Source organism: Hippoglossus hippoglossus, chromosome 6, assembly GCF_009819705.1.
Source record: "Hippoglossus hippoglossus isolate fHipHip1 chromosome 6, fHipHip1.pri, whole genome shotgun sequence".
NCBI lineage: Eukaryota > Metazoa > Chordata > Actinopteri > Pleuronectiformes > Pleuronectidae > Hippoglossus > Hippoglossus hippoglossus.
This window is the reverse complement of record NC_047156.1, coordinates 17628920-17738231: the sequence shown is the minus strand read 5'-3', so window position 1 is coordinate 17738231 and position 109312 is coordinate 17628920. Positions and strand designations below refer to the sequence as shown.

At 40.1% G+C, this 109312-nt stretch overlaps 9 protein-coding genes and 1 long non-coding RNA gene across 13 annotated transcripts; 6 read left to right on the top strand and 4 right to left on the bottom strand.

Moving 5' to 3' along the window:
• Nucleotides 1-10815: 10815 nt before the first annotated feature.
• On the bottom strand, nucleotides 10816-11853 carry LOC117763219 (galanin receptor type 2). Its single transcript, XM_034588179.1, has one exon. The coding sequence runs from the start codon at nucleotides 11737-11739 to the stop codon at nucleotides 10816-10818; it is 924 nt and encodes a 307-aa protein (XP_034444070.1). The 5' UTR covers nucleotides 11740-11853.
• A 3013-nt stretch (nucleotides 11854-14866) lies between these two features.
• Nucleotides 14867-17341, bottom strand: LOC117763586 (parathyroid hormone-related protein-like). The gene is made up of 3 exons (XM_034588818.1): nucleotides 16936-17341; nucleotides 16619-16737; nucleotides 14867-16096 (listed from the first exon to the last, which is right to left on the bottom strand). Exons 1-3 carry the CDS (start codon nucleotides 17026-17028, stop codon nucleotides 15700-15702), a joined length of 609 nt encoding a protein of 202 aa, XP_034444709.1. The 5' UTR covers nucleotides 17029-17341; the 3' UTR covers nucleotides 14867-15699.
• A 30573-nt stretch (nucleotides 17342-47914) lies between these two features.
• Nucleotides 47915-53160, top strand: tmpob (thymopoietin b). Its single transcript, XM_034588625.1, has 6 exons — nucleotides 47915-48870; nucleotides 48989-49106; nucleotides 50248-50403; nucleotides 50552-50673; nucleotides 50751-50851; nucleotides 51223-53160. The coding sequence occupies exons 1-6, from the start codon at nucleotides 48637-48639 to the stop codon at nucleotides 51608-51610; spliced, it is 1119 nt and encodes a 372-aa protein (XP_034444516.1). The 5' UTR covers nucleotides 47915-48636; the 3' UTR covers nucleotides 51611-53160.
• A 1487-nt stretch (nucleotides 53161-54647) lies between these two features.
• Nucleotides 54648-60623, top strand: LOC117763602 (L-lactate dehydrogenase B-B chain-like). 3 transcript variants are annotated; one of them, XR_004614191.1, is made up of 9 exons: nucleotides 54648-54757; nucleotides 56541-56677; nucleotides 57594-57711; nucleotides 58198-58371; nucleotides 58451-58624; nucleotides 58734-58851; nucleotides 59521-59644; nucleotides 60221-60473; nucleotides 60504-60623. XR_004614191.1 is itself a non-coding variant. In XM_034588842.1 (8 exons), the coding sequence occupies exons 1-8, from the start codon at nucleotides 56096-56098 to the stop codon at nucleotides 60386-60388; spliced, it is 1068 nt and encodes a 355-aa protein (XP_034444733.1). In that variant the 5' UTR covers nucleotides 55979-56095; the 3' UTR covers nucleotides 60389-60483. The 3 variants fall into 3 exon arrangements, 1 of the variants encoding a protein (XP_034444733.1); XR_004614190.1 differs by lacking the exon at nucleotides 54648-54757 and adding an exon at nucleotides 55979-56150; XM_034588842.1 differs by lacking the exons at nucleotides 54648-54757; nucleotides 60504-60623 and adding an exon at nucleotides 55979-56150 and having other exon boundaries at nucleotides 60221-60483.
• A 1649-nt stretch (nucleotides 60624-62272) lies between these two features.
• LOC117763325 (spexin-like) lies at nucleotides 62273-64578 on the bottom strand. Its single transcript, XM_034588341.1, has 5 exons — nucleotides 64563-64578; nucleotides 63467-63538; nucleotides 63336-63381; nucleotides 63049-63108; nucleotides 62273-62502 (listed from the first exon to the last, which is right to left on the bottom strand). Exons 2-5 carry the CDS (start codon nucleotides 63527-63529, stop codon nucleotides 62330-62332), a joined length of 342 nt encoding a protein of 113 aa, XP_034444232.1. The 5' UTR covers nucleotides 63530-63538; nucleotides 64563-64578; the 3' UTR covers nucleotides 62273-62329.
• Nucleotides 64579-66338: 1760 nt separating this feature from the next.
• Nucleotides 66339-70762, bottom strand: golt1bb (golgi transport 1Bb). The gene is made up of 5 exons (XM_034588163.1): nucleotides 70559-70762; nucleotides 69077-69168; nucleotides 68801-68979; nucleotides 68637-68718; nucleotides 66339-66895 (listed from the first exon to the last, which is right to left on the bottom strand). Exons 1-5 carry the CDS (start codon nucleotides 70581-70583, stop codon nucleotides 66857-66859), a joined length of 417 nt encoding a protein of 138 aa, XP_034444054.1. The 5' UTR covers nucleotides 70584-70762; the 3' UTR covers nucleotides 66339-66856.
• Nucleotides 70763-71174: 412 nt separating this feature from the next.
• Nucleotides 71175-76087, top strand: slc35b4 (solute carrier family 35 member B4). Its single transcript, XM_034588158.1, has 10 exons — nucleotides 71175-71471; nucleotides 72718-72831; nucleotides 73077-73179; nucleotides 73271-73320; nucleotides 73417-73498; nucleotides 73661-73721; nucleotides 74575-74684; nucleotides 74855-74930; nucleotides 75010-75085; nucleotides 75642-76087. The coding sequence occupies exons 1-10, from the start codon at nucleotides 71395-71397 to the stop codon at nucleotides 75889-75891; spliced, it is 999 nt and encodes a 332-aa protein (XP_034444049.1). The 5' UTR covers nucleotides 71175-71394; the 3' UTR covers nucleotides 75892-76087.
• Nucleotides 76088-76820: 733 nt separating this feature from the next.
• Nucleotides 76821-86967, top strand: LOC117763196 (proline-rich extensin-like protein EPR1). 2 transcript variants are annotated; one of them, XM_034588146.1, is made up of 11 exons: nucleotides 76821-78565; nucleotides 80513-80821; nucleotides 80885-81379; nucleotides 81857-82859; nucleotides 83337-83451; nucleotides 84207-84387; nucleotides 84735-84749; nucleotides 85196-85279; nucleotides 85853-85923; nucleotides 86129-86264; nucleotides 86353-86967. In XM_034588146.1, exons 1-11 carry the CDS (start codon nucleotides 78488-78490, stop codon nucleotides 86374-86376), a joined length of 2511 nt encoding a protein of 836 aa, XP_034444037.1. In that variant the 5' UTR covers nucleotides 76821-78487; the 3' UTR covers nucleotides 86377-86967. The 2 variants fall into 2 exon arrangements, with proteins under 2 accessions (XP_034444037.1, XP_034444038.1); XM_034588147.1 differs by lacking the exon at nucleotides 84735-84749.
• Nucleotides 86968-91765: 4798 nt separating this feature from the next.
• LOC117763203 lies at nucleotides 91766-96243 on the top strand. The gene is made up of 3 exons (XR_004614126.1): nucleotides 91766-92028; nucleotides 92352-92356; nucleotides 95364-96243. It is a non-coding gene; the product is annotated as an uncharacterized LOC117763203 (long non-coding RNA).
• A 3330-nt stretch (nucleotides 96244-99573) lies between these two features.
• Nucleotides 99574-108781, top strand: LOC117763197 (neuroepithelial cell-transforming gene 1 protein-like). The gene is made up of 12 exons (XM_034588148.1): nucleotides 99574-99852; nucleotides 101777-101843; nucleotides 102025-102084; nucleotides 103131-103238; nucleotides 103337-103504; nucleotides 103610-103672; nucleotides 103762-103858; nucleotides 103936-104012; nucleotides 105494-105751; nucleotides 105877-106047; nucleotides 106164-106350; nucleotides 107587-108781. Exons 1-12 carry the CDS (start codon nucleotides 99704-99706, stop codon nucleotides 107919-107921), a joined length of 1740 nt encoding a protein of 579 aa, XP_034444039.1. The 5' UTR covers nucleotides 99574-99703; the 3' UTR covers nucleotides 107922-108781.
• Nucleotides 108782-109312: the final 531 nt, after the last annotated feature.

Here is a 109312-nt window from a genome sequence, read left to right as displayed (position 1 = left end):
AATCCCATCTTTGTATTTACAACAGCATTACTTCAGCACAATATTCACGTCATCTCATTTGATCATTTGATAACAGAATTGCAATATTTACTACTTTGTATATTCTGCTGCCACGTGCACGTTTCCACCATCCATCCATTTCTCTTGACATGTTCAGTACATGCTCACTTAAACAGTGACCGCATGTACTGAGACGTAGCCTGGGAGACACATGCCATAAAAGCCTGCAGGGTGCATGAATGCTGACAGTGAGGAACCTCCCATCGTTATTAATGGCTCGACCTATGAATGCAGGAGACCCCCATGGTAACAAGACACTGTGCGTTCACTCACAGCGAGGAAAACATCTGCTTTCTCATCATTCTTCAGAACGAGAGAAAATCAGTGACTGACATTGATTTAATATCTGACTTAATCTTGGTTTAATCTTCAGAACTGTTTAATGTGTGATTAATGATGTTATTTTTATATTTTGAGATAATTGCGTTAACTTGATTACTCAGTTTTTACTTATGTAGTGTCTTTGAGTATTGTTAAAAGCTCTATCTACTCAAAATATATTATTATCATTATCATTATTATTGTTATTCGTTGCGATATTGTCACAATAAACACTCCCCTTAGTCAAGACGATCTCTGTCACAATAGCATGATGAAATCAATGATGTCAATAAAATAATTATTTATAACATATATAATTGTTCTAATAATAAACAGTTATCACAGTGCCTTGATATTCACATTTAATAATTAGTTATATTATGACAATTTAAAATCTAATAATAAACAATTATCCCAATGTTGTGACATTATTTGTTTAGAAGGAGACAATTTGTAACATTTTAAGATGAAAAACATTCATTGATTGTATGATTTGACTGGTTAATAACTCAAAATATTCATTTAAAAAAAATGTGTTTAAATATATTCTAATAATTCCAAATTCTAATAATGACCTTAATGTGATATTTTAAAACACAATAACTTTATTTCTTTAGAAGCAGCCAATATTTTTTTGACCCTTTTCATTAAGTGAACTTCATCCTCTCGAGCTCATCTTTGTCTAAATATAGACAGGATGAGGTTCCTTCCCAACCCATTACACCGTGAAGTAACCACACCACCAACTTGTGTCAGTGACTCCCTTTGGCTTTCACCTCCTCCAGATCCCCAGGCCAAGTATTTGCAAAGTGTGTGTGTGTGTGTGTGTGTTTGTGTGAGTGTGTGTATTACTGCAAGTGTGTATCAGGCATTGTTATTAGTGTAATTGGTGAATGAACACATGTGCATATCATGTTTGTGTGAGAGTGTGTTATCCATTGAGACAGTTTTTTTAAAGGTCAGCAACACTAGTCAACAGCTCCTTCAGATCACATCATTCTAGTGCCAACTACTCTGCTCGAAATGAAATAGGGGGTAACTGACCCAGTCTGAGGTGCACTCCGGTGATGACAGCGTCTCAGACACTGGAATGAGTCTATTGAGGTGAAGCTAAATCCGGCATGCCTCGGATTCAAGATGCTTCACATAAAGTTTCAAGATGAAGAAGAATCACTTGCAGTAAATTCTAATAACATTTTACCAAAAGCAAAGGACGGAGGTGGAAAAATAAATAATCGAGACTGGTTTAAACTATGTATTAGCTTTATTATATTTACAGTACATGATTTGTACATCAATGTGTTTATGCTTCAATTGGTCAGGAATTCAGTTCAGTTTGATTGATTAGCCAAGAACAGACAGGATTAGGTCATTGATTACCAATTTCTCTCCTGATTTTCGGTAAAGTTTCTATACCAGGGCTGCAGGTAATGATTATGATTAAGTAACAATAAATAATAGGTACTAGATCATCTAAACATCTAAAAAACCTTCACATTAAACTACATTTAATCTGGTTTTAATCTTAACACTATAACATGGCTCATACTGAATTTACCGATAATGATATGTATATTTGACAGTTTTAAAACTACATTAGTGATTTCAACTGATAGTAATTTTGTTTTATAAAAGTGTAGCCTACATCAACAAATATTTTTTTAAATGAGTCTTTATATTTGGTCGATTTCTTTTTACCTTGACACGTACATTTTTGAGTTGAAACGTGAACTTGCCAGAGCTGTGTGCATATGTGTATTTTCTGTATTGCAGCTTTTTTAATTAACTGATAAAGTCAATAATACAAATATGTTTGCAATAGGCTTAACTTGTATCACCTTTGGTAGAGTACAGCGTAACTGAATACCTAGATTTGTTTTGACCTCAAATGATCAATGCTGAAGATCTTTGCTTTCGCTGTGACGATGATGCTGAGTCAGTGAAACAGTGACAAAGTCTTCCTCTCTGTGTGGATCACAGTTTATCTTGTAGTCTCAGTGAGGAGTGTGTGCAGCTGCAACTAATTAATAGTGTGAAAGTTTTGGCCTAATGGAGTCTAAGCTGTGATTATGCTGTCCCCCCATTGCCCGCTCTGCACACGGTCTCCTCACCCAGAGGTGTCTGAACCCAGGGCTTCCACTCTTGAAAGCAGACACTTCCTGGGTTTTGATAGCCACCAATTTTAGCCCGCTATCATCTTAACTTGAAGTTCATGCTGTTGCTGATAGGTAACAGGGCATGCAGCAAGAGATGAAACTGGATACCTCCGATCCGGAGAGCAGGGCAGGAATTACCTCCCATCCCACACCTCCCTCGGATTATCATTTCACCCCTTGATCAAGCCTTTCCCTTTTTTAGTAGACTGCGTCGTCCGCCATCCAGGCCGGGGGCAGTTGCAGGGGGATCAGTTCGCAGAAGAACCACACGTGGGTTATTAATCAAGGATGACTTCAAAGGTCTCAAAGTTTCATTTTGTTGATAACTTTGTTCATGTGATTCAGTGACGTGCGGGTGACTTTTTCAGATTGGCATGCAGAGCTGGAGAACCAACCCCCTGTGTAAAAACGAGTGCAATGTCAACTGATCTTCGTAGTCAAGTGCAGTTTGAGAAGCACACGTGTCTATACCTAGCTACAGCGAATCAGCAGTTCAAATCACAGGATTGTCCACGATGCACATGTGCAAACGTCTAAAAAATGCTGCCCTCTCATCTTCACCAGGCCCAGCCACGCCCACAAAAATGGCAGGAATGTTAGGTGGTAGTTGGCTGCTAGTCAACCTAGCTTCCAAAGATAGTAGTCTACTGCTGCCACCAGGGGGCACTACATTTAAAGATGAATGCAAATAGGCAACATCAAATCTTTTATGGGGCCGAACCATAGATTTAGTATAATAACAGATGTTAAGAGAGGTATCTCTTCCACTCAGGTTTTCGCTCCCACTTAGTTTCTGCTTTGACTGGTCAAACACTGAACGCTGTGCTTGTTCTGTCATGACGCCACTGACTGTGTTGGCATTTGGTTGAACAGCCGCCACCGGGCTGATTGAGTTTCTGTTGACCTGTATCAGGCTAATGTGTGTGGAGTCATACCACTGTTTTTTCAAAAGAAAAATAATAGCGAATTACATGGGTTTACTCTCCACACTGAGATTTACACCCATTTACTGTAGTTACTGTAAGAAATGGAAACCTTTGCAATTGATTTCTATTACACGTCTGTAATGGTGTTAACAAAAAAAGGTAGTGTTGATTTTACTTGCCTCTTATTTGAGCGTCTCTTTACTAGGCTAAATTTTGCTGCTATAGGCCAAAGTAACCACCCACTATTTATAAGCACTCTTGATGTCTAAGAACAGTTCAACTCACAATCTGGTCACCAGCTCAATGTCGTGTATATATATATATATATATACATTTGGATTTTGCTGAACTGAAAAAATCCCTGTTCAACAACCCACCTACCAAACACAAGTTCAGCCCGAGAATCTTAGAAAGGATAATTGATACAATATCTGCTGACACTCGTTCTTGCAGGTCTATGCTTCACTCATGACTGTTTTTTATTCTTGGCAAGAAGTTGAAGACTTTACAGCCAAATTATTAAAAAAAACATTCTGACTGTAAAAACAATTTCAAAAATCATTTGAATATGTGCAGGTTTTCCACTTTCTGATTATTTTCTTTATAGTAAGAGTCATATTGACACTAGCTTTTACAAGGCCTCACTTGTTCTTTAAGCTCAGTTTACTCAGTGTTAACTCCAACGTTTTTTTGTCTGTCACCTGCCATGTCTCCACATGTTACAGGGAGCTCTACAACGTAAACAGACTGCTGAACCGTGATATTAGGTCAGGCTGTGGCTGGTGCCGACCATCTGGACAGCAAATTGTTGCCACGTGTCTGATAGCGTTTCTCGATGCCTGGGCGTCTTGATATACTTTTACCTTGACCCTACTTATAAATACATCTCTCTCTACATCCATGTCCTCACAAACAAGGCCAATGCAAACCACGGAGGCCTATTTTCTTTCCTGTGTCTGTAAATTTGTTTTTATTTATTTATTCTCAACTGCTGCTGCCGCTGGGGAATTCCGTTATTCTGCAGCCTACTTTAATTCTAACAAGACAGTTTGTTTTTGAGCACCGACGATATGTTGATTCCTCATTCACCTTGCTGCTAAACTGGTTTTAAGATGACGACAACTCATACTGACTTGATCTATATATGGAGGATGCTGTTGCCATAATGAATTTCATACATTTCTTCATCCTTCAACCTACTTTCATGCAACAGTTATCTTCCATATGCCCCCTACATTTCAGCCAAAACTAATAAAAAGTTTTGGGGAATATTTGAGATGAAGCTTTAATGTGTTTAATATTTCATTTTCAGCCTATATTCCTTTTGGAGAGGTCATGTGCTTCAACTGCGGTGAATATAGCCCATTAAAATAGGCCCATAGATCTGTATTAAGAATTTATTCTCTTGTTTGTGTCTGTGTAGAAGCTGTATTTTCAGCTTTCACCATAGCTGTAATTTAATCCAGCTCAAGAGCAACCCTCTGCCGTGGAACCTCAGAGACTCCTATAAATAAACAGGCAACGCTCCTTCAACACTTGCCTATATGGCACATGGAATGATTAGCTCATGGCAGGAGACCTCTGATCTTACAGTGTGTAGCCACAACTATTTTCTGTCAGCTATGTGCATTGCTCAACTCCTGGAGTTTGTCAAGAATGTGGTCTCCTAGGAATTCACAAAATTTTGTCAGCCTATACTGTATGTTGGCCTTATATAGATTCTTTAATGAATGTTACATTTTTTAAATTAATTACAATAAAAACACCTCGATGTAATTGCAATTGCTTTGAATTGCAGTTGAGCGGAAGTATAAAGTGGTACAATATGAAAATACTCAAGTACACAAACCTCAAATTTAATAGTACTTTAATGTTCTGCCATTGGCTTTTAGTTGACATGGCCAACATGATTATCCCATTTGATACACATGTCTGGTCATCTAATTTTTCTATCTCTACATTTGTTTCTAAGAACTCTGGATCTTTACATGTAATGCTGGATTTTCTACATTAGCCATTTGTCCTTTGCTGTTTTGTGTTTTGTCTTGTAGCAAGCTTGTATTACCTTGAAGTCTTAAACCATATGTCTACTGGAAGAATTAAGAACCAAAAGAGGAGCTACATGTGTCATGCTAAAAGAGGCTAGATTTGTAGCTATTAGTTTAATTATAATGATATAAAGTTTTGGCTAACCTACATGCTAACGACCCATGGAGTTTTAAGAGTTAACAATTGACCGTTAACATTCCCGGTATAAATCAAATGGTTAAGAATTCAATCAAGTGACCCCCTGTTGTTTTGATAGATCAGCCTATTTTTTTGAACACTTAAACAAACTTTCAGCATTTTCATTTTGTTGCTGTGATTGGGTGAAACAGCGCCCCCTCTCGATTACATTTTTAGGATTTTGATTATCTGGCGAGTTGTTATAATTTCGTCCAGTTTTTGTATTGATAAGATGGTTTTCATATATGGAAATGCTAAACTATAGCTAATACTACGGTATCTGAGATAACTCTATGCACCCTGCAAATCAAGAAAACACATGCAAATAGAAAAAACGTGCAAATTAAGAAAACAATTTCATCAATTTGACAACACATGCGCTGCAAAAAGTCACAACAAGTGCAAATACAGAAACGCCAGGGGACCCAAAGATGTGATGAACCTGACTCTAGTTCATAGTAGTTAAGGTGGGCTAGTTTTGGAGTCATACACACAATACATGATATGATACACAATGTTTAAGATTTAATGGTTACATATACAAAGGATAATCGTACCTCTGGTTTCCATACACCCGCTTTTTAGGTTTTGTGTCACGTTAATCCAGTGCTATTGTCTGTACATCCACAAGTAGATTAGAGAAAACGGGAACTGCCAGTATAATTCGGCGCACTTAATTTTCCATAAATAATTATCGGCTTAAAATGGTTGTAGTCCTCCGCTCAACTCACTGAATCCACACCATCAATAGAACAATTTACTCTCAAGAGTCTCTGAAGAAAAAGTACGAGAGTCAAACCAGGCAACACTAGAGGTCACCGTCTACAGCCAGGTGATGTTGATTTGTGTCTTTAAATCACCAAACTCGTCTCTTTCGATTCTGGGAAAGTTACGTTAATATCGTCTCACGCCAATGGAACTACTGAACGTTAGGTAGCAGCCAATTAGTACGAGTTTCCTAGCTTTTCTTTGACTAAACATTACTAGCGGTGTTGAGCTAACAGTGTTAAGCTAACGTGTTACGCCAACAGCGACGATTAGCTTTAGCCTTTAGCGCCAACCACTGCTGCATGTACCAAATGATACTTGAAAAGAGAGAGAGCTGGGTAATGTCAGTGCAGTTGTTTGTGGCTGAAATGTTTTGTGAACACCTCTCCGCCATGACTGGGACAGCGGTCTTCAGGTACAGGTAGGTGAGACAGACAATCTCCCAATGCTAATAAGTATTCAGCTTTAATAATTGACCTTATAACAAAAACTTGGTATGCAGTGCTGTATTTGTAAATACCATAATCGTCATATTTGTGTTTTGAAGTGAACATACACTTACCAATCAGGAACACACATGCAACTGCTTATGCCTGCAATTTCCCATTCAACCAATCACGTGGCAGCAGTGCAATATACAGGTCAGGATTTTATCTGTTTGTGCATTTTGTTTCATTTTCATCTGAGCACGATTAAGATTAAGATCTAAACGTCATGGAGCAGTTGAATAAGTCAGACATGTGATCTTTGTGCGATACTAGTACTTCTAACTCTTTGTTTTATCTAGCAGACTGGCCTCACCGCTGCTTGCTTGTGTTTGCTTGCTCTGTGAATTACCCTGGGTTGTTACTGGTAGGAAATGTGCTATACAAATAAATCTGCTTTGCCTTATACTTTTTTGCACCACTGCTAATACGTATTCTTAATAATAATAGGGATGCAGCTGAGGATTATTCTTGATTATTTTTAATATTTTTATAGACCGATTTTTTGATCAAGGAAATAGTCTGCAGATTATTCATTAGTTGTTTAGTCGATAAAATGTTTAGATAAAAAATTGTATTTACAGATTCCCTAAGGCTACATCTATATCTTAATTTTCCAAATTAATCTAATCAACAGTCCAAAACCCCAAAGCACATAATGGAGGCTGACATCTGAGAATATTTGTACTTTTTGTTTGAAAAATGACTGAAACTGTTAATCAGTGGAGTACAATGTTCTGAGTCACCATGTCAAGAGGACTGACCCTTTTACAAAAACTTGAACTTAAAATGTATTTAGATCTATAAAACTCAAACGTTTACTTTCTTTATTGAGAAAGTCCAATATCGGGACGTAAACAGATTCTTCACTCTTGCTGATCAAGTATAATATCTAATTAAGAACGGTGGCTGCCATCCTCATCATCTTGATTATTTTCGATCCGTGTGAAAAGGCTGCTTCATGTAGTGGCTGCATAGAGATAGGCCACCGGGTAATTGAATTACATTCTGGCAGGAGCTACAGTGTAGATGTTCTCGACATTAAAGTAATTTTTATTCTGTGTCATCTGAGGGGTTTCATGACTCAGCATTATCGTTGGCAAACACTGACTTAAGGATCATTTTACTCTCCTGACGAACATGCTGACTAGAGAAACTTTTGTTGTATGACATCCACAAAGTATTTTGCATTTGATATGAAGATGCTAGAGTAAGTACAAAATGCTGCTATACCATCACCTTAAAATTCCCTGGACAAAATGTTTGATAGAATGAAAACCCAGAAATCCTTTTTGTTGTTTTATTTGTAATGAGTGTCACAGAAGTCACACATAAGTTCAGTGACAGTGATTCTTGTCAAAAATGAAATAGCAGCAAGAGCGTAAAGGTGACGGTGGAGTTGCACATCACCTAATAAAGTATTATGTGATTATTGATTTAATATTAACTGATTATAGCTTGAGTTAAAAAGTGAAACTTACTTAAATATCAGCTTCTCCTATGCTAACACAAATTGTATGTTATCAAACTCTCAGAAGATAATAGAGCCCTGCTTGATTGATTTTCTATGAAAAGCAGGTAGAGAGAAGCACATGAGAGCAAGGTTCAAAATAAAAGAAATGTGATTGGATACGGTGGAAAATCACAGGGCTGTAACCTGCCGCACATCTCTAAATAAACAAGTCAAGAGTCTTGTTTTGACAGCACATATTTTCATGGTGATCGACAAGCATTAGTCTGCCCACAAACACCAGTTTCTGGCAGCTGTTAGTGGCCCCTAGTGGTAATGTAGTAGTACTGTAATGTGCTAATAGATACAGTGAATGTGTGTTGAGGTTTCAAAGTAAAATTCAACCAATATTTTGTTGGTAAAAAGTACATAATTAACATTGGGCAACTCAGTTGAGGTGTCTGAGAAAACATTTCATTTACAGTATTTATGAGACGAATATCTTTTATAGTTTTTTCATTTGCGTCACTTGCTTTGTTCAGAGGTCGCAGATTGATCTCTTCACTCTGAAGTTTACATTCAGTGAGATAGAGGAGCAAGAGGAGAGCATGTGTGCTTTATTGCTTCACTATATCCAACATGCTGATGGGCTACGACCGCTCTGTACGAGTCCGGCCAGCTGCCCTTGCTGTACGCTAAGGAGAAGGCCAAAAGTCAGGGGGCTACAGAGGGAGGGGCGGGTGGTCTCCTATTACTGCAGTGGCTGCCAGAACTCAGCCAACCTTGTTATTCCCTTTCTGAATCCCTCCGCTTTCTGACTTCACACCTGCTACACAGCTCCCCAATTACACCTCGCCTCTGCAAACTTTACACCTACAGGTGTGGGTTTATCTAGTGTGTGTGCTGTTGTGTGTTTGTGTTACTGTAATGACCCCCCCCCCCCCAATGGATAGCCACCAGCTCATGGGGATTAAGCAAATTTTTAAAGCAGGAGTTATCACTAAAACACTGTTTGTCATTTCTCAGATTTTCATTTGATTCGATAAAGAGCATATGATCCACCCACTAGTCAATACGTTATTGGATGATGTTACGTCATACTGGGTAAAGTTTGAATAAATAGTTGATAAATTAATTAGTTGAATGAAGAACAGCAGTGACTACTAATAATCAGATGCTGTTTTATGTTGTTTTTCTAGCAAAAAGGATCAATATTGTGAGGATTTGCTGTTTTGTTGTCTTATGTGATCGCAATTTGAATATCACACAACTTTTTTTTTTTTATTCTTGCATTTTAGCGATGATTCATTTATTAATTACTAAATAATACAAAACAGAGAAAGCGTTGAACCAAATTTACCTATAAATAATAATAACTTCATGAAAATGTAAGTAAAAAAAATTTTAAAAATCCAATAACAGCTGTAATTAGTAGAGAACTCTTATATTTCGTAAATTACAGTTATGACTCTCAGAGTTCCTGCATTGTAATCAGAATTTGTCTGATTGGTCTTCACAATGTCTTTACATGTACATTTAGTTGCTGTATGGTGTTCACCGCCGGCAGATTTATAATCACAACAAATCGGACCCATTCAGTACCTTTTCTTCAATTGATACTCAGCAATTTGAATAATAAATGAATACCTTTGCATGAATACCCTGAATTTGCAGTGAAACAATAATAATCACACGGTTAGAGATCAAAACCTTGTAATTTCATCCAGTGTGAGTTACTGAGTCGTCCCCTTTGATGGCTTACTTAAACAGCATAAACCGGTGGTTTTTCATTACTAGTTATGTGGTGTCATACTAGTGCATCGTGCTGTGTGGCTCATATTTAATGGCCACCCTCTGCCAAAGTAACAAAACCTGCTGAATAATTTGATGCATCTTGGAAGTATGACTGCCCTGTGACAGTTTATTTGTCATATGAGCAGGTGTGATGGACAAAACACGGCTCTATTCAGTGTTTAATTTGAAAAATCTTTTTAAAACAAAGTTCCCTCTCACCCACATTTTAGCCAGCAAATTATTCCATCAAGTCATATAAACCTCTGTTACTGTAACAGTACAGTTCAAGTATAGTTAATTTTCTACATGCTGCATCTTAATGGATATTTATTTCATTATTTGTATTTATTTGAGAGAATATTTATTTAGTTATTTTACTTATGTCAAAAGACATGTTTTTCAAAAGACAGAAAACCTCAGCATTAATTAAATGGTCATTATATTATTCCAGTTCTGCATTACAGTGAACTTACATAGTTTCCCTTTAAATATATTTCGGACATTTTGATAATTCCTGCTACATTTTGCAGAGGATAGTTAATGTCTTCATAAAAGTCTTTAAAAAACACCAATTTATTCTTCAAAAAAGGAAACGTTGTCCCTAATGATGTAAAGGAAATGAGCTGAATTTAAAAACTGTCTGTGGTGATGCTGATGACCTGCGGCTGCACTCTGTTCTTGTTACAACTGAAGAGCCAGGCTGCCCTCCTGTGGCGGTAGCGCTTAGAAAGCAGCACATAGAGCACAGGGTTGACACAGGGGTGCAGGTATTGGAGCAAAGTACAGATAAAGTAGAACATCTCCCAAGCCTGTCCATGACGATACAGTCCCATGTATACACACAGCTCCAACACGTAACCAGGCAGCCAGCACACTGAGAAGGTGGCAGCAGCCAAGAACACCAGGACGGAGGCTCGGCGGGTGTTCCTGGCACTGGACACTGACATTACAGGGCTCTTGTGGAGGAAAAGACCCAGGCGGACATAGTTGAAGGCAATGACCAGCATCGGAACAAAGTAGTAAAGTACAAACTGGCTTAGGACCACTTGGTAATGGTGCTCATGAATGGTTGGAAGGCAGAAGGAGAAGTTTGCCAGGCCTGGGCTCAAGCTCTCTTTGGTGGCAAACATTCGCAGTGGCAGGCTGATGAAGAAGCTAAGGGCCCAGACCAGGACAAACATGAGAATGACCAGGTCCATGTTGGGTGGCTGGTACGGGTTGGTGATGATCATGGCACGGGTCATGGAGACGGCACACAGTGAATAGGTGCTGGCCGCCAGGCTAAAAGCGAGCAGGAACTGGTAGACCTTGCAGGAGGTGTCGCCCAGAGGCCAGGAGTGGCTGACCGCAGAGTGCAGGGTGAAGGGGATGAGCAGGAGGGTGAGGAAGTCGGCCAGAGTCATGCTGAGGAGGAGGATGTCAAGGCGGTTCTTGCGTAGAGTGTTGTACTTTGCAAACAGGGAAAAGACCAGCAGGTTGGCACAGAGCCCAATGCCCAGGATCACTCCACAGGTACAGGCAAAGATCAGTCCATAAGTGTTAGGGATAGCCATTTTATCTGGAGCTTCACATCACCCTTTTGAGGGAGAAAAATGAATTACTTTTCATTGTCATTATTTGTTTGTTGATTCATTTAACAGGGACAGTGCACTTGTTGTTAGCTGAACTTGTGTTAGCCAAGAGGCTTTTCATCTAGTCCCTGAACAGATGTTACCCAAATGAAACTGAAAAAGAATCAAATTTAAACTGCTAATTCAATTATTATATGCATATGGTAATATTCATGTAAATATAAACATTCAGGACACCATTGTATTACATTGACAGGTGATATCTAAAACATGCAACACAGCACCTCATAATAAAACCTAACAAACAAATAAAATGAGGGAATTCAGTGGACTAAAAGACATCGTTGGTTTCTTATTGTAATTTTATTAGCAAAAACTCCTCACGTTTACTGGTTGCAGCTTTGTCTTTGGGTTGTGGATTTTTAAAGGAAAACATGTGGAGACATAATCTTGGGCTCATAATGTTTTTTTTCTTACAAATTTACAAAAATTAAATGAGAAAATAATCAGTTGATTCATAATGAAAATGACCATTACTCCTAGTAAAACAGGAGAATTACACAATATCATTAAATACTTTGCAAGGCAAACATTACATAACAATATGCTTATGAACAAAATGTCTATTGATTATTATTCTGACTCAACTTGCAGCTTTTTTCAGCTATATTGATTTAACATTAGAAACAAATTAATAGCATTATAAAATGGCAGCACTTCTATTATTTTGACAAACTCACCACTGTCTTTCATCAAAGCATCGTCCTCTAGCTCATGTTTGTGAGTGGACTACCCTCATAATGTAAACAGGAGTGTCCTCTTTTACTGGTGTCCATCCTGTTAAACTGGACTGAAGCAGGCAGAGGTGGCAGCCTCTCAGGGCTCATTACAAAGTGTGATTACTGAATGTGGAGGGAGGAAAGGCAAACATCACTCGCGTCAAATTGATTCTGGTTGACTAGGTTTAAAGAGAAACGGCCTCTCACCTGTTGCTGAGACAACTGTGACGTGCATCACCTGCCTGTTTTGGGATTATTGTCAGAGGATGTATTTGGATGTTTAGTTCTTGAGTCATTGTAAAACTCTCCTACCCCCTCAATGGAAATAGTTCATGAAATCAACATCCCTATCCTTGCCTCAGATTGACTTCTGCTGGGTCTCCTTTCATGCACAGGGAAATCCTTCCATCCAGGATGCAGCGGCGTCCTCTAGTCTTTGATCAGTCCAATAAAAAACGCATGCAATTTCACTCCCCTGGCTACCCATGGCCACCCAAATCAAATTCTAGTCACTCATACTTGCCTATACAGACTGACTTCTGGGTCTGCACCCATGTACTTGACCTCAGTCATACAGGTGTAATGCTCCTTCTCAGCCACTGCGTTCCTCTAAGAAACATCCTTTCACCATCCCTACACACAAGGAAATCATAGTCCAGACTGTTCTTGTTTGTGGTTCCCCAGTTGTGGAAGGAACTACTAAATCAGTACTTCCCCTAGGATTTTTTTTCAGGCCTGGTGGTACTCGCCACATAAAAAGACAGAATCGTGAGGCGCATAGAGCGGAAAAAAGGAGGTGCTGAAACTTTACTTTTAATAAAAATAATCACAGAAATAGTTAATTGCATAAAAATAAGCTGTGTAAGCTATGACCTTTGCAAAAATGCCTCATCGTGAACAGAGTAAGTATGATTCATTGCTGCACCATGGCATCATTATTTCATTGGCATAATTGTTTTGTGTTGTTATTGAAATATATTTTTGGGCCTGGCAGCCTGCTAGTCATCATAGGGGCAACCTGACCTGCTTGAGCTCATCTCTCCTGAGAGCACCTCCTCTCCTAACACCCCAACATTCCTTACTTGCACTTACTGTACACTTCTTTACCTGATCTCCTGCACTTTGCCCTATTGAACAGATTCAGTATAAGTTCTTAATTCAGTGTTTCTACTGTACTGAAGCTTTAGTGTTGTCCCTCAGTTGTTTGTCACTTTGGATAAAAGCGTCTGCCAAATGAGTAAAAGTAAATAAAAGTTGGTCACGCTCCACAGAAAAAAGATTCCGTCCATTGATTCATTCTGTGTTCCTCCCCTGCTCTGAAGATATTAATGTCTCTGTCCATTGTTGGATTGATTTCTTCGGTGTGAGCTGCAGGCTCCTGGCGGCAGCTTTATCAGGCTTTCCACAGCATTTATGATTATGTCAGCTAATGGCCTATGGTGTACACTGCTGCTCTTAGCACAGGATATAGCAGATGCTGATGCATTTGCTAACCCCTCCATTACCAGTTTCTGTGCCATCCAGTCGGCAGCTGTTAAAAATGCCACATGTTCTCAAGTGGGACATTAACAGCTGCACTGTGTTCTGCTTTTGCCGAAACCCATACAAATAAGGTTACAGGTCATGATAAAATATACAAGACTGAGCACAAAAACTAAAAGGAGGTTGACTTGCTGAGTTCTGAAGTATCTATACAAATCAAGCAATTTGAAGGGGTCATATTGGGCTCTTACAAATTATGGGTTTTCTTTATATTGTACCGACCAACCAAATGAAAATAATCATCAGATTATCAATAATGAAATTACAGTTTCAATCCTAGTCCCCTCCATATAGCAACTTCAGGTTTGTACAATTAAAATGGACTGTAAACAAGTAAGCACTCTATTGGCCCTGTGATGGGCTGGCGACCTGTCAAGGACGTACCCCTCCACCTGCCCAATGTCAACTAGGATTGGTTCTCGTCCCCTAAAACCCTTTAAGGATAAGGGTTATAGATAATGAATGAATGGACTAACAGAGAAGTACTACTCAAATTTTGGATGAAGGAGGGCAAGTTACACCTGAGACCACTAGTGCTTAAAATATGCACTCATAGGACAATAAGTTTTGTACTTGTCATAAATGATAAAGTGCATCACATTCATTTGACAGATGCTTTTTACCGACACTCATTGGGAGCAATTCAGGATTCAGTCTGGAGAGGAACCATCAGCTGCCCCATCAATGATTGATCCTCTTTACCAGATACGCCACGTCATATAAATGGTTCGACTTAATGAGATAGGACTGGTGAACAAAGACACCACAAATCAAAAATATTTCTAATGGCTACATTTTTAATGTTTTTATAACTGGAAACATGTACAGTATGTTCTCAGTGCAAGTGAAGAACATGAAATGAATCTGACGGTCCCTGACTGGGGCTAATTCTATAAAAATATAACCTATGATGCAGAATGATGAGAATGGGTTTGATGAAGCATCCAATAAGTTACAAGTCCATGAGGGATTTAAGGAGGGAGAGGAAAGCACGTCCATCAAAACAGAAACATCAAAATAAAACGCAACCACAAAAGAACATTTACAGGATATAACTAAAGTGCATTATGGAATTTAGTCAGCAGCACCATGATACATTCACAAAATAAATATACACTTTCAAAGTGAAATAAATTATGTCAGCACAGTTCAAACAGATGTATTAAATGAACAGTTTGTAACTGTAAGTCCATGATAGTCAACGGAGCCGAACTAAAGTAGACCACTCAGCATCCAGATGTTTGAAGAAACATTATATTCAGGCAATAAATACTTCCTTCTATGCTCTACCTGTGCACACTGTTTAGAGATTATAACATACTGTGTGCTTTGTTTTGAATTTAGTCAGGGCTAAAGAGGCGTGAAAATTATCCAAATAAATATGGACCTAAGAAGATGTTACGATGAAACTCCAGGATGTATGGGATGAGATTGCTTTAAAATGGTACACAGATAGCAAATATTATCATACAAGCACAGCCCCGGGCTCCTTATATGACTGTTACTGAGTCCGCTGTGGTTCCAGTCTGTCAGACCTCAGTCCAGCTGGAGTAGTGTCAGTATCTTAGTGCAGTACCATATAAAGGCTATTAGGAGTCTCTGAACCAAGCTACTGCATCCTTCATGGTTCCTTTGTTGTGATTGTGGTAGACCGTGCCCGCCTCCGCCTCTTGTCATTCTCCCTGCGCCGGCCTAACCTCACCTTTTTTTTCCGTTTTGTGGCCACTTTTAGTGGCTGGTCCTTATAAGCCAGTTCCTTGTTGGTCTCCTGGGGCAAGTTTGGGCCCTCTTTGTCCAGCCTGAATCTGTCAGGCAGGTTTTTGGTGGCCCCTGGGGGCTTTTGGTGTAGAGCATTCCCACTGAAGGTTTGGCTCGGAGTTCTACTTTGCACAGGTGGTGCTTGCTCATCGGCCGTGTGCACCTCCTCCAGCAGCTCCTGCAGCCACATGCGACGCTTGAACTCCTGCAAGGATCGGCCCTTGTCATGCATCAGCTGGGCGTGACTCACTGATCTCCTCCTTTAAACAAAGAAAGTCATCATGAGCATCATAAATGAGTTAAAATTCATAGAAAACATTTTTTCGTAGTCTGTTACAAATCTGCTGTGATATCTGTTCTGTAATTTCTAAATTCTGTCTCTGATACAATCAAATTAGTAATTTCTGAATTTTCCTATTTTAGATTTTTGTCCCTTGTTGTCTTATCATGCCAGACTGTGGAGTTGAGTTTATGTGTGGAGCAGTTAGGCTCCATTAAAAGCTCACAGTACAGTAAGGTGGCAGCATTAACAAGTTTCTGAGAGCCATCCGGAGTCTGAGCTTAAGACCCTCGAACAAGCCAGAGCTGAAACAGCAAAAAACCTCCTGTATCCTACTCAATCTATTCAGATCTGTTGTTTTGATTTCTAAATCAGGAAATAGGAATTTATTTGTGTATGCTTAACTAGCTTCTAAATATTCCTTCATTTTCACAATCCCATATTGCATACAATTCATTTATTTGTTTATGCTTTTTAAAATCAATGTTAAAAAATAACTCACGTTCTGCTACTAAGTGCATCAACTGGTCTCCCATCAAGAGTCACTGGGGAGCACAGCAAGAACACAGCCAGACTCCACTGATGAAGCAGGACTATTGAACACATCCTTAAGCCAAAGATCTGAAGAACACAAGTAACATTATATTAGTCACTTTTTTTTAATAAAGCAAATTTAATTAATCCAAATTTTGGTTTATGAATTGATACTAAATTCTTTAGTCATTTATTAGTTTATGTTGCTTGTGTAAAAAACAACAGTTCCTGAGTAGGTAAGATTTCTCAGGTGGCATAAACAGTTAAGAAGAGAGTTGGACTTACATGATGTAAATTGGTACAGTGAAAATCCACTAAAAGCTCAGTCGGCACGCTCTTTAGAGATGATCTTGTTGCAAAAATTAATTTACAAATCATTCAGAAAAATTACTCAGCCAAATGCAATTTGGCCAGTTCAAAACTTGTGTCCAGATCCATTGGTGTGAAGACAGCCTGGGGAAATCCCCCCGTCAGTGTGCTCCATTCATTTGCCTCCCAACAGTGTGTGTTGAGCTATTTATTTCTCCTCAGCGTCCCAATTAAAAGAGGGATAAAGATAGAAACCAGTAGCACATGAGCTGCAGAGCTGCAACTCCTCTCAGTCCTCAGCGGTAGTCTCACGGGCTCGTTCAGTCCAGCACTGTGAGCGAGCCTGTGTGAGAGAGGCACTGAGAGAAAGCCAAACTCCTCTTTGGGTGAAGATGCAGGCACTACCTTCGCTTGTACCCATTAACTCCAGTCCCAACACCCTCCCAGAACTCCCAACCCTCGCCTCTCTCCCCACAACCCCTCAACATACACCTGCTGTGACAAGAAGGTGGCGCCCACGCAGCATCCAATCCAACCTATAACAAAGAACATATTTACCATGGGCTTGGAAATTTTGGGATTTTTAATCTATTTCAAATTGCAGCAGTGTCTACTTGAAGTGTATGAATAACTCATTTGGAGGTCAGAAATGACAGGTGTGCACCAATGGAGGTAATCATTGGTTACCAAGCAGAGAGTGTACAGTATGAGGGGAGGGGCAGGGTTACTCCAAAGTAAACAGCCAGGCCAACCACTTTCCCAGGGGAGAATGACCATAACCTCAGAGAAACCTAACCCACAGCCTCTCATTGCAGACCTTTCAGTTCACCTCCACTCTGCCTCAGCAAACCAGCTAACCACCGAATGGTTACAGTGGGCTCTGAGGTATCTCTGATATTCGGCTAATAAGGAAAGTGGAGAGCTTTGCATTGAGGCAGCCGTACACAATCCCGAGTTCACTGTATGTTCAGGCACTGAGCCCAATATTTAAAGGGCCACTATGTAGGATTTAGAGGGATCTATTGGCAGAAATAAAATAGAATTAATAGTTATGTTTTAATTTGTGTATAATCACTTGAAACTAAGAATTGTTGTCTTTTTGGTATTTTAGAATGACCCCTTCATATGAGGAGGGGCCTCATCCACCATGTCGCCCCACCATGTTTCTACAGTAGTGCACGACGGACAAAGTAAAATCTTACAGGCGCGGAAAGTAAAGGGGCGAGAGGAAGGGTATTGGGTTGGTTGCAATCTGCAACATCACCACTAGATACCACTAAGACCTATAAATGGGACATTTCAAGAATTCAGCTGTGAATGTAACACATGTGCTAAAGGTCGTGGTCTAATGTAAGAGGTGACTCTGGAGCTACAAGTGAATGTATTTTTAGTATCACATTGATTGACAGAATACTACTTAACAAGTGTAGTAGTATATGTAACAAAGGGATGGCTGAATTAGTTTTTTCTTGTAAAGCTTTACAGTTGAACATGGTTAAAAAATTTGCTGAATTAACCTCACTAGTAGTTTTGCATATATCCCATATAAAGTTTTTTTTTAATATTTAAATTTAAATTGTGATTTTAATCTGGCAGTTCGCCCTGCACTTTATATTGTAATTGTATTGCTAAAATGGGAAATATGATTTTAATTTTGTTGTAACTTGATCAACGTAGAAATAAAATACTTAGTTTGTTGTCATATTGTACATTTTACGTGGAATATATGAGACAAGAAACTGAACTGAGGTGAATTTGTGACAGACATTTGTTCATAACTAACAAAAGAGGCTGTACCTGGACACAGCAGTGCTTTGAGCAAAAGTGCTAACATCAACATGCACACAATAACACTACTAACACGCTGTGAAACTGATGTCTAATACAAGACTCTGCCAATGTTTGAACTTATAAGTGAAGCCCATAAACTCTGCATGTTGTTCCACCTGAGGAACTCTGGGATCTTGACTCACACAGTTGGCCAGGTCTTTCCACAGCTCTCAGAGTGAGATGAATGAGTTGGTTCAAAGGGATCTCTGCCTAAATTATAATTGGACTTGAATGAAAAATAACAATTAATATGAAAATGGGTATTAGTGTATGTGTGCTCAGGTTTTGCAGGAGTCTGTGGTTTTAGTCTGTTTAGGTTCGGAAGCAGCTTGTTCTCAACCCAGTGTAAAGTTCCTGTGATTCATTTCTGAGTCATGACCCCACTTTTGGAAAACAATAGAACAACATGTGTTAATGAAGTTAGCACATGTTGTTGTGTATTTATTATGTCTCTGTACAAAATACCACAGGTTTTCCGCATGGTCTTAAAGTAAAAAAAGTCTTAAATGTCTTAAATTTATAAAAAATATAATGCAGTAGGTATTGAATATGTTTAGGTAGCTCTTATTATGGTCAATTGGATTAAGAGGACTTAACCTCTCTATGTCTAATTATGTTAATATTCATTTAACGCTTCTTACGTCACACTTAATAGTTAGTTTAATAATAAAAAGTTTTGTTTGTTTGTTTTTAGAAAAATGCTTTGGTGGCATGCATAGTTTGCAATGTTTCCATATGTTGCAGCTCTTAGATACAGATATTAGCACGCTGTAATAAAACTGCTAACAAGACCAACATTGAACTGATAGTCGACACCTCAGTCAGAATTTATTTCAGTACACTCCACTTAACTGTGGGAAAGACGATTGACACCTATTGTCTCAGCCTGTATTTAAGGGGAAAACGTGTTGTTTCCAGGCTTTTTCTCTACTCTTCATCTTATCTTTATTTACAGGGAAGTATTCTGGGACTCAGATATTCCTTCACATCCATGGAATTTGACAAAGGTCATAAATAACATTCATTATGCTCTTAAAAAGTCTGAAATTTAACTTGTTGAGACCAGCAGAAACCCTTTACAACTACCATCTATACTTATACTTTATACCTACACTCAATCTGCATTTCTCATTATCTATTATTCCCTATGTAGCTCAGTGTTTGTCTGTCTCTTGGTCAATCACAGATCAATATATTCTAAATATCCCCCCAGGGTGAATTGTGATCCCCCTTTTGATCCCCTGACTTTTCACATGTTTTTTTTTTTAGAATTTGTATTAATTCATTTTGTACCAAGGGTTTAGTGCTATAGAATGTTAACATGCTAACAAGCCAATCTAAAAATAGTGAACACGTTAAACATTAAACCTTCTAGATGTCAGCATGTTAGCATTGTCATTGTGGCCGTGTTAGCATGCTCATCTCAAACAATACTGCAGCCTCACAGAGATGGAGCTGCAGCCATGTACCTTTTTTCCATTTATTTTATTTACTTTTGAAACTATTGAATCTCTTTTTTAAAATCTTAGGTAAACATTGAAATAGATAAATGTTTCCACTGTAATATGAAAACACTGTGTCTTTGTCTATTTTAGGGATTTATTATAACCTTGTGTGCTGATCAAGATGAATACAGTCCATTCAAAGACCTGAGTCACTTCTGTGGTTACTGTACCTTCTCGCACTGTTTTACAGGATGGAATTACTTGCATTTCTCCTCATGAATAAAGCTCATAAATTATTTGTGTGAGCTGTGATGAGTAGTAGAATCACTTCAGGCGAGACTGCAGAGCAGTTGGTGGTAAATTACTTAAGAGAGGGCTCAGTATTTTACAAGCAGTCATGATTCAATACTGCAAGGGGTCCAGAAGGGGTTTGGGGTTGGGACAAATATATGGCAGACCCCCCTGCTGTCTCCAAAACTCAGCTTTCTTCTGTTTCCAACGTGTCTGCCCCAAACTTCCAACACTTTAACATTTGGTAGGAAAAAAATACCTCATCTGATTCCATTCTGTAAAGACTTTACCTGCAAAAAAATATGAAGAAAAAAAAAAAAATCCCATTTCCTGGCAGACGGCAGCATATGGAACAGGAGCCAGGAAAGCTGCTTTTGATTCATGCTAAATTGCACTCTCAACACAGAACAGTATTCCTGTGCGTTTTTCATCCCTTTCACACTGCACCTACTTCACGTTCACACATACAGTACACACCATACACCCACCCACCCCAGTTTCAAAGAATTTGTACCCGCCTGTTCTGAGCAGCCAGCTCATACACACTCTGCATCCAGAGAAACACCCTCATTCCACGTTTAAATTCAGCATCTATTTTTGGATGTGATGTACCCTATTCACTATATTGGCCCACCCAATTATGTCATAAACCCTCTCTAGTCGCAGCAACAGTTCCTTTTGTTGTGGAGTTACACTCACAGTCACTGTGTACTTGCGAGTACATTACAATTCTGTCTGTGCCAGTAAGACGGTGTTAAGCTGTAAGTATGCCTCCATTATTATTTTATTACTGTGTCATGGCACCACTCCCCTTAAACTCTTAGCACTGTTCCAGCTTGAAGTGAAATTTGAACGTTGCAACAAAAGTGAAGGCATGTGCTCTAAAACATCCAGTACATGTTTCGAAAATTCAGTGCCGTTTCAGTTGAACATGCCATTCAGTTGTCATATGTAACCGTATATATATCCAGCTGTAAAGAACAGAATCAGAGGTTTTACAGTGTATTTGATAATATTCTCTTTATGATGCAGTCGGGGCTTTGATTGCTCACCATTTGTCCACGTGAGAACTTTGGGTTTGTTATCCTGGAAAACCTCACTTGAAAAATGAGTTTAGCAGAATTACTTTCCCCTCTTAATGGTTTTTTAACGGTGAGTTATTGTAGGGGCTATTTGAATTAGTTCATGTGAGGCATGCTTTATAATGTCATGTTGTGGGCAGTTGGAAGAGTTTCCTGCTAATCATCCACACCTACCAATCATAACTGTCATCCCAGGAATGTGCTTTATTCCTCTGGACCCTCTTCTTGGTCAGCTATTCCAACAGCTCAGCTACTGAGGCGGGCGAAAGTTAAAATTGATGCACTCTGTTCTCTTTTCAATCCGTGGTTTATTGGAGCCTAAATCATGCCACTTTGCTAAAACCTGCGCGCTCGACAATGACCTGTTGAAGGAAAGAAAGCTGTTTGTCAAATTTACATGTAAACATGAACAATTTACTGAGAACTGGCAGTTGAGTTACTGTAAAATCTCCAGCTGACTATCTTAAAAGGGATTTATAAATAACTCTGTATATGTTCATCAGTTATCTGTGCTGTGTATGAAATCACTGCAAATCACTACATTTTGTGCTGAGGCTACAATGTGTTGAATACTGTATTTTTTCCTTTGGGATGATACAGACCTGTGACTTGTTAAGATCAAAGAATAATTTAGAAGTTATTTTTTAATTATAATTTTAGTTAAATACCTGTAGTCAGCCACACAATGACAGCAGATATATTCTGATGTCAGCAATGACAATTAAAACTCCATGTGCTAAGAAAGGGATTAAATGAGAGAAGATCTATTTATTTTTGTTAAAACATTTTTGGAGCATATGAATGAATGAATAGAACTTAATTGTCCACCAATGGTAGAAAATTGCCTTCGGCTCACCAGTACAACATAAAATCAGACAAACAGATGGAAGGACAATACAATTGAAAACATATTTAATTGGTTAAAAAGTGTCAGTAACTCATTTATTTTATCATACCAGCATCAAATGATAGATGAGAAAACAATGTAAAGATAATTCACCCATTTTAATGAACCTACAGAGATCTCATTTTAGCTCATTGTGTAGCTGCAGTGTGGTTGTAAACTCACTGTCTTGGTTGCACTCTCACTGTCATTTTTAACCACAGGAAACAGAAATTTAGAGACTAGCTATTGAAAGTAGTTGAACATTCATTAGCTAAAAACAGATACTGCCATTCAGGAGTTGGTAGAGACCAAAAACGGAGCAAAAGGTGATGGAGATCTAACTAAATGATGATGATACATATTTTTTTTGCGCTGCTTTCAAGCGATCAAATTAATCAGAACTGCAGTGTTGTTTGAACAAAATAGCACCAGTAAACTGTAGCTTATGTTGGTCATGATCCATCAATGCACAATGTGGATCCAACTGATAAAATAAAACATTAAAACATACATTTTATATCACACATCCATTGTATTACGTACAATTTTATAGGTTGTAAACGAATGTTTCCAACAGTTAATGCAGACTTTTAGGTTTTGAGCCAAAATGCACAATGAGAAGTTTAGTCAGGATGTCAGAGAAGGGTCACTGATCTGTATTTTAAGAGGCGTACATCCTGAACATTACCTAATTCCTGCTCAGGGTTAGCCAAACATGGCCTCCTTCGTCACGCATTTATTTGACTTGAAGGTAGCTGCAAGATTTGTCTGTTTCTGTTTCTGCTGCATGATATATGATAATCCTCCTCAGGTTGTGCTCTGGGGCTGATTTTCAACTTTTTTTTTATGTTAACCATAAATGTCAAGCTATTGGAGACAGTGAGTCGGGGAGGTCCAACCAGGACAAAAGCATGTTGTCCAGACTCGGTCTAGAGCACAGGTACATTAACATCATTATTTTTCAGACAAGGAAATATCTGCCACTGGACGTTTTGCCTGTAAAATGTATTTCTAAGATGAAATGATTCCATCCTGGCACAGCTCTGCTCTCATCTGAAATGGTGGGTTATTAACTCAGTGTTCGAGCTTGTTTCTAGTGAAAACCTGAAATGTTGTTCATCTTGTGATTCAAAACTGTGTTTGATGATTGAAAAAGTAGAAAAAACAACTCTGAAGTGTGAGTCTTTTGGCCCACCACATTAGCATTTCTCTGTGGGCAGATGTTGATGGTAGGGTGTCTGACTTGTGGCCAACCTTCTGCAGTGGCCCTGTGCTCTGGGCTCTGTGGAAGGGAGGGGGAGGTTAGGGCCCCTTCTTGCTCGTAATTTGCCCCCCCTAACCCAAACCACAAGCTGCCCCTCGTCTGAGTGCCCCCTTCTCACCCACCTGACCTCAAGAGGCAGACCCCAAGCCAGCTGGAAGGGTCTGAAACCCCACACAGCCACCACCGATAGCCGCCACCCTCCTGCCCCTGACCTATCACCCAAAACATTACCATAAACTTCTGCATGGCTGCCAAGCATCACACAGGGCAGAGCGCACAGTGAGACTCGTCCATGTAAAGATAGCTCTGTCTGAGGGCAGAAAGTGGAGCTGGTGGACAGGGTAAGCGCTCTTGGTAATGATGTGCATTTTACATGCGACAATAAAACCCTCCGTGGTGTTTTATGTTTTGTGGCTTGTGGTGATGCCGTGGCATTGCCTGTGGAACAGACTCCTGCCCGCTGCAACAACTACCGTGCAGTATTTGAGGCTGATGAAAAATGTGTCCGGCAGCGTGTTAAGCGTTTTGAACATGGCCACAAGTCTGCGTGCTGCACGTCTTTAACTCCCTTGACAAATCGTGCTGTTTTGCATTGCCTCAGCCCCGAGCGGAAAATTGAAGAATCAATAAAGGCCTGATTGAGAAGACCACACACACATGGTGTTTACGGTAATGACGGCCCGAGTCTGTTTGTTTGCACAGTGAAGAGCGGGCTCAAATCGTTAATGAGTGCTTTGCGTCCAGCGTGCAACCACAGCTAAGCCAGTGGGTCAACAAGGTTGGCCAGACTAACCACCGTGTGTGTGTGTGTGTGTAAGAGAGTGAGACTGTGTGTGTACTTCTGTCTGCATGTCAAAGAAAAGTTTTAAAAAAAGTTATTAAACAGAAACTTAAGTAATTTCAGAATTTGTCACATTTCCCTTGTTTTTGTTGAGTCTCAATTTGTGAGTCTTGCATCATCTATAATCACCCACTGTTTTGTTTCTTTATTTAAGGTCATTTTCTATTTACTTGTGCTCTGACACAGATACTTGTTAGTTGTTGTTTTCCCAGTGAAAAAATATCTATGAGACATTTCAGTGCATATTCAAACACTGAAAAAAAAGCTGCACTTGAAATTTCCAAATCGTTATAATGCATGGTGTGAGCCAAGTGCATTTCACGGACTCAACGCTGATCCATTTACTGTAAATGAGCTTGTCTCTGTTGGTTTCCTGACCAATTACTGTACAGTGAACTTAGGCCATGTATTTATTTATCCATAGGTTATTTTAAATGGAGTGCACTCAATGCAGAGGCCTTGCTGAGCGGTCTTGTTCTCCCAGCCTGCCCTGGGACATGCTAGCAGCGCTTGGCAGACGGACGTGGATGCTGAAGGCAGCCTCTGGACAGCTTTATCCTGCGCTGTGCGAGGCCACCCGCCTCGTGCTCACCAGGGCACAGTGACTGGCACGCCGTTCGTCGGCCTCAGTTTTCACCTCTCAATTTTCTGCTTCTCCCAGAAAACTGGAGAGCACTGTACAACTTTCTAAACCTCTGCGACCATGAAAGGATATCGAGGCCAACCAGAGGATAGGAAGGCTCAAACTTGTGGTGGTCTGAAGTACAACATGTGTTGATGGACTGAAAATAAAAACTACAATTATTAATGATTGAATATTTTAGTTTCCTCATGTACGATTGGAGGTGAAATTGTCGATGAATAGATTAGTTGACTGACATTTAACTAATCTTTCGGCCAAAATATTTTTTAGTTCAGATGTGATGATTGGCTGATTTTCTTTAACAGTAAAATTAATCTTTGGGGGTTTTGGACAAATTGGCCAATAGTAAAAATAATTGCTGAACACAGCCATATTGAAGATGCTAACGTTTGGATGAATCATCATCCAGAAGAACCCATAGGAAAAAATTAGAAATGAAAGTGGGTCAGTGCAGTGGCTAATTGGACACACAAATAACATTTTATGGCTGTAGCAAAGCAAATTTCAGAAGGAGACACTTCATTGTGAGTCTGTGCTGGTGCTAAATAATGAAGGGATATGTCATGTTTGATGAGTTCTTATTAGTTGATTGGGTTCAGTATGTGGTCTTGTTTGGCCAAACTCTCTTAATAAAACCAACTGTTAAATCTGCAATATTCAAAGATGGTATTTGTTATTTTGCTGAAAATGCTTTCCAGTTGGTTTATAAAGCTAAAACTGGCAGCTGTGGTGAGCAGTGACATCATGTTGTTTTACTGAGGCTCACATCTTTTGTTACTGAAGATTTTGCCCAAACACAGACGGACAGACAGACAGACAGACAGACAGGCAGACAGGCAGACAGGCAGACAGACATTTAAAATTACATGAGCTTGGTCATCTAAATATTTTATTCTCTCAGACACAATAAATGAGAGCAGCAGTAAAAAATGTCTACATGAGGGAGGACGACATTCATGGATACACAATGGTGGCTATATACCGGTTTCTCTATATTTGGTTAGCCCTGCTTGGTCCAACTACAAGTTTGCAGCTAGATTTATTGTAACTGCACCACATTATCACAGACGTCTGCCTCGTCCAATAACTTGGACGTATTGCGTTACTCTCTAGTATTTCAGGGATCGTTAATGTAGACTTTATCGCCACCTACTGGCCTGGCATGCTTGTTTGAGAAATTGTAATCGTTTTTGTGTTTTTGTTTGGAGGGAGATATTTTGGGAAACAAACGTTGTGTGAAAAAAATGTTTTAAGTGAAGGGGGAAAATAACCATTCGTAATAATATCTGCAGTAGTGTAGATGAGGCCTAAATCAAATAAAACAGTTGTCAAAAAAAAAATACAGTCTCTTTTACACAAACAGTGCATAGAGTGAATGTATAGCTTTGTATAGATGTTGTTGAATTGTAACACTGCACAAACTGAGGTATTATGAGGCAGGCTCAGGAACATGTACAATAAATGCACACAACATAATGGTCATGCATCATGTTCTGCCCATTGAGCTGACAAAATGCAGTAGTGTTGCATAATGTTAAGTAATTAGTTTGGAATGGCACAGACCAGAGTGTAAAAGCTACACATTAGTCCTGTAAAGTTATCGGTAATGTTCCCTTTAAACAGTTGTAAGTCATAGTTGACAGATTGTTGTGGTTTTGCGTTGACCTTTACGTTGGTAAAACTTCTTCTGTAACTCTATATTTTTCAGAATGGTTCAAACAGAGAAAAATGTCCCCACCCTCTGAGCAAAAAGTCTAAAATAACTTTCTTTCACAAATTGGAAACATGTGCCTGGCCTTGATGATGTAAATGTTCAAAGTGTTAATTCACTAATGAAACAGTGAGTCCATTAGACATGCGATTACATAGTCTGGGCAGGAGATAAATCAACACTGAGTGTAACTCAAACATGGGCTCTGGCTAGGCGGCTTGTTTTCTGTCGGACTGTGGTTTTCCAACAGTCTAAAACCATGAAGCGGATTTGCTCACAACAGCCAACATATTTGTCCAATCTGCATCCCCTTGTAAAGCAAAGGAAGGAAGGCAGAGCTGTTTGTTTTGTGCTGCCCACGGTCTCGCAACCCTGTAACATAAGGCCAGGCTTTCATTGCCACTTCACTGCGTGAGCAAATGTGATTTGGCTCTTAAAAGTTTGTTTTGTAAGAGTTGTAAATAAAGCCGCACTGATTCATACCTGGATTCCCTTTCTCTCAGATGGGGTATGGCTGGTGTGCGTGGCTTTGGAAATACTGAGGCATGCTGAAAATGTTTATATTACACAGGAGAGTTAAGCTTGGTGGTGCAGATGGATTACAGGGGAAAAGAGCTGTTGTAGACCTTTAAAGTTCAGTGTTAATGGTGGGAGTGAAGTGGCTGTGTAGCTGTGATGTGTTCACTTCACAGGTCACCGGCTTTTCTGTCGATCAAGGGAAAGGGGGGATTCCCTGTACCACCCAAAAATAATGTTTTTACTCATTTTAAAGATGCAGTTTACAGCTGCGCTAATCAATATTTCATATTAACAGTGGATCACATGACCACTTGGGTAATGAAGCTCAGTGAAGAACACACAGAGTTCTCCTCAGCTCTGTGGAGCATTAAAGGGTCTTTCAGCTCAATGTTTTGTTTTTAAGCATACTCTATTTATAAAGATGGATGACCTGGCAACTCCCTAAAAGTGAAGCCAAAGTGTATCAATCTCCACCTGGTGGCTGACTGCAGTATAAGTCATAAATCCCGCCTCCTTCGTGTTAGCTGATGGGGCATGGAACAAACTGAACTCAAAAGACATGCACACATACTAGGGGTGTAACGGTACACAAATATCACGGTTTGGTACATATCTTGGTTTTGAGGTCATGGTTCGGTACTTTTTTAGTACAGTGAAACAAGGAACAGAGAGCATTAAACTGGCTAGGGCTGTGTCTCTCTTACCTAAAAAAAAGAACATTTTACAAAAGTAAAATAACAAAATAAATTTTCTAATAAATATCCATTAAGGTGCAGCATGTACAAAATTAACTGTACTGTTATTGTATTCTAATTATGATTATTATTATCAAAAATATGTATTCTCAAAAAAATGTACTTGTCCACATTGTTTGCACAAGGGGTGGCCGTGCTGGCACTAACAATGTGTGCGCTAAGGAGCACACTCTCAAGCTATACACGCTCACCAGCCTTATAAAGGGCTTGTATGACTTGCTGGCTGAAATGCTGACGTAAGGGAACGGGGCCTGAATCGTGAGACGAGATCAGCGAGTTACTGCTGCAGCAACTATGAGGAGGATAACACTGGACATTTAGACTGAAAACACATGGTGTACATGACGCCATTTCGAGTCGATTTTGAATGTCGGGGCTTACGGACACTTGGATGACACCTCAGGAGTAGTGTGGAGGCATTTTATGTTTTTTTTATGTTGTCTTTTTATGTTCGAAGAAGTGGTCCCCATTTACTTCAATTGTATCGGATTTGGCTGCAACACTGTTTACCCCTGAAACTCCAAAACTGTTTTGTGGACTCAAACACTTCAACCTAAACCAACACCAAGGAAGGCCGTCTGCCATACATGCAATAAAGTTGTCAGCATGGGAGGAACAATGGCAAAAACTACCAATACTTCAAATCTGTGGTCCCGCAGGGTTCATCACCGTGTGCAGTATGAAACCACACAGAAGAAGCGGGAGCCTGAACCTCAGCAGGGGACAACAACTGCATCTCAGCCTACAATAAATGACATTTTTCAGAAATAAGAAAAGTGGCAAAATTCAGATGACCGATCTAAACTAATGGACAAACTAATAACAGAGATGATAGTCTCTGACAACCAACCATTCACAAGTCTTTCTGATGTTGGCTTCAAGCGCCTCACCACGATATGCACTGAAATATCGAGAAGAAATAGTGAGAAATATTACCGCACCGAAAAGCTGTGAGAAATAAAATAAAAGCCCTGATCCGACCAGAAAACGCTGTCTACTGACTCTCCTTTACTACAGACTGCTGGTCTGGATCAACATAGTCACTGATGAGCCTAACGTGTCACTTCATTGACAATGAATGGACCAGATAGCAGATTGTTTTACACACAAGGGTAATGCATTGATCCCACACTGGGGAATACATCAGACAGACATTCCTGAGCATGCTTGAGGATTGGAAAATAAGCAAAGACCGTGTAGCGCTTGTGCTTCGAGACAGGGGAGCCAACATGGTGAAGAGGACGAGGCTCGCGGAACACACACATTGCAACTTGTGGTGAATGATGATCTGTCAAGTCAAAGATCCGTCACAGATATTATTGCGATGCTTAAGAAATGTGCCACCCATTTCCACCACTTGAATCTTGCCAAGCAGCGTTTGAGGGCCATTCCGAAAGACCTTGGCCTACCAGAACACAACGTAATCCAGACTGTCCCAACGGGGTGGAACTCGAAGCTCCACGTGTTGCAAAGAGTGCTGAAGCAAAAGCATGCCCTTAACATCTACTCTGGTGAGCAAGGAGGATTTACATGTCCTGTTGCTTATCAGTGGGACATTGTGTCCAATTTGGTGACCCTAGAGGTGAGCCATAACAATTCATCAGCATCTTGCATCATTGACTGTGTCTGACTGTGCTGAAGATGCTCGATGATGATGATGAAGATGATGAAGGGCCCTCGACACAAGGCATCAGAATGCTCAGGCAAGTTATAAGGGAAAGCCTGATCAAACGTTTCTTAAAACTAGAAGAAACAAAAACTGTAGTGTTAGCATGTCTCTTGGGTCCTCAAAAAAAGAATCATGCATTCTCCTCTGGTGCTACATTGACCAAGGCCAAAGAATGGCTGAAAGAGGATGTGGAAGATGCCACACAAGAGACCCGTCAAGAAGAGCATCCGGCTACAGAGGAAATAAGTGTGGAAGAGCAGGCGGCTGCCGATGTAAAGGTGAAGGTGAAGGATATCTTTATTATCCCCGAGGGGCAATTTGTTTTACAAATGTACCCATGAGAGAGACAAAGGCAACAAAGAGAAGAGACATCTTGTCATAGTCGTATTGATGAGATGTTCAGTTCTCTGCTAGGACCCCACACTCGTGAGCCGTTGGCCAATGCCTGCCTTGAGGATGAGTTACATCTGTACTTCAAGGACCTGGCTTTAAATGACGTCATCGGTACGAGATTTTAGCAAATTAATCATAAACAACATGCTGTTGTGTTTTCAGTCTGTTCTGCTGCCCCCAAGGGGCCAAGAAAATTACTTATTAATGCAGTGACGAATATTTTGATAAAAAACAAAAGCCAGGAGAGAAAAAGAAAATCACAGGGGGAGGTAAAAACAGTAAAAGATGTGGAAGGATTTATTTTAACAACTCCACAGCTGTAGATATCTGTTCCCAATCAGGACTTTTTGCGTAGGTAGGAGCACACCAGCACTCCTCTACAGTAACGAACCACAGTGTGTGTGTGTGTGTGTGTGTGTGTGTGTGTGTGTGTGTGTGTGTGTGTGTGTGTGTGTGTGTGTGTGTGTGTGTGTGTCTAGGTGGCGGGGTGTGTGTGTGCGTGTGTGGGCAGGCATGCCTGAGGTTGCTGAGCCTCGGCCTTCTCCTCAACATTAATAAGGACTTCCTTCCTACCAGACAGAGTCAAACACCTGATCACTTACCAAGGAGGACATGCCCACGCATCCCTCAGAGCTGGCAGCCTGCAGCCTCTAATAAGGATCGGCCTGTGTTCTTTAGCTGCCCATCAATCAAAATGTTCGCATGTCGGACATCCATACGCAAATCATGTTTTCTCTCCTTACTCCACCCTCAATGTGTGAATGTGTTTGTGTGCAAGTTTAGACTTAGATATCATGGGTGGGAGCTAAGAAATCCAGAGAGACAGAACAAGAAACAATCCCTCTCATACATATGCCACTTTAAAAATTACAGCTTCTTCTCCCATGGCAATAAAGTTTGGCTTCTTTTTAAAAACGTCGAGCCAAGATACACCTTGTGAAATGTGCATTTTTATGATGTGCATAACCCGTTATTTGTCCTCCTTAAATATCAGTTTTTAAGTGGTTTTTCTGTAATAGAGTTAGAGTAGCTTGTCACAACTGACTCAAGAACACATCAACAGAGTCCTGAGGCTGGACTGGAATTATTTGGCCATAGCAAAAGATAAGTTAGTGAACAGAAAATTGTTGAATTTGTTACAGTAGAATTTGGAGTCCAAAGCTAAAATGTTGTGATCAAATGATCACTTTCAACTTGATAGCAGATATCTCCGGTAATGGCTGCCCTGAATCTGACTGTTTTATGGATCAAATTCTATCAACATACCTGCCGGGAACACAATGCTTCAGCAGCAAGAGCTGTCAGTTTGTGGTTCCCACAGCGAAAAGAGAACAAAGTATCCTTCAGATTAAATGGAAACCTAGTGTCCTTCACTCCTTCAGCCCAGATGTTTATTATCATGAAACTCAGCATATTCAAATATGTCTATTATAGACCGACCAACATCATCTGGTCTTTATGTTCTGTACCCAGCAGAATCAACGGATAGTACTCGAGTACTTTCCATTGACATAAGATCTGCAGTCTCTGTGGATACCTTCAAAAAGAACCTTTGCCTACTTCTCCTTCTTTCTGTCTTTGTTGTTTAATTTGAACAACTGCATTCTTGTGAAGCACTTTGTGACCTGGTGTTATATTAAAAAAACTTTACTCACTTACTTGGTTAAACTGAGCATTTAAGGATGCTCAGGATTACTAATGAAGCACAGGAAAATGTGCTCACAAAGTACAATTGTACAAGGTATTCTAACTCAACATTGAGCAGAAAGCCGTTGTGCCATTTATACCCTTTGTATTGGCACATCATGTTTTGCAAACTGTGCTTCTTGTCAAATTGTCTGTAGTGTCGCCAAATATTTAATTTGTAGCAAAGCATGGAACATGCTGCTCTTCCTCCTCCATGATAATCTATGACTCACCCGACATGGCCTCCAACTCTGGCAAGACTTGGTCGAGAGACTTGAGAAGAGTTGGAAACTGGCAACAGTTGAGATTAGAGAGAGAGAAACAGTTTAGAAAGGAATAAGTACTCAGTCTAAATTAAAAATTATTGATACCCTACTAATAATTATAAATATATGTAAATAGGTTATGTAAATAGACCTGTGCAGTGCTCATGGTTTGCCTTGTGTTTGTTTGGTTCGCTCTGGAGTTTATGAGACATGTATTTAAACAGAGCAACAGAGACAAGTAAACACACACACGTGCTGTTCAGACCATAGACTGTATATACTGAAAAGATTGCTGCTCCCCAAAAATGAAGCCAAAACATCTCAATCACCACCTGGTGGCTGGATGCAGTATAGGTCATAAATCCCACCTCCTTCATGTTAGTGGATGAGACATGAGCCCAAATAAAAAGTCAAAGTACACAACACAACAATTTGTTTAAAATATTCCAAACTATGGTTTCCTGCACTACAAAAAGCATCTTCTATTTGCACACATCCTTGTTGGCGACAGACGGCCATCTGTACGTCTGTTAATGTCAGGTAATCAGGTAGACTGCAGCTCAGGTGGTGGAGTTCGTGGTTTGATCACAAGCTCTACTTATCGAGATGTTAAAGTGTCAATGAATAAGAAAGCAAAATCACTCAAGTTGTCTGTGAAATGAATGTAATGTCGACATCCTAAATCTAAAATAAAATTATATAAATAACATTTGGCACTGCACTTATTAAAAAAGGCATTAAGTGCCTTAAAAGAGACCAGCATGTGTGCTACAAGAATAGAACAATTTAATATTATAGTTAAATACTGTATCTCCAGCCAGTCACCTCTTCGTCCAGAGAAACCTGGGCTTTGTGTCAGTTTGGAAAGGGTTTCAGAAGATAAATGTGTCACATAACATGGAGGACTGAACAAATAATTCTCTTTGGCTGTCTTACATTTTACATTGCAGTTACATTCCTGTTTGGTACTTGCTCTTCTACAGCGTGTTCGAGCTGAAACCGCAAAACTCAATGTCACTATCAAAGACAAACAAAACAAATCTTTATCGAGCTCATTTCCATACTGCCGTTTCTCTTTGAATATCCCTCTGTGTGGGTTTTCCACAGTACAAGTCTGAATATGTTCAGACCCTGCTATTCTACAGCACTAAGGTTCTCAGCTCTGTTTGATTAGGGCAACACACAGGAGGTCTACTGCCACGATGTTTTCTTTACCTGGGCCCATAACTCTTAAAAACACACAAACACTTGGGTTGTAAATGACCTGTTCATCACACAGTGACAGGAGAGGTGATTCTGGACTCTTGGTGGGCCAGGTGTGCAGATCAGGACAGCTGCGTCGTGCCAAGACCTGTTGGCATGGCGACGCAGGACCATGGAAAGTTCTGGACTCTGTCGCTGCTGGCAGGGCTGAGCTTCTGAGCGGGACCGGTGTTGGCTTTGCCTCCAGCTGTTTCTTTACAGACATGCTGAACGCCAGCAACAGCCAGGGGCCAAGATCAGCCCAGCGAGCCTGACCACACACAGCCCACTTACACACTATACACACACACACCCACAGTTAGACAAGCACACACAAACATCCAAGCATTTTCAGCAATTAGCTGGAATATATTTTCACACACAATTTTACTGGTATTATTTAATTTATACATATAGAGCTGCAACAATTTTAATTTTGCCTTGTAAAGCTGTTTGGAACTTTGTTTTGAAAAGTGCTATACAAATGAAATTGAGCAAACATGAGTGAACAAACATTTATTATTAATAGGATTCATATAAGGGATTATAAGAGTACAAAACATAGCGACAAGGTCCCCCTTCAAAGGTTTGTATATCATTAGTTCTTAAAACTGTGGATTGATTATTTTAGGATCAATGATAGGTTGGTGTTTTTTTTGTGATGGTTGTGGACGAGGCCCATTCTTCTGGGCAAAAAGCCTCCAGTTTTCATAAATTCTTTGTTTGTCTTGCATCTCCCCCAAATTGTCTCAATGATATTTGGGTCAGGAGACGGCGATGGCCTCTCCAGAACCTGTGCTGTTTTCTGATGTAGCCACTAAAAACTTGATCTGCCCTGGTCAATGTTGACCACATCTATGCTGCTGTAGCTCACACATACGTCCACAAAACAACAGAGATCCCCCTCCATGCTTCACAGTAGGGATGGTGTACTTGTCGACCCCTGTCCAAACACAGCATTTATGGTTGTGACCATTAAGTTCACTTTTGGATTCATCCCTTCAGATGATTTTTTTCCAGAAGCTTTGAGGCTTGTCTAGGTGTTGTTTGGCAATTTTATGGGCTGTTTTGGCGCAGTATTGGCTTTTTTCTGGCAACTTGACTGTAGAGCCCATTTTTGTTCAAGTACCTCCTTACTGTGAATCTTAAAACAGCCACAGCACTTTTTTGCAGAGAAGCCTGTATTTCAACTGAGGTGGCATGTTGGGTTTTCTTTTATTCAGACTGGTTTTCCTGTTAGATGTGGCTGGGATCTTCTCTTGGTCTCCTTGACCATGGCTCGATTTCAACAGAATCCTAAATACTCCACTTCTTTATCAAAGTGTGAACACAACTAACACCATTTTCTAATATTTGGAAATATATTTGTATCCAAGTGCCTCCAGTGCTCTGTAGGTCTTCTCTTTGATTTATTACCTTTGCCAAGGAGGTTTTGTTTTCCTCTGCGTTTGTTTGTTTGTTTCTTAGTTTGAAGGGTTACGCAAAAATTTGTAACCGATTTCGATGAATTTCATGGAGGGGGGAAGCATGACCCAATGAAGGCCCCATTACATTTTGGAGCAGATCCGTATAAAGCTTGTTATTTTTGAACAAGCGAGATAGTGTTAGCCTAGGTGGAGGTATGCCCTCGAAGTGCCCTTCTAGTTACAAGAGCGATTACCCGTGCATCTAAATCAGACACTAAATCCGTTTGTTGAATGGAGTCCAGAGTTTCTCCACCTGTCACACATGAACAACACAGCAGGAGATGCTCCAGTCAGATGTTCTCATCTCAAGTCATCTCCTGAGTGTTCAGGTGAGGCGTGGCACAGCATGTGTTACTTTTAACAGTAGGAAATCTTGAGATGTTGGCAGTGAATCAAAGATATGGAAACATGCTGCTGTAATAACTGAATTTTATATATGATTATGATGAACAACGTTTTTCTATTTGTGCAACTATTTAGAAAAACACCATGATACTAAAACATTTCTCATACAAAATTTTACAGATGGAAATTTTTCAGTTACAAAATATGCAAAACATGCTTTTTCAGTTAGTAACTAAGTATAATGTAACATTGTCCTTCACGGTACTTTAACGTTCCTGTAGTTGTAGCTAAGCACTATCAGTGAAGCCTGAAGCCTTTGATTGAGGTACATGTGGTGTCAGTGAATAATTGCTTTGTTGAAACAGTCCCACCACAGAAAAATAAATGTGCCATCTTTTGTTTTCCTTTTGTGGTAGACAGTAATTCATTGAGTAAAGAGAAATGTGAGGGAATTCTTTTGAGGCTTTTGTTTGCTAATTCATTACGTTCTCAGGACCAGGAAAAGTGGCTGCAGAAATTTATTGAAATCTATTTCAGTGGTGAAGTTGGCTGTGTTTCTTTGAGAGTTACGGCCTTTTTCAAACTTTCTAAGTGAGTTTTGGTCAATGAGGAGGCAAACTGCTGTTGTGGCTAAGCCTGGAGGGAGGAATGTGTAGGTTTGTGGCTGGGGGAAACCCACAGCCACAGGAACTGGTAGTAATGGTTTGCTGGAAACAAGGTATAGACTGATCAGCAGTCTTTCATGTTTAAAATGAAAACATGATCCCCATTCTTACTGAAAAGTGGACAAAACATATCCAGCAGAGCATAATATTGACTACCAGTTTGACCTGATGTGTCATGTGTCGATCAAAAGTAACTGAAGTTATAAAGAGAAATCCATTAAAGGAAGAAGAGACACTATATCTCCACTAGCAGCCATATCAATATTCCATAATCTATCACAGCTACAATACAAAAATATGCTTCCTGTCTTTCTTCTGCTGTCTCTCTAGATTAAACAATCAGCAGAATGCATTGCAATGTGAAGTATTCTGGGAAATGTAGGAAATCACAGAAGGAAGTTCAAGTCATTAATAGAAATGTGAGTTTTACCATAATTGCAGTTTCCAACTTTAACATCAACATCCAAGTCGCAATTATTAGAAGTATTAGTTATTATTAATACGGTACTGCTGGAAAACTAAACAAACATGGATGCCTCAGTTTAGCCAAAATAATTAAACTCAACTTTAATGAGTACAGTGCTACATTGTTAGATCTCATGTTAAAAACATTTCAGATGGATTGTTACCTCACAACCGAGTTTTGCACTGGCTCACTGTTTCCTCACAGCAAGGTTTGAATCCCAACCTGGCAATGGAGTTTGCATGTTCTGCCCATCTATATGTCTGTGTGGGTGTTCTCTATAGGGTCCACACACACCAAAAGGTGTGAATGTGAGTGTGCAGGTTTATTTGTATGTTGGCCCCGTGATACCCTGTCCTGGGTGTACACTGCCTTTCACCCAATGTCAGCTTGGATAAATAATGGATTGAACTCACAACAGTCTGTTGTTACTTCTGGCACTGTGGTTTTCTATATTTTTAAGTAAACTTTTCTTAGTGGCGTTGAGTCACCAGTTGTTTAGGGTTAGAGTTTGAAGTGTGCATAGCTTCACCTGAAGCTCTGTACGTGGTCCAGCAGCTCGGTAGCCTGCTGAGATGAAGTATATCCTGACCGACTGAAAGACTTCCTCCCGTCTGTCCCCTCTCACTGGGAACAGAGTGGGTGGATATGGTTAGCAGCCGTCATAACAACTATTTTTCAAAATGAGCTCCAAATGACGACAAGTTTGGACGTATTGAATGCCTGACAACTTTTCCAGTCCAACTCTATGATGATGCCCCAACAGAGAATACGTCCATCAGTATGGAGGGAGGTTTTCGGAAATGGAGCAGACATCATCCATGAAAGCGACGTCTTGAGCATCTTACGCACAGCTGGACTTGTATGGTTTCCTCAAGCTGTTAGATATTTTGACTAAATCATTATGTTGTCACTTCAATTTCAGCCTCACATATGGCATTATATGTCTTAATGCATGTGGTTACTACACTTATTACTTTAACAGCATGTCCATCAACTCGCAAAGCTTCAACAATAAACTGTCCATTTTCCATTTACCGTCTGCTGCTGCTGTTGTAAGTATATCTTTGCTTTCCATATCCACAGTGAGTGCCAGCACTCGTCCAGCCTTCCCCTCTGGTCTCATTTTGACACCTGAGGTTGCCATCTTGTAAGTCAGGAAAAAAGTAAGAGCTATAGCGAGGTGACAACAGTTTTTCCTCCTAGTTTACCTCCGTGCGCCACACCGAGTCTGACAAGCTGCTGAAAAATAGGACCGGGTCACGTTTCAGCCTCAAAAGAATGTGCAGTGGCTGTGAGTAACCCTGTGGTCTGCTTTGGCATGTTTGGTCTGGCTCTTAATAGTATCATGTAGTGTGCCGTGAAGGACCGGGGGCACGAACACCAAAGAGAAGTGCCGAGGGCGTTTCTACCTTGGACCATAATCGATGCCAAAACCTAATAGGAGCACTGTAATCAGTCTTCCCTCTAATATTAGCACCATGGCTCTTTTCTCCAGGGTGGCGGTTGGTGTGTTTGGCTCGGTGCATCCTCTTTGACCTTAAATTCAGTCCTGTGGCTTTGTAAAGCACCTCTTGGCATCATCAGCAGTCAGCACATTAGTAAAATACTGCTTTAACCTTGTATGTGATGCTTTTAACCGAGTGTAACACTGAAGATAGTGATACCTGTGATTTCAAAAACACCCTCAGTTTCACTACTAATCCTTTTTACCAGCATGGATTACTGAATTGATCCATTATGCTTCTCGGCATGTCAGATGTATTAACTTCCTGAGCTATTTTTTTTTCACCATATGGTTTTATCATCGAACTCCGCTCAGGAAATCTCATGGCGCTGGTCTCTCTTTTATCAAAACCAGAAGGGCTGGAGATGGCGGGCACCGAGAAAAGGTCTGGTTACACAGAGAAATAAATTGTGTGTCCCACAAGGCCTGGACATGAACTTAAAGATAACTTGGTCAGTGCACTTCACATCATGGATGATATTCAATATCACCTCTATTGGCAATTGTTTCACCTCTTACTCTGCGGGGTTGCTTTCTATACTGTCGCACCTGTGCTGAATTAGCAGGAAAACTCATATCCTCGCCCCCGAAAGAGAAGAGCATGTCAATTTAACCAGAGGCTGATCTCTGGTCAATCAAGCCACCCAGTATGTGCTCTCACTATGAATTAGAATTAATACTGATATCCCCAGCAAGGCCAATATTTTTTTGTTCTGCCACTAAATGTCGGCGATTTATCATTTAAACATCCCAGGGTTTTGTGTAGGTTCTTTTGGACCTCGGGTTCAGTGGGTTTGATGCTCAGCCAGGGACAATATCGAATCCAGGCCAAGAGTCCAAGCTGTGAACGCTTGTCTGAGAGTTACCGTAAATCCTTCTGCTTGCACCACTAAGAAGCTAAGAAAGCCACAGCCCCGCTATTTGCCACCCCTGTGGTCCTTACAGGTAGCCACTGAGACTCCCCCAAATTATGATCTACATGTATAGGGGAGCAATGTGAGAACAGAGCTCAATGGATAAAGGGCCTACCTGTTGCCCCTTATTCTCCTCAGTGGATAAGGACTGGCGCTGTCAGTTTTCCTCCGAGTTGATTAATCTGGCACTTTATTGGATATGATCCTGATGATTAATGCCATATTATCGTGGCCCTCTGATAAAAAACATTCAGATTTCAGTTATTTCCTGGTTGAACATGATAGTTCTGGGTGTTATTCCTTAACACGCTAAACTTCTGAATGTGACAATTATACAATCCCATGTGCTCGATTAACCATTTACTCAAATACAACACTTTATTTTAGTTATTTTCGTTCTATTCTATTTTCTGATTCCCCCTAATAATTTTGCATCTTGGTTTAATGGTCAAATGACTCGATGATTACAGATTACAGATGTGAATCATGGTGTTAATGATGTACACCCCGATTTCCCCGATGTTGCATTTTTTTTATTTTCTTTAATGAATTGGCATAATGTCAGTAAACATGTTAATGTTCTTAATTTAGACTTTTTTTTCAGATGGAAAATGGTCGGTCAGTGGGGTCCGGGAGGTGAAGTCCAACACTGTTCCCACCAGGAGTTCCCAGCAGGCTTCTGGGATCACACATCAAGGTCTGTCGCTGGCCCCCGACCCCTACCCAGGCCCCTGTGACGGGGTGGGGCCAAGATTGAGTGGGCCAGAGGAGGCAACACACCATAGCTGTGTGCAACTGCACAGTGAGTCCTTTCGCTCGTTGCCATGCTGTAGCTGACCGCAGGATTGCAGTGTTTACTTAAGAGCCGGTGCATAAGAGAAAGGCAGACCACCGGCAGTCACCACCCGCCGGGCCCTGGGCAGGACATGGGGCTCATCTGTGTTGAAAATGGCTCTGGAACCTGCCACCTCCCACAGGGCGAGCCTATATTTAGAAACAAACTGAAAAAGCTCTTCATTCTTAAAAAGCTGTTTAGGTTTCCATTGAGAAGGGGGTTCAGAGGAGGACGGGTGGTGATGCTGCTCTCATGTGGTCTGAGAGGTGCTTCTCTTTGCCCTGGACTCACCTGTACAAGATGTTTGTTACAACTTACACAGGATGGAAGTTTTCTAAGTCCTAAGGTCAGTTAGTTAAAAAGTTGTGAAAGAAGATGATAGGTCCCGGGAAATTAAATGGGAGATTGTTATATAATATAACAATGTCATACAGCATCCCAGCTGTTAGATCTGAAAGAAATCTAATTTCTTTACCTGATCCTTTGACATACTCTTATCACCTCCGCCAAGGTGGTCTTGTTTTCTTTGTTTTTTTTAGGGGGGGTGGTTGTTTAGCAGGGTTAAGCAAAAACTATTCAACCGATTTTCATAGATTTTTGTGGAGGGGTGGGGCATTACCCAAGGAAACAGACATTAAATTTGGAGCAGATTTGGATATATATATATTTTTTTTTTTCACTTTCTTTAACATGGAGCTCTCCGATTGCTGTTCTAGTTACGTCTATAAGAGGAGGCTATATTTTTACAGGCAGTCAGAATAACATGAGAAACAGGTATCAAACCAACAAGAACAACAAAACAATATCTGATGGATATATTAGACTAGAACTGCGAGACAGAATTATTCATTCACAGTGGCAGAAAAATATCCACGCAATCCCTTTGCAAGCTCACCTTAAAAAACAGGCAATTCAGACCTTTAAGTGCTGGATAATTAAATAAAATGCCCTTTTAAACAGCCGCGATAGTTGTTTATCAGAAAATGTGATTTAGGTCCTGTCTCAAAAGAATCCCTTTAAGCATCTGAATGTTGAATATTTTTGATTTATTTGCTTAAGAAATCATCTTACACGTTTCCTTTCTCATGGATATGATGATTTGCTGAGTCTGTCTTTTTCTGTTTGCATGCTGTTCTACTCTTCCCACCTCTCAACGTCTCATTGAACTCGGGAGGAAGGCAAATCCAAGACAGGACATGCGTATTACATGTTTTCATTTGCCCTTATATATGCCTCAACACTGAAACAATCCCCCTTTTCATGCCCATGGTTTCATTCAGTGGGTGGTGAGAGCACGACTATGATTGGGGATGAGGGAACTGGGTGATTTTTTTCCAAGGTGAGCACCTCATGGGAGATGACTGTTCGCTGCCATTAGTTTAAGTGCAGGAGTGTCAGTTAACCCGACACTGGCACCAGGAATACTTAATGCCAGATGGAGGGAGCTGTCCTTGATGTCTTAACAAGCAGGCGTAGAGAAACAAGCCTTTATTCAGTGTGAGAGAACGTAGAAAAAATTGATAACTTAGCAAGGTTACCACAAAGTGTACGTTAAATCCCACATAGGAAAGGGAGGGATAAAGGAGATTGAACGGGGTGGGGAGGGGCAAAAGTCCAAACTGGATAAAAACACAGTTTGGATGTTGCTGACTGTTATTTTTTATTGCGTTCAAAATACGCAGGAATATAAAACAAAGCAGTGGTTGTCACGCTGAAGGGTCTAGCTGCTTAAGAGGTGTCAAATTATTGTACCTCAGCTGGATACATCGGCATTGGAAGCCAGGGGGTGAGAAAAGAGCCAAACCCAGTAGACTTTGGCATATTTGTCCTTCACCGCTGGCACGGATGAGCCACGCTGTGAGACTACAGAGTATCGATAGGCCCCCGGCGTTTTACTACCCAAAAACTATGAGCTGCCACAAGAGCCGAACCATCAAAACTGCCTCCTGGGATGACAGTAAACATGACGACAAGTGCTTTTTCCACACAGTCCACTTCCTAGTCCCCTGACCAAACAATTCTGATGTAGGTCCAGCTAAAGAGCAGTCCATTTAGGCAAAGAGACGGTGGGAGGCCTAGAAGTTTCAGTTTTCACATTTGAATAAATAAGATCATATCAGCTGACGTACCAGGTTTTGGGGAAAGCGTCCTAGCTGCAGTTGACACAGAGCTAAGAGCGATTACTTAAAATAACTTGACACAAGAAAGCCCCTAAACCGACCAGTGAGGAAATTACAAACCCAGTCATGTCAGTCTATGGAAGCACCTCCTATAAAGGTCCCCAAAGAGCTTTCTTGTTGTCAGCTTTGATAAAACCCACTCCCTTTTCTTTTTTGTACTTAATTGAATATTGAGCTTGAGTCCTGCCTATGATTGCAATAAAATGCTGAATGCACTGAGCTGTTGGCATCTTAACCTGATCTGGCACTTGTAATTACGAGTGCTGCGGAGTCTCTGTTGATTGTCTACTCTTCATTCATTAGTTAAAGTTAAAGCTGACAGTCTCCAATGATGCTTCAGTAAGAGGCCTGTGAGCTCAGAGCCCAGGCATTCGGGAAGCAGAGGAAATGGTTTAGGGGCATGGCGGTGTCACAACCGACCCATCACAGGAGGCTTTTTGAGAACTCTTTGGCTCTTCCTATACTGGTCCGGTACCAGTGCTCAACCATGTGGACCAATAACCTAAGAAGAGGCAGGTCTGTTGAGATCTTTGGCCACGTTAAGCAGGGAAATATTTCTTTCCTGTTAACTCAAGGGTCTGGCAGTCACTTGTTTTAGTTTGCCACCTCTCGTCTAGTTGTGAGCCACTGGCCATTCGGTTCAGTAATGACAGGCACGGAATTAAAGTCCTTCCTGTGATGAACCGTGAGCAAAGTCAAATATGTGATATCTCAAATCTTATAGTGTTGAGTTTTGACACTATATTGTTCTGCACTGTCATTGTCCCTTTACTAAGATAATATGTATATAGTATAGAGTACCTGAAACGTGGGGGGGGGGGAGCCAGGTCTATTCTTGGGGCCAGTGGATAGGGTTGGCCACACTGTTTAGGAGCAGAAACGAGATGTGTTTCTGGCCATTTGATGAAAGTAAGTCTGGTATTCATTCTTGTGTTAACTCCTGAGGGACATATCTTGCTCTTGCTCTAAAATGTACCACTGACCTCTAGGTTCAAAAGCTTGTTGATGACTTTACCTGCTGTTTGGTGCTGAGTGGATTTTGTGCAGCGAGTTTTTAGCAGCTGCCTTTTGTGGCTGAACACAACTCCGCTGAGCTGTGAGAGTCAACCAGAACAGTAAAGGTGACCGACCCCTTTCACATTACACATAGTCCATAGTTGATATTAAAATATTGATAGCAGCTTTAACTAGAATGGCACTCAGTGCATAGCTCCGCCAAGGCCCAACAATCTGAAACCATGTTAACATTTTCTACGTTTAGATTTTTATTTGGATGCACCAAATTACACACACACTCCATTATCATTATTCCCTGGGAAATCAGTGAAAATGTCAAAACACCCTTTCTCAAAAGGTTAGGGACAATTATTGAAAAATTCCTAGATCCATGCCAAAATGTAATGCTTTCTTTCTCAACCCATGTGTTATGCTTCCGCCAATTTTCGTAGAAATCGGTGCTGTAGTTTTTGCGTAATTCTGTTGACAAACAAATAAATACACCAACCAACAAGCTAACAAACGGACAGGAGTGAAAACATGACCTCCTTGATGAAGTTAACTTCTCTCACTGCTCATTGTTTCTGAGATGTCCTGAATTGAGAAGTGGAAAAATATTATCTACAGCAGTGAAGCTCCTTATTGTATCTGCAGTGGCCCAACAGCAGCTGCAGAAGAGGCTCTAACAGATCACATTCGTGTTCATTATTTTATGTCAATGTGATACATTTCAAGAAGATAGATGAGGGTTTTTAGCCCAAATGATCCAACATGACATCCCATGGGTGCCTCACCGTGGCCTTAATAGATATTCTCTATTCACGATAAGTTCATACACAGTAGTTTGCCTGAAGTTCAGTGAGGACATGAGAAAGTGTGTCTTTGTACTCAATGGCCAAATAAAACTGGACAGGCCCAAATCATAATAGTAATGCAAATACATGGAGTAGTACTTATGATACAAACCTTCAGGCAGCCAAATGGGCATCAAGAAGGGCCAGTGAGGCAGTCTCATTTTTCCTCCTGACAGAAATGTCTACAACTAAGTGTGTGTCCTTTTAAGTAGAGTTTGGATTGTCAACAGAAGAAAATATACTGTGCGAGCACTACTAGATGGCTGTTCCTAAGCCAGGACACACAAATCTCCACTCCTGTGAAATACACTGCTCCCGCTGCCCGCATCCTACCCTCCTCTTTGTACAGGAAACAGCCTCGGACTTGATCTTAATTAGTTTGGCAGTGAGTAATAACATCCTGCAAGGATTAGAGATTGTTGTGATAGATTATTGCAGGAAAACACACCTTTTTTTCCAGGATGCTCTGGTTATTTAAAAATCTTAATGTGGGAATTCTGTAAAACAGAATAAACACTCGTTTAGAAAAACTAAACATACATCTGACTGTTTGGTTATTATGTAAAGCTGGACCCGGCAACACATGTACACCCATGAGATGACAGGGCTGTGATCTTACGGTGTGCGGAAATTTCATAACGTTGATTAATTTCACCAGTATGTGTTTTGTTGTGTCAGTGGAATTGGATCAGACATTCTCTGGGTGGTAAAGGTTGACTTTTCCTAAGCTACTTCTGTGGTCGACTCAATGGGGATTTAGAAATATGTAAAATCCAAGATAAACTCGACCGAGGAGTTTGTGTTTAAAGTTTTTGTAGGTGATCAGAAATCTGCTTTTAGGACACAGATGTTTCAGATGTGTCATCTTTTCCAAACACCGTCTCACATTTAAGACTAGTCAACACAAATGTCTCAGTGTGACTCCACATATAGGCCTTGATATTCTCATGAACAGCTTTTAGTCTGTTTTGTCTTCCACCTGCCAATCATGTGTCCTGTGGATTTGTTTTTTCGAATAATCTGTCATGAAAATGTGAATGTTGACGATTAAAGCACAGACTTTGATCATTTTCCGGGGGCCATGATTGTTATGCTTAAAGAGGCACCCTCTATGTTTCTTGGCCTGAGTCTTATTTTCTGTATAAATGACATACAAAGAAAACTTAAGAGGTGTTTCTCAAGGGCTCTACATTTTTTACGCTAATACTCCATTGGAAAAGCTGAAGTACATGTGAAGTGCTGTATTTTTGTGTGGTTTGGAGCTGAAGTGGAGATCTATTGCCTGGTTTCTGCAGCAACATCATCAAAAAGCCCCAGAGGGGCAGCTCTGAAGGACAGGTGGGGAGCCACACGGTGCCACCTCAAACCACTGTCCCCACGGCAGGAAGGAAGGGGGGTAGAGACCAGCATGCTTCTGTGTGCAACTGTGAAGGCATTATTTTCATTATTGATTATTTATTGATAGGTTGTAAAGTCTATGTCAGTAAATACAGAAAAAGAGCCTGTTTCTAAACCTCTGCATTGCTATTTTTTTTATTCAGTGATTCAATAATGGCAGTTCAGTGGGATTATCAGGCTTCTAATAAAATGTCCATCACCATCCACAGCCCAAAGTGATGTTTTTTGTCTGACAAACTATTAGGGTTAGAATTAGGGCAAGGGTTTGGCATTTAGATGTGATGCTGAAGGTAAGGGGGATATGGAAATGCCTTATGCCAAGGAGTGTCCTCACTAAGATAGAAGCACAAAAAAGTGTGTGTTTGGCAGGAAGTTGAAAGAAGACCTTTGTCCCTTTTTGTCCTTTTCTCTTATGCTTTCCTGTTTACTCTCGACGTACAATATTGTTCAAAAGTTTTGCTGAAATAATACCATGAATATTTATTCATTAATGTAATACTAAATTCAGTAAACAAAGAAAAGACCTGAGTCAAATCAATATTTGCTGTGACCCTTCGTTTTTAAACGGCACCAACTTTCTCAACACTGACCACAGTTTTAAAAGATTGATGGCAGGTACAGTACATTGCTCTAATCATCTTGGAGAGCTTACCACATTCTTTCTATGGATTAAGTCTCATTGTCTTCTATTTTTCTTGGAGGACAGATCATCTGTTGCTGTTCTTCTTGTTACTAAAGATTGCTCTTTGTGACTGGCTGTGTGTTTGGGGTCTGCAGAATGAATTTGGGACCAATCAGGCGCCTCCCTGATGATGGATAATAATTTAAACAAATAAATTACCTAAAACCTTGTGCAGTTATATTTACTATGTAGACTCGTGTTTTCTGGCTAGAACACTAATGGTCTTCATTCCGATGCTATTATTTCTCTTTAACTTTGGAATAGTCTTAAAACTCATTTGCTTTCTTTGGCTTTCTCTTGATTTTATACATTTAATTTAGTGGATAATAATCCCCCCTCTTTCCATTTCCTTCTTGTGAAGTACCCTGTGGTTTCTTCTGTCCATTACATCAAGGTTATTTGTTGGCTTGATACCGAGCAACATGAAACCTCAAATAAGTGAAACATGTTACTTTTGAATTGTTGGGGTTCCTGGAGAGTTCACTTACTTAAAGTTAAGACTTTTAAATACCACATTGAGCACAGTTTAAATACCAGTTTCACAATGACACTGAACAAAGACCATGAGGGAAAAGCAATACAGTTAAAAAATAATTTATTATTTTATCACATTTTTCTTAGTACTTTTCAGCAATGTATAACAATGATCATCAATCTGACTAATTATATTTACACAATCGAGACTTACGTGCGCAACAGAAAATGGATGGCTGGATTTACCAATGAAAAAGATTGATTGGTTTACGTTAATTTTGATTTTTGCTCTAATCTTAACTAATTCACTCTGAGCTATAAACTTGTGTAACATCTTCTGACAGCACACAAACACATAGAGATGGGCCCCTTTTTTTCCAGATACCCAGAAACCAGCCAGTACTGTATTAGTTAATTTATAGGATAGACGAGTGACAATCATTTGACACAATTTTGAGCAGAAATACCAGAAGTTCATTGTTATCAGCCTCTCAAGGGTTAATATTAAGCAGTTTTACGTATTTTCTATAATAAATGCAGCATCTTTGGGTTTGTGACTGGTGGTCAGAAAAAAACAGGAATTTGAATATGTTACTGTGTTACGGTTTTAAAAGCAGAATTTGACTCGTGTTCCTAGTTGATATTGAACTTTGGTTGTGCAAATTTCTAACAAATGAACTCCTTACTAACTAAAGCAGGCTAGAGAGAATATTTCAGTTTTGTGAATTAAATTCAAATTATTTGAACAGTCTGAGCCGTTCTTGTGAGGAAACTACATTTGGTGCTGTATAAAACTCCAGACCTGCTGATACACTGATAATGTGTCTCATGCTGCCCTCTTCTGTTATAGGAGCAGTTTTCATCTACAACATTTGCTCACCACTGCATTATGCAATTTTTAAACCAGGGGTGTGTAAGTGAGAGGAGCAGTGGAAATGAGAACCAAAGGCCCCAACGTGGGGGCCCCAAAAAAGGCTGGACTTAGTAGTTTTAGCTTTAATCTAGAATTTAAAAATGTTACATTCTTATTATTCCATGAAAATTTAAGATTAATAAAAAGTTTAACAGACAATCTCTTGTATCTATAACAAAAGAGCCTCTCAGAGCCCCTCCTCATTTCCAGTGTCAAGTTATACGTTTTTAAAGTCAGATGCTTGTTGAATTGTAAGGCTGCAACTTAAAATTGTTTTTATTATCAAACTGTGAAATAAATATAGTACATACATCTTTTTTCTCTTGTTCTGTTCATGCTACTATTTTAGTTTTTCACTTTACTTATAATATTTTGTTGGCCATGAGCACATTATAAGGTTTTTTGCTTTTTGCACTCGTTTAGTCGGTGGTAACTCTAATTTCTCCTCCCTTAATTGAAGGAGAAGTAGCTTCAAGAGAATTACCTTCGATATGCTATCTCACAAACTACAGGCAGATACTAATCTGTTATGGGGGATAAAGTACCCACTAATCCAACTAATTGATGAATCAACTTCAGGTCTAGAGTATTGTGGCCTTCTGGGGAAATAATGTAACCGATATACAAATGACTTACAGGGGCCCAAGCACAGGTTTTTGCCCCGGGCCCCATAAAACATCCCTCCGGCCATGACTGTGACTGTTGATATTAAATGTAAACTGTCCATTTTGAATTGGAGCCGATTCACATGACAGCCGTGATTCGTCGCAAGGGAAACTGCAGCTGTCATAACATTGGTAAACAATCAGCACCATCAAACCGCCATTAACGTCGTTCTCTCGTCGCTTGATACGACTCGAATTTGTTTAAACCCGCGTCTGTCCCGTCTGTCAACAGAGTGAAGTCAGTGAAGGGATCATCGGTGTAAACATCGTCGGGTGATTAGTGTAAGTCACCATCTGAAATACTCCGCGCGAGGTTTCTTTGTGGCGGCGGCATGCGACTGTTCCATTCATAGCGGGCCAATCAGCGCGCGGCGTGCTGCGGGCTCCGTCCAATAGCGGCGCTGCTTGTTGCGTGGCCTTGTTGCGACCGCGGACAGACAGAAGCAAGTGCACCGGTGTGAAGCTAAGCTAAGCTAACTCAGCCCCGTTACTGCCGCCGAAATTTTCATTTCTGCACCAGCTCCGCTCGCAGCATTAGCGCGTATCTGCTTTCGAAAATTCCGCGCTACCCGGAAGTGTTCTAACTGTCGGGCTAAGAAGCAGAACGAGGTGTTTATTCCATCCGGCCGCTTCTCCCCCCCCGCTAGCAGGGGGAAGGCGCCAGTAGTGTTTGACAACAGCGCTGTTCGCTCACGTTCCCGCTGCTGCGGATGTTGTTTGCAGCTGCGGACTGAAGCTACAGAAAGAAACCCGAAACCTCGCAGCGGACTGAGAGAGCGAGAGCAAAGTGAAGAAGCATGGCTGAATTCCTCGTGGACCCGACGGTGCTCACGAAAGAGAAGCTGAAGAACGAGCTCGCCGCCAACGATGTGCCACTTCCCAGCGGAGAGCACAAGAAAGAAGTGTACGTGCAGCTGTACCTGAAGAACTTAACCGTGCTGAACAGCAAGACGAGCCCGCCAGCAGACACCTTCTCCAGCGACGAGGAGCTGCCCGCCCCCGTGGTGTCCAACAAGAGCCGCTCTGGAAGAGTAAGTTTATTTTAATGCAATGACACAATTGAGCTTTTGTTGCTTTTTATTGGTTGATGCGATGCTGTGATCGTCTGTATCGTAAAGAGTGAGTTATTGAACTTTGATTCTTCTGCAGAAAGCCACCAAAAAAACAGACAAGCCTCGCACAGCAGAAGTGGAGGTGACAGATCTCACAGATGAAGATCTGAAACAACAGCTGGCAAAGCATGGTGTGGAGTCAGGGCCCATTGTTGGTAAGTACCAGGAGGCAATTACACTTCAGTCATTCAAAGAGTAAAAACATAAACAATTATTCTGTTATGGTTTTGCACTTCTGTAAACTACGTTATACCGAAATTTACTTTTTAAAAGCAATTGAAACAGATATTTTGTGTTTCTTTTAACTGGTTCATCGAACTTAGTTGTTATTATCTTGATGTGTTAGTATCATAACCCAAACACCAGATCTAGTCATTTATTTCTTCTTCATTCTTAACTTAATCAGCTTTTTCATGCAAATATGAATATCAGTTTTTGATTTTCAACTTAATGAAATCAAATAAAAACACATTTACTTTTGTTCAAACTGTACTGTACGGTACTGTGGTACCCCGGCTAAATATAGAATACATACATGGAACTTATTAGTTTATCTTATTTTGTTTTGGCTAGTTTTAATGGATTGATCCATCTGTCCATCTATTTTCTACACGTTGTCCAGGTTGTGTAGAGATTGTTGTGAAAAACTGAGAAGTGCTTCTGACAGAAATGTGACATCAAATAGTCCTTTTGGTTCTTCATTGATATTTTTCATACTTTTTATGATATGATTATGCAACAGGTATTCCATTACAGGTTGTATTATAATGTTTGGGGTTGGTCTTGAATATATTTACCAAAACCTGCAGAAACCCTGAGTGCTAAGATTATTAAAATTATATATCAAGATGTTTTTATCATTTAAAAACTTTTGTAGCATTAACAACTTTGTTCAGTAGGATTTTTAACAATTGTAAAGTTGCAAAGATACGTAGATAATGGTTTGTGTTATTGTGCCACTGTCGCAGTCAAGTCAAAGACCACACTCGAATCACATTTTGTTCACAGCATTTACATTTGTTTCCAACAAGTGCGAGACCACTGCTCCAGTATCAGTGGGATAATAAAACTGAAATGCTAGAACAATGCATATACTAGACAGTATCCCCATTATTATTAATAAATACATGTTACTGAAACCTGCTTTCCTGACTGATCCTAATAGAGTGTAATGTGAATGCAATAACTGATAGGTGAAAATTGTGCTCACTGAAGCAGCACTACATGCATCTGTGAGGTTACTCATCCTATTAAATATGTAACAATATTGTTTTTATCCTTGTCCCCATCGCTCAGCCTCTACACGTAAAGTGTATGAGAAGAAGCTGCAGAAGGTTTTGGATGAGCCTCCGGCTGAACCTGAAGCTCCTACAGACATATCAGCTCTCCCCAAGGCAGATTCTAACCAGAACGGCAACACAAACTCTGACCACTACAGCGACAAGGAAGATGGTGAGCTCACTGCACGCTGCCCTTAGTCTTTGTAAATTCCAATAACCTGCATCATACAAGTTTATCAAGGTTAACCAGGTTACGTTTGGTAAAAACAATCTGTGTCCCCTTGTAGCACTGTTTGTTTATATCACCTGTGTTTTTTCAGAGGAGATTGCTGTGCCAGAGACAGAACCAGAGCCAGAGCCCGTTCCTGTGGTAGAGAGGCCTGTGAGGAGCAGAGGTAAAGCTCCTGTCACTGCCAGGACCAGCAGCAGACGACAAACCAAGGTGAGGGACATTCTCCAGCTTGGAATATAAGTATTTCTTTCCATTTGCATTAACATGTTTCTATATTACATTGACAGGTGGTGGAGGAAGTTATTATTGAAGAGACGCCAAAGAAGGCCAGCAAGAGCGTTGTTGAAGATATCCTTGCCAATGAGATAAGCACACCAACAGGCATCAGGTAACTATTGATTTCTCGGGCTTGCACATGAATCACGCCATAAAGCCATTAAATTCACCTTGGATTAAAAGTTTGATCCTAATTCAAGGCTCCATCACTAGCTTTCTCTAATTTAACAATATTTCATGGTGTTGTGCAGTGGATGGAATTGGCTTTATTTTCATTGCGACAGTTGTCACCTCTGAAATATAAGACTAACCCCAGAGACATCTTTACCCCACATGGTCTTTGGTGTAAGATGGTACAGTTATCTCATTACCAGCTGAGCAAACATTAGCTGAGGGAAATCATGGATGTACTTTGTTGGTCCTTACGTTAAATATTTCTGCCAAGTTAATGTGAAACTTTGATTACATTTTTTCTCTGATCAGTGCAAGCTGCAGGCGTCCGATCCGAGGGGCGGCCGGTCGACCTCTAAAACCGAGCGAGTACTGGCTGGATGAGTCCCGCCTTTTGCGCAGCGTCCACACCGAGAGCCGCACTTACTCAGAGTCCTTTTCTCGACCGGGCAGTACCGTCTCTTCAAGCAAACCCTCAGGCCGACGAGGCTTTCTGTCCGTGTTGCTCACGCTCCTGCTCCTCGTTGTCGTGGGTGGTTCTCTCTACTATGCCTGCCAGAACCTGGATGTAGAACAGATCAACACCCTCAAAGGCCTCTTGGACGGCGTCATCGTCCCGCTCCAGGGTATTGCAGACAACGCAGCCAGCTACCTGGGCATCAGCAGCAGCGCCGGTGCTGCAGACAACGCTGGCAACTAAAGACCCTCAGCAGTCCCTCGCCATGTCCACATCTGCCTCCCTGCCACAGCACACCACAGCTCCAGCAGAAACCTCGGCTCACCTCTTATCTTTTCCTACACGGTCGGGAAAAAGGACATAGATTCAATCGGAATGAAAACTTTCTCCTCTCTCCGTTCCAGCTTTCCTCCCACCACACGAGGGAGGTATAACTCAAACTGTAGCTTCTCGATAACACTGTTTTTGTGGCAGTCAGAAGAGACTCATTTTAATGTTGATTTTAACCTGTGAATTGTTTGTGTCTTTGTGCGTATTTAACCCTCGTCTGTAGAAAAAAGTGCAGAGTGGAGAGGCCAGTTTATTCATGCATGGTTCTAGTTTTTGAAGGTCATACTGTAGTTTGTAATGCTCCGTGCCAGGTGTTTTTCTGATGGTGAAGTGCCTGGACACTGTTAGCACTTAGTGCCCTCCCCTCAAGCACAAAGCAGCGCTACTACTAATACCAGAATGTCTTCATGTGTTTCTCTATGAATTTCAGAATTTGCTCAGTAGCTGTAGACTTAGGTAGAACAACGCATTATTTCTATGGTGCTCAGGTCAATTCAGCTCAAACCTTTTTGTGTTCGTCTGTGCTGGGAGGAGACACATGGTCAGGTCACATCACTGCATGATCAGCCCACAGTCAAGGTGAAATTATAACTTTTTTTTAATCTACCACTGCTTGACTCATCCTTATTTGGGGCTTCATGTCTCTGGCTGATTATTCTGGTCCCTCTGTATTGTTATCATGGCTTTTACTGTCAATAGATGATGAAACTTTATCACTTGCGACATCTTGTTTCAGCATCCTCATCAATTTGCAAACAACTTTTTTAGTGTTGATTATCTACAATTTATCTGACATTGCAGTGTTTGATCATAGATTGATTTCTCCAGCCCTGCCGGTGTGCCCATATGAGTTGACATGCTTTGGGTTTTTAGTGCTCTATTGTACCGTCTTTATTTCGCTCTTTTTTTTAAAAAATTAGATCTCTGATCCTTCGGTCCTAAACGCAGGACTGGCTGTTGACGTGCACCCACATAGCCCACCACACTGATTGCATGTGTCCAGACACGGCAGATTTACCAAGAAAACGCAAGGAGAAAGTAAATCTTTTTTTGGGACAATTAATCGGTGTATTCTCTTCAGAGCTCTCGACTACTTCTGCCTGTGCAAATTACCAGAATTAAGATGCTGTAGGTTTCTGTGGGGTGTGTGGATTTATTCACTGGAGGTGATGTCAGGGAGTGGGAGGACTTCTGGGGCATCTTTGTTTCTATTTTCATATTTTTCTAAAGTCACATTTTTTACAGCACATTTTAAGGTAACATTTGAAAGCAATATGTAAAACATGCAAGTGTGAAACTGTATCTTAATCTGAACCTTTCTGACTTAACACAACTGATTCATCAGCAGGCAGCTCTCCCACATTGGACAGAAACGACAGGGGTTATGTGGGTAAGGATTTTGAATCTGTTTATTTATGATAATGTAGGCAGTGTATCATAAAATAAACTTGGTTGTTACAAGACATGTTTTCCTTCATTTTCACAAACAATCCATACTTTGTAGGATTTTTAAAAGCATGTTAGTCAAATGTTATCACAGTGAATATCATGGCTGCTGTTAATAGTCACATTGTGTTTAAAGTGAAAGTGGACATTAAAAACAACAGATATGTAAGCAATTATTAATTCTCTTCTGATTTAGAAATTGAATGGATAATGATGATCACACATCCTTAAGAATAGGCTATAGTTTAATAACACCAAGAAGAAATAGATTATATATAATTTGCATAAAAGTAGTTGATCAATTCCTCAAGGAAACAGTCGGTTCGCTCCGTTTAGCTTTTATAAGAAATATAAAATAGTATTAAATAAATTGTAAATGTGTGTTAAAACATTTATCAACTAAAACATATGCATACACAAAATGTAAGCAATTGTATGAGTGACAGAAAACAAAACATGTTTTATGAGAAGCTGGTATGTACTGCACATTAATAAATAGTTAAATATCCTCTAGCTGCTTACAACTACATCACAGTGTATTATGAACCATTTATTATCGGGGGACTTGAAAATGTTAATTGTTTGACAAACCAGTTGAGGTGTGCACTAGCTGCAGCCTCTGACAGTCGTGATGAGCCCGCTCTCGATCTAAACTCTAAGGTCTTTTGAATTAGAAAATTATTTTATTTTATATATTTCACCTGAGCAACTGTAGAAATTAGAAATTGTCTTAATCCACTGAGGACCTCAACTTCTTTCAACCATCAACTTTGTTGTGTTTCATTGTAGTGCACAGGTTTCCTTTGTCTACATGTTTTGTCTTTGTCTAAATGTCTTACAGGTGCTGAGAGCTGTGAAAGCTGCATCATAATTATTATTATTATTAAATATTATTATAATTGTTATTATTAAGGCTGATGTGACAGGTCCCTACTCTCCTTCCATCCAATGGAAATATCAAAATGAACGTGACCGTGGAACAGCTGGTTGTCAGGCCAGTTTTATTTATATAGCTCATGTAACAAATTAGCTTCATATGGTTTAACAAGCACTACAGCAGCTTACTGAATTTCACCCTTTACATTACTGTCTAAACTGGAGCAGCTCAGAGGCTCCATGGAGCTCCCGTCTCTGCAGGTTAAGTACTGGAATAATTTTAATGTGAAAATGTTCAGCCAAAACATTGCATTGGCCTTTCATTGGATCTTTACCAGTGCAGTGATGTTATAAATAATCAATATTAATCAATAATCATAATCATAATGGTCATTTGTGTTATTGATAACCTTTGTCAATGTGGGCATCACACCTGCATCAATGTGGTACGTGGAACAGTTTTATAACATCTTTATTATTTAACAGGAAATGCATGTTATTGTTGTTTTTGCCTGCCTGTTGTTGTTGTTGTTGTTGTTGAAAATAGCAGCTGGTGCCTGTTCGAGTGCCAAACTGAGACTTTGTAGGGGATGGAGAGACTTAGTCAAATAAATCCAGCAGACTGCAGCCTGACAGCACAGCAGGGAGAGGAGAGAGGAGCAGGACACACACTCTCAGAGAGAATCCTCCTGAAGCTTCAGAGACACGACAAGAACTCAGCCGGACCCTCGACAACAGGTGAACAACCATGTTTTCATTTTGTGTAGCTTTGAGAAATCTGACTGAGACAGACTAGTCTTTTTATGAAGAAAGTGCAGTTCAACTTATTTTCTACCAAACAGCAGCTGTATATCTGAGCTCAGATCCTGCTTAACCCACATTAAACTGCAAGTCACATTTATTTAGTCATCTTTGTATCCACAATAATATATAATAATATAATAATAATATCCACAATCTGCTGACCATTGTTTTGACAGCGGATGTTGACAAATGTACCAATGCAGCAACAGAACCATCATCTGCATCACTGAGACTGGACACTTTCATGAAATATTGTGTGTGCTCCCTTTTGTGTAACAGTTTCTACTTTGTGTTTATGCGTTACACTTTACAGTTAAATATGTGGCTTTATCAGTAAGTACACCTGCTTCCCTCAGTTGTATGTTTATTTTGACCATCATCAAACAGCTAAACGTCTTATCTACTTCGAATGACTGGGTTCAAGTTCAAGTGCGACTCAACGTGTCTTTGCAGTAAACAAAGATGAGGTCTCTACACAAGCCAATAATCTGACGACACTCCTGTTGCTCGACCATTGAGACACTAACCATACATTTATTCTGCACAATGAAAAGTTGTGGAGGCCAGCGTCCCCTCTGCGACCTTGCAGGATAAGCCACCTCATTAACCGCTTGTGTTTACATGCTTGAAGTGTGCGACGCTTTCTCTCAGTAATCCAGTGTCACAGGGCTAATGAATGGACAGGATGAGGGGATTATCCAGATGTCTCTGTGCTTAATGTCTCTGTTGTATTAAAACAACTCTAAATAAACAATCAACTGTTATTATCTTTAATTGCATTTAATTCAGGTTCTGTTTCTAATGGTAATATAGTTGAAGTTAAGGCTACTACATTGGATTGTGCTTATTTTAGAGACATAATTATGGTAAACATAGATTATTTGATAAATTCCCAATTATCAAAAATAGACATCAATTAGTTGGTCTATATAGACGACGTCCAATTAGGTTATGGTTGATGTTCATCAGTAGTGCTGGTGCGGCAGATGGAGGCAGCGTTAAGGGATTACAGTAACTCCTTCCACAGTCTGCAGTCACTCAGTCAAGTTTGGCATCCGATTATAGGCCACTGCTCCCTTCCCCGTTTTGGGAGGAGAGGTGAGGAGGGGAGGAGGGGAGGAGGAGAGCTCACCGGCTCTGAGTCACATGTGCTGCGTGCTGCAGCTGACCGGATACCTGCCTCAGTCTGGAGCGCACAGACTTGACAGTGTTGTGGATGCAGGGCGCACGCAGCTCTGTGGAAACCCACCTCAGGTGTCCTCTCAGTCTGCCATGCTGATCACATGGTGGTATTTATACCTCGCAGCTCGGAGCATCGCCCAGCAATGCAAGTATAACGCTGGTGTTTCTGTGTCTGGCTGCAGTGTGTCTCTGTTGAAGGTCAACTCTGCAGAAGGAGAAATGTGGGACAGAGCTCAGTCACTGTGTTTTCCTCTATTCTTGTAATAAATCTAGATCCTGTCCGAGAGGTCATGCATCCATTAGTGCTAATGAGAAAAGTGCTAATATGTGACTCCTCTGTACTCTGACTGTGACGTGCTGTATCCTGAATGCAGTATTTATGAAGTTTGAGCACGCAGCCTTCTCTCTGGCTGCAGGGATGTGTTCCTCTGTATGAAATGTACACACACACACACACACACACACACACACACACACACACACACACACACTGAATGACTGACTCTTGTTTACATCTATCATTTCCGTTCCTCAGCTTTTAAAATGGCCTCAATCCTGCAGAAGCTCATCACCCCGGTCTTCAGTGGTCCTCCTGAGCCGCCCAGGAATAAAGTGACAGTGGTGGGCGTGGGCCAGGTCGGCATGGCCTGTGCCATCAGCGTCCTGCTCAGGGTAAGAGAACCCCCCCCCCCCCCCACCACTGGTTCTGCCTCCACTCAAATGATACCCTCCAGCCTGTTGCTATCACAGGTTTGGGTAACACCCAGGATCCTCAGAGGCTGAAAGTGGATTACAGATCTCTTGGTGTCTGATCTGGGTGTTAACCCTGCACGGTGCTAACGAAGGTGTGGTGACAGGCAGACTGGAAAGAAAAAAACTATTTGTTGAAATCTACAGTGATACCAAATCAGTTCAACCCAGCTTTTGTTGTTCTTCGAGTTGTGCAGCAGCTTCCTGTCTGAACAGCTGCAACAAACTAGTTTACTTTTATTTGTAAGGGACCATGTACAAAAAACACTAATCTCATACATGCATCTAAGTAATGCAAATACAATAGTTCCAAAGCTATGAAAAATAAATTAAATCACAGTGAGGAATCCCTTTACCTAATTGTTAACACTCAGTAGATGTATATTTATGAAAATTAGGTAACTCTTTGCAATGTAACTAGGTACAAGATTAGGAAAACAAATAAATATATATTATTGAGCAGGTTTTGATCTGATCAGTTTGTGAGACTGAAGCCTCTGGTCTCATATTTAATTCAGGCAATCCTGCAGTAAAATTATATTTAAGTCATTTGGTTTTAGATCTTTGATAAACTATGAATCTTAATCTATTAATCATATTTTTTATATAATATAATGTGGCCGCAGGGCAGCACATACAGCATATGCAGAGATCTGTAGTTTTAAATGAACAGTGGATGTGCCAGTGGGTCAGGTTATTTATATATTAAACAACTTGATCTTATGCATCGATATAACTTCAACCAGTAACTCAAACTGTAACAAGTGGATATGTTGCTGGATGAGTTTATAGTTGAGTGAAGCAGAGTCATGCAGCCTCTGACCTCCTGTGTGTGCAGGAGCTGGCTGATGAGCTGGCCCTGGTGGACGTGATGGAGGACAAGCTGAAGGGGGAGATGATGGACTTGCAGCACGGCAGCCTCTTCCTCAAAACTCCAACAATAGTCGCAAACAAAGGTCAGTTCATATCCAAATCATGCAAAAAAAGTTTAAATCCCGTAATTCACCCATCATACAAGATTCGCTGATAATCCTAAAACACAAATGATTGGAATCTGTGAGTGAGCTGCTGGAGCTGTCCGTGCCAGGGGAGGATCGTATGGAGGAGGCTTTTAAAAGAAAGTAGGACAAGCATGAGGGCCTTGTCAACAGTCAACACTCCTGTGGAGGTAGGGTGAAGAGACTTTGCAGGACAGTCTTTCTGGCAGGGCTGATGTTGCACTCTCAGGTGAAAGGAGGAGGACAAACTATAGCAACATGGAGGCTGCAGAGAAACCCTCAAGGTGGCTCTGGATCAAGAGAGTGGATCTGTAGGAGAGTGCAACAAGGGCACAAGTTAAAGCTTGACCTTGAACTCTCATGAGTGAGGGTGGCTGATGTTCAAAAGACCCAATGACCTCAGGATACATCACTCTTCACCATCTCTTTCTCCTCCTCCGTCAGATTACTCTGTGACAGCAAACTCCCGCATTGTGGTGGTGACAGCCGGAGTCCGTCAGCAGGAGGGGGAGAGCAGGCTGAACCTCGTCCAGAGGAACGTCAACATCTTCAAGCACATCATCCCCCAGATTGTCCGATACAGCCCCGACTGCATCATCATCGTGGTTTCCAACCCAGGTACCGTCCACCCAGCGTTTCCTCACTCGTCTTTTGGGTCTCACACAAAGATGATGTTTTAACAGCTCTGTTCAAACAGTGGACGTGCTGACCTACGTGACCTGGAAACTGAGCGGCCTCCCCAAGCACCGCGTCATCGGCAGCGGCACCAACCTGGACTCGGCCCGCTTCCGCTTCCTGATGGCTGACAAACTGGGAATCCACCCCAGCAGCTTCAACGGGTGGATCCTAGGAGAACATGGAGACACTAGTGGTAAGAATTTACAGCTCTAACTTACCTGTGAGCAAACTAAAGAAAGAAAGAATCACTGTCATATGTCCAGTTCATGAGAGGAGTGTGATGGTTTGAACGTGTGTTGTAGTGCCTGTGTGGAGCGGGACAAACGTAGCCGGAGTCAACCTGCAGATGCTTAACCCCGACATCGGCACCGACTGTGACGAAGAGAACTGGAAGGAGACGCACAAGATGGTGGTGGACAGGTAGAGTTCACTTCATAGAGTCCACTCAGGTGGATCATATTTTCATTAAATAATAACGTGATAATATTGTGACAAAATACCTACATTAAGATGTTTTGATTCAATGTTCTAATGCCTAATTAGTACAACTACAATTAATACAATAATTTTTACAATAAACTCAAATTTAATCAAAACTTAGACCTTAAATTATCATGAATGTACATCTGTATAGTTTTAGCATTTTATTTTTAATATATAGGATTTTACTCCAGTAAAACAAAAAAATGATTGGTCGCAATTCAATCGTATTACATATTAACTACACTTTTTATCATCTTATTTTGAATATTATGATAATAATTGTCATACATCAAAACAGGGGGAAAGTGATAATTAATGATTTAATTTGATCCATATCGTCCTCTGTCATGTGTATAAATTAGCATTGGTATGAAAATTAGGTGGGTGTTCCGGAAAATAAAATTTGAAAATTGCATTTTATATTCATGGGTCAACATGAATCAAGTTAAAAAGTCAATAAATACATTTCAACTGTCTCTCTTTGATCAGTATAGAGGAAAAAAGCAGCAGTCGATCTGCCTCTGAGTGTTATGGTGTCCTCATATAATTACTTTATTACATTTCAAATCATCTAACAGTAATAAGTTAACTCCATGTGTGTCTCAGTGCTTATGAAGTGATCAGACTGAAGGGTTACACTAACTGGGCCATCGGTCTGAGTGTAGCTGACCTGACGGAGAGCCTCATGAGGAACATGAACAGGATTCATCCAGTCTCCGTCATGGTGCAGGTAACACATGTTCACACACAATTTGTTTGTCCTACAAGGAGAATTTCAGTTTTTAATCCCTATAATTTTTTTCTTTTCACTTCGAAAGCACTTCATCTTGAAAAATGCTTTGTATGTATATTATTGTTATTAATAATAAGAATAAATTGCATACATTTTGATTTTAATGTTCATACCAAGGGTTTTAAAATGTGTTTCTAAACCAAAATCCCTTTATTATAAATTGATTATGGTTCTCTCACATTTATATATGACAACTGACTTTTGTCTGTATGTTCCAATTTATTTTTCTAATTCATCATCAACGTTCTTAAATCATATTAAACTCTGAGTAGCAAACATCTGAGTATAATTTAAAAAATGTTGTTCCCCAAGTTACTCATTTAATACTTTATAAAAAATTCTTTCAATTCAAACCTGTGCTTTCAATGATTTTATAACTAACAAAGTTATCTTTTCTTTTTTCACTCAAATTGAGTATGAGTGGAATTTCTGGCAGCTGTGACCATATCTGCTGACTCTAACCTTTGTTTTATAAAAACACTCTCACACACACAGTGGTGTTTTGATTGACAGGGCATGTATGGCATCGATGATCAGGTGTATCTGAGTCTGCCCTGCGTGCTGAACAGCGGGGGCGTGGCCAGCGTGGTCAACATGACCCTGACAGAAGACGAAGTGGCCCAACTGCAGGACAGTGCCAACACACTGTGGGACATCCAGAAGGACCTGCAGGACATCTAGATGACCACCAGGGGGCGAGTTAGCTGCACCTCCCCAGCTGCAAATCAGCAACTTCCACTCTGCAGTTTCACCACCACCTTCAGCACCACCTTCAGCACCACCTCCAGCACCACCTCCACCTCCACCCACTGCTCTCTGTAGAGTCACAGGTGAATGCACAGAGATCCTGATTCAGATTTAGCTGTAGAAGTCAGAGTTTGTTCACTGTTGTTCGCTGGAGACGAAACGTGACGTCAGCTGAGTGAAATGTTGCTCGGACTTTTTGTCCTCGACTGTGCTGCAGTGTTGGGACCATGTGTCACTCATGTTGCTTTGATGTGCAATAAAGTTTGGTAATGCAAGAAAAGCACGTGTTCAGTTACTCTGTAAAAGATCATGTCTATCTTTAGACTACAACACAGACAGGTCTCTGGAGAGTTTTCACTGAAGAAATGCATGTTGGGAAACTGGTTGACATCCTAATGATCTGAACAAACTTAATTTAGTCGTCGGTTCATGCAACTCATCATTTTCAATTCAGGAGAATTTATATGTTTTGAAAATAGAGACCAGATATTTTAAGTTGAATTAACTTTATTAACACATATGAGAAAAATTCAATTAGATTCCTGCCTGTTGTTTTCCAGTGTGTAATATTGTAGAGCCTCGGGTTTAAGGTGAGAATTAGAGAGAGAAGTCGTATGGGAGGTTTCAATAAAGACGCCAGAATAGTCTTTTTCGGACATTATCCGGGCGCAGCAGGAGATTTTCTGGGTCAGAAGAGGTCACAACAACAGGAAAATGTCCAAAGCGTTCAGATGAGGGGTGGCTTCTGGGTAGAGGAGGCAGGACGTGACGAATAATTTCAACACAGCCCATACACACCGGCGTCGGGCCCTCATCACCAAGAGCTTTGGAATATCATCTTTCCACATCTTCGTCTGCGTCTTCTACATGTATAGCACCTCTTTTCATCCTACTCAGGGTGAATGTCCGCAGCAACTGACTCAGACATTTGCGTTGTCCCATACAGCCCCTCCGGATAATTTCAGTCTCACAAGGAGCATCTTCTTTTGCACCCCGCCAGTCATAACTCTTTTTTTATGTATGAACAAAGGCAGAAATTCAATGAGTCATTCATTTGTGTCGCTGTATTGGAGCCCTGATCTAACCTCAGTTTACAGAAGATTAAAGTCGTGATGCAGATCATTAATCCATGTGATATTTCTTCTCTTAAACCTTCCAACCACAGTTACAGGGTCTGGGTCTGAGTCACTTTTATTGTAAATAAAAAACTAGTAAAATCAGCTCTAAAAGTTCAAGTCTAAATGTAGATTCCTAGATCAGAGCTACATTCCTGTAACTACTTTATTATACAAGATCATTTCAATGACAGATTATAAAATCTCCCGTCAGTAATCCTCATTGTGAATTTTTAAAAAATGTGAATGGTTACTTTTGCATAAAATTGTTAATTTAGGAGCCCTTACGTGAACAAATGTACTTTTATTCTGATTGATGTTTAAAAAGAATCAGGATGAAAGTTCAGTTCCCCTGCTGACCTGCGTTTGACCCATTCACGACCGGGTCGAGCTGCTCTGTCTAATAAAACTCAGTGGGCCGACTCCTCCGCTGACCCCCGTGTGGACAATGTGATGATGTCTGACTGTTTAGCCTGGTGTTAATCACTGTGCGGTGAGAATCACGTAATTGTCGCTTCAAGCTGACAAACTTAAATTTCACCCTTGACAAGTTGAACCACAGTGAAAGGAGGAAATCCCCTTCACGCTGAACACATACCTTAAATCTCACCGAGGAGAATTTAGATAAACACAATAAATTCAACATGGCTCATAATTTAACAATAAAAGCTCACGGGTAAGACAGTTTTATTCATCTAGCACAATTTTATTACAATTCAGTTCAGCAACAGTAATGTTTAATGTTCATCTGGGGAATCGTCTAATTTGTGTCCACCTGAGGAAGAAAACACGTATATGATGGATGATTGTCAGGAAGCGTGTTGGTGACGTCGCTCTGGGTTGTACCTTCTTCCACGGCTCGCTGCAGAAGCTGCAGGAGGACGGATGAGGCCCAAGATAACACCAGTCCATCACCGCTCAGTTTGTGAGTCACTGCACAGATGCACAACATTAACGTTTGGCAAAGAAACTCTACATTTAAAACATGTGATGGAAAGAAATAACAAGCAAACATCTGGCCACATATGAGGAAGAGACAGTTACTTAAGATCAACCTCATAGTTTCCAATAATAAATGTGCTGATATATGAAAGCTGACATTTAATTTAATGAGATAAATATCTACTTTCAAACCGCTGATATTGATGTTTTATTTTTTATAAAAAGTTAATTAACGAGTGGATATAATAATCACTTAATATTTCAATTATAAGCCATTTGTTGCCAGTTTGTTAAACATCCCTCCAGTACAATATTATTCAAATCCACCAGTATAGTTTACCTACTTATAAACCCTTTAAAAATCGGACTTATTAGACATCTAACAGGCTTTTAAGAACCAAATATACAGCAACTACTGCTTACACAACTTTTTTCTTTAAATTACTGGACAGTGAAACTGAAATGTAATTTTTACTTTTTTATTTATAACATTTTAATCATAGGATATCTGTATGTCTGCGTTACATATAAACTCACCTGAGAGTGAAGTGTCATCTTTGTCTCGGCTGTTTCGCTGCAGCACTGAGCGATGTCCCTCTGTAAAACACCAACACTGTTTTCTCTCTTTGTGCAGACTTTTCACAGCAGCCATCTTTATCATGTAAACAAATCTGCTACTAATCACACTATCACGTTTTCATTTACAAGACGATGAGCTTTAATGAGAGTGATGAGCGACACTTGTGTTTACCACCTCATGTCAATATGGCCACTGTGGAAAAAACACGAAAAGCAGAGCAGTTGTGTTGTGAATGTGTTCTTACGTGCTCCTTTCAGGTATAAGATGGCCTGTGGAGTCCAGTTCCTCCTCTGGAAAATCAACAACACAGCTTCATCTCACACTGATGTTTCTACACATTCATTATAAAACCCAGAGACGCGAGCTGCCACTCACCTGTGGAGCCGTCCAGCACTGAGTCACCAACATCACCACAAACAACGAGACTATTAGAGACATCGTTGAACTCTGGAATGACATTTGGTTTGATTCAAAATCAAACAAATTGTATGACTGATAATAATTTTTAAAAGTGCTACAAACTTATATTTTCCCATCAGTTGAAAACATTTTATTTTTATTTCCCTAATTTATTATATTTTTATTTCATTCTTTGACTAAACAAAACAATATAAATGCAAACACAAAATCTCAAATCTTGAATGAAAAGGAGCAGAAAGTAGAATAATCTTATGTAATCTGCCCCTTTTTCACAAGACATTATTAACACAGCAAATAATTCAATAAAATAAAATAAATAAATAAATGTTTATGTTTTAAATGTTAAGCAGTGTTTAGACATTTAATAAATGGGTTATGACAAGTGTACACAGATATAGGACATGTCAAGTGTTGATTAATACACACATACTCAAACAGATCTTGCAGTTTCCCTATAGATTTTATGATATTTTATGTATTTGTTGTGATTTTACACTATATTTTATGTTAATGCAGCTTTGTTCCTTATTGTCATTAATCTGTTCACCAGCCTCCATGTATGGGCTCCTAAATATACCAAACTATTATTTCTGCCCAAAACATCTTTATAGTGTGTGATAAACCACTTTGAATGTGTATATGGTGCTTAATCATGTGAAATGATCAAAAACACACATTTTATATTAACCCACTTAACACACACACATTGGAAGTTAAATAACACTCATATCATACCTTTAATTTATCTATCATCACAACTTCCCTGTATATTGCAACTAAACGGGACAGTGCAAGCAATAGTTATAAATATAGTATAGACCATCTATGAAGCATATATATTCTACATTCAGTGAATATTGGGACTTCAGGTAAAAACATATATATTTTTTATATATATATATATATATATATATATACAATTAAATTCACATTATAATTGTCACAGACTGTCAAAGTGAAGAAAAATCTTAATTCAACTCTTGTGAATGGAATAAGAAAACAACAACAACAATTATTACAACTAATAATAATAATGATAATAATAGCTTACCGTTAATTTGCTCTCCCGCAGGCTGCAGTTTGAGTCTAAATGTTTGATTTCTGATTTGTGCTCCTCTCTTTTCTTTAATAATTAATAATGAATTAATTAATAATAACAAACCCCCTCATCACCAGCGTCAGTGATGGGGCTGATGTGTAACTAAATCACGTCACACATTAAACTGTCTTTCAGCTGACGAAGATGACAGGTGCTATTAAAACTGTCACTGCTCATTAACCACACACACATATAAGAGTTTGAAACTTTGAGGTCCCTCATTAGAAGCAGCAGCAGCAGCAGCTTCACTGGGTCACTGTTGACACTGGTGAGAGTTTATGAATGGAGCTGAGGTGATGACAGCCTGTATGTGGGTGTAGACACCTGCAGGACGCCTAAGGCTGGAGATCGGGTAAAAGCTGCGAATGTTGGTGAATTTATTGATGTTTCCTATAAAAGGATGCTTGAGTCATTACTTGTCATACTGCAAAAGTCACTTTTGCACATCAATTGCACACGGATTTACGTGACTTCAAAATAAAAGTAGCACTTTACAACACAGCCCAACATTCACAGTCATGAACAGAGAAGACAACGGACCCGTCACCCTCCACACCCGGAAAAAATTAAATTGCACTCAAAACTACATAGACACACAAAATGTGGTAATTACTTCCACCATGGAGGTTGTGTTCCATCCATTTGTTTGTTTGTCAGCAGGATCACGCAAAAGATAGATGGTGGGAGGATGGGACATGGGTCAAAAGAGAAACTGTTACATTTTGGCAAACCCTTCATTTTTTTCCTACTTATTTTTGAAATCTTTTCTGATTTCACTGTGAATAATTTATTCTTGATGAAAATAAATCAGGCATGTATAATTGTAATTTGTGTGTAATTTGGTGCATTTTGATTGATTTTAAGGGGACTGTTGGGCCTTGGCGGAGGTTTGTGCTCTACTTAGAGCCATTCTGGTTTTGTTTCTCACTATCTCATTATTTGTCCGTCTGTCTGACATTAGCAGGATTACTCAAAAACTACTGAACCTATTTCCAAGTAATTTTGTGGAGGGGTGGGTCATGACCCATTACGGTTTGGAGCAGATCTTTGACATGACATGATAGAGTGTTAGTTTTGGCAAAGGTTTGCAAAATCCTTTCACTCATTTTGCATCTGCTTGTAGATCTTTTCTGATGCCATTCTGTTGTTATTTTGTGTTTTCTTTGTCGATCATTTTTGTCTCATTGTGGTTGATTTGTTCATCCTCTGCAGTCAGTGTGCCTCTCTCAGTGATATTATCACTAACTCTTTGGGCAGGTGACCAGTGGTCCCCCAACCGATATGGATTTATGGGGACCCTTGTGGATAGTAGGGAGTAAAAATAATTCTGATACCATTATTTAGGCGGATATATGAATAATTAAAAAATATTCCAAAGTTGTTGTATTTTACAGTTTAACCATAAACTATATAATAGATATCTTTTAAATAAAAATAAAATAAAACCACATATATATCACATTAACTGAGAAAATAAACATTTTATTTTTAATATATAAATGCACATCATTTCTGCATTCACTGTTTATTCTGTAGAACAAAAGTTTTTCATAGTAACCTTTGAGTATTTCTGTAAATACTGGGTATCTGCAGGACACAACACTGGGAAACAAAAACAGAAATCAAATAAAAAAGGTAAAACCGACGCACATTAAGTACAATCTATTGTAATAAATTATCCTTGGTGACATATTTAAAACTGTGACAACAAAAAAAACCACATAAAAGAATGTATGAAAGTCAATTTATTTCAAGTTTGCATTTACAAAAGTAACAGTTCAACATCTCCACAACAAGCTTCTTCTAACTTTAACCAACCTCAGTGACATTTAGCTCCACCTCAGTATAATGTACAAAACTCCAGTAACACTTGATAGAAAAAAGCTCTCAGTGAGTTTTTCAGGCACGATCTGCAGGAGTGGCTGCTGTAAAAGGCCCCAGACTCTCTGGGAGTTGATCCAGTGGTCCCACATTTTCAGTCCATAAATATCAAGACTGGAATGATACAAAAAAGGGAGACCTGCTTCCAATCTTTAAAATAAAAAATCTGTCATGGTAACTTAGTCCAAAACTGTTTCCATCTGACAGACGTAACTTCACGTCAGTCAAATGTCCACATACAAACTTTGTGCAGAAAAATAAATGATGATTCACAGTCATGGAGTGGCAATGACCAAAATATACAGTAACTGTTAGAAGCTATGATAAATACTTAAAACTCTCCTCCAATAGGAAACAACCCACTGTTATACCATCGTGTTGCTCTCACCAATTTTATCCACCAGCTGAAAATGAAAAAGACAAAACAGGGTTAGTTATAGGCCACAAAAAAATACATCCAACATACAGATGTAGATACACTGTATATTTAAAAAAACATTTTGAAATGCTACGCAAAACTCTGTATGCACTAACTTTCTGATAGATATAATAACCCCTTCCAAGGAGGATATGTTATCACCTCTGTCCATTTGCTTTTTTGTTGTTCACATTCTCAACAGGATTACGCAAAAATTACTTAACAGATTTCCATGAAACTTGGTGGGAGGGTTGAACGTGGGCCAAGAACAAACCCCTTAAATGTCTCTAAACATTACGAGACAGGGTGTTTTTAACGTTTTCACCCTTTTCACCCTTTTCCCAGGGAATAAATCTTGGATCCTTGGGGAAAAAATCTGCCATATTTAGGGGATTTGCTTCACTTAGTGACATTCTAGTTGTGTCTGTGTTTTCACCTCAGAGAAAGGGCAGACAGTATAAAAGAAACCACCCTACTTCTCCTTTAGTTTACAATTGTTTTGTACAGACTTGGTTCTGAAACAATAAAAGTTAGGGGGGGGCGTTCATATAAAACCAAAACGGCCTGATGGGAAGGAGGTCTGACCCATTAGAAAGACTTACATAAGAAATAAAGGGATTATAAAACAGATGTTGACGGGATCATGAGATGAGATAAAGTTTTTCTCTGAAGAGGCGACAGATTTGTAAAATATCTGCTCTGCTGAGACCAGTACAGTGTGTCACAGTGTATCACATTCAGCACAGAGCTACACTGAGTGAATCATGTTGAACACTGACTGTCTTTATGAACCTGTGAAGGCCTCACACACTAACAGATTCAGAGTAGAATCCCAGGAGGCCGAGTTCACAACAACAGAGACGCTGTACTTTAACTCTTTCTCACTCTGATAAAAGCCTGGAAACCATTAGATTATATACAGGTCTATACAGGTCATATTTGCCTGGTTTTAGGTTATAGAAATAATTATCTATTAAAAAATAATTGTATAAATAATAGTAAAATCAACAAGAGTAGAACAATATTCACTTTTAAAGTGAATATTTAATCAATGTCAAATTACTGTAAGTAAAATTTAAGTATGGTTAATTTCAAGCAAATATTTGTGTCAGTGTGGTATTAACACTATAATAAAGCTCCCTGTCTTTCCTGTTTGTGTTTTATTCTTTTGATAACTGTTTAAGCAAAAATGTCAAACCAGTTCCCTTTTCCAGCTCTTTTTCACACATACCATAGTAAACTGAATAGGGTTTTGAATTTTGGCTCCAATAAAACAAGATGCATCACCTCAAACTGTGAGAACATTTAAATTTCAATGTTCTGAATCAATTCATCAAAAGAATAGACCAATTAATCTAACAACCCTTAGTTTTTACCCCAAAAAAACAGTTTCACTGAATTCATCTATTCCTTAATTCAATATCTTTACACTTTTATATATCTATCATTCATTTAATTCATGTTTTCCCATGAACATTTTGTCAACAGCTCAGGATTTAACTTTCACATATATCCTTTAACTACATAGACAACTTCAGTTAAATTCAGATTTATTTGTAAAGCAGTTCCCACCATGCACGTCCAGCAGAACCAGACTCAGAGAGATAGACCGACCCACTTTGAAAGGTGACTAAAGAGTATTTGTAATGAATCCTCAAAACGGCTAATCTCAAATAATTGAAATGTATGTTCAGTTTTCTTGGTTTATTGGTGGACGTGATACTCACAGAACTGATCCCAGGTAAACTGAGCAAAGAGCCGATCACAGGAACTCGTCTGATGAAGCCCACTGCCACTGGGAAGAATCCCCTGTTACACAGAATGAGGGGAGAGGTAAATCAGTTCACATTCATTCAAGAATAGGAAGACAGAGAGTTTGTTTTCTGCTGACCTGAACAAGAGGAAGAAACCGTAGATCTCCAGAACGACTCCAATGATCGGCCAGCCGATCAGAACCACCAACACTCCTCCAAGGAAGAAGCTGGTGGCTTTGAATTTGTGTCTCTGGAAGAAAAATCTGAACGTGCGCTCCAGGCCGATGACGAAGGACAGACCAGAGACGAACAAAATCTGTACAACAAACACAGAGAGCATCACAGGTCAAGACATCTTTCAGTCAACACAAGGGAGATGTTTGACAGTGTGTTGACATCAGGGATCAACTCACGTTTCCAATGGCGAGGAGAGCTTTATCAAAAAACAGCATCATCCCGAAGAAGAGGAAAAACACGCCAAACCCTGTCAGCCCCATCCCGATTTCTGGAGACGTTAAGAGACAAAGGATTTGTTGGTGTGTGCACATGGTTATATCACACATCGTACATTAGTATTATCAAAACAAAAATGTAACTTCTGTAGACAAAGCGACAGCTGTGGAGTATAACAAAGATCATGACAGTGACAGTTCTCAAACAATGAATAACAGAACCCTCTGCAAAATATGGAGTAAATATTAGTCTCTATACAACTTAATGAGTAAAACGTAATTGAAACTAATAATTAAACTAATTAGCGGTTAGTCAATTGATCATTTCTTTCAATCAATCAATTAATGCATGTCCTCCGATTGATCATTTTGTGAGAGCTGCAGTATTGAGGTCCCGCTGATACATGCACTTGACCTATTGTGAATCAGAATCAGCTGTCAATCATGATGTTTCACCCGGTTTTCATAGCATCAAATCAATAATTAAAACCAAACTAATCATAAACAAGCACCTGAATGAACATCTTTGTGATAAAAACTACCTAAAGCAACAGAAACTATCTTGGAGAAAAATTTATTTGACTATTACTTTTTAGCTTGGCTCAGGTTGTATCCACTAACATGGAGGAGGCAGGATTTGTGACCTGTTCTGCAGCCAGCCACCAGGGGTCAATCAAGATGCAATGGCTTCATTTTTGGGGAGCTGTCATGTTGTCCATCTTTATTTACAGTCTATGGGTCATATTGACTTGATAACCCAAGTCTGAATCTTTTTGTAGTAATGTTGCTTGTTTTTGGAGTAATGGAGTATCTTTGTATTTGTTTTGTGTATCTTTGAAGTAATTTAGCTTCTTTTTTTTTGTCGTTGTTTAATTAACTTTCTAACAAGAAAGGTTCACTTCAGACAGAGGCTCCAGCACTGGGGCCCCCTGACCCTGTGGGCCCCTGTGCCCCTCCAGTAATCCTTCCATGGCGAGGACCATTGTGTATTTAGAGAGTTTAGAGTTTTATTGAATGAATGAGCTGAATAAAAACTAGGAGCCTATATGAACAGTATAATGGAAATTATAAAGATAATATAATGTAATAATGAAAATATAATGTAATAAAGAAAATGTAACTTAATAATAATAAATATAAACAACCTAATTCTGAAAACATATAAAGTTAAAAATAACGTTAAAATACAAAAATATAACGTAAAATTATAATGTAATAATGAAAACATATAAAGTAAAGAATATAAAATAACAATGAAAAAATATAACGTAAAACATATATGAGTTATCCCTACTTTATTTGGTTTAAACAAGTTACAATGACGTATGACACATTACGTCACACTGCTCTCAGCCAATAGGGTTTGGGCTCTGATCCTCACACATGAACCGGATTGAAAAGGTTTGAGAAACAAAGCAGAGAAACAGCACAAGCGGAACTTACTCTGAGAGTCTGTGAGGGAGATCATGGTGACGTCCGCTGGAGAAACGACCAAAGCACTCGAAACTCAGCGGATCAAAGCCGCGGATTTGAACGTTGAGGCTCAGGATAGTGTTGATGCCTCCGCAGCAGTGGACCAGCGGTTTGTGCCACAGACACGTCCTCCACAGCCACGTCTTTACGCTGTCCGCCAAAGATCGTCTATGTAGGGAAGCTGCTTGTCTAAAGCCTGCACTCATGCAAAACAAACATTAATTTCGTTTTATTAATTGGTTTCCATTTATTTTCAACTTCATTACTTTTGACTTTCCTTATTGTTTAAATTTCTTTAAATTGAATTTTAAGGAGATTGCATTCATTGATTTGATAACGTAAGTCAATAGTTAAACGGATACAGCCCATAGGTTTGAGCCATTTCCTGTTCTTTCTGCTGGTGCTTGTAAATTCAGGCAGAGTGAGACCTCTTCATCTTGAAAACCTCTCTACTGATGACGCCGCACGTCACGCACGCAGCTGCGCAGTGAGTGCGTTGCTCACAACTCATTCATTTATTCTCCTTCTTATTTATGTCCCGCAGATGTTTACTCCTGCTGACCTCTGCCTTCTATTCATTATCCAGGCAATAGACAAGCAGGACAGTAAGGACTCCTTTTACATTGACGTCCCAGAAGAACTACAACTCCCATGAGCGCTCGCGGTAACTTAGAGCACCATCTCGCATTCGGACGTGGAGTTGTTGAGGAAGCAGGAAAGATCTCACGCCGCAGCTCGTCTGCAGAAATGCACCGATCACTCAGCGCTTCATAAAGGGACGCGTCTTTTCTCTGCGGCGGATCGCCATGGCGACAGTGTTCGCCATCGTCCTGGTGTTTGTCGGATGCTGCAGCAACGTGGTGTCTCTGGAGCTGCTCGTCAGGTCCGTGACAAACTTCTGATCACTCCGCCGCCGCCGTCATGTCGTTCTCACCTGTGTTCGTCTGCACTTCAACCTGCAGCCTGTTAACAAGTGTTAACATGTGCACGAGGCGCAGAGCAGCGTTGTCATGCTTCTGAGCTTGTGTAACCGGTGTTAATGTTTAAAGTCAGACGAGAGTATAAATAATAATCCATGTTTGCATCAGAAGTATTTTTACTACAAGTCATTTGTGTGAGAAAGTTTCCCTGATGACTTTAAATAGGTCAGACTGTTTATTGATTTAATCTTTAGGTAATCAGGAAGTCACATTGAGATCAGGATCTCTTTTCCAAGAGAGGCCTGGGAAACATTCACACCCAGCAACAAACAATTAATCACCAGCCACAACAAAACAACAATAAAACACAAGATTCATAAAAACTTCGCATAGTAAAGATTTAAAATCTCCAAGGGGAACACCTAGTTTGAGGGAAGTGTGTAAATAGTAACTGAATCCAGTTCTTCTGCCAATATTTGTGCGTACATGACGGATGTTAAAGTAAAGCAGTTACTGGATCCTGTGCTGTATGTACTGGTTTTAAATGAGAGAAGCGAGCTCAGGTCATTTGGGAGTTTTAACAAACAAAGCTTTCTAGATAGTTCCACACATGCTTGGTATTAGTATGTAAAATAAGCCTGGACAAAATGACCAAAAATGATATCAAGATACAAGCTCAAAAAACAAGATCCTGCCTCCTCTGTATGAAACATTGGTATTTTTTGGTACTGTTTGCATTCCTAGAAAAATGATTTGCTCCCTATAATGTGAGGTTATTATGACTCACACATCCTGATCAGTCTCCTGAAGCCCAACTAGTGTCTTCAGTCAGTTCAACAGACCAAAGCTCAAAGACATTTCCAATCAAATAAGTTTTAACTGTTAAAATGTTGCGTTATATGAATATATATCAAAAGTTCCCAACCATAACTCTTTCTTGAAATGATGAAATCTTTCCACATAGATTACAATCAACATTAAAAACCTCGATTTCTAATCACATTGTGGTTCAGTGTTAGTTCTGGAGCAGTAGAAAGTTGTATTTTCATTCATTAGGGTTATTGCTCTAATTTAGTAAAGCAACAGCGAGTGTAGTGATTTACATGATTGTAAAACACCTCAGTAATCCTATTCCAACAGGAGACCAGACAGTAAATAAACAACATGTTACAAGTTTTCATCTGTTGTTGTTTTCTTCTCTTTCTTTAGACAGTTTCCAGGATGCGGCAACATCGTCACCTTCACTCAGTTTCTGTTCATCGCGTTGGAAGGCTTCATCTTCCAGGCCAACTTTGGGAGGAAGAAACCCACCATCCCTATCAGGTGATTGGTCAACCTTTTCCAGAGGGGTCAGAGGTCAGAGGTGTTGCCCAATCAGCAGCGATGTGTATATAAACCATGCTGTATTAAAAAGGCAGTGCACACGATGCATTCAAAAGTTCTCTACAAATGTAGCAGCTACTGAAGACGTCAAGGGTTTAACTGAAAAAAATACTTTCCTTTAAATTTCCCGTTGTAGAAAAGATGAACAGACATTAAAACAAACCTCTTATGCCTGTTTTTCCCAGGAACTACGTGATCATGGTGACAATGTTCTTCACCGTCAGCGTGATCAACAACTACGCTCTCAACTTCAACATCGCCATGCCACTGCACATGATCTTCAGATCGGTATGAGCTCCTTCCTTTCACCTTCACCTCTCACACAAACCCCACCCATCACCTCCACCCCAGTCTGACCTGCTGCTTGTTTCTTCCGCAGGGATCACTCATCGCCAACATGATCCTGGGGATAGTCATCCTGAAGAAAAGGTATCAATGTCTCCTCTGACACTCGTCTGCACCCTCACCGTGCACCTCCATGTAGATGTGTTGCAGTGATTTGTGTCCCACCTTGTCTCTCTGCAGGTACTCAGCCAGTAAATATCTGTCTATAATTTTAATTTCGGCTGGAATATTCATCTGCACCATCATGTCTGCCAAACAAGTGGTGAGTCCTCTGCACCACAGTCCCCGGTTATCATGCAATATAATGCTTTTACACAATATACAGTTTTCTCTCTGAATATACCTTGATATATCTTGACTGGCAATTTTTACTACTACTGCTACTACTAATACTTTTTATGACTTTTTGTTTTTTCTCCTGCAGAATGTGGCCACTGAGGGATCAGGAGATGAGGGATTTTACACCTTTGTTCGCTGGCTCATAGGTCAGTTCTGGCTCAGAAAATTGCATTTTATTTGGGGTTATGAAGATGATTTTCATCTATTTACAGTATCTATTGAGGTATGAGTATTTTTTAAATGTATTTATCAGTTTATTGTTCAGTTGATAAATTGCCAGAAATGGTTAAGATGTTTTATTTACAATGTCATAAAAGATAAAGGAGAGAAAAATCAACACATCTGCATGACGAGGAAGCTGGAACTCGTGAAAATGTGGTAATTGATAAATGATTAATCAGAATTATTGCTAGTTATTATTGATTGTTGATTGACTCATCCAAACATTTGCTGTTAGCTCTTTTTGATCTCAACTACACTACACACACAGTCGTGTCTCTATGGCGTCAGAGGACATAACATTTATTTACATTGATTTCCTCAAGACCTGAGATTTACGATATGGGGACTTACTTTTTGTCCCCATAAGGAAGACAAGTCTCCATAATGTGACTGTGTAAAGAGATTTAGGTCCCCACAACAAGAGGAATACTCGGACCACACACACATGCACAAGTGAAACAATTTCCCAAGTAGTAAAACCAAAGTTTTTCTTTTTCATTTCTGTTCTTTGGCGGCATGGTGGTGCAGTGGTTGCTGCTCTCACCTCACAACTAGAAGGGTCTGAGTCCCTGTTGGAGTCAGGGCCTTTCTTTATGAGTTAGCATTTTCTCCACGTACCTGGATTTTCTGTGGGTACTCCAGCTTCCTCTCTGAGTCCAAACACAAGCAGGTTGGACTGATTAGCGACTCCAAAATCACCCATAGGCAACATGGACTCTCTCTGCCACGACCCTCAAAGAATAAGCAGTGTTGCTAATGGAAGGATTTCTGTTCTAGGTATCGCCATGTTGACCTTTGCTCTCCTGATGTCTGCGAGGATGGGTATTTTCCAGGAGACGCTGTACAAGCAGTATGGGAAACATTCCAAAGAGGCTCTCTTCTATAATGTGAGTGTTGCTCTTGCTCGGACACGCAGGACGTGCACAACACATTGAAATGCCTGCAAGGAAACTTCAAGCTTCTTTTGAGCCTCTGTCCCCCGCTGTGTGAATAACTGGTATTATTCTGATGCAGGTTGATTCATGTAAATGTCTCTTTTTTTTCTTGTCTCTTTCAGCACTTCCTCCCTCTGCCGGGCTTCCTCCTCCTCTCCACAGACATCTACCAACACTGCCTCCACTTCAGTCAGAGCGGTGAGTCGGGGGGGAAACGTTCATGTTTGTGACTTTTTCACATCTCACACTGATGTAAATAAACCTCTCCTCTCTGCAGCTCCTACAGTGGTTCCTGTGGTCGGAGTGTCTGTGCCAATAATGTGGCTCTACCTGCTGATCAACGTCATCACACAGTATCCTGACAAAAAAAAAGTGTTGGGGCCACTCAAAGTGGAAAACAAATCTGATATTTTTATGATATTTAGGTTGTAATCTACGAGAAAAAGTGCTAATATTATGAAGATACATTCATGATCATCTTTTTTGGCTCATGTTCCATCCCTCCACCAAGTTTCGTGGAAATCCGTTCAGTAGTTTGTGATTTATCCTGCTGACAAACAAATAAACAAACCAACAACATGTGAAAACATTAAATATACCGTATATATTGTGTTAAATGGAAAAAAAAACATGCTCAAAACTAGAGAAATACCACAATTTGCTTTTTTAAAGTATTGAAAGCAGATAACTTTGTTTTCACCACTGAAAATAGACAATCTCACACAATACCGTGTCACATGCCAAAAAAGCTCAAGAACCACAGCTCTATTGTGGATAACATCACAATTTATTTGTTACATTATTTAAGATTGCATAACATTTACATTTAGATTTACTCTTCATAGATGTGTCCATACACTCTAAACACACAATAACCATCATGTTGCAGACCTTAACCAGCGTCTCCAGGTACGTGTGCATCCGTGGGGTTTTCATCCTGACCACCGAGTGTGCCTCGCTGACCGTCACTCTGGTGGTGACACTGAGGAAGTTCCTCAGCCTCATCTTCTCCATCATGTACTTCCAAAACCCCTTCACCACCTGGCACTGGGTGGGCACCGGCGTGGTCTTCCTGGGCACGCTGCTGTACACGGAGGTGTGGAGCAGCGTGCAGTCGGCTCTGCGTGGACCGAGCGTCAAGGAGAAGAAGGCGGAGTGAAGACAAAACTACTTGAAATACAGCCACTGTGTTGGACTCTCAGATTGCTTTGGGTCAGCGACCCTGCAGCAGTTTTTATAAAGCTATGTCAATTATTTTGGTGATAGTAAAGCTCACACACACAAAAACATACAGCGGGTTAATGGATGGTGATATTCTGTATATTGGTTATTAAAATTGCATGAAAAGACAAAAACCTACAATGTATTAGTTCACCACTCAAAACTCTCCCTTCTCTGCCATGTCTGTGTCGCTCGGCCCAAAGACCTTTTAAAGCAGCTGTAACATGTCAATATTTCAATTGATCACACGATCAATATTTTAATTTATCACATGACCTGCTGCTGAAAGAGGTCACTTAGAGTGAGGCAACTATGGAGAATAATGACCCAATTGTGCAGCATTTTAGTGTCATTTAGCTCTTTGTTTTTAGTTTTTACTGCTCATAACTTTACTATTTTACTTCTGCTCCCATCAGCAGTGTTATCGGCCGCAGCAGGCAGCTGTTTTTAACCCAAAAACTCTAAAATGACTTTCCATCAACTGCTCGGCCTCATGCAGCAGACACAGTTAGTGACTGGCTGGTGATCATAGTGGAGAGTTCAGCAGCTAAATAAGCTGATCTTTCCCTCGGGGGTTGGTGGAGACCAAAAACAGAATTAAAACACTTCCTCAAATTAATGACAATCTCTTTCAGTTGGATATTTAATGGCACAAGACTATGTAACGTGACGCATTTAACATGTATTATCACATTTTATGGCCAATGTAGGTTGAAACCTTCCTCCAACCGTCATGGCTGCCTGGTAACAGCCGGTGGCCTGATTCATACGTAAATACATCCAAGACAATTTTTCCAGGGAAGAGTGAAGAATAATGTGTTTATGCTAATGTGTTTTGGCCCAAAGCCTCTTCCATCCCCCACAGTGTTGACTGTGCAACAACATGTTTTAGTTCTTTACTTTCTAGTTGTGAATCACCTACAGTCTTAACTTTCCTCATCCTTCTGCTCTCATCTGTTCATATCTGACGTTGGTTTAACATTTTCATTGTCTCAAACCACATCTGCTCAGTACAGTGAGGTCACTCCACAATATACAAACTCTTTTCTCTGCTGAAACTTTAGTGAAATGTGAGTTGTGTTATATTTAGGGTTCTCAGCTCCAGTTACAAAGTGAGTGCTAGCAACAGGACGCTGACTGCAGTTCACTCAATGGCCACTGGTGTCAGCAACAACTAGTTTTTTGAATGTTACATACAGGACCTTTAAATACCAACTATTTTATCATAACTTAAAGTTTGATTTGTCAAGAATTGCTGGGATAACTAATGAGTTAATAATTATGAGTTATTTTTACAATTAATCATTTTTCAAATCATCAACTTTTAAAGTAATATAGTTCTCAAATTCTTGTGTCACAGTAAATATAATATTTTGGGGGATTTTTAAAGCGTTTTCATTCGATGATTATATCAATTTTTGCTCCAGGAGATTGTGATGAACCTTCATCACTGTTTTAAGCAAAACTTTAATTGATTATTGTTGGTTTAAAAACAGTTCACATAAACATAATTTCATATTTTTCAAAGGTTATATACATTTAAACATCCGCTTGGTGCTGGAGTTTTTATCAGAAATGACTCAAACAGGAGAAAGTAGTGTGTTTGGTAAAGACCATATATTCATCCACATTTGGTGCTTTAGTATGGCAACAGGATTATTTAGTGAGCAGTGAGGCTTAATGTTGTGGTTTTATGATGTTGGTGTATGAGGGAATCACTCAAAATACACCACAGAGGTTATTTTCATTGTAATTTCAGTAACTGTCGCTCACTGATGTATTTTAATAGATTCTTGACAACAGTGTAGCTCCTATGGCTCAGAATAATAAGCTAATAGGATCAATACGTTGTTGGTTTTGTCTTTTTATATAATTTATTTGTATGATGGTCAATTGAATACACAGAATATCACCTAACTAACAATAGTACTTTCTCAGAATGCATAGATGCCAAATTGTGATGCAGCTTTTGATCTTGCGTTTGAGTATTTATTTGATAAAAGTGACAGTTGATTGATCTCATGGATCAGGAGGATTATACTGCACACTTGATGTGATGCTGTAAATCAGGACTGTTACATTAGTGGAGTTCATGTAGATGCTGTGTTATTAAGTTTTCATGTGTTCTTGTCATATTGTCTCAGGTGTAATGGATCAGCATTATTGACTGACATGTGGATAAACCTGCTCATTTACACACCACTGAAAATAAAACGACAACATGGCTACAAATGATCATTATTCAACTGATGTGACTGCATCTCCCACAAAGGGGTGTGTTTGTTTAGAGATATAATAATTTCTTAGCTAGGGACACGATGTTCTCTTGCATGGCGTTGGCTGCATGACCCAGGCGGCCAATCCGGTGAGCTGTTGTTCAGCTGCAGCCAATAGGAGCAGCTATAGTTGTGAGTCGGCGGTGGGAAGGGCAGATATCGGTGTGCAGCAGACCTTGTGTGATCCACGTTGTTTGGTGGATTAAGTATTTACAGTAACGCTCCTGGTTGACAGACTGGTGCAGAGGTGGTGTGTGGATGGGGGGAAACAGCCATAGTCACCTCTCCCGAGAAGAGGGTGAGGCAGGCGGAGTAGCTTTTGTGAAGGGCATCCGGGTGAGTGGAAGCTCCAGGAAAACTTCGCATGGGATTTAAACTGAGACTTTATTCCAAAGGGTCATGCACACACTTCGTCCACAGCTGCATCAACACTGACTGGTGATCTTTAGACTCTAAATAGTTTCTAATCGTGATCAAAATTTGCTTTTCATTAATCTAAATCAAACAATGAAACATTCCCAATTAATATCTGCTTCATTAAACAGTAATCTTCATGGATGAGGCAACATTTTCTCAAGTTAACTGCTTAATAATCAGAATAATCAGAATAATAGCTGGTGAATAATTGTGTACATTTGCCCACTGGATCTTATGTATCTTTTCTACATCCTCTTTCTACTATATTTGAATTTAAATGTCTTTACCTTTTTTAAATATTTAAAAGAGTAATTGCTGGAACTTAATTAAAAAAACTAGAAACAAACATAGGCCTCTGACGGAAAAGAAACCATTCTGCTTTAAAAGACAACATTAAAATATTATATTATTATTTCATACATGCTGCAGTTTAGTTTTTTCCTAAATTCTTACACAAGACAAAAGCGGCATATTGAAATGTGATTGAAAAGTTTCAGCAATCATGTAGTTATTATAGGAAAAGATCTGTAACTTATATTGACCTCTGTCAGTGACATTGTGCTGTGTCAACTTGTAACTAGAGAAAATATGAGCTTGTGCTTTTCTCATTAAGTGTTCTAATTGTATAAAATCATTTGTTTATCTAAGAATAAAATCATAACATTGTAATTTTGCCATTTAGAGAAGAGAGTTTTATGTTTTTTAACAATTTTGACCTGAACAATAATCTGTGTATTTTAGCATTTGTTTATCTGTCAAAACCTAATTTCTTGTGATTATTAAAAAACTTTTGTTGGTGCAATCGAGCTTCTAAGATCTACATCAGGACATAACTGCTGGAATATACAAAGAAATTACTTTTTTCTTAATTTGAAAATCATCTAAAGTTAACTGTGAGTTGTTTTTAAGATACCAATAATAATATATAATTTAGGAAAGTAATATATCCCTGCATAGCTAAAGAAGGATTATGATTAAGCATTTTATTGGATTGGATCATGTGGCGTGAAACAGAAATTTCCAGTGTTGAGCTGTTTTTGTTTCTGAGCTGAGTTCGGGGCAGAAAGTGAGTTTTCAGTGTCAGAAACCACAGCTTTTGAATGAAGTAAATATTAGACCTAGGTCATGGATAAATCAGAGATAATTGCCTTAAACAAAACAGAATACACAGATCATTCATTCATAATAATAGTTTTCTAAATGTGAATATCAGTAGAACCTCTCTGTTGTTGTTTCTATCGTGTCTTGACCTGTTTATTTGTGTCACACGTCTCAACAGCAACAGTGGTAGAATTAACCAGATCTTTTATCTACATTTACTCCATTACATGTAAAACTCATGCATTTATTAATTCAGCGAAAGTACAAGTGTAGAGATATTGGCATCAAAGTATAATCTTATTGAAAAAGTTAAAGTAAATTCTAACCTTAGCAATTGGGGCTGGAGCCTCAATATCAAGGCACCGCCCATATAGGCTCTCAACCAATCACGAGTCAGTCTCAGCTGTCAGTCACGACATTTGACCCCATTTTTATACACTTGAAAAAACGTCAGTGTGATAAGAACTACCTAAAATGACAGAAACTAACTTTGAGATAAGTTTATTTGACATATATACTCTGACTGTTTATTTTGGTCCATGTCCTGTGTTGGAGGTGGGATTTGTGGCCTATACGGCAGCCAGCCACCAGGGGGCAATTGAAACATTGCACATCTTGAAACATGTATTGTACTTTGTAGAGGTGCAACAATTACTCGATTAATTAGTTGATGGACAAAAAATGAATTGGCCACTATTTTGAAAATACACCTGATGAGCCCAGCAGGTGGCGCTCACCACAATACATTTCTATTTCTCTCTCCAGCTGTCGGACCGAGTCATCAACCGGATGAAACAGCCTTCAGTGGCCAGCCCTCACCTCCCACAGAATGGAGTTCCTCCTCTACACTCACCTGAATCACCCGCTCCACCCTCCGCCCCCTCTGTTGATGACATACTGCCACTCCTGACACCTCCTCCTGTTTTGTTCATCTCACCTCAACCACCTCTTCCTCCTCAGGAAGCCCCATCCACAGCTCCATCACTGGAACTTGCTTCTCCTCCTCCGCCTGTAAAACTAGTGCCTCCTCCTCCTGTAAAGTTTCACTCCCTTCCTACCACTCTGGAATCTGAAGCAACAGCTCCTGCTCCTCCTCCACCTGAAGAGACAAAAACTACACCTTTACCTGACCCTGTTGTCTTAGCCCCACCTCCTCCTCCATCCCCACTTTCTCCACCAGTCGCTACAAATGTGGAGCCTGCACCTTCTCCTCCACTGGGTCCTCCTGCAGCGGGGCCAGTCGTTCTACCTCCCCCTGAACCCCTCGTCATAGCACCAGAAATTCCATCTTCTACACCAACTATTGCAGAACAAGTCGTTGAACCTTTTGTCCTTCCTCCACCTGTGGAGTCGCCCCCAGCAGCTGCAACTCCACCTGAACCTTTAGCTCCATCTCTGCTCTCTGAAACTGTGAAACCAGCTCATCCACCTGCTGAACCTGCTGCTGCTGCTCCTGCTGTCGAACCTCTTGAAACTGTCGTCCCTTCAACCCTACCTGTTGAGGCAGTTCAACCTCCACCCACTGTTGAACTACATCTTCAGCTGGAGCCTGTAGTCCTGCCTCCTCCAGCTGAAGAAGTGACTCCAGTTGTGGCTCCAGCTGTTGATTTACCTCCTCCAGCTGAAGTTGTGGCACCAGCTGTTGTTTTGCCTCCTCCAGCTGTAGAAGTGACTCCAGTTGTGGCTCCAGCTGTTGTTTTGCCTCCTCCAGCTGTAGAAGTGACTCCAGTTGTGGCTCCAGCTGTTGATTTGCCTCCTCCAGTTGAAGTAGTGACTCCAGTTGTGGCTCCCACTGTTGATTTGCCTCCTCCAGCTGTAGAAGTGACTTCAGTTGTGGCTCCCACTGTTGATTTGCCTCCTCCAGCTGTAGAAGTGACTCCAGTTGTGGCTCCAGCTGTTGCTTTACCTCCTCCAGTTGAAGTAGTGACTCCAGTTGTGGCTCCAGCTGTTGATTTGCCTCCTCCAGCTGTAGAAGTGACTTCAGTTGTGGCTCCCACTGTTGATTTGCCTCCTCCAGCTGTAGAAGTGACTCCAGTTGTGGCTCTAGCTGTTAATTTGCCTCCTCCAGCTGTAGAAGTGACTCCAGTTGTGGCTCCAGCTGTAGAAGAGACTCCAGTTGTGGCTCCAGCTGTTGATTTGCCTCCTCCAGCTGTAGAAGTGACTCCAGTTGTGGCTCCAGCTGTTGCTTTACTTCCTCCAGCTGTAGAAGTGACTCCAGTTGTGGCTCCAGCTGTTGATTTGCCTCCTCCAGCTGTAGAAGTGACTCCAGTTGTGGCTCCAGCTGTTGATTTGCCTCCTCCAGCTGTAGAAGTGACTCCAGTTGTGGCTCCAGCTGTTGCTTTACCTCCTCCAGCTCTAGAAGAGACTCCAGTTGTGGCTCCAGCTGTTGATTTGCCTCCTCCAGCTGTAGAAGTGACTCCAGTTGTGGCTCCAGCTGTTGCTTTACCTCCTCCAGCTGTAGAAGTGACTCCAGTTGTGGCTCCAGCTGTTGATTTGCCTCCTCCAGCTGTAGAAGTGACTCCAGTTGTGGCTCCAGCTGTTGCTTTACCTCCTCCAGCTGTAGACGTGACTCCAGTTGTGGCTCCAGCTGTTGATTTGCCTCCTCCAGCTGTAGAAGTGACTCCAGTTGTGGCTCCAGCTGTTGATTTGCCTCCTCCAGCTGTAGAAGTGACTCCAGTTGTGGCTCCAGTTGTTGATTTACCAACTCCCTCTCCTCCTGCTGTGGCTCCAGTTGCTGATTCTCCACCTCCATGTGCACTGGTTCCACCTCCATCTCCTCCCGCTGAATCAGTGACTCCAGCTTTGCCTCCAGCTGTTGATTCTCCACCTCCATGTGAACTGCTTCCACCTCCTCCAGGGCCAGCAGCAGCCCCCCCTCTTGCTCCAGAGCTCACCTTTGAAGAGCCCTGCCCGCCCTGTCACTGTGTGGAGCTGGCCGTCGTGCCTGCTGATGCACCTCTGGTCAGTGACCCCCTCGTGGAGCTTCTAATGCCAACTCTGTCTGAGCCACCTCCACGTGATACAGCTCCAGCTCCTGAAGAGTCCGCCCCCATCCTGTCTCTGCCCCCTGTTGTTGAGGATGAAGTCATCTCAGTGGCTCCACCTGCAAAAAGTAAGTTTGATATCCACTTGTGTGACGTATTCATGTGCCCGTAGAGGTGTGTGGAGGTTTATCAGAGCTCAGGGGGACAGGTTTGACACCTGGTAGCTCGGGTACCCCATAGGAAGGCTTGAGTCCCCCTGCAGCAGCCACAGGTTAGTTTCTGACCCAGCCCTTTGCTGTGTGTCTTCCCCCTTTCACGCTTACTGTCCAGTAAATAAAGACAAAATCCCTATAAATATCTAAAAAAACACATTCACACACGTTCCTTCAAAATCAGTAATAAAATGATTAGATATTTATTCTGACAGTGTATATGATGGGATGTTTTCCTTGACAGACTCATTGAAGAAACAAATGTTTTTAATATTAAGTTATAGCAAACTATGGAGGTTTTGCCAGAATTTTGTAATATGAAAAATTATCTTCCTGCTGAATAAGAGTTAAAAAATAAATTCCTGAATTTCTTCTCCTTCGTGTGACAAACAGCGTTGCCTGTTTCTCCTGAAGTGGTGGAGGGAGAACTGAGGCAGAAGATCCATGAGGAGATGCAGAGAAGTCTGGAGGACGAGATCAACCAGAAGAGACAGGAGCTGCTGCTACAGTAAGGACGAGGGGGTGGGCGCTGGTCTAGTGTGTGTCTGACAAGGTGAAATAAAGTAGAAGTAAATTCAAGCTGAGCACAATTTTTGTCACCAAACTCCTCTGTAAACATGGTAAAATAAATACATAGTCATGTGGAACAAATTAAAAGTTAAAGTAGCCAAAACTGTTTGAAAAGCAACCTCATCATAAGATCAGCTGAGTAACTTTTGATCATATTATCACACGATGTTCATCAGACTTCTGGTACTTCACATCTATATTTCACTTAAAAGTTGAGGTTCATAGTTCATTCTTGATATTGGAATCAGCAAATGAATTACCTTTAATCATTTAGTGTCAAACTTGTCACTAACAGTTAATCCTTGAATAGTTTTCTTAATTATTAATTGTAATCAAATTGTTAGAAAAGAAAAAAAATTGCTTATTTAAATTTCCCTGACCCCAATGTGATGTCTTATAATTTTGTCCAACAAACATCTGGAAACGTCGATATTTTCATTTCACAAGACAAAATAAATATAACTCTATAATATCCCTTTTGAGAATCTTGAACCAGCAAATATTATGTCTTTCTAGTTCAAATACATATAATACAACTAATCGACTGTCAAAATTACTGCCGATGAATTTCTGATCAACTAGTCCATTAATGGACTGACAGCTTCAACTCATTATATGTAAACTGTATGAAAGAGGCCATGGGGTCACAAGTAGAAACTGTTCTGACATGTGATGTGTGCGTCCAATGTGCAGACTGGTGGAGATGAGGGCTCTGGCTCAGGTGGAGGCCACGGCTGCAGCTCAGGCTCAGGTGGAGGAGCAGGTGAAGAAGACACTGGGGGCGGAGAAGTCGGCGCAGATGGAGAAGCTGACGGACGACATCATGAAGGAGCGAATGAGGACGGAGGACCAGAGGCTCATGGTGCAGCTTTATGTAAGCAGAAAAAACACATGCATGTCATTTATGTGCAGTACTGTGCAAAAGGTTTAGTCCATGAAAGTACTGTTCGAATGCATTAAAATGAAAAGGGTTTTATTTATCAATCAACCTCATACAAACTGCAGCAAACACAACAAACTGTGACCATCCTCTGGGTTAAAGCAGCTCCAGTTCTCCATTAGCTCTTTAGAGAACATGATCTCTGTGGGTTTTGTCTGTTTCAGTATCGAATAAATATCTAAAGGTCCTAAAGCTTGTGCACAGTACTGTGAGTGTGAGGATCTCTTGTAAATGCGACCCCTCTTACTGTTCCTCTTTCTTGCCCTGTTGTCTTGTTTCAGAGGATGGAGGTGAAGGTAAGACGGGAGAGAATGCATGTTTTAATCTTTCACTTTCATTCTTCTCTAACTAAACTCCAACAAGCTCTGTTTCCATGGAGACCTGTCCATGGTGGCAGCGCTAAAGGTTTCAGACGAGACAATACAACATTAAGCAGAAAAGAGAGATGGGACATAAAAAAACCCAGCTGTTGGTATTAAAGCAACACTATGTAGCTTTGCTGAGCCACAGCAGCCACAAGTAGAAATTATTCATTTTGGGTGGAATCTGAGCAATTAATTAATTTTCACGTAAAAAAATTTCACATTTAAAATATGTTGAGTTAATGCAGGGAGACCAAGTTCCTTATTTTAATTTCCCCCTGTAAACTATTCTAATAAGAAAATGGGGAAATGTAGAGTATAGAGTATATATCCTGGTTTTAGAAGTATTCTTGATGTTATTAAATTGTTTATGGACACAGGCTCATCAGCTGGATGAGAAGGAGAAACAGCTGCAGAAACGAGACGCTCTCTACCAGGAACACATCGCAAAACTTGAAACGAAGGTAAATTCACTTTTTTGATACTCTTCATTTATTTGAAGCTGCATGGATCAGTTGTTACCACTAAGTGGTGCTATGGCCTAGATTAATGTTAAACTACAGTTAGATTATTAAATTGTTTTAGCAAAGGATAATAAAGTGTAAATAGCTAAATATGTGACTCGTGTTAATGTTTTTAAATAAATGAAAATGTTAAAGAGCTGTGATTGACTTCCTACTTTAAAAATGTGCATGCTGTTTCTTACTTTATCTCTGTGTGTATTTTAGTTTTAACTCTGTGTATGATTTTATTCTATTTGTGACACAGCAAAGACAGCTCTCCGTTGCCTTGACAGATTTCGATCTTATTCAATGATTTTATGATTACAATTTTGTATTGGTTTTTCTAACAATAGAAAGAAGAAAGAAAGAACAGTTTTTACGTTTAACCTCCTCACACTATCCAATTACTTATACAAGGTTTGAAAAAATGAATATATAAATAGGGAATAAAATAATTATATGAGGGTCTTTTCAGATTTTCTGATTCGTATTTGATCTGGAAGGTGATGTGTGTTGTGTTTACGTCTGTGACAGTGCACTGAGTTTTATAAAGTGACTGCAGAGAGCTTCCAGAAGGGCAAAGAGGAGACACACCAGCGGTTTGCGTGAGTCACTGATGTTATTACTCTTTCTACAATTGACTTTGGGATGAATGTTGTGCTTGGTAAGCTTACAGAGTGCAGTGACCTGTGCAACAAGTTAAACATTACACATGAGACAATAGTCAATAGTTTGTCTGTTTGGTGACATTAACCACAGAACCAGCGTGGTGTTTGACATTTGCACGTCTCTGCCTCTGTGCTCTCTCAGGCGTTTCGACAGGCAGCCGGTGTGTGGAGACCTGCAGAGTCAGATTCTAAAATGCTACAAGGAAAACACAGGGAAAACTCTGTCTTGCTCGAGCATAGCCTCAGCCTACATGCAGTGTGTGGACAACACCAAGAAAGTACGACTCTGCATATACTGTCACATTTGACTTTTTCATTCATTTCTCTTTTATGATTGGTTTTAACTTATTTTCTCTCCGTCTACAGAATAAGTTGAGCACTGGAGGTTAACATTAACCAAGCGATGAAGACGACTGACATATTTACTGCTGCAGTGAACAAACGATGAAGGACAGAAATCAACACACGGATGGGTTACCGATAATACAATTTATATGGAAATAGAAAAAATGCCACATGCCAAATGTCAAAGTGACTTTTCTGGTCTGGTACTGGTGTCACAAACACATAGAGTTTAATTTTACACTTCATGTCTGTGACCTTGTTGGTTCTTGGAATCATCCTTAAACCTTTTATGCCAACACAGCAACAAGTCAGGAGGATATTTCTAAGTGCTTGTCTGTGTTAATAAGGCAAAACATAACAGAAGCATTAGAGTAAAGTTTGCTGCACATGGTTTTCATTTTGAGTGTGAACACTGTATGAGAAGCAGTATATACTGAATATGTATGTGTGCCTTGAAGCTAGTAATCAGACTGCAGATGCATGAGAGAACTGTTAGAGGAGCAGAGGTGTGATATAACAAAGACTCGTTGCTTGTTGAAGTTTATGTACGTCGATGATTTCAGGGAATCTTCACCTTCAACTTCTCATTCTCAAAGTCTGGTGGATGCACAAAATAATAAAAAGGTTCGATGAAAATGTTTTGTGTGATGAAAACTTCATTTCTTTATTTCGCAGCTTGAGAAAATATAATGTGGATGGTTGCTTTCTGTGATGAATTAAAAGAAACAAGTTTATTAAAAAGTCAATTGAATAGGCTGAAATAATGAAAGGGTTGTTTTTAACTTTGGTGCTGTTACTGAGAAATGATCCTCGTTGTAGGGTTTTGTGCAGTCATACATGTTCCTCAGAGGATGAACCCTAATGACTTTGGTGATCACTCTGAATCATTTAACTGCAGTTCCCTTCAGCTCTCTGGAGAGTTTTAGCAGTGAGTGTTATTATTTTACAACCTGCTTCTTTATTATTATGATTCAATCTCAGTCACTGCTGACATCAGTGTCATATCCAGAAACGGCAGAGACGTTGGTGCCTGCTGGATGTGTGAGTCGTCAACTGCTGATTATGTGTCAGGGGTTTTGTTTACAGGTTGTTTTTGCTGTAACAATCATTCCAGATTTACTAATAACTAAAATACCCACATTCTGGCCCTTTCAGGGAAATTCCCTTTGCTTCTTTGCTCGGGTAGGGGGTGACCTGCTCTCTTCTCACTGCTGTATCTATTCATGTCAGTGGTTGTAGAACACGTCTCAGAAAGGATCATGTGACTCTCCAAATGATTGTCAGACTATGTGTTCCTTCAGGTGAATGGACAGAGAAAGTGGATCTCACAGACTGTTGTTGAAATGGTTGTGGATGCTCGTGATCCAGGACCTGTATGTCCACCCCCTCTAAGGTCTCACTAACTAATACCTGGCTGCTGATGCCTCCTCTCAGCTCCCGATGTTGCTGCTCGTTGTGGGATACATTGTATTTAATGGCAGATGAGATGAAATTAGTAAACTAACAATCAGCAGTGAAACAATAATAAGTCTCCATCGGGATTTATAACAACACAGTTATTAATTTCAATAATGTGGTAAGTAAGTTTGGGAAATAACAGTAAAACGCACAATTAAAAGTGCGTTTTACTTAAAATTGTATGCTTGAAATAATAAAAAGAAACACCATCCACCCATTCATCCATTCATTCATTCATCCATCCATGCATGTCCCCCTCCCAAGCCATGTTTTCCAGCTCTTCCAGCTCTTCCTAAATGATTTTAACTAGATTTGGTAGATTGTTGGCAAATTAAATTCAAGGTCTTGGCTTTGTTGTGCTCCTGAAAGAAAACTATTTGTTGTTTAATTCGTTTTTTACTATTTGCAGATCTGGGGGGAAGCTAGTCTTCAGAGTAGATATTTCTTTCTCTGAAATGTTTGCAGTCTGATGAACCTCTTTCTATGAGCGCTGCGAGCATATATTGTGTGGGCAAAAAGAAATTGAAAAGGAAAGAATAGACCAGCATTTAAATGTCTCTGAAGGACACAGCCCTTTGGAATTGGAAGGTGGGTGAATGAATGTACAGAGTTTATTATTAAGGCCAAAATGAAAACAACGGGGGAAAAAAAGCGAAGTGGGCGGTTTGTGTTCGTGCCCGGTTTCTCATTCCACGGAGAAAAAGCCTGTCGCTGTAACCTCATCACCCACTCAGTCGACTCACAGATACCACAAAATAATTCACATTACACTTACATCAAGACAACTGGCTAGCTCGTTTCCTCCGCCATGCGTCAGCTATTACAACTTCATCCTCAGATTCAGAACATGTTATAAAATCAAGGACGTATTTCTCCTCTGAAGGGAAACTATTCCTCTCTTTTTGCTGTTTGGTTGGGGGCCTTGCTGAAAAGACAAAACCACAAAAGTACATTTTATTGATCACAACTTTGGCTGCTGAAACATACAGATCCAAACAGTAGAAGAATCACCTGTACTACATGTACAACGCGTGGGTTCAGTTCTCCTGCATTTATCTGCTGTTGCAGGAGACTGTGTCTGTCATTATGCAATCCTGTCCTTTCCTTGGTGGTGCTATAGTGATTGTTACCAAGGAGGTGCCTTAAACCTGCAGACTTCTTGAGTAGAACTGTTACATAACACTGCCTGTGGTTTGTGTGTCTCTACGTGCGTGTGTGTGTTTTTCTCCTATCACCATGTTACCTTGCTGAACCCAAGAGAGGCAAAGCTTGACGTCTGATGGGACGTTACCTTAACAATACCACACAGCACAGCACAGGTCATGTACACATCTAAATCCACTTTTAATGCACAGAGACATACAGGAACCATGCATCTGTATCTGGTTATGTAACTTTTTCAATCTATATAAAATACAAGGCAGAGAGTAAGAAAAAATGTCCTTGACACTCTCCTTACATTCTTTTTTGAATCCATCTATCCCTTATTATGCTGTTCTGTAGCTTCCATCCACACTGTCACGCTGGCTTATTCATAATAGTATCTAATTAAAATACCATCATAGTGATGCGGATCATCCTAAAAAGACCCAAAGAGAAAAACAAGCATCAGTGCCTTTTAAGCCTCAAAGACAAATCTTGTTTTAAACCTACAGTAGCTGATCTTTTGGACATATGAGAAACATATCAGCAAGCTTGATTATTTACACATCAAGAAGTTATTGAATATTAAGAATATTAAGAATATATTTTGCTTACTTCTTGTAGGTCACAACCACAGGTCATTATATAAAAAAAAATATTAAAAGCCTAATATAAATCGCTATTGCTCCTACATGGTTGGAAACATGTTTCCACTTTCAACATATCTTGAAACACAGCTTGTTGATATCATCTCGAAAGCTGTAAAGGCCGTAGAATTGAAAGGTGGCAGAAGGCTGGCCCATGGTGAACAGCTTCATACATTCAGAGATGTGTTGAAAAAGATGCTAACGGCCTGATGCTGCTGCTGCATGCAAGCAAGCAAGCTGCAGTAGAGGCCATTGAAAGTGGCTGTACGTAAGTAAGTAACCTCCCAGCAATCACATTGCATCTTCTTTAGGAAATATTATAGAGCTCCACTCTGAGTCTTCAACTTCTGCTTATACAGAAGTACAAAAGTCAGACTATGTTAATTTATCTCTTTGTTCAGTGCAGACTGTGAGGTAAAAAACAGTTCAGCGGGCTGGGTCATGACACCAAGATCTGAACTGAAACCATCTTGATAAGGCCTGTGTCTGAGGGCTGGTCTTTCAGAATGACTTTAACCGAGACAGAGAAGGAAGAGAAAGAGAGTGAAGTGAGGATTTATATATTTTCAGTCTCTCTATCTGCCATAGCAGAGATGTACTCTGATATAGCAGCTGGTGAGGACTGGGGAGGATAGTCAGGGTGTCGGCTCGTATGTGGAGGCCAGTCACAGATCTGTGGACGTCCAGAGAGGGATTTCACGATGCTATGGCTGTGGGATCTTCCACTTATCTGGGCTTGGCTAGCTGGCCAAGGAAGGTATCCCGAGCTTCCCCTGCTGAGCCTCTCTTGTTTCCTGCTCTTCCTCGATGATCATGCGGGGTTCTCAGGCCTGATGGTTTATGTAGAACAAAACTTTCGGTCAGTTCTGGGTCTACCATGGGGTCTCCAGACGGAAGGAAGATGCCCAGGAGGCATCCTGACTAGAGGAGTTGACCACCTCAACTCTCGCCTTTCGGTATCAGTATAATATCCAAACTATAGCACTTTTAATATGAACTAACATTATATGGTTTGTACCTATATTTGGTTGATTGTTGACCAAATTGAATATTGGGTCTTGGCTCTGTCGTGCTCCTAAAAAACGTGTATTTGTGAGAGATGTTTCAAGGCTGGAGAGAGTGAAAGGGGATGAAGCAGAGGGGGAGGTTGAAGCAGGAGCAGGTGCGTACGACTCTGCAGGAGGATGGTCAAAGTGTGGGTGCAGCGATGAGGTGGGGGTGGGGGGGTTGGTGAGATCAGGGTGAGAGGTTGACGTGACTCAGCCGTCACAGCCACTTCCTCTGGCACCGTCAGGATGGAGAGATGAGGAGAGGCAGTGAATCATGGTATATAACCAGCTGACTCACCATATAAGAACGGATACAGGGAGGGGAAGTGTGTGTGTGTGTGTGTGTGTGTGTGTTTGTACTAAGCCTTTGGTCTTTGACAGGAGCACAATTATTCCATTTACTGTAAAACCAGAGGAATGCATGGTGAGATTCCTGCTCTGTGAGTCGTGCCCTCTCACCTACCATCACCATGCGGATACAATTTCACCCTTCCCTTTCCCGCTCTCTCTGGGGAATTCCCCCACTCTGTGTGGCTGGACTTGGAGGAAGCTGCAGAGTTTGTATAAGCCATGTTGTTGTTCTGGTAATGATTGAACTCTTCAAGCTAGTTTAACAAAACCATGTTCCCGTATTTGTCCACGCACAATACATTTTTGCTAATTTGGAGGAGGTCAGGAGTCTAATCCAGGAAATAAATCTAGATTATGTGGATGAAGTGTGTAAATAGAGTAATTGCTTGTTTGTGTTCGTGAGATCAGGGATGCTTTGTCATGCTGTGTGTGTGTGTGCGTGTGTGCGTGCGTGCGTGCGCGCGTGTGCGTGTGTGTAGAGAGAGAGAGAGAGAGAGAGAGAATGAGCAATTCAGCAACTGACACTGTAAACTTGTACTTGACCATTTTGATTATACAAAGTGAGGATTTTTGGCTCTGACATTTAAGGGTTAACACTTAACACTTGGTTTTAGAGTTAAAAGTGTGTGTGTGTGTGTGTGTGTGTGTGTGTGTGTGTGTGTGTGTGTGTGTGTGTGTGTGTGTGTGTGTATGTGGGTGGGAGCTTGGGTTGAGTCACAGTTACAATAATGACTCTGGCAAAGAAGTGGACAAACAGCTTGAACTAACTGTAAAGAGAGAGAGAGAGAGAGAGAGAGAGAGAGAGAGAGAGAGCGAGAGAGCGAGAGGGGGCTGTGCTCTCAGTGGCATCTCCATCTTATAACTCCTCTGCTACTCAGTGCATCCACACACACACACACACACAGACACTGATATAGAAGCTACAGTACAGTATATCAGTTTAGTGCAGTGTGGGTCAGGACTGTCGTTCAGTGGGAGCAGTGAAGTGTTGTGTGCAGTGAAGACATCATTTGTCGGGTGGTGGATGATGGATCATCTGCAACAGGTTAGTGTTCATGTTTATCACTGTGCTTGTGTATGTATAAATGTGTTGTTTATTCGTTGCTATAAAGACAAAGACGCTGTTTTACGTCACAACTCGTGTTCAAGTGCATGTCATGGGGTGTTACAGAAAGTGACGTAGCAGTTTCACTTTCAGTCTATTTTTGAAACAGCAGTCAGGCGCCTGTGGCCCATGAAGAGAGGCTGATCTCTGTCATGTCTGCTGTCAGTCACTAAAAAGTCCACAACAGAAGACAAGAGAGACAAGTTTGTGTCGATGAAGGCAAGGAATTCAACCAGCCCTGTTATTTCAGAAGAGTGATCCTACAAGGGTCCGTCCTCTCAGTCACTATCTGGTGATTTTACAAGCAGTGACACAAGAATCAGAGAAAGCACACACCGCCTCTCACTCCTGTCTGTTCTCACAGACTCAATGCGATGCCACTCACTGGGTCTGAGAGATTGATTTTCAAGGATAGACATCCTCCCTTTGTACTAAAATCTCTTCTGTATAAGCGTGTCTGTGTGGCATTTCCACTGTCTTGCTCTCATATGTGAATGTTGCTTATGTGACTGTCAGGTGACCACACCTGGATCCTGTCCTACATATATATATATATATATATATATATATAACACACTCCCTGCAAACCTCATTCTGTCATTTAAATCCTGCGTGTGATTAAGTCTCTCTTTGTCTACACCGTCACTGATCTCAGACGATAAAGGTCCAGACTCATTAACGGCAGACTGGCAAGTCTCTAAAATCCCCTGGTTACAGCAAATACACTGTAACATTTATTTGACCCATATTTGACTCAAACAACTCAAATCCTCTTTCTCCTGTTCATCCATCCTCATTCCTATCCACCTCCATCGTTTGTGTTTGCTGCCTCTTCAAATTGACAGGTCCAGGAAATGTGTCTGTATGACTCATCCATTAAAAGGTTGATTGCTTTAAGTCTTGGTACATGACAAACGCAGCCTATAGTCTACGATGAGACATATCTAGGTTTTAGTATTATGATCATAGATTGTTATTTATGGACAAAGAGATGGACTGAGGCTCTTCAGTCCAGTGTTTTATAGTCTGAGGTAGGTGGAGCTGATTACCTTCATCTGGCCAAATGCTCACAGCCTTACTGGGTTTCCAATCTCCACCAGATCCTGTCGATTCCCATTACACTTCTCTTTTATCGCCTTAAAGCAACAGTTCAATACTCACTATTCAATACTCTTTGTCTCACTGAGAATATCAATATCAGTTTTATATCCGTACGCTTAATTTATATATATATATATGTATTTAAACTGTAGCTAAAGCCAGGCCAGCAGTTTCCCCTGTTTCCAGTCTTTATGCTAAGCTAAGCTAACTGGCTGTTGTTTTATTGACCACACAGACACGAGACTGATTTTCCTTTAACCCATTGAAAGCAGGACCTTGTGAATGATGCAGATGTTTGTCTGTGAAGAAGAATCTCTAAATGAATCATCACTTATCTTCCCTCCTGTTTACCGAAGTAAAATGGCCAATTTGAAGAGTAATTGTTTTTAGGCCGGACATGGTTATGCTGACTCATGCTCTGCCCACCTGCTTGAACTTCAAACTGAAAGAAAAAACACTTTCATTCATGTCATGATGAAGAGGAAACCTTTCTGCCAAGGTGAGCACATGAGAGCACATATTCATGGGGTCACACCTTCTGCTGCCATTAAGCATAATTGCTCCGCCATGCCCCCCGTGTGAACTCACTTAAGAATGGCGAGGAGCGTTCGCTGCAATACTAACATGAAACCTCAACTGCAGACACGCTCCGCCTTGCACGATGAGCTCAGAGGACATGATGTATGTCAGCCAACATGTCCTCCTCATCAACGAGTCTTGGCTGACCTCTGCTCCTCATGGCAGAGTGACCGCTGGCTGACTCACCCTGGATTCTCGGACGCTTGATGACACCAGTTGAAAATATTGGAGAGATGAGAGAAGAATTGATGACTACAGCCTCTGGATGCCTCTTGGCCCCGTGAGGGTCACCAATCTCATTTAGTCATCATCCCAGTTTGGTGATGCATAGCATTTACCAGCAAACCCCGAGGAGGGTGGAATTTCATTTCCTTTCTCCTGACTCCTCCAGTGTGGTTTTTGTGTGATGTGGTGAGGTTGCAATGCGGCACTTCTTTTCCTTGAATGAAAACATGTATTAATCAGTATCTTTGTATCTCCGCCTGTTGGGTTTGTATTCATTTAGAGGAGATTTGGCTCATGAACGAGGACGGGGAGAGAAAAGGACGTGTGCTGAACAGTGTGGAATGAGATAAACCTTCACCCTTTTCTGCTTCTGCTCAAATTAAGCCATCTGGGAACATGAGTCACAGCTCCTGTGGTACATTATTATCACACCTGCCAGACCTGATACATTTACGTTAACAACAGTTTTTATTCTATAGCTCAGAACAGAACATTTCAAATGGACTAAACTTTCTATTCTATTATTCAACCACAATGCATTTTTTTAATTCACTTCTTCTGTCAGTCTACCTGCTGCGGTTTCTCTGCGTCGTCCCTTCTTTTCCTTGTCCTGGCACCTTTCCTTTTACGGTCTGATCTCCAACCTAAGGGAGGAGTCGTCCTTGTAAGATGATGACATGTTGTCATGACAGTAGCGGAGCAGCATTCATCCATGTATCAATTTTATGCTGTGTTTGGCTTCAATTGTGTATTTCTAACAATGGCTGATGTGGAATCCTGTTACACTGTATATATTCTGCTCACACTCTATATATTGTTTACACGATATACATTATTACTATTCTATTTATATTCTCATATTTAATTCCGTTTTTATTGCATTTTTACTTATTTATTACTTTTACAGATGTGACCAAAGCACATTTAAAGGATCCTCTTATCTTATCTTATCTGAATAATCAAAGCACATCCTTTTGTTTACAAATCAAATAATTAGAAAGAATTTTAAAAAATCAAAATATCATAATATTTTGATATAAACAGCCATAAGTTGCCAAAACACCAACTTAACTCTAATACAAAGATGTATTCTCATTAAAAATGACTGCGAGGTATCCTGTACTTCTTATGATTGTTTATGATGTTTGTGATGAGTTTGGACTCTGATCCAGGTGAAGAACCAGGAGACAAATGTGGTCTGTGTGTGTGTGTGTGTGTGTGTGTGTGTGTGTGTGTGTGTGTGTGTGTGTGTGTGTGTGTGTGTGTCTGAGTGTGTGTGTCTGAGTGTGTGTGTGTGTGTCTGAGTGTGTGTCTGACATATATCTCTAAATTATATGAGTTTAAATTTCCTTCTCCACTGGGTCACAGGTGGAGTTACAGTCTTTGGTTTGGCCCTGGCTTGTAATGTAACTACGCCCCCTGCTGTTTGTATGTAGAACAGCACATGGAGCAGTGAGAGGAACAAACAGACGACTTCCCTCTTCAGACAACTTTTGACCTACATCTGCATCCAATCAGCAGCCACGAGTCTCCCTTACTACACAACATCAGGAGTCACTTCTTCTCCATCCATCACGTCCTGTGTATATTTGGCCTGATGCACTTTAACGTCTTTTACAATGTGGAGACTTGTTGACTAAAGGACTGCTCTCAGAAACTGATTTCATCTGGTGGCATAGATGTTTGTATCCAGTCTCTAGCACCATATGAAATCAGTGTTTTGGGAGGTGGACTATCAGCATGTGCAGCCTCTGTACAGGAGTAAAGTGAAACACAACATGTTCTTGTGTAGATGCCTTAAAGTAGGTCACATATGTATAAATTACTGTATATTCTCCAGCTTCGTTCACTAACTGCTCCCAGCTGCTGTCATGCTTTAACCTTTTTTTTATCCCGCCTGTCTCTCATCTACTCGACATATTTATTATCATGAGTCCATTTTTATTCATGTAGGAAATTTCTTTCCATTTATATTACATTAAATGTTATACACTTTCTAAACTGACCATTAGGAGATAATGGCAAACATAAGGTACAGACTCACATAGACAGACTTAGACAATAATATCTCAGTTAATTTGATGTCAGCTTTGATGTGGCAGCAATACTCCTTTGTGTATTGAATTTAGCAGGAGTGAATTGTTTTATTTATTAATTGAACATTTCTTCTGTAAGATAAAGCTGCTTTTTCTTGTTTCATAAATTACCTACTTTTCCTTAAAGGCTCATTCTATGACTAAATCTGGCTGCTCATTGCATGCACTTCCTCCCCTTACAGGATTTTCTGTAATATAATGGTTGTTTTAACTGAACATGAAATGCACTATTGAGATTTTATCAAAGGAAGTGGGTGTATGTTACAGCTACTATGTACATTTTTGGGGTGTTTTTTTTAAATACTGAAAGAACCCTGTATATGTTGTAATAAAGATTTCAAAATTATACTCAAGTTTTTTTCTTCATAAATGTCAACATTATAATAAAAGGTTTTTATCACAATAAAGCTTTTGCCCCATTTAAACTCATTCAGAGGCTGACAACTAAAATGTCTCTCACTTGAGTTCGATATTTTTAAAAGTTTGTTTGTCTGTTGGTTTTAAAAACTTGTAAAAATATATCGATGTTTATCTTGGAATCCTTAGTCTCACCACAGCCTTGTCGTGAGATGGGCCATTGAGTAACTGCTCCAGAGCTTTTTAACATGTAACCTGATCATCTTGAGCAGATTGAGTTTGACCAATTTCCATGACTGTGAAAGGTGAAAAGTTGAGATTGATCGTTAACAAGTGAAAGCTCCAGAACAATTATTAAATGGACTTTATGTTAACATGACATTTAGTCAAATACCATTTCCAAGCTTAACAATGTTTCAACTTTTACTGTGGACATGAACAGTTCCTGGACACTGGCCAAACATCTGCTGAGGAAGATCATTGTGAAACTCCTGAAAAGAACTAAATGTACCCTGTGGTGATTTTATTTTTTCTGCCATATCCATGTGGTTGTGGGGATTTCTTTTATCTTGTCCAGATATAAACTCACACGACTACAGATGACTGTGAGTCATAAATATGAAGGCACAGTGTGTTTTCTTGCCCATGAGGAGCATTTTAGAACTGCCTCCTCCACCCTGACTTTATGAAGATGCTACAGCAGTGAGACCAGGCGCCGTATATCACGACACGGACAGATATGGTGATTAAACTGGAACGGGCGCCCTCACTGAGGTGCTGATGATGGGCTCATGAAGGACACGAGGGATTTGACTGATGGCCGGGTCGTCCTGTAGGGGACCGTCATACAGGCCAGAGGGGTCCCTATAAATCTCATCGGGATCCCTTTATGGAGGTGAAAAGGAAGATTTATTAAACAGCATAAGTCTTCCCTTAGGAGGATGAATCATTCATGAAACGCGCACCAAAGCTAAAAAAGTGAGGCGGAATTACTGACAACACTATTTTCATAATTTCACATGTATTGATTTACTTTTACTGAAATGAGAATATGTTTTTGATCTTTAAAGCATATGTCAAATGTAATATGCACGAGATTAAAACAAAGTTACAAACGGGCAGCGTACTGATGCAATATTCATATGGTAACATTCATTTTTATGTGTATTTGTATCCCTGACTCTGAGCACAAACAAGTGTATTCAAATGAGACATTTTACATTATGTTATCATATTTTCACTGAACTGTAATAAAAAGTTAGTTATTTTTCTTGCTGTAGTTCTTCAGTTTGGTCCATGAACCCAGACTGTAAAGACAAATAAGGGGCCTCAGGGGAAATAAGATGTTGGTACCTACAGACACCAGCTCTCTCTGCAGTGTAAACTATCAACCACCATGCACATAGCAGCGTGTACATGGCAGCTGAGTAATGAGAATCAGCCAGAAGTAGATTCGTTTGCCAAATGTGTTGACACCTACACGATTCATCAATGTCAATGGAAAAAGAAGCTGCAAAATATAAGAAACAAATAAGATGATTTAGATAGATAATAAGATGATAATAGTCGTCTGTTTAGACATTCAGCTGAACAAAGACATAAAAAAACACAATGAATTATAAAAATATAAATATCAAGCACAGGCAAGTAGGTATGAAAATATGTATATAAACAACATCTGGTCAACAGAAACACAGCATAAATAGGTCCCATTTTTACTGAATATTGTTTATATTGAATTATGGTTTGGTTGTTACTATGTTAAAAACAACAAAGTAGTAATCAGTGCAAAGACCATTGATATGGGCAATGTTATCAATAATCAATATACATAGGTAGCATGGCTCTATGGATTGATTGAGTCTTTACACTATATCGCATTTCACTAGAAGCCAAGAAACCAACCAGTGCTCCTTTACAGGAATAAAACACAGACTCAGGTTCACAACAAGTCTGTTGTGTTTGTTAACGTCTGTGGCTTCATTTCATCATATGAGCGACAGTATAGCTTAATAAAATATTGATGACACTATTTATGGAAAAGGTAAATGATACATGGAATGCATTTTATAGTGCATTTATATATAGTCACATTCACCCATTCACACCCTTATTCATGCAGCACTGGGTGTAGACCCAGCACATTTCATATCACACACCATCCACACACTGCCAGCACAGAAGTCAGGGCTGATTTAGGGTTAGGTGTCTTGCCCAAGGACACTTAGGTATGCAGACTGGAGGAGCCAGGGATTGAACCACTCACCTCCTGGTTAGTGGACGACCCACAGCTTCCCCACAGCCGTTTATGTGAAACTCAGTTAATGTAGCCGTTCATTTTCATTAAAATTCTTCTCTGCGTTTTCTTTTTTCATCACATTTACCTCCAGACAGGACACAAAATGTCAGCACTCCTCCCTTCCGGTCAGTACACTTGTTACACACATCAGAATGAAGATGGGCACAATCCCCATACTGATGTTTTGTACATCCCTCCCTGTACAAACATTGGTTATATGCATAACCTCTAGTTTTTTTTTGGTGAACTTTGAAACTTTGAAACTTTGAATGGTTGAAATTAAAATTATTTGGAAACTAATTTGATGACTGCATAATTGTTTTAGTAATTCTTAAAACAAAAATACCCAAACTATTGATTTTCTACTTTTTCAACTTTCTGATTTTACATTTGTCATATGTGACAGTAGAGTTAATATCTAATATCTAAAGTGTTGAGAATTGTGTTTAATCTTTTTTAAATGTTTTGTATTCACATAAGTCTGTTGTGGGCAGATATTGGGAAGAAACGTGTCTGTATATATTGCTGTTCATTCTTATTATAGTGGTGTGTGGTGTATACAGATAAACTGTTGTGAATCTACACGTGACTACAGCGTTTTCATGCAGAAGCTGAATAAAGAAGTGACCGTAATAAAATCAATCCGAATGAACGAGCAGAACAAGTGTGGTTCCCTTTCTTCTGAGCCACATTCATAAAGAGGTCCTTTTACAAACATCTCACTGGTCCCTCCCACCTCGCGGTATCCCAGCAACGCAGCTCCGAGCTCTCTCCTGATTGGTCCGTTTCCAAGAATCCGCCATATTCAAACTTCCGCCGTGGTGTGTGTCCTGTTGTCATCGATCTTCTGCTTCCTTTGTACGCGTCGGGACCGGTTTAAACTCGACTGGACGTCCTGTTTTTCTCGCTTGGTCGCGACTAAACTTTGAAAGAGGTGATTTAAGAACGGGGCCGGTCACAAAATGGAAGAGAACGAGGAAGTGTGCGGAGAAACGGTGAAGAATAAGAAGCTGAAAGTTCGCAGGATGACATCGAGGACGTCCGCGTCCAGCGTCCGGAGCGCCGCCGCAGAGGCTTCTCCTCAAACCCTGCGGAGGAACAACAGCACGAAGTACGTAGAACACGACTGAGAACACAACTGGGGTTCTTTATTCGGTTATAACGTTATTTGTTGGCGCTCATGTCTGTTTCCTGGTTGGTGCGCGGTGACGGGCTGGGCTGCTATTGTAACTGATAAACGATGCTTTCAAGTGCACCACGGAAAACACACCTTTAACTTTAAATGTGGTGATCTATTTTGTGATAGAACTCCTCATAACTATCTGCAAGTAGATTAAGGATTGATGCAGAGATGAACTAGCCCCCGATTACATTATTTTCATCATCTGTTTTTTTTTATTTTCATTCATTGATTAATTATTTGATCTATAAAAGGCCACAAATATTCATAGCAGTACCCCAAAGCCTCTGATGATGCATTCAAATCCGATTTCATGATTATTTTCATTATTTGGTAATCTGCAGATGGTTTTCCACCATTGTTCCATTAGTTGTTTGTCTATAAAATGGACAAAAATAATGAAAAATGTCATGACAAACATCCCATCTGCACACGGACAGCAGGAGCCAGGAAAATTCTTACATGAAAAACTAAAATGTCTGCTCTAGAGTCATATTGTATGGTAGATGCATCAATTAATTATATGAGGAGACCCCTCGTATGTGACATATTTTTCAGCTGCTCTGTTTTTGAATGAGCTAACAGCAGTTTATTAACAAAGCTGCATCTTATTCTATTCTATAGTGTAGATCTCTGTTATCAACCAACATCATCTTAACAAGCTCACTGTTGTTTATTCATCCAGGTGAATGGTACTTTAATGCAACACTCTGGATTATAAAGTGTCATTGTCTTTTAAACTTGAGATATAATGTCTGCATCATTTAAACCTGCTCTGCACCTCTATTTGTTCTTGCAGATTTGCCAAAATGCAAACAGTATTGAGATCTGCAGATAGGCTTGGTATTTGTATTGGCTTCAAATGCGTGATTGCAAAGTGCCAAATATTTACCCTGCACTCTCTACAGTGTAGAGGATACATAGTGTAGACTCTACACTATGTATCCTCTACCAATCACAAGATAAATACAACTGTACTTGTTATATTCATTATTCTCTTGTATCAAACATGCTTCGCTCATTAGTCCATTATTTCCAGCATGGCTTGAAGGCATGAGCCCAAGATGTAGAATGTGTAGGAGTGTGTGCAGCTGACCCTGGACTTGAAGACACTGAAACTCTCTGTAGCTTCATTGTTTTGTCACCATAACTAACTTTATTTTCCCTGCAGAAGCAGCTAGCAGTCTAAGGCCTTATATGGTTTAAAACACTAATATCCCTCCATCATCATTGAAACATAACAGAAATGGGAATCAAATGGGGTCCGTCATGTTAACAGAGCTTTAATGCATTCCCTATAAAAACAGTGATTCTCTATCTCCATCTTCTATTAGATACATTTTTTAAAAAAAAGACATAAATTAAGGTACACTGTCTATAGTTGCAACCAAACAACAACAAATACATTCTGGGCATTTTGAAGTCATTTCCAACACACAGTGATAAAATAAGACAAGATCTTCTGACTGCGCTTGGATACTTTATGTTGACATATTTTTTGAAACACCTACAAAAAAGGGGGAGTGCACTACAAGAATAATTTGAAAACAAGCTCATGAACCTCTAATAAACTAACAAGACAAAAAAAATCAGAAGCTCAAACAAGGTTAAAAAACTGTGCAACTTCCTCTGATTGTGTTTCCCTGCAACTGTTCACCTGTGATTCCCAAATATAGACTAGGTGTGGCTATAGTGAGCACCACCTACGCCCTAAGGTGCGCAACTGACGTAAAAGCGGTAACATTAATGTAATTTACCACCAAAATCAATGTTACATGAAGTAAACTTCCAATGTGGCTACAACACTGTCAATGACGTAGATATAAACCTGTTTTCACTCTCTCATTTCTTGTAGACCTCCGCTCCAGAGAGGTAGCTCCTTCACCTTTCTTACACCAGGGACTCCGTGGGACTTCAGCTTAGTGAGTTGATGATGAAAACACCCTCATGTCCCACTGCAGAGGTCACATCCTCACGCTGGTATCTGACCGGGAGCAGATGAAAATAAAACACGACCTGTACTGATACTTGGAATAATATTTTATGTGTAGGAATATATGAGATGATTTTTGTAATGAATGTGTCTTGTTATTTTTTCTACAGAAGAGGAAGCGCAAAGAGAAGGACGACGACACGGTCAGTCTGTCGAACTTCGACCTCAAGGTGAGACCCAGGACAGCCTGTCCACTGGCTGCAGGTCTCGTCTAGCACAGTCTTGAATGCTGCACCAACCAGATCTGCTTTAACGCCTCAAACCTTAATCCCTGTGCATGACTCAGGTGCTCGTCTACACAGACAGACATGAGTGCTCTCATGTGTTATGAGCTCAGGATAATCCCGCTCTTGCTCAGAGTGTCACAACCACTGACAATCTGAGGAAATAAGAACGGTGAAAGATAATCTGAGCCACACTCGCTCAACATGATCAGTCTATTAACACTAATAGTCACAAGTTCAGGGTTCAGTTCAGTACACCGTGTGGTTTAATACACTTTTTATTCACCATAAATACCTTGCATTTTGATACTAAAACATTTGTAAAGTTTTAAAAGTAACTTTTGAGACCAGAGTTAAATAATAGAAGATTTCCTGAACTGTTTAAACCTTTTCTCAGCACTAACTAGACTGACACTCAGTATAGCACATAACCTTCGCCAAATCCCAAGAGTCCACTTAAATTAAATGAAGCTGCACCAAATTTCACTTGCAGATTTTTTTTTCAACAAGAGCCATGAATTATTCCTGGAGAAATCAGTAAAAATTTTGAAAAACGTCCTCACTTACTATGTTAAAGAAAGTAATAATACAAAATTCATGGATCCACCCCCTGATCTGAATCCACATCAAAACAAACCACATCCTTTCACCAAGTTTCGTGGACGTCCAGACAGTTGTTTTTGTGTAATCTTGCTTATAAACAAACAAGCAAACAAACCAAGAAAACAAAAGGTTATTGGTGAAAACATTATCTTGATGGAGGTAAAAACATACTAGCGAATATTGATATAAATATAGAGGAGAACGTTGATGTGACAGAAATGGAAAATTGAGAATCCGTTCTCTGAAATAGCAGAGACAATTAAGACAATAGTAAATACATTTTTATATTAAAGCTGTATAAAGTAAGTCATGGTATTTTGGCACCCCTACACTTTACACCTCAATACAATCAAGTTGAACTGAAGAGAGTTTATTTCCTTGATTCCTAGGAACCCAGCAACAAGCGAGTCCGACCTTTGACCAAAGTTTCATCTCTCGTCAACTTGATTTCTCCTTCAAAGAATGGGGCAGTGCGCCGCTTTGGTCAGACCCTCCAGGTACACAGCAGTTACACAGTTTACACTGACAATCACTCAACAAATTGTCTATTTTGAATTTAAATGAGTTGAATTTGTTTGCCTGTTTTCTTTTCTAGTCAATGTCGTTACGCAGCGATTGCAAATCGCCAGGGATGTCCCGCAAATCCAGCAGCAAGGCAGCAGGTCCCACTCCCACGAAACGGAGGAACAGCACGCTGTGGTCAGAGATGCTGGACGTCCATCAGAAGGGAACATTCTCCACCAAAGAGATCAAGAGACAAGAGGTTGAGCATTTCAGACTAAAGTGCAGTTCTTCTCAAAACTCTAGAAAGTAATAAATGAACTTCTCTCACTCTGGTTTCTCTTGTGTTTTAATATTCCTTCTCCAGGCAATTTATGAGCTTTACAGGGGAGAACAGGATCTCATCGAAGATCTCCAACTTGCACGAAAGGTTAGAAACGAAAATTTTTAACTTAAATTTGTTTTTTTCTAATCAAACTATTTCCCCCTTTTGACAACTGTTCCGTTGTTTACTTTCAGGCGTACCATGATCCAATGCTAAAGCTCTCCATCATGACAGAGGAGGAGCTAGCTCACATATTTGGGGACCTTGACGCATACATCCCCTTACATGAGGGTAAGTAATCACCGGCCATTATCAGATTTTAATACTAATAAGTGATTCTGACCATGTGTGAACTATTTTGTCTGCAGATTTACTGATGAAACTGACCGAGGGAACTGGCTCAGATGGAACAGTCGCTCAGATCGGACAGATTGTAATAGACTGGGTATGTATGCTGGCAGATGATAACACTTTCAGAGAATATCTGTGAAGATTCTCTATCAAGGTCATGGAATCATCAGAGGTTGAACATGTGTATGTAGTCAACTGGACTTGCTTGTGTTTCAAGACAATGTTTCTCCTCTTATCCAAGAGGCTCCTTCAGGTCTCACTGACTATTGGGAGGTTTCGGGTATTTAGGTATTCAGGTATTTACCTATGTTGAGAGTCGTTATGTTAAACAGGCCGGTCGTTGAAACCCCCACCAGTTAGTGGGTCAGTTCGAACTGAAGAAGCCTCTTGGACGAGCGGTAAACGTCTTCAAGAAACACAAGCAAATTCAGATGCTTATGTAAACGGGTACATTTCCTGAAGATTCTAAGAGAGTTAAACTTACACACATGGCTCCTATTGGATCTTTTAAAGATCTTTTAATGCCACTTACAACACAGTTTAATACCAGAGAAATAAAGTAGAATGGAAAGAAAACCTGGAGCGACTATACACGTAGTTATTTATTATTATTACATTTTTTTCAATAGTTCCCTGCAGTGTATATATCAATACATTTTCTTTATATGACAAGTTAAGTATGCATTATTGCAATTAATGCTTGATTATTTTCAATAATAGAGTTTTTGGAGACTTCCCAATTGGGACAGTATTGGCTATAGGTTCAATGGGGACGACTGACACTTCACTCAAGGACAGACCCGCTGCAGCTTCATTCACCGTCAAAACAATTGTACTTTTTAGTTTAGAGGTATAATTAATTAAAATGTACTAAATCTCCTGACAGCCTGCAGTACTATTACAATTCTGTAATAAAAGCAAGAAGAAATATTTATCAAATTAAATGAAAGACTTTTCGAAGGAAACTGAAGTCAGTACTATTTAATTTATTATTTAAGACTTTTCAAAAAGTGCAGATACCTTGCTATATAATCTTTAAATGCTTTCAATAATCTAGAACATTGTCACTGCTCTATAAATTCACGAGTTCATGATAAATTTTAGTAATTCATGCAATAGATAAATATTCAGTTGATGTAAGGTTACATGAACATGAATTAGTAAAATGTTGTAAATGTGCAGTAGTTAATAGTTAACATTGTGTGGTTCTCATCTGGAAGTAATGTTTACGTATGTTTAGAGAGATTTTAAGACAACTTTAAGAACTTTTCAAGGAACTTTAATCCTCTTTTTACCACAAGCAGCCAACAAGGTATTAATTTCCCCTGTGGGTGCTGAGTGTCGTTCTATCTCTAGTATTATTAATGCCACTTGCTGCATAATGTATTGAGATATTTTGTACTGTGTTCATTCATAAACGTAGTTCTCACACCGTGATAATGATGAGGATTTATCACAGAGGGAGAGATGGGAAAAACCCAAGCAACAAATGCTCATTTCAAAGATCCGACCCGTGTCTGTGTTGTTGTGAATAGAGCTACAAACAGTTGGAAACTGATTCTTTTATCTTCTCAGCTGCCTGGTCTGAACGATTACAAAAACTACTGCAGCAACCAGCTCGCAGCCAAAGCGCTGCTCGACCAGAAGAAGCAGGACAGGCGGGTGCAGGACTTCCTGCAGCGCTGTCTCGAGTCGCCCTTCAGCAGAAAACTTGACCTGTGGAGCTTCCTGGACATCCCACGTTCACGCCTGGTGAAGTACCCGCTGCTGCTGCGAGAGATCCTCAGACACACTCCTCCTGATCACCCAGACGTCATCAGTCTGGAGAGAGCTGTACGATATATCTGCCTCATACACATCTCTACTGTCACAGATATACGTGTTGTTGCTTATGTTTAGCTATGGGCTTCTTACTGGTTATAGTCGGTTTCCTGATAATTTTTTCTTTAATTATCCAGATTTCTATAATCCAGGAGATTCTGTCTGACATCAATCTGAGGAACGGGGAGTCTGAGTGTCAGTATTATATCGACAAACTGGAGTATCTGGATGAGAAGCAGCGAGACCCTCTCATAGACAACTGTAAGACCCTACTGTGTCATGGGGAGCTGCGGAACAAGAGTGGCTCGGTGAGAATCAGGATTAATCTCTTATCATTTACCACCCACATGCTTTAAAAGTACTGTCAACATGCTGTATGTGTTCATCAAAGTCAATTTCACTCTGTCAATGTATCTCTCCACAGAGGCTGCACGTGTTTCTCTTCTCTGAGCTGCTGGTTTTGACGCGGCCGGTGACACGTAATGAGAGGAGCTGCTTCCAGGTGTATCGACAGCCAATCCCAGTCCGGGACCTGGCTCTGGAGGAAGTGCAGGACGGAGAGATCCGCATGGGGGGGTCGTTCAGAGGGGCTTTCACCAACACAGAGAAAGGTAGGTTTGTGTTACCCTCCAAACTTGTGTTGAGGTAGGGCTGTGTTGCCATTTAGAAATTTTGATGGTTTCACAAATTATTTGGTAAAGTTCCTCCTTTTGTTTATTTTGTATCGTTGTAAATTTGTTACCTTTTCGTTTTTTGACAGAAAAATAATTTGTAATTTTGTGCTCTTGGATTTTTTCTTTGTTGTGACTCTTCATAGATGAATAAGAGGTCTCACCCACTCTGTCGATTTAAAAGCTTTTTAAAATCATGCCAGTTACACTGTGAACATGTCCTGATCTGTAAGGGAGGAGTTTCTTTGAGGCTTCACTATTCAGCGGAGCTTAACTTGAATCTTCTCTTTGCTACAACGTCCGATTTGCTGTTGCACAAACAGGCCTGAGCCAATGTAACACAGAAGTTAGTGATAATTAACTTTCACAGAAAAGTAAAAACATATTTACTATATCTACCTGTATTACAGCAGCAGCTAAGTAGTAGTTTAGTATATTTGTACTTTCTGGAATACAGATTGGGGTTCGGTTGTCTCTGTATCTGGGCCCTGCGATATACTGGAGATCTGTCCAGGATGTTTCCCACCTCTCAACCAATATCATATTTCATATCGTTACATTGCACATGATGATGATATTGCACAGTTGGATTTTATTGCACTTGGTGGAGTTCTCCAACCTCACTTGGATAAAAGCTTGATAAGAGTCTGGAAGTGAGAGTTTTTAAGGACCTGTAGCGTCTTCCAGAGGGCGGCAGTGTGAAATGCTGAGATGAGTCACTTGTGATGTTTGTGGCCCAACAACAGGTTATGTAAAGTTTGGTTTCATTTCGGTCGCCTTTTAATTGCATCATATCTGCTTTACCTGCGGCTTTGTCCGTCTCTGCTATAACTTGCGGGGCAATGGACATATGAGGAAGGTTTTTTCCTTCTTTGACTTTAATACATTACCCCATCAATGAACAGGATTTGCATCAACATTGAGTCACATCATGTAGATTTTTATCTGCATTTTCATTTGCAATCATGGTGAAGACAACAACTTCCGTGATCCCATCAAACAATAGCACATCTTTTGTTATTGTTTTGATTGAGAGACCCCACGTGGCCAAAGTTACATATTGCACGTTTAAAGGATAAATGTTAAAGATAATGGATGTAATTCATGGATTTTATCATCTGTCACATCCTTAAGAGATCTTTTGAGACTGTTTCCTTGCTTACTGTGTCCCTCCAGTGAAGAACATTTTCCGTGTGAGCTCCCTGGATCCTTCCCATGGCCAGTCCCACACCCTGCTTTTCAACGACGTCTACCACAAACAGCAGTGGCTCAACTGTCTGCGCACTGCGATGGCTCAGCAGCAGCAGGAGGTTCCACCTAGGGTTCAGCAGGGAGAAGCCATCCGAGCCAAACGCCGCTCTTCCACCCTCTCAGCCACCATCTGTGACGAAGAGACGGACGAGAACTGTCCACCCGTCTTGGGCCCTAAACTCAGGCCTCAGACGCTCTCCAAAACCAGACTGGACAAGACGTTACGAGGCTCAATGAAGAGGAAGGAAACTGGGGTGTAGACATTTAACCTGGTGGTTCACATATGGGTTCCGCTCAGACCGGCACATGTGACGTCTTTGTCACATGTCATTGAATTATCATGCGACCACTGTTTATTGCTTTAGCTTCGTCCATGCACTGAAAAAGCCTAGCCAATCATTTCCGTCCAAATGTAAATATAACTTTTGTCTTTAAAACTTGTAATTAGTTTACAAAAAAAAGTGATACATGCCAGTGTGACTGAAACGTGTTTACATCAGTGAAATATGTGGAATTAGGGTTTTCTCTATCTACATAACTTTAAAGGTTCAGTGTGTGAGATTTAGGTGAAAGGATCTATTGGTAGAAACTGAATATAAAATAATCCTAGGGATGTTTTCACTAGTGTGTTTCCTCTAAATTGTACAAATTGTTGTTTTCTTTAACCTAGAATGGGCCCTTTATATTTAAATACTTAATATTTACATCAGGAGAGGTTCTCTGTTTAATGTTTGGAAGGGGAGGGTGAGGTGAGGGATATTTAGCTGCAACATGCAACCACTCACCACTAGATGTCACTCAATTCTACACACTGAACCTTTAAACTACTTCAAACCACTTGTAGCTCTTATTTCATTTTTCATTCCAGTGTTGACACGTTTCTATTTTCTAGTTTTTTTGTGTAAGTAGAGATCGTGTGTGTGCAGCTGTCTGTTGTGAGTGTTACCAGGAAGCAGGGACAAATTGTGATGGCCTCACAGAGCTAAAAAGATAAACGATGATAAGCAGAACATTGGCAGTAAAAACATACAATTAGGTTAAAAACATTTCAGAGAGAAAATTAAATGAACCTAGATGTATTCAGCAGGAAAAAATAAAATGTGCTTGTACGTAAAATGAATACTGAGTGTGAGTGTGTGTGAGTTTTGTTGTTACAACACATCCTCTGGGTTGTACTCTGACCCCTGAGTCACTTCCCTTCACTGTTGACAGAGCGGTTTGACAGTGTGTCAACATTTGTAAAGCAAACACAAGCTGAGGTGAAATGTCAAGTTGACTCCTTTTATACTTAATGTGGGAAAAGAAAATGCATCTATAATGTAGTTTTCTGCAGTTTTATAGTCAAAATGTTAAATAAATAAAAAAGCACATTAGACTCCCACTTTCTACTTTTCCACTGTTTTTATCTAATGCTGATGACTTGTTGATTAATGAGTTTGATCTGCCCCAAGTTAATTTGTTTTGCCTTTACAGGCTTTGAATATATAATTAGAGGCTGTAGAATAATTTGCATTAACAGGGTTGATTTTTTTTTTTTTATCAAGTTCTTGGTTAATGGAATTTTACTCAAATATCTCTTGTAAAGCCTTTGTTTGTTTGTCAGGTGTTGATGCTGTAAAACCGAAGATTATCCGTTGACACTCGCTGGTGA

What these genes read in the sequence shown, in the direction of transcription:
- LOC117763219 (XM_034588179.1), bottom strand. Translation starts at nt 11,739, where the DNA reads ATGGCTATCCCTAACACTTATGGACTGATCTTTGCCTGTACCTGTGGA.
- LOC117763586 (XM_034588818.1), bottom strand. Translation starts at nt 17,028, where the DNA reads ATGATTTGTAAATTAATTTTTGCAACAAGATCATCTCTAAAGAGCGTG. An exon ending in ACTGTACCAATTTACATCAT is followed by an intron (nt 16,738 to 16,935) that starts GTAAGTCCAACT and finishes TGTGTTCTTCAG; the next exon opens with ATCTTTGGCTTAAGGATGTG. An exon ending in GATGCACTTAGTAGCAGAAC is followed by an intron (nt 16,097 to 16,618) that starts GTGAGTTATTTT and finishes CTTTGTTTAAAG; the next exon opens with GAGGAGATCAGTGAGTCACG.
- tmpob (XM_034588625.1), top strand. Translation starts at nt 48,637, where the DNA reads ATGGCTGAATTCCTCGTGGACCCGACGGTGCTCACGAAAGAGAAGCTG. An exon ending in CTACAGCGACAAGGAAGATG is followed by an intron (nt 50,404 to 50,551) that starts GTGAGCTCACTG and finishes GTGTTTTTTCAG; the next exon opens with AGGAGATTGCTGTGCCAGAG. An exon ending in AGCACACCAACAGGCATCAG is followed by an intron (nt 50,852 to 51,222) that starts GTAACTATTGAT and finishes TTCTCTGATCAG; the next exon opens with TGCAAGCTGCAGGCGTCCGA.
- LOC117763602 (XM_034588842.1), top strand. Translation starts at nt 56,096, where the DNA reads ATGCTGATCACATGGTGGTATTTATACCTCGCAGCTCGGAGCATCGCC. An exon ending in TCGGAGCATCGCCCAGCAAT is followed by an intron (nt 56,151 to 56,540) that starts GCAAGTATAACG and finishes TCCGTTCCTCAG; the next exon opens with CTTTTAAAATGGCCTCAATC. An exon ending in AGAACATGGAGACACTAGTG is followed by an intron (nt 58,625 to 58,733) that starts GTAAGAATTTAC and finishes CGTGTGTTGTAG; the next exon opens with TGCCTGTGTGGAGCGGGACA.
- LOC117763325 (XM_034588341.1), bottom strand. Translation starts at nt 63,529, where the DNA reads ATGTCTCTAATAGTCTCGTTGTTTGTGGTGATGTTGGTGACTCAGTGC. An exon ending in AGTGCTGGACGGCTCCACAG is followed by an intron (nt 63,382 to 63,466) that starts GTGAGTGGCAGC and finishes TTGATTTTCCAG; the next exon opens with AGGAGGAACTGGACTCCACA. An exon ending in CTTATACCTGAAAGGAGCAC is followed by an intron (nt 63,109 to 63,335) that starts GTAAGAACACAT and finishes GGTGTTTTACAG; the next exon opens with AGGGACATCGCTCAGTGCTG.
- golt1bb (XM_034588163.1), bottom strand. Translation starts at nt 70,583, where the DNA reads ATGATCTCCCTCACAGACTCTCAGA. An exon ending in CTCTCCTCGCCATTGGAAAC is followed by an intron (nt 68,980 to 69,076) that starts GTGAGTTGATCC and finishes TTTGTTGTACAG; the next exon opens with ATTTTGTTCGTCTCTGGTCT. An exon ending in GGTTTCTTCCTCTTGTTCAG is followed by an intron (nt 68,719 to 68,800) that starts GTCAGCAGAAAA and finishes TCTGTGTAACAG; the next exon opens with GGGATTCTTCCCAGTGGCAG.
- slc35b4 (XM_034588158.1), top strand. Translation starts at nt 71,395, where the DNA reads ATGGCGACAGTGTTCGCCATCGTCCTGGTGTTTGTCGGATGCTGCAGC. An exon ending in TGCACATGATCTTCAGATCG is followed by an intron (nt 73,180 to 73,270) that starts GTATGAGCTCCT and finishes TTTCTTCCGCAG; the next exon opens with GGATCACTCATCGCCAACAT. An exon ending in CTTTGTTCGCTGGCTCATAG is followed by an intron (nt 73,722 to 74,574) that starts GTCAGTTCTGGC and finishes TTTCTGTTCTAG; the next exon opens with GTATCGCCATGTTGACCTTT.
- LOC117763196 (XM_034588146.1), top strand. Translation starts at nt 78,488, where the DNA reads ATGGGGGGAAACAGCCATAGTCACCTCTCCCGAGAAGAGGGTGAGGCA. An exon ending in GAGACACACCAGCGGTTTGC is followed by an intron (nt 85,924 to 86,128) that starts GTGAGTCACTGA and finishes GTGCTCTCTCAG; the next exon opens with GCGTTTCGACAGGCAGCCGG. An exon ending in GTGTGGACAACACCAAGAAA is followed by an intron (nt 86,265 to 86,352) that starts GTACGACTCTGC and finishes CTCCGTCTACAG; the next exon opens with AATAAGTTGAGCACTGGAGG.
- LOC117763197 (XM_034588148.1), top strand. Translation starts at nt 99,704, where the DNA reads ATGGAAGAGAACGAGGAAGTGTGCGGAGAAACGGTGAAGAATAAGAAG. An exon ending in CGGAGGAACAACAGCACGAA is followed by an intron (nt 99,853 to 101,776) that starts GTACGTAGAACA and finishes CATTTCTTGTAG; the next exon opens with ACCTCCGCTCCAGAGAGGTA. An exon ending in TGTCGAACTTCGACCTCAAG is followed by an intron (nt 102,085 to 103,130) that starts GTGAGACCCAGG and finishes CTTGATTCCTAG; the next exon opens with GAACCCAGCAACAAGCGAGT.